This window comes from Mytilus edulis, chromosome 7 (genome assembly GCF_963676685.1).
Source record: "Mytilus edulis chromosome 7, xbMytEdul2.2, whole genome shotgun sequence".
NCBI lineage: Eukaryota > Metazoa > Mollusca > Bivalvia > Mytilida > Mytilidae > Mytilus > Mytilus edulis.
This window is the reverse complement of record NC_092350.1, coordinates 50,338,848-50,481,330: the sequence shown is the minus strand read 5'-3', so window position 1 is coordinate 50,481,330 and position 142,483 is coordinate 50,338,848. Positions and strand designations below refer to the sequence as shown.

At 32.6% G+C, this 142,483-nt stretch overlaps 3 protein-coding genes and 1 long non-coding RNA gene across 4 annotated transcripts; 1 reads left to right on the top strand and 3 right to left on the bottom strand.

Moving 5' to 3' along the window:
• Nucleotides 1-4,946: 4,946 nt before the first annotated feature.
• LOC139481722 (uncharacterized) lies at nucleotides 4,947-50,056 on the bottom strand. The gene is made up of 11 exons (XM_071265210.1): nucleotides 49,900-50,056; nucleotides 46,323-46,413; nucleotides 42,353-42,661; nucleotides 41,429-41,515; nucleotides 16,432-16,686; nucleotides 15,199-15,753; nucleotides 10,833-10,954; nucleotides 8,903-10,162; nucleotides 7,675-8,131; nucleotides 6,673-6,990; nucleotides 4,947-5,407 (listed from the first exon to the last, which is right to left on the bottom strand). Exons 2-11 carry the CDS (start codon nucleotides 46,399-46,401, stop codon nucleotides 5,067-5,069), a joined length of 3,783 nt encoding a protein of 1,260 aa, XP_071121311.1. The 5' UTR covers nucleotides 46,402-46,413; nucleotides 49,900-50,056; the 3' UTR covers nucleotides 4,947-5,066.
• LOC139481709 (uncharacterized) lies at nucleotides 18,908-22,243 on the bottom strand. The gene is made up of 3 exons (XR_011654669.1): nucleotides 22,000-22,243; nucleotides 20,368-20,455; nucleotides 18,908-19,687 (listed from the first exon to the last, which is right to left on the bottom strand). It is a non-coding gene; the product is annotated as an uncharacterized lncRNA (long non-coding RNA).
• A 14,057-nt stretch (nucleotides 50,057-64,113) lies between the features above and the next one.
• On the bottom strand, nucleotides 64,114-66,612 carry LOC139483189 (uncharacterized). Its single transcript, XM_071267223.1, has 2 exons — nucleotides 65,859-66,612; nucleotides 64,114-65,270 (listed from the first exon to the last, which is right to left on the bottom strand). Exons 1-2 carry the CDS (start codon nucleotides 66,610-66,612, stop codon nucleotides 64,114-64,116), a joined length of 1,911 nt encoding a protein of 636 aa, XP_071123324.1.
• A 6,204-nt stretch (nucleotides 66,613-72,816) lies between these two features.
• On the top strand, nucleotides 72,817-116,622 carry LOC139483187 (neuronal acetylcholine receptor subunit alpha-3-like). Its single transcript, XM_071267222.1, has 5 exons — nucleotides 72,817-72,999; nucleotides 88,300-88,358; nucleotides 88,807-88,979; nucleotides 89,344-89,724; nucleotides 115,406-116,622. Exons 1-5 carry the CDS (start codon nucleotides 72,817-72,819, stop codon nucleotides 116,620-116,622), a joined length of 2,013 nt encoding a protein of 670 aa, XP_071123323.1.
• Nucleotides 116,623-142,483: the final 25,861 nt, after the last annotated feature.

Genomic DNA, 142,483 nt, shown 5'->3' with positions numbered 1-142,483 from the left:
TGTAGTTGTGCATATTGACGGGAAATTGCAATTCATTTTTTTTCTAGGAGTTACGCCCCTTTGAACTTATTTACTTTAATGTACTACTGCAACAGTTTGTCATCGCAACTCCTCTCAAACCACACAACAGAATTTCATGAAACTTTGTAGATAATAAGGACATACTATGTAGATGTGCATATCAACAGGAAATTACGGTTCAATTTTTTTTCTAGGAGTTATGCTCCTTTGAACTTATTTGCTTCAATGTACTTCTGCAACAGTTTGTCATCTCAACTCTTCTGAAAACACACAACAGAATTTCATGAAATTTTGTAGATAATAAGGACATACTATGTATATTGACAGAAATTATTATTCAATATTTTTTCTTATACAATTTTTTTTTCTTATACTTATTTAATTTCTCCAATGACAATGTGGGGACGTGGGGTATGTGAGCGTGCTCATTAAGGTTCTTTAATTTAAGCAGTAAGACTTTCTGAGATGACAATACGAATTCTAAAAATCTGGACTTAAAATAAGGCGTATAGGTACAGTTTTCAATTTGTAAGCGGGCATGACATAAAACAGCGAATCAAAGAATTCAACTTTATTTATAACTAAATTAATGAATGTAGGACAATGCTGTTGATTAAAAAATACTCCATTCCAGGACCTTTTGTTTTCCAAATAATTAATATTACCAATAATTGATAAGTTCCAGGTCGACGGGTTCAAACAGAAAGATTTTGAAAGCTGAGATCACTGTGCATCTTATAATCGGCATGACTTTATCAGATGACAATCCCAATACTAAAATAAGGTGTACGCATAGTTATAAACTTTAATTCAGTCACGGACCCGCGATATCACGTACGGGTGTGTTCTAGTGTGTACTAAGTTTCAAATTAATTGGACTTCAACTTCATCAAAAACTACCTCGACCAAAAACTTTAACCTGAATGGGACAGACAGACGAACGGACGGACGGACGAACGGACGCACAGACCAGAAAATATAATGCCCATAAATGGGGCATAAAAAGTGATTTTTGGAAATTGCTGGGGAGACAATGGTTTAGTTTGAAAAATCAAAAATGTGATTAAATACATATTTGAAATAATACACGTCTATAACCTATTTGAAATAATATACATATACAGTTGCAAACTTTCCAGAGGTGCTGTCCAGCACTTTGATTGTCTTTCTTTGTTAAATATTTGCTTGTTTTTTGTGATTGAGATTGTGACACATTGATGACTGCTGTACCCCTATTTTGACAATTATGTCAGTTTTGTTCACATATCGTAAATATAAAGGAATTTGATGCGACAATCATCATACAAGTAAGAAGTTTAGCGCTATAAAATTAGGTTCACCCACAATTTACTACATTTAAAAATGCCTGTAATAAGTCAGGAGTAAGACAGATGTTGTCCATTCGTTTGATGTGTTTTATTATTTGATTTTGCCATTTGATTAGGGACTTTCCTTTTTGAATTTTCCTTGGAATATAGTATTTTTGTGACTTTACTTTTTAAGTACAGATATATAAAACATTTTGGGATTTTCTTCGCTGCTTTTAAGAATGTTTTGTAATAGTTCGTATCTTATACTTGGGTCTTTAATGTTCAGTTTCACTGTTTGTTCATTGAGGTTTATCTAGTGTGTTTAGATTATATAAATGGTAAATGAACTGCTATCAAAATGTGTAAACATAATTTCTTAGTGGACGTATTATTGCGTATTGAAAAAAGAAAACCCTGTCTAATTTAAAATACATTTAATTTTGCATATTTACACGCTCAGTTATTTTCTTATTAACTACATGACTTTTTGTATATATGTGAAAAGCGAAATATTTTAATAGATTGCTACAAAATTGATTAGTATCATATAAAGGAACAGGTTGTCAATTGAACTCATTGAAAAAACATTATCTATTCAATAGCAAATATCAATTAAAAGAAACATCAACATCATGTCATCTACATGTACGTAAAAATGGACTAAATGCTAAAACAAAATAGCGAAAAAGTAGAATATATGTTTGGGTTTAGCTGATTTTGATGGAACCGATATATCAATGTTTATCAAATTGTCAACTGAACACATTGAAATTACACCACATTAACTATTCAATAGCAAATATCAATTGAAAAAAACATCAACATCATGTCATCTAAATGTACATAAAATGGACTAAATGCTAAAATAAAATAGCGAAAAAGTAAAATATATGTTGGGTATAGCTGATTTTGTTGGAACCGATATATCAATGTTTATCAAATTGTCAATTGAACACATTGAAATTACACCACATTAACTATTCAATAGCAAATATCAATTGAAAAAAACATCAACATCATGTCATCTAAATGTACATAAAATGGACTAAATGCTAAAATAAAATAGCGAAAAAGTAAAATATATGTTGGGTATAGCTGATTTTGTTGGAACCGATATATCAATGTTTATCAAATTGTCAATTGAACACATTGAAATTACACCACATTAACTATTCAATAGCAAATATCAATTGAAAAAAAACATCAACATCATGTCATCTAAATGTACATAAAATGGACTAAATGCTAAAATAAAATAGCGAAAAAGTAAAATATATGTTGGGTATAGCTGATTTTGTTGGAACCGATTTATCAATGTTTATCAAATTGTCAATTGAACACATTGAAATTACACCACATTAACTATTCAATAGCAAATATCAATTGAAAAAAACATCAACATCATGTCATCTAAATGTACATAAAATGGACTAAATGCTAAAATAAAATAGCGAAAAAGTAAAATATATGTTGGGTATAGCTGATTTTGTTGGAACCGATTTATCAATGTTTATCAAATTGTCAATTGAACACATTGAAATTACACCACATTAACTATTCAATAGCAAATATCAATTGAAAAAAACATCAACATCATGTCATCTAAATGTACATAAAATGGACTAAATGCTGAAATAAAATAGCGAAAAAGTAAAATATATGTTGGGTATAGCTGATTTTGTTGGAACCGATTTATCAATGTTTATCAAATTGTCAGTTGAACACATTGAAATTACACCACATTAACTATTCAATAGCAAATATCAATTAAAAGAAGCATCAACATCATGACATATGCATGTACATAAAAATGGACTAAAAGCTAAAATGCAAAATAGCGTAAAAGTAGAATATATGTTTGGGTATAGCTGATGTTGATAAAACTGATATACATGTATCAATGTTTATTAAAGGGACGCAACTGATACCAAGGGATATTCAAACTCACAAGACGAAAGTAAACTGACAACGCCATAGCAAAAACGAAAAATAAATAAAATAAAAGACAAACAATAGTATGCCAAAACACAACATATAAAACTAGACTGAGCAAACAAACATCAGTTCGTACATTCAAGATGTTCAAATAAAGCTAAATTGATTTAATTGTAAACTATATTATTTTTAGGTTGTAGTCGGTTGACCTGTTTCATCATGTTCATGTTTGACTAAAATGTGAACTGAAAAGGGTTTGATTTGGGAGTCGACGGACGAGTTTGGTAATTAGTATCATTTGCACATCTTGTCTTGCTGATCATATTGTCTTTCAAAAGTTAAACCTATATTTTTTCATAGTTTTACAAGATGTTGGTCAAATATGGAAAAACAAAAATGGTAACATTTGTCAATAAAGGCTATAACTATATGTGTAATACCACCAAATCATAGTACGTGACCTCCGGTTGCAAACAAAAGAGGATTGAAAAATTTATTCCCTTGAATATAACAGTATTAGGAATTTTATCTAACATTTCATTGAGGTAAAAAAATCTGTATCAATAGACATACATCTTAGGTGTTTCAAAGCAATTTTTTATTTGTTGTTTCTATAGAATATTTTTAAAACTTGAGGCTGCATGCAACTAAAGCTTGCACATTTAAAGAATAAGGATGCACATTTGGTTGACTTTCAGGAATAGCTATTATTTTATATGCAATGACATATATTCTGTGAAATGTTTTCTATAGTATGGGACAGGATAAAACTTAACTAACGCCAAATATTTCCTAATTAGAAACAAAGATAAAGTCTGCACAATTTTTTTGAAAAATTGCAGATTTAAAAATGACTTATAGTGGAAAACGAATTTTGATATTACACATCTAAATAAAGCCAGCAGTAGTATACCTCTTTCAAAAGTCATAAATCGATTGAGGGAATCCGGGTTACAAACTTAAACCGAGGAAAACACATCAACTATAAAAGGAAAACAACGAAACAACAGAAACACCGAGGTGGAACAACACATAAACGTTAATGCAAAATACATAGAAACGGACTATAAGATAACAATTAACTGCCATTTTCCTGAATTGGTACACGAATAATAAAGAGTTGTCAAACAGTATTGGCCACTTTTGACTTATTTCTAGATCTCGTCTTGCTGATCTTTGTCGAGTTTTAAAGTTTCAAGGCACTACGTGTACTATAGTTATCAGGATATAATGAAGAAAAAAATAATAATAGACCAATCCTGCATGTTTCCTTAAATTGTATTGTAACTATGTTGTTTTTAATGAAATGAAAAAAATAAATCCAAATCGTCATTCAAATTCAATTATTCTTGTTAGAAGTTTTTTGAACATTGTCAAGAAGCTGCTAGAAACATATAAAAAGATAATAAAACGTCTTTTTATTTCACTTTTCCAGATAATAGACAAAACTTGCCTTTTAACCTCTGTCGTATTGTCACCACGTCGGCCATGTTGTTTTGAAAACGGAATCATAGAACATAGTTTCAACCTATGACGATTTTTGTTTAATTTCGACAGCAGGTTTGAGAGGAGAAGCTTGTGTGAAGATTAACAATCGACACGATACTACGGAATTCCAAATGATGAGAAAATTTCACTTGGCCCTTTGAGTTGGATGAGAAAAAAGCGAAATGAAGTCCATTTAGTACTAACCCTGTGTATGCGTGTTTCATTATTAGAAGCGTAATACATGTTAATATATCAGTATATCTTTCATTGTTAAATGGGTTTAACTACTAAATTCATAAGTTATGTATTTTTCTAAAATTTTGCATAACAGCTCTGAAGAGTAGCAATATCAATACTGGTGACATCTGTTTGTTCTATCTGAAATGCGAGATCTGCATAAATGTCATCAGAACGTAAAGCATTTAGAAATTCCATAAAGCATTTCTCCCCACAATGCAATAGTCGGTCCATCAACTTCCTGTTCTTTTCAGTCTGTGCTGCACAAGCCTCTATAATTTGCTGATCGTCTATTGTTAACAATTGACACGATATCAAATGATCTACTACAGCCTCGTGTTTGATGTTAGATATGATATCTACGTAATTCTTCTGTAGACGAACCTTATGTAATGGAACAGTCCATGCTGACAATCCTGAAAAAGACAAAAAAACAAATATTTTCTCAGCTTTTTGAAATTGTACATAAATGAACATGAGAACTGACATGGCAGCAAGGGCCCGTTTGTCCACGATGGTGTGATGAACCTGAAATAATCAGTTTTGATGCTTAAATTAAACTTTTGATTGAATCAAGCACCATGTATTTTGGTAGCCATTACGTCAGAACCTAATGTTCGAGGCCTGTCGTTCATTGATCAATAATTGGTTCTCGTTTCTGTTTTTTTTTATGGAGATAAGACCGTTGGTTTGCCTGTTTGAATGGTGTTACATTAGTTACTTTTGGGGCCAGATTTAGCTTGCTGTTCGGGGTAAGTCAAGGCTCCGTGTTGAAAGCCGAATTTGACCGGAGAGTTGTCCCTGACACGCATACCACCTCTCCTTATAACTGTATAAAGAATCGTTACAGAGAGTTGACCATTTATGTATTTAGTTTTAATTTGGACCATTCTAGGAAAACCATAGACCTAATTTTCTGAGTATGTACACTAGGATTTCTACCTTTTGTTTTTTCTATTTTTATCTTCAACTGTTACATTCTTGAAATTCTTACTCCTCCATTGAGTAATAAGATTGTGTTGAAGTAAAAGGAGTGCAACATATTAGTTACCATGTGATACATATGTTTCTTGTCTAGATTTCACTGTAAAACAGAGTCCCTTCATAAAAAATAATATATGTTGAAAAGAGCAATGTGTTAATGTAACTACATGTATATTACTGAACTTTGTTGCGATTAAGAAATTATTATAGATATAACATAAACAGCTTTATCAATGATAGGGAATAGTTACATACTGTATAATTGATTCATTTTGTGATCCATTCATTTTGGGTAAATTTATCATTCAAGAAATTGATCTATATTGGTGGTAATTTTCATTCGAATTCCTTAAACAAACAAGGCACAAAGTGTTGTTAAAATTTAGAAATTATGCTTCTATGTCAAATGTCAAAAATCAAATTGCTAGACAAAAACGATTCATATATTGCCAGTTAAAAAGTATCTTTAAGTCTTTATCCATTGTAGCATTATCAGTTGATGGAAAATAAACAATCTAATAAAATACATTAAATTTGTCGAATCTATCAATGAATCTGTTAAACTTCATGTTTGCTGCAAGCCCAAGCCTTATCATGCATATATGATTGTGTATGCTAAAGTAAGATTTGTAGTTGAATGTACCTATTTTGACAGTTTATATTAGAAAACAACACAATACATAAACAATTTCATTACCTTCCATTTGTGCTGTTCTTGTATCTACTGTGGTATCTTCAAGATCGCTGCTGAGTAGTTCGACTATATCATCATATCCACTATCCCGCAAAGCATCAATGAATACATTAAAAGTAGAACGATTCCTATTAATGATTATATCTAGCAACGCCTGATTTTGTTCCGTCTGTTTGACATGTTGTTCGATATGGCGTCTGTCTTCAATGGATAACATGCAGTGGGTCATCATTTGGTCCAATATTTTGCCTACAGATATTTCCTGCATAATCATCTGGAAATTGCGTCTGATGTTTACCTCGAATGTATCGGGGATAATTTCTGTAATTTTAGAAATCAATCATGCTATAAAATTCGGTAAATGGTTAATTAAATTGCAAATATTTTATGCATGTTCAGAAAAACAATACATTAACAATTAATTCAGTAGCTAGGTCCTGTGATAAAGGCCGCCCGAGATGAAGATATATGAAATGTAGACTGTCAATGGAAAATGAGGGTGAGTTGGATAGGAACAGGAATTTTGCCTTTCAGTAGCCCACTTACATCCCTGTAAACGAGTTAATGCAAGGTCTCGTAAATTTTATATGGTGCTTTAATGATATATCAAAACATTGTAAAACCCATATGCGTAAACAATTAAGAACCTGCAACCCAATTGCACAAAAGGGAGAACGTGACTTGATGATTATAATTATACTAACTTAAAATTAGGAAACACATTATCAATGCAGATCAGGAGTAAACTCATTTGATTCTTAAATCATCAATAGGGGGCACTTTCAGAAGAGGGGTCACAGTTTGAATACATCTCCTAAATGTTAAAATAATATTGGATATTTTGGTACAAAATGAATAAAGTCGAACCCCTATTCCTGAATCCCCCTGAATTAATATTTTCTATCAAACAATCTACAACAAGTAAATATACTCTAAATGCGAAAGAACAAGTGAACCGCTCAGTTTTAGTAGATGATCTCAAGCTTAAGTTTGATATATACTAACCATGTTTTACTTTCTGCAAATAGACATCATAATCGTTTGCCTCAAACATGTCAGTCATTATCTTCTGATATTTGCTAACAAACGAGCAACTTTCGAAAAGTTTCTCAGATCGGATGAACAAATTTGCCAAGACCTTTTCAAGTCCTACGATTGACTCTTCGCTTATTTTTGAATGGTTCTTGAGTTCATTAAGGACAAAACGCCAACGTTTAACATCATCGCCTACACATATCTCTGTGTCTTCATTTGGGCACATTGGACTTGCCCACTTTCCATTAGTTGGTTTATGTTTGTTTTGTAGTTGGAAAGAGGTGAACAGAGATCTGAATGTCATGCTAGTATTTTCTGTGAGTTCGAATCCATCCGATTTTAATTGTTCTACCATAACTTCCGGCATCAAGTTTGTAACTGTTTTTGCTAGTCGTACATAATTCAACATTTCAGCATTCAATTCTTCCTACAAAACACAAAAAAAAAAAGAAAATTAAAGAACAGTAAATTAACTTAAATGAAAACATTTAAGACTTCTTCCTTTAAACGAATCTCGTTAAATTCAACTATACATAGATTTTCGACATTGAGTTGAGCTCATTTACATTGCATATCGATAATTGAGTAGAGACAAATTAATCACGTTTATTCCTACATGAGGAAAGCATGCGTTAATTTTGTGTCATTATTGGTTCACCTTTTGATGCATGGACCTTGTTTAAGAACTGAACCTTTCGTTCTCACGAATAATATGACGGACTGTAACTTAAACTAATCCATACGACTATAGTATCATTTAAATATGATATATCACAAAAATGACAATACCATACCCAGTCAACCTACATTTTTTAAACTGAAGAGTTGTAAGGATTTCTGTAAATACAGTGATTCGTAAACGTTTTCACAAACATAGTACTACATCACTTTTTCGCTTTTGGTGCCAGTACTGACAGTGCTTATACAGGATTTGTGCCATTAATTTATACATCTAATATCTTTAACATATTTTCAAATTTTCATTCAATGTTAAATCCATAATTAGTATTTAAGAAACTCAAAACAGAATTAATTAAACAGTTTAACGACTTTTATGGAAGGATAGAAGCTTTTACATAACGTATTGAACAACTAAATATTTCAAATTGTTGTTCCTTTATATACGCCATATAAATTTTGCCAAAAAATAAACAATGAATGTAACCATGTTTTATATGTAAATACATTATACTTATACCTTAAACCAGGATTCTAACAGGTCTTTTGACTTATGTAGTACTGCGTGCTCATCACAAAAATATTCTTCTTCAGTCTCCAACTTTGACATTTCCACCATTCCGTCTGGATTGTCGAAGCTTCCATTACAGCACTTCATTTTCACTGTGTACGATACATTCATCTTGTACCTCCCTTTTATTCCGGTAATGCTGGCTTCTGCATGTTCCCAGATACCTTTGAATGACAGATGGGAATGCTTGCACCATTTCCAGATCTGAAAGAGGATCACGTGTTTGCTAACACAAACTGCCAGCTTTGTTCGACCCGATGAATCGAGATTGAAGACTCCCATTCCGCGGTAAAGGGCTAATTTGCATCCATGTTTTGATGGTTCCCGACTAATCTGATAACGGCGTATGTAATTAACAAGGACATGGTTAAAGAAAGCAGGAGGAAGAAAATCGAAATGCATACACATCCAAGACGTCCTGTTAAAATCTTGTCCATCTACTTTGAAACTGTCAACTATATTGATAATGGCCTTTGATTTAATCAAACACGGCACGTAATAATGAACAGTTGGCATTTTTGATTTATCAATTTCGCCATTTTCGTCTAGTGATGATACCGATTCTTCCTCAGCTATGTCTGGTCTGACAATTATATCAAACTTTTCCATGATTTGGAGAATGTGTCGTCGGTATTTAACAAAACCTGTCCCCTCTTCTTCTCCTGTAAATGCCTCTGTTATCAAATCTTCTGTCAGTCTTCCAGTTGTTTCTAACTCTTTCCAGTCGGAGTTGTAAACAATATTTCTTCGGATTTGGAATTTCCTCGCTGACACAAGACATTTCAACACATCAACTAACCACTGTGGTTGCAAGATCACTAAATCCGGAAGGTCTTCAAAATAAATAAGATTTCCTATATCATGTTGATATCTTAGGAACAAATTAATTTCATTCTTGTCTTTGATTTCAAGTCCAACCGATCTACCTAATGTTTTCATCTCCTCATATGCCATGACTCTATCTTGGTTTTCTCGGTGTTGATCCAAGACTTGTTCATACTTAATCCAACGAGTAGGAAGTTGTTGTCCCCATGTTTCAACTTTAGAGGCTAATTGTACAATACGGTGTCGGAGCACGTCAAAATCGGATTCAGTGGAAATGGTGTTTGACAGCATAATGAAATCTTTTATGTGCCTTCTTTTAGGATGGTCTCCTAGTATTTGATCAAACTGTTTCTGAATTTCCCATTTCCTTGTTTCCTTATCAATCTACAAACATATTTCATCAAAACCTAAAAAAAACTTCAAGAATAGCAGGCACAATATTTGCTTTGTATATGCATGAATGCAAAATGAGTGAAGAAAAAAAAAGACAGATGATCTATTTTGAGTGTTTATATTTCTCGCCAGATCATGAATATCCGTATACTTATACTTGTTGATGACATTCAGAGTCAAAACTGAGATTTTACCTTTTCGATGATAATTACTGCATAGAACAGACGATATCACAAAGATGATAACCGAAACTTTATTTTGCAAGTATATTTCAAATGTGGTATATACCATAACTAAAGGATGAAAATGGGTAGCTAATTAAGTCCTTTAAAAATGATGATACAACTATATGTAATTTTGAACGTTCAGTTAAATTGAAATAGCAAAACTTCATATTAACATATTGACTATGAAAAACAAGTCAATGAACTTTGAATGAAAGTGCAACAACCCACAACCCCCGTGGATAAAACATATTCAACTGCATCATGTGCTTATCGTGTATCATTGACTCATTATAAATGAAACGAAAATAATCATTGACCTCAACATATTATATCAAGGTACATGTATAAGTATCTAATATGATGTCAAAAATAGAACAACCACCTTTGATGTCAATATGGTTAACAAAGGTAATATACAATAGCATAGAAGATACCTGTAACTTGTCACAACATGTTCCAACGACAATAATGGAGGGAAGCGCTTCTGTTGTTTCGCCGATGCCATCTTCTTCGTCACCATAGCAATGAATAGCATCCATCCAAAAATTTATGTATTCTGTAAAAATGCCAAATAGTTTTATTTGATAAAAGCAAGTTTAAGGTTCAAATATGTGAGACCTAACTTACAAACATAAGTTTTTTGAAAGTTCATTTATATCTTAATTTGATCAAGAATACCCTCACGCGGTTGTTCAGTCTTATGATGATACCTAAATATAGTACCACTCGTTAGTCTCAAAATAATAATACACAGAGACAAAACTGAAAACAAAGTTAGACGACAATTGGCGAAAAAATTAAAATGGCTGGGTGTTATAACGTTCAACACTAACGATGAAAGACAAAAACTAAAGATAATCAGCAATATGAGAAATGCAAATTGGCGAGGAGTGGAGCTTTGGTAAGATAACATTTCAGAATGAATTGCAAATGATACATAATACAGGCCGCAGATTTATAAAAAAAAATGATCAACTAATCAGTCGGCAGTGATCAATATAATATCATATCATGTTAAATAATCTGGACCAAGTCTACTGCCCCCGATACAGATTTTGAGAACGAGTGTCTCTTCAGTGATGATCAAGGCTTTCATGTTTGAAACTTCAAAACTTCTACAAACGTTGTGAAAATCTGATCAATTCAAACTGATAATATGCATCAAGTGTATTGGAAAGATACGATTCCAAAACACAGATCACACCATATTGTATATATTTAGAATACACAGTGTACTTTTGATCTAAATGCCCTTCTTTTAATCATGTTTGACATTCTTTTAGATCGCACCAAGAATACTAAACATAAGAAAATACAGTTCTGCAAACAAATAATAAAATACTGAAATTCAGATATTATTACTTTGATTTTTAGGATGCAAAGAATGCTACAATATTAGGTTTTAACTAAAACAAATCTTGCATTCACATAATTTCATATTTTTTGTTGTGATTTTTATTTTCGGAAATATGTGCAATCTCATTAAACAGATTTTGCAATTTTGCCGGAGGACAATATTCGAAATAACAAATGCACGCATAGAATTAACTGAATACGTTTTTTCTATTAAAGTGGATAAATAGCCATTTGCAGATGCACATGTGGCCAAACGTATATATTTGAATAAACAAAAATGCATTAAATATTTAGTTATTCCAGTTGTGTACGTCAGACGCCCATTTTGTCTAAGGACTATTCAGTGGCTCTTAAATAAAAAGTTGAAAGGCCAGATGAAGTACGAGGTTAATTTTAGCCAAGGAGAACGCAATGCGTGTAGAAGACCGAACGAACGAAACACACTGTTCCCGTACGAAAAACATGACACGTACTCCAGCTGGACAGTAGCCGTACTGAGAACCGTACTTATAAAAATCATTTGGACTTTTCTTTGAATGTCTTATAATGGATAACCCGGCTGGACTTTCAGCGAAATTAGCCGTAAACCGGCTCGAAATATTTAAATTAGCAGGAGTCCGGTTCTGAAAGTCCAGCTGGACTTTCATAAAAGTACGTCTAAAAAAATCCAGCCGGCATTTCTGGCAAAAATATAGCCTCTATAAAGTTCAGCTGGACTTTACAAAGTCCGGCTGAACTTTAAGAAGTCCAGCTGAACTCATAAAAGTTCAGCTTGACTTCAAAAAGTTCTGTTTGACCTTAAAAAATGATCTCAGCAGGGGCTGATCCACAAAAAATGAGGGGGGAGGGGGTTCCATCCCCGCAGAACCCTCCCTCTTGATCCACTGCTGCTTAGTTTTTCTTCAGATGTTGGATTCTTCTGATTTGATATACATCCCTTGTTATAATCTGAAAAAAAACAACAGATGGCATTATGCATATACTGCTTATTTCTTTTTCTTTTTTCTACTGTCTTACTGGTAAAATCAAGAAACGGAGAATTGTGAAGCTAAATCCTTACTCCTAAAAATGTGTGGTTATAATTATCACGATTATACTAAATAAATTTAAAGTGCATAAAATAAAGTAAAGCTTTGAAAATCACTCAAACTGAAATATTTTGCATAATTAGGTATTTAATGTAGTTTTTTTAATTCTTTTTACTCTTCAAAAATAAAAATTAAGCTATTTATAATGTTGTATTCATTTCATCAATATGTTGAAGAAAAAAAGAGCATATCAGATTGTACTTACCAGAATATATGCAATCCAAAATACATGCACACAGCATGTAATCTTCCTAAATTGAAATTGATGCCAGTCAGAAGGATCCATCTTCTCTAATATAATGTGAAAAGAACTACTTCCAAACATTTGCTTTACATCCAATGTAAATTTCTCATTTTGTTCAAGAAAGAAGACACATCTTCCTGTTTAATCCAAATTCAAATTTTGCTGTATTGCAAATTACATGAGGTTGTTTGAGGAGCTGTGAAAATTTTTCTTCTTATGACTTCTTGCATATGTCTTAATTTTGAATATGTGATATATTAAAAAAAAAGAAAATCAATTATTAATTTGTTCAATTATGAAATGTTTAATAAAAGTGATAGTAATTGCAAAAATATGTATTTAGAAATGTGTTATCCTTCAAATGGCCTCATGATCAACCTCTGTGTAGATGCTACTTCCTGTGACCTGTCCAGACTGAGGTTAATTGAAAACAGATGGTACTCTCTACAAGACTACTGCTATTAAATCACTGTTATGGCTCAAGTTTCTAATTGATATTAAAGAATGATGATAATTATTTATTTTATGCATTCTTAGGCCCGAGACCACAATTAATTTCTCTATCATTTCTTTATAACGTTTTGTCGCATTTAAAAAATTTTAATTGTTGTTTTTGTCTAATTTTTTGTGTGTGTAATGTACAGTACAAGTCCAAATATATATGCAATTTTCAGAAAAATTGCATCATTACATCATACAAATTTGGCCAATACACATCCCTACCCCTATAGGCAAGTCAAGAGATGTTCCGAAAAGTGTAAATATAACCTTTTTGCACCTGGCCTAATCACTCTTTCCTTATTGAAATCAGTTAAAATAAAACATCCAAAAGTTTATTTCAGCTCTCTTCTTTCATTTCCACCCCAGAAAAGCTAAGAAATGAATGAGAAAGGGAAAGAAAAAAAATAAAGAAGAAATACACTATAACTAAAGGGAACTATATTCGTGAACAACGAAAAGAAGGGTCATTAATTGTGGTCTTGGGCCATTCATCTTATTAAATATAAATATACTAGAAAATGTATAATATTAACCAATTAATAGATGTAATTTTGCTAGGGGTTTTATTTCATGAAAAAGTAAAAATGTTAAATAATTGTTGAAAAACATATTAATTCTGAGATATTATGAATTCAATCAAAATTATATCACCTATATTAAATTCTAACTTTCCATTTACAGTCTATTTTAAATATTTTATAATGGAATTGAAAATTTTACGGGTCCCAGAAAAGATCACATCTTATTGTTTGATCTTAAAAGTATATTGTGAAAAATATGATATCATTATTATATAACTTGCAAATTTTTATTTATAACTCTTTTCCATTTTGAAAGAAATTGTTCCTTTCAAAGAACAGAATCCTAGTGACAAACTTTTTATTTCTGTAAGGGCAGATTTGGCTGATGAAAATTTTCTAAGTCTTAATTCCTGCTCATACTTGACTGTAAAATTTTCTAAGACAAAAATCCTGCTGATCATTCTACAGAAAAAATAATTTTCCTCAAAAGTCCAGCCGTGTTTATTTTCTTGTCAGAATTACAAAAAGTGCGGTTGGACTTTTAAGAAAATACCGGCTGGCAAATAACCGAAGTATAAGAAAAAGTACGTGTACGGCTCATGTCAGACTGGACTTTTCAAAGTCAGACTGGAATACGTCTCAAGTCCAGTTGAAGTCCAGTTGAACTCCGGTTTAAATTTTCGTACGGGTTTGGCATTAGCAGACACAGATGAATGCAATATCTGAAGAAACTACGACATGATTTGCAGTGCAAATGTGATGAAAAATGTATGTATCATGTTCATGACATATTTAGCTATATATTAGGTCAAAGAGAAGTAAATCATGGACAGCATCGACTAAAGGGAAAACTTGTTACATTTTAAAATAAATGGCATTTCAAGACATATTGATGTAATAAATCAATGAAGATCAAATTTAGTATGGAGAAGCTTAATTCGAAAGGTTGCTGAGACGAACCTGACAAAAATGTGTTACTAAAATATAGACACATGGACGGGTCGAAATAAAACAGTATACATTTCTCATTTAAAGTAATGGTAAACAAATCTATCCTGGATTAAACTAAACAATATTGAGAATCAATTACCTCCAATGTCTTCAAAGGGAATCTCGGACAGATCAAGGAAGTTTTCTTCTATATCTTCAGAGGTCATCAATCCTTTCATGTTCTTACTAACATCAAGAACCAACAAATAAATTGCATGTTTATTTAAAAAGGTTTGGTGAGTTGCATAGAATTCGTATTGCCCGGCAAAATCCAAAACTGCCACTTCAGCAAAGTCGTCTAATGGTGCCTCCAATTCGGACCAACCTTTAAGGTCAGCAAATAAATCAGCCTCTGTAACTTCAGCAGGTGCTAGAACATTATCTTGTACTTGAGATTTCATTTTTGGGGGAATTTCACTTGTTTTTCTTTTTTTATCCTCATTTGTCTGTACATCGGGTGATGATTTTTTAATTTCATCTTTTATGTCATTTGGATTCGTGATGGCATTCTTTTCGTCTTTTTCTGATACATACCAGTCAGGTTTATATGTTAGCACTGCAGTTTTATGTGAGATTGTTGTTCCTTTCTGTGGAGCCTCCAACACGTTCTTTATTAATCTTACTTTTCTTTCCTGGTTTGAATCAAAGCAAATATCTATAAAATTTAATATTTTCTTATAATTGCAGAAACTATTAGTAAAACAATGATATTAAAATACAAGCAAATGAAATAGTTAATTTTCGAACAAGTACGGATAAACTATTTCAATATAGCATTCTAATCTTGAAAACTTATCTGCAACTTGTCTACATTAGACTATGCAGTAGTTCTTGGATCGTTACAGTCTGAAGGTCCAATCACTTTATAACGCTAACGAACAAAAATGATACAAATTCTACAGCTAAATAAATATAACCTGGGTAATTGAATGTATGCTTCAGATAGAAAAAAATGTCCCAGAAACAGAGTATTATTACTGCATTACCAACAATGAAGATATAGCATTAGCATCAACCTATTAGGTCATTTAGCTGAAAACAGTATTCCGAGAAACCTTATTACAATTTAATGTCAGTCACAGAGTTGTACTTCGTCACAATATTTGCACGGAAAGTTGGATATTTTGGACACCAATATAATAATAATTTAAAAGTGAAACTCTGATATTTTTTCAATGACTGAATATTGTATTACAGAACAATTTCCGTCAAAAACAGAAAAGTTTCGTTGTCGATAAGGGGATAGTTATATTGAGTCTGAAATAATGGAAATCATTGTAGGAATATACTTACAATCACGCAATATAAAGTTTAACTTTACTAAAAAACTAACCGTTGGAAAATATCCATGTATCATCTGTCAAACACACTTTACATTTTTGGGTCATGATTTCTATACCATTTGTGCTTGCAACATCTGATATTTCTTTCCTCAGCAACCGTCTGGTAAGGCATGTTTTTCCTACGCCATATGGTCCCACGATGGGTAAACGTATCACATGTCGTTTTTCAACTCCCGTTTGTAAAACCTCTCTGTACTGGCTTTCTGCTTCCTTCCCCATCTTCCAAATAGTTAAAGGTATTTGATCTATAGCGTAAAAAAGTTCTATAATGAAAGTTGAGTACAACAAACATGCATTAATGCAACTATTTACGAGCAATCTGTGGTTAATATTTCACAATTTCATATATGTATGTAATTGTTTTCCAAGCAAAAATCTTTTATTTGCAAATATGACAAACATTTAACGTATCTATAAATGACAACAGAATGGAAAATATTCCTTCATCTTTCAAAGCAAAGGACTCAAGAACTCCACTTTGTTTCTAATTCAAGGCCATATTTCTGCTTCTTCCTTTTACAACATACTAACATTAAGTCGACTCTAAATATTGCTCAATATGATGATCAAATTAAACTTGTCAACTGAATCAATGTAAATGTAAATTTGTTTTTCTTCAATAAAGGCAACAGTAGTATACCGCTGTTCAAAACTCGTAAATCGATGGACAAAAAACAAAATCATTAAAACATTAAAATGTAATACACACAGAAACGGACTAAGCATTAGACAAAATCCGATGAGAATAACAAATATAACATCAAAACCAAATACATGAATTTGGGATAGAAAAGTACCGTGACACGTCTTATAGTAATGTGAATTCTTATATATATTTAAAATAAAAAAAACATCAGAAATTCGAAGGTTTGATTTATATTACAGCAATAAATAAAGAACAAGAATGGCAGACAAAAAACCAAACAACACACAAACAAAACAACCACTATATCACAAGATCATGCATGTATCCGAACATGTAATTTAAGAAAATAACAGGTTTTAAAATGTTCGTGAGCAATAGAACTCCCCCTACAACGGGATAACATGCGAAAAATCAATGTAAAAAAACGTTTGAAAGGGTTAGACCCGATTATGCTTTAAATACTAAAATAAATTAAAAATAAAAAAAGATTTAGGAGTACAAGCAGTTACTTAGGGTTAGTTAAATACTAGATTTTCATATAATATTAAATAAGAAGATGTGGTATGAGTCCCAATGAGACAACTATCAATCCATATCACAATGTGTAAAGGTTAAAGTACTGCATTCGACATGGAGCCTTTGATCCCTACGAATAGCAAGCTAAACAGGGCCCCAACATGACTAGTGTAAAATAATTCATACACGAAAACCAACGCTCTAACCTATATAAAACGAGAAACAATCGCGACACAATTATGAACTAAACCAACAAACGACAACCACTAAACAGGCGCTTCAATGCAAACATTTTATTTTTATTTTACCTCAATCATGACGTAAGAGAGAGTGATTGTCATAATGCACATATGGGGAAGTAAATTTGAAAACGGAAAAATAATAAATACCACAGGGTCAATACCTATGTTTTGGTGGTCCCCAGGGTTATCAGTCAAGGTACTGGCATGGAGATACGTGTATTTTTGTATTGGAATTTGATGTTGTAAAATTTTGGAAATCATTTTAAACTCCAGAATATAAATCTTGTGGAAAGCTCTAGATCTGAAACTTTGCTGGTACATCAGTAACGTAAGATTTTGAATACCGAACTTTATGGAAAATTTAAATAAGATAGTAACAGTCTCCGGGACAAGTTTGCAATTCCGCTGAGTGCAAAAGTTGTCACCTTAATTTTTGGAGTTAAGTCAAAACAAAGTTGATAACTTGGTTGGTATTGGTTCCCTGATATTTGTCCTAACATTTTTTGGATCTAGCACCACTGTTGAAAAAGTTATGCCCCTTTTTTCAACAATTTCCTCAGAGGAAAAGTACTTTTCCTCAAGGGAAATCAAATTTCCCTGAAGGAAAAAGATTTTTCCTCAAGGGAAATTGTTTTTTCCTCAAGGGAAAAAGATTTCCCTTAGGGAATTTGCTGCATAATTATTTCCTTTGAGGAAATTCTATTTCCTTAGAGGAAATTCTTTTTCCTTAGAGGAAATTCTTTTTCCTTTGAGGAAATTTGCAGCTTCAAATTTTCCTTGGAGGAAATACTTTTTCCTGTGAGGAAATTTGTAGCTTCAAATTTTCCTTGGAGGAAATACTTTTTCCTGTGAGGAAATTTTTGACAAACACTTTTCCTTGGAGGAAAATTCAAGACAACAAATTTCCTCTAGGGAAATCATTTTTCTTCAAATTTCCTCTAAGGAAATTTCTGAAGATCAAATTTCCCTTAAGGAAATGTTTTCCCTTATTTTTACTTTTTGAACATTTCTTCACTACACCATGTATACAAACAGTATGAATATAATTATTACAAGACTGTATAATTGATGCAAATGATATTTAAAACTTTAATAAATGTTTGACTCAACATTTTAATGACATTGAAAATAATACAGTCTGACTGTTTAGATCTAGGTATTGTTTATACTTTTTTTATAAATTTAACTTTGATTTATAATTTTTTTTGGAGCAAATGCTTCTATTTTCTTTGTAATTGTTTCAATGCGATACATTAATAAGCAACCAATTTGAATGTCATACCATTTGTGGTGTTCTAAAGAATTTGTTTATATATTTGCAGATTAAATAATAAAATAAACACTTTTCGTGTTATTTTAAATTAGAATTTCTTCTGTTTCAGCTTGTGTACAGTTATTCAATCCACTACGTAAGAATTCAGTGAATACATTATTCCATTCACTAAACAATTCCCTTCAATTCTAAGAGAAATCATTTTTGCAAATTGTTCTTCAATGATCTTCTTCTGTATATTTGATATGAGGGAGCGATGTAAATGAGTGGATAAAACTGGTGTTCCTTTTTTCAACAACAAAATAGTATTTGTTCAGCATTCTCCTTTCTTTTGATTAAGATATGTTGTTGCTTTTATGCAATAGTGTTTTTGTGTATCTATGATAGAACTCCATTTTGTTTATGGTCATTATCATGTGATAATGTTGAAATTTCCTATTTCTTTTTTGCAGGAAAGCACACATTCCATTTCAAATTAATCCAATTATGCACTATGTAAATAAATTTCAACTATAAGTTTCCTCTTCAGTAATGACCTATTGATCATGAAAACCAAGATGTCTGATCACCTATAAATACACAAAATAAACAAATAAAATGTTATAAATGGAGAGAGAAACAGCAATAAATGTTTTTCATGTGTATCTTTCCTTATTAAAATACATTAAGTAAACTTGAACTCGAGAAAAATAAATAACTGCGATGTAGACTAGAAAGTATAAAATGCCAAATAAAGTATTCACGAAAAATTAGTTGATTTACAGAAGTCAAGTCCGTGTTTGCAGGAAATTTACATCATTGGTTGTCTGGTGGAGAGTTGTCTTATTGGCAATCATACCACATCTTATTTTTATATAACCTTGCCATATTCCTATTGTGCCTGTCCAAAGTTCAGAGTCTGTAGCTTTTGTCAGTTTAGTCTGACACTAAAATTTAGTGGTTGTTGTTGTTTCATACCGGTCATATTTATTTTTTGTAATTTATTTTGTAATAATATAGGCAATTAGTTTTACAGTTTGGATTGTTTCAATGTTTCATCTTTAGGTCTTTTATAGCTGCCTACTTTGACTAAAGTATTGTGTATGGATTTTCTCATTATTGAAGGTCGTCACAGGCCTACAATTGCTTTCTCAAAGCCATGATAGTTTTCATATTTAATATACCACATCTTTTAATTTTTATAGTAATCATGATACTAGTAATCATCTTTCAAGTTCAATAACTTTTTTAAAATTAAAAGGTGCCTTACCATTTAGGTTTAGTTGGCTTCTGCAAATTTTACATTGCCTATCATTTCTGCTGTATATAATTTCTCTGTATCTTCTATAGTTCTTGTCCTATACATAAAAGAGTAAAAGTTGAATGACATCTTGCATCAATATTTTTTTCTGTTTAATGTACATTATGTATATTAATGTGTGTTTAATAAAAATCTAAACCATGAGTGCTTGATAAGCTTCTTGCCCTTATAGCTGGTCTTTAAGCTTTAAATGAATTTGAATGATCGACTAAAAAACTATGAGCACTGTGCAAATAAGACCCCTGCCCTCCAAAAAAAAAAAAAACATGCACAAACAGTGGTATTTATTGACATAAAACATGTATATAATTTAGCTCCATTTATAGATATATATCTCAAGTGACTATAAGTTTAAGGCTGTGATTTTTTTAACAAATCCATAAATTTCTAAAACCTTTCAAAGTTTTTGAAAATGGACAATTTTAAAATAACTTTGCAACAACTAAAGTTCCTTAACTCTGCATCTTATAAAAAAATATACATGATAAATAGGGAATGATACTCCAGCTTGCATATTATTCAAAGTTTTAAAGGAACATAACTGAAGAACGGTAAAAGTTTTACTACCAAAATTTGAAATTGATCTGATTAAAATTGTGATAAAAAGTATTTTTTTAAAGTTTAATAAAATTTGGTTGAGGGAAACTTAAGTTAGAAGGCCGAAACATTTTTTTCCATTTTTAAAGAACATAACTATAGAATTAAGTAAAAGAGACACTACCAAAATTCAAACTTTTAGTGATGATAAGCATTGTGTATTGATTTCATAACATTTGGTTGAGACAAACTAAATTTTAGAGAACAGGAAACCAAAAATTCAGCATATTTTCCCCATTTCTAAAGGGGCATAACTCTGATACTCTAGTACAGTAACACTGACATCACCAAAATTCAAACTTGATATGAGAATTGTGATAACAAGCTTTTGTAAAAGTTTAATTGAATTTGGTTGAGGCAAACTAAAGTACTGTAAGAGAACAAAAAACAACTTTGGGACAGACGGACAAACGATCTGACAAGTGTTAAACATTATGCCCCCTCCACTTTGGGTCATAACAATAAAAAGGGAGTTTGTCAAGATATAAAAACAATTCACCAAAGTTTCATAAAAATTTGCGAAAGCATTCTTGAGACTATCCTAATCCCAAGTCATGATAGATAGTACAATGACATAAATCAGATTTTTTTTTAAATTAAAAGGAAAATTATCATGTTTAGGTTGGACATGTTGGAACCCCCCTTTCTTTATTGGACGATCAATGCATTTGAATGGGGACATGTAGTTGGACACCCCCCCCCCCCCCAAAAAAAAAAAATTGTCCTGGGTTAGGAACCCCTCCTTTATATGACTAGATCCACCCCAGTCTCAGGTTGCGGGATTTTTTCGTTGCAATGAAGACCCATCGTTGACCTATGGCTGTTATCTGCTCTTTGGTCATGTTGTTATCTCTTTGATACATTCCCCATTTGGGCATTTCCATTTCCATTTTCTTTTCGGTTCTATTATAAATATTAGAAACGAGTTTGGCGCCTTTACAAAAATATAATTGTCTGTGCTGATAGGGGAGTATGTGTGCATACCAATATTTAAATTTTCTAGGCCTTCTTTTTGAATATTTTGTGCATTTCTTGGTAAAATACTGTCAGACCTCGAGTGCTGTTGTTTTACAAAAACGGTCAAGTAATGTAGGGGAAAGAAACTAACTAAAAAGACCAAAATAAGCCACAACTAATGGGGGTCTCATTGGGGGTTCTGTTCACGGATCCCGCTTAGTTACTACTTATTTTTTTAGATTCTCGCATGATGCCATCCCGCATACACTATGTAAGTGAACAATTCTGCTATTTTTGTAATTTCCCATGTCCCCCTAAACTTCATTTCGCGTTTTCACGGCACAATAATTTGAGGGAGGATAGGACCTTTATCGGGACTGCGGGATCGGGTGTTTTTAAGCTCTGGATTTCGGGATTGATCCTTTCGGGTTACGATAATTCTTTTTTCGAATTTCGGGACCTCTGGATTTCGTGTTTTTTAAGCCCGGGATTTCGGGATTTCGTGTTTTTAAGCTCGGGATTTCGGGATCAGTACCCAGGCGCGGATCCAGAGGGGGGGTTCCGGGGGTTGGAACCCTCCCTTTTTTTTGACCGATCAATGCATTTGAATGGGAGCATATAGCTGGAACCCCCCCTTTACTCTGGGTTGGGAACCCCCCTTTTTAAAATGGCTGGATCCGCCCCTGGTACCCCTCCTACCCTCCCTCATAATTTGACTTTCATGTGTCACGTTTACAAAAAATACGCCTCGACAATCCCGAGTCCCGCTCAGACCCCCCTTATAGGTACATAATGAATAGTTTACTATGTAGTCAGTAGTCGGGTCAAATACACATGTATACACTTTTAGACGACCTTAGATTCATTTCTCAGCGAAAATACTCATTAATATTGAACATTTTAGATCACTTTACATTTAGATTTTATAACTTTTAAAATAAAGACCATATAGATTTAAGATCATTTAATCGAAAGATTATAATTTGTCAATGCGCAACTGTAACCAGGTACTGCATTTTTTTTTTTGCATGCGTTATGTTAAAAGTGCCGGGAATAGAAAAGCAAGTTAAACTTCTCATCTGGACTTTTTAATAAGTCTGTATACCGGACCTCTTCTCTATTTTGGGATTGAAAAAAATCTAAAGTTAAAAATGCGGTTTTGAGCCTATTTCTTCTTTTTAATTTGGTAACACGTTAAGCCATTAGTGACACTAATATGGTATATTACCAATAATAAGGCCATATATTTCGGTGTGTAGAAATACCGCAAAAGACTTCTTAGTGCACTAAGAAGAAAGTTTTTGCATTAAGGACACTAAAACGATGTTTTAAGATCACAGCGAACATGAATATAAGAGGATATGATTAAATACCTCAAATCTATAAAGTTAGGTATCAATAGATTTTGTAATTTTGAAGTTAAATGACTTTTTAATCAAAGCCTGCCACTCGCCACGTGACCAACGGTTTATTGCAGATTCCCGAATCATCATGTTCAATCAACCTAATCCAATAAACAATTGTCTTTTGATCGTTACTTATTGATTAATCAATGGTTGTTAACCTAACGGTTTAGCGTGGTATAAATTCTAGTTTATGAAAGAAAAATATAAAATAAATTTTGTGTTTTAAAACTTTGCCTTTGTTATATATATTTAGTTTTTAAGGAAATTGCTATGCAAGCTTTTTTTTTATTTAAAGAACCCTATTTTGAGATAAAAATTGAGAAACAAATGCTTTTGATATTTCATTTCCTTACTAACAACACAAGAGTTTACATACTATCATTATTCCTTGAAAGACATTTGAGAGTATGTGGTGTCCATGGGGTTCTTCAAAATCCGATTACAGAAGTAACATATAGAAAAACTCCAAGAGGTAAAATTATATTACGTTTTAAAAAGAGAATTATAGAATAAATCATAACTGTCTTCTATGAACGATAACTTTAAACTGGTGTCAATGCTTTTTTTTAACAATTCATCTTTATTTCAACAATTGAAGATGAATACCATTTTATTTTATAATGTAATAAGCACTATGGGCAGGCGCGGATCCAGAGCTTGAAGTGGGGGTTTGGGGAGGGGTTATGTGAGAAATGTTTAAAACACTAGAGAAGTTTTCATGGTATACCAAACCATATGTTTTTTAATAAATGGCACACTTTTTGTTCATCCGGCATATGGCTACTCTAAATAAAATTTTAAGTATTAATTTTATAAGGTTAATTATTTGATTACAGATCGTATCTACCCGTTTTGCAATTGTTGTATCACTCTAAAGGAGGCTAATAAAGATATATATAATAAAATATAGAGATAGCAGCCTTGGATTGTCTTAATTAAATCCTTTGGTCCTCTAATTATCAAGTTACCCTCTGGCCAATGTTATTATGACTTGTGTATATTTAAAGAAGTGTAGCGACAACGTGTCACCCTATTCAGTGCTAGATATTCAAATTATAGTAAAGATAACATTAAAACAAGAAATGGTTAATACAAAAAATATTTTAAGATTTTCAACCGGGGGTGGGGGCTCGCTTTAACCCCCTAAATCCGCTAATGATTTGGGAAAACTAAATTATTTAGTTAAATTAATCATATGACTCTTAAGCCCGTTCTGCCATTATTAAGAAACGCTAAAGAACGGAAATGTATGATTTTAAGATTTGGAAATAAATGAAATTGGTGTCACAAATGGTATGTCTATAGATAAAGGCAGATGTGGTGTGAGTGCCAATGAGACAACTCTCCATCCAAATAACAATTTAAAAAAGTAAACCATTATATGTTAAAGTACGGCCTTCAACACGGAGCCTTGGCTCACACCGAACAACAAGCATGTATTTAAAATATTTTATAAATAGATATAATGCTCATATACATAATTATTAACGGTTGTTTTACTTCGCTTATTTATAGCATTTAACAAATAACTTCGTATTCTTATTTTCGGCATCAAATAAAAATAATGGAATAAATATATTTTAAAAGACAAGGAAAGTGAATTAAAAAATATATACAACAAAAATAAGCGAAAGGAGATGTGGTACGGCTGTCAATGAAACACCTATCCACAAAAGTTAAAAATGAAGAAGATGTCAGAAATAAATTGGTCATAATTTATTTACAGTCTAAAACATCGAAGGGACTAAACATCAACCTATACATATTTATACTTGTAATGCATTTGTATATAAACATCGAATCAGAAATATGTTCCTTTCCTAAACATGTTTAAAAACATTGCTGTGATAGTTATCAAAAGTACCAGGATTATAATTTAGTACGCCAGACGCGCGTTTCGTCTACACAAGACTCGTCAGTAACGCTCAAATCGAAATATTGATAAATGGCATAGTTCTTAACATTAGAAAAATGAATGAAGTATTGGCAACTGGACGTTAAGCAACCAAATATCAATCCTCACTTTTCCGTGAAGTGTTCACAATTATTTGTCTTTTTAAAATTAAAAGGATGAAAAATCCCAAACTGAAAAGAGTTGAAAATACGCTATTAATTTAGAAGTAAAAAATATAGCAGACAGAATAAATACGGCAAAAACAAAAAAATGAAAAAAAAATAGAGAACAATTTGAAATACCATATACATGTTTAATCAGTATACTAGTAGATTATTCACGGGCCAAGGTTGAGCGAACATGAATTGCTATCGATTATACTAAAGGTGACAATCAACTTTTTGAGGTACGTGTCGAGAAAACATTAGAAAAAATATAATTTAAAATTATGAAAGGAGTAGGTCCTTAGTGCACATTTTTGTTCTTAGTGCACCAAGGAGGTCCTTTGCGGTGTTTCTACGGACCCCATATATTTGAAGCTGTTCAAAATTCTGTACATTATAGGTACGTGTATCAGATCGGACAATAATTTTCATATATATAAAAAGAATTACTGTATAAGTTATCTAGTATGAAATATGTCCACTGGACCGACCGTGTAAGTGCTATATATATTCAAGGAATTGTATATTTAAAAGGAATGGAAACGCGGCTCGAGATCAATCGGGATACCAACAGCGCACCCGCAGAGCTATAAACCATGTCTGGCTCAGGCGGAAGTATGATGAATAATATAAAAAATCATGACGGAGTTCCATTTCCTGTCATATAAATCGGTCTTTTAATTCACGGGGTCATCTTGCTTGAGACGATATAAATGAGAGAGAAACCCGAAATCAAGAATAAACTTTTATTCCTAGCAAAAAGTAAGGCCTTAGGTATCATTTTAATGCCTCATCAAACATACGTTTGTAATATTGTATTGAGTAAATTCTCATTAGAATAGACCTCGGTCTTGAAAATTGAGGGAGTTTCATCCGGATTACAAAACCAAAAATACTGTGTTTTGATTTTTTTCTAAAAACTTGAAAACTGCGAAGTGCAAAACAAAACAGTTGATATCATTATGAAGCTGAAACCTTATTCTATCGCTTAGGGTCTTTTTGAAGTTTCTTGTAACTTTTAAGAATTTTCTACGATTTTTCGAAATTTCAGTTTTGAGTTTCAATATTCTGTCAAAATATGTCTATCAATCTGGGAGTGCACTACGATTTCTTTATTATATTGGAAAGTAGAAAGAAAAAAGTGAGAAAATGAGATATTATTTTAAAGAAGGAATATTTTTCTACAGTTTGGTCTAAATTACGAATGCTAAATGTAATTGGTACAATATATATGATTTTATTTCGAAACATGTTGAAAATTTGAAGTTGTGCGTCAACAAATACATCGACACTTTGTATTTTGGTATAAGTTAAATAACTACTTGAAATAGATGTGACATTGACATATAATTTAAAAGCTTAGTCTTTTTTCTATCGCGTAGTGTTGGTTTTATGAAAATGGTGATAAAAACGAATTAGCTATGATTTTTCAAAATCCCATGTTTATAGTTCACATTGACGCCATTTTGTTTGAAATAACAGACAAGAAATATATAGAAGACACACGATTGGGATTTATTGTGCCTTTTTATATACTTTGTACGATGATATATATGCATTTTTTTGGTCAAATGCTGCTTTAGATACTAAATCGTTGTTTAGAATGCAGTTTGCCATTATAAAGCGTTGCCGCAAATTACCATACGAAACAGCAAAACTGTTTTCTTTTTTTCTCCCAGAGCAGTAGTCTACAGGCCGCAAAAGTATTCCTTTGGTGTTAAAATAAATAAAATGCGAATGTGGGAAAGTTTTAACTGTTTTTAATTAGAAAATTTATTGCATCTCTTCATTATTTAGCATTAATTAACAGGTGAGCTCGACATTATTAATTTTTAACATCTTAAAAGTATGTAAGACCAGAGACAAATTAGCATATCATTGATACATGATATATTATACCTGCAAATTGGAACATCCTGCATGCCGTTGTTTATTATAACACCTGTAATCTGAGTTCTTTTATCTAGATAATATACTGCAGTTGTTTACATTTTCCTTCCTTCATAATAATTTATTAACTTCTTTCTTTAACAGTCATTTAGTTACATTTTTAAAATGTCCTTTATCATAGTTTGCATGAAAACTTTTTAACACTCGTAAAATGTCCGATATCATCTGATTGTGACATACCTTCATGAAATATCACGATAAAAAAAATTTAATAATAAGTTTTTTATTACTAACTTTGCATGTGGTTGTATTGTTATATTTTTTTCTTGGATTAATTTATTTTTCGTTTCATGATTAATCACTTAGCTACTTTACCACGTTCGTACTACACAATGTAAGTACCGTTACTCTACAATAGAATGTGTATTTCGAATTATCTTAAAAAAAAACAATAATATGATTTATTTTACGCCAAGCAAATTGAAACAGAATGCCCCTTAGAATGATGTTTTAGTCATTATTTTTTATTACAGAAACATGCCTAAGAAGAAAAAAATATCATTGTCAAGTTAGATAACTAGTGTCAGATTAAATGACCACGTTCGATAACTTCTACCAGATAAGTAATGAGCCAGTTAGAGCGATGGGGTGTAATTAACACCCAGTCAAAGCAAGAGATGCATCATAATATTTTCTTTGAAGTAGGCCGCGTTTCCATTCCTTTTAAATATACAATTCCTTGATATATTATATCATGTATATAGCCAGTCAAAAAGATGTGGTATGATTGCCAATGAGACAACTATCCACAAAAGACCAAAATGACACAAACATTAACAACTATAGGTCACACAAGGTCGTTAAAAACTTCCATTTGTTGTTGTCCACTGAAAATAAGCTCATAAAAACACGAATCCCCGTTTACTCAATTCCACCTTTATTTGTTAATATTTCTTTATCTTTTTCTTTTGATTTTATCATATCTTTTTTGTGAAATATTTTGTGTGGTCGAACATGAAATTGCCTCCGATGCTACAAAGAAAATTTGTTTAATGTCATCTGTTGCAATATATGCTAAGTACTACACGTGGACAGGATGTTCCCCAGAAAATAAGTTATACACACCCCGATATAACCCCGAGGGTACACGCTACTGTCATACGGAAAATTACTGGGTCACCTGTAAGATGGTAATCAGCCATGCAACTAATTAGGTTACTGACCATGTCACTTCAATTTAAAAAGTTTATCGTTAGATATCAAAATGATAAATTCATTTTAATTAAAAATTTAAGAACTAAAGGATTTATCATTAAAATGAAGTGAAATAATTCAACCAAATCGTATATTATATAGATTATATAATACATATTTTTTTTTTATCTATGCCGGAAAGAATTGAAAAACTGTATTTATAATTTTTGATTTGTTTTATAGAAATCTGTGTAGGTCTCATGAAATGGAACTCACGCAACGCATGCCTAATTAAGATTTATAAATTTATTGAAAAATATAACAAAAATTTAGTTTTGATATTAAATTAAAGTTACCTTTCCGCGCTGTAATTTATTTGATATGACATGAATCAAGCTATTTTTGTTGAGGGATTTATGGGTTTGTCCATACAACGTATAAAAAGAAGTGTATGTTATTAGTATTTCACATGCCTTGTTTTCGCCTTGAAGCTCATTATTCAGATCGAGTGTTTCAGACAAGATGATGAAAATAACGTGCAAGATACTTTTTTCGATCATCGTGAAGAGACAATTTTAATTCCCATTCCTCGATGCACTCTACCCCTGTTGAATTGTATATTTATAATTCCTCGTGCTTTTAATTAGCCCCCCCCCCCCCTTTTCATTATGCCAACAAATACCCGGGGCTTGATTTACATGTAAAATCATGGGCGGATCCAGCCATGATAAAGGGGGTTCCAACTACATGTCTCCATTAAATAAACAGATAAAGGGTGTCGTTGCCGCTGGTTTTCTGTTACCCCACCCTTTTCATATAATTTAGATTTCAAAAGTGTATACCTTTATATAAATAACACATAGCTGAGAGGGTGATAGAGCAGATTGGTACCCCGAGAAAACATTGTCAACCGCGGCGAAGCCAAGGTTGACAATGCTTTTTCAAGGGGTACCAATCTGCTCTATCACCCTCTCAGCTATGTGTTATTTAATTTATTATACTAAACGTCCTACCATTTTTGTCTTTTACAGATAAATTTTATTTCAAAAGGATTTTCTATGACGTCACGTACATAACAACGTTACGAGTATTAGAAATGTAAACAACAAGATGTTGGTTTTTTTTATTTTGACAGTTAAATAATAAAATTTGATCCAAAACGTCAAACTTAAGCATTGTATTCAACTACTTGATGTAAATTCAATCCATTGTCCTTTAAATTGTCGATTTTTGATTGGTTGAGACGAGAGGGTAACATTCAAAAAAATTGTCACCCTCTCAGCTATGTGATAGAGTAAAATGACACCCTCGTATTAGCCAATCAAAATATGGCATTTTAACGTGAAGTATAATAAATTCATATATTGTGTAGGTTAAAATGTTATCTTTTCCCATATTGTTTGCGTTTTGATTGGTGTGTAATGCAACAGTGCAATACCTAAGTGTCAAAAGAGAGTTTTTCCCGACCTATTCACATATTTTTAAGGTTCCTATATACAAGGTGATAGGACGTTCGGTTCCGTTGGAATAGGTTACCTTTTCACGCTATGCCTTAAAACTTTTCTTGATGCACAGGTAACCTATTCCAACGGAACGTCCTATCACCTTGTATATAGGAACTTGAGAGGATTCCCGAGATTATCATTTATGCAATGATTGCTCACAAAATGCTAGGGGAGGCCAACCCCGGATTCCATCCCCTTCGACCCGCCACAGAATACAGATATAATTGATAATTGTTATTTAAAAGTCATATACTATAGCCACTATATAGTACTAGAACCGAACACCTGTTTTCGGATATATATATATACATACACCACATCTTCCTATGTCTATATAGCTGATTTACCGTAAATAACTGCGAGAAAATGAATAATACACAAGTTGATAATTGTCTCTTCTCTGCTAATTTTAATGTGCATGCAATATTCACTCTGATTTACTTGTGAGACCACCGACACTAATAATAATTACCTACAAAATAATAGGTGCTCCTTTACTGGGAAGAACATTTCGGATCCGATCAATTTAATGGTTCCATTCCCCCATTCTACACGTCTCCTTAGAAAAAATGCCTTGCAATGCGTCATAATTATCTGGACTACTAACTTACTTCCATATAACTTCGAAAACAGACTATAATCTATTTCACTGAATGAGATTGGGCTCACGGATTTTTTAATGGATTGGTAATTTTTATTTATAGCACAAGTTTACAAAGCAAGATTAATCACATTTTTCACCCGGCCTACAAATCAAATGGTTGCCTCCTTACTGACTTACACCTACACAAGCTAAAAAAACATATTCATGGGGGGGGGGGGGGGGGGCGGGGGTTCAGATGGGGGATGCTTGCTCAGTCATGTTTCTGTGATTCCCTATATAATCAACAAAATTTTTCACACAAAAAGGGGGGGCAGGGATTTCTCCTTTTATAATAAATCTCTATTTTCAGCATAAGCTCATATAAATTTGCCTTTTGAAGAACTGAAATAAATATGAGACGGCTAATGATTTTTCAGATGCTTTACATTAAAATACATCCATGTGACATTCACAATTATATATAGATCCAAATTTGAAAAGCTATTTTTTTCAATATTTAAATAATGTAGGAACAAATCTTGAAATTGTTAGCTTTAAACATGTTAAACATTAAAAAATGAACACCCAAAGTTTAAACCACGTTTAAACATAAGAATGACCATGTAGTCTTTATTAATGTATGCTATTGCTATGAAACTAGGTCATTGTAGGTAAACTGTCATCTATTCCCTTAAATCTTTGTTCCCAGTCACCCCAAGTTTGATTTAAATTAGTCAAGTATATTTACTCTATTAGGTCTCTAGTTTGGATAGTTAATAACTTGCAAATTACAAATGATTTAAAATCATACTCCTCCCAAATTTATTTCTTTAAATATTATGGATGAAATACATGTAGCAAGTAAGGGATGAAATTAAATTGGATGAAATGTGGCATTTTTTTTTGATAAAGTAGTATGTCGTCTGATGTTGTCAAACTTAATTATAGACCCAGTCATTTTAAAAAGGGGTGGGGGTGGGATTCTAACCCAGGACAAAAGGGGAAAGGGGGGGGGATCCAATTACATGTCCCTATTCAAATGCATTGATTATCCCAAAAAAGGGGGGTTCCAATCCCTTGAACCCCCCTCTGGATCTGTGCCTGCCCTTTAAAAATAAAATTATCCTTATTTTGAGTTAAAGCTTATAGATTTTTCTATAATGCTTCTCAGGGGCGGATCCAGCCATTTTAAAAGGGGGGTCCCAACCAAGAGCAAAGAGGGGTTCCAACTATATCTCCCATTCAAATGCATTGCTCGGTAAAAGAAAAGGATTCCAACCCTCAAATCTATGGTCAGGTTGTTGTCTCTTTGACACATTCCCTTTTTCCATTCTCAATTTTATCATGTAGTCGTCGTTGTCCCAGGACATTTAGTTTTCGCTTAATAACTTTAGTACAAGTAATAGAAATCTATGAAGTTTGTGACCAGAGTTTTTGTTCAGAGTTTAGGAATTACATGAATTAGGGGCCAATAGGGGCCAATATTAAACTTTGTTTGATTTTATAGAAAATTGAATTATTGGAGTTCTTTGATATGCCAAATCTAACTGTGCATTTAGATTCCTAGTTTTTTGGTCCTGTTTAAATTGGTCTACCTTAAGGTCCAAAGGGTCCAAAATTAAACTTATTTTGATTTTAACAATATTTAAATTCTTGGTGTTCAGATTAATATGCTGAATCTGAATATTTACTTAGATTTTTTTATTATGGGCCCAAATTCAAGTTGATCCAAATCGGGGTCCAAAATTTTACTTTGTTTGATTTCAACAAAAATTGATTATATGGGGCTCTTTGATATGCTGAATCTAACCATTCATTAAGATTTTTGATATTTTGACCCATTATCAAATTGGTCCACATTGAGTTCTTAAAGGTCCAAAATTTAACTTTATTTGATTTCACCAAAAAATGAATTATTGGGATTCTTTGATCATGTTGATATGCTGCATCTAACCATGTATTGAGATTTTGAATATTGGACCATTTTAGAGGTTAATTGTCAATTTAAATTTTTAAGTACTTGGACCGCATTCATTCTGTGTCAGAAACCTATTAGTCCGGCCGATCGGTGAAAAAATTGCTCAAATAATGAGGAAAGCACCATTTTTTGCATGATGGTACATTTCTGTGTACTGAGCAATATTAGCTATGGACCCACTCTCAAAATTCAATATGGCGGCTTATTTCAAGATGGCTGCCGTACGTTCTAAAATATTTTCCAGTATTGCACAAACCACAGTGGATTTGATGCTGGAAGCACACAAATGAACATATTTGAATTACTTGGTGTACTAAGCAAGATTTTGTTTTGATCTATCTTTGAAATACAAAATGGCGGCTATTTTCAAAATGGCCGCCTTGAAAAATAAGCAAATATTCAATATTGAGAATTGAACTGAATACTACCATTTTATTGATGTACATTGTCATTTAGTATCTGTCCCAGTTCTCTCCTTTTTAATTTTGCCTTGCTTGTCATTTCATACACATAGTAGTAGCTTTCATAAGAAGCTGCAGTAGTAGCTTTCATTAAAAGCTGCACTATTTGTTGTCTTGGGTCACACATAAAAGCTGTGATTTGGAATTTATCTGCCTTAAGATATCAGTCAGTGCCTATCTTATTTCTTGGGTTGCAATACTTTGCAATTTGAGTTATTATATCAGTGAAATGGCAGGAATTGAGGACAGCAAGGACAAGAACATTGAATGGCAGAAACTGAATCACTTGGGGATATGGAGAAACCCACAGCTGAAAACGCTTAAACAGAGGACAGAAATGACTATTAAACAATTGTTCCAAAAAATTTTAGCAGATAGAAAATATAATGCTCAAAAACAGCTGAGATTTACCGCAATATAAAACAGAGCGAAGCGTGAATTGATAAAATATGTGTTGGTCTCATTGCGATTCAAGCTGAACAGAAAGAGGCAATGAATATTAATAAGGAACAGATGGGGCAATATCTCAGCAACTTCAGCAGTTTGAAGACAGGATAGACCACAAGGCAAGTGGTAATTGCTTGGCGGAATTGATGGTCAGACCAATAAGATATTCAATGTTATGGTGATACGGGTGGACAAGCTGACAACAACTGAGGAAGGAGACACAGTTCAATTTAAAAGTGCATTTGAACAGCAGGGTGCCTTCCAAGAACTGGCATCTGTTGTAAATGAATTAGTTGACAATCGAAATAAAGAAGTTAAAATTCCTGCAATAGACACATCATCTAAGCCAAAATGTGACCTTAGCCAGTACAACGCAAGTTTACCAAAAGTTTACAAAATACATGCCTTGGGTCTTTCCCCAATTGTAGTTCGCATGAACCATCAACCGCGCCAACTCTGTTGAAGGTGTCTTCACCTTAAGTCAAAAGTCCTATGTCAGGACCCTTGGCCCTGCATGAGACGGTTCAAATTATTTAACAACAATCTCCATTTAAGAACATACTATAAACCTCTAGTACTAATCAAGGGTACCATCAAAAGGCTTATGTGTCTTCTTACGCACACTTGTCATCTACTTTGAGTCAATAATATTTGGTTCAGAGCAGCACACCATTACAGAAACAATTGGCTGCAAGTGGATCCTATCACGTTTCTCCGATGCTGAATGCAGTGCATACTTACGGTATCATCCCCGTCGAGTCAATTGCAATTTCCACATTTATCACTCCAATTATAACAACCTCGTCAGCTCCTGGAGCTCTAACAGGCTTCCCATAACAGCAAGCTGACTCCACCCACCGATCCAGGAAAGGGCAGGGGAAACCAAAAGAGTGTGACAACAGCTCTTCTTCAGACTCCTCATTGGAGAATATACCCGATGGCAAGAAAATCTTGGTGAAAGGGACCGGAGCCGTAGCCCACAGCTCCCAAAATTGCAAAAACTCAATTGAAAAGGATCCTTGAATTGGGAGGCGTTCATTTAACAATTTTAACGAACTGCCGGTAGAGGACAATGGGAAAACAGGAAAAATGTGTGTAGGCCCCAGATTACCAGGGCGATATTGGCTTTGAGTACGCTCGCAAGGTAAACACAAATGATGATTCGAAGCCCTAAAAAAAGCATTGGAGCAGCGCTTCAGCAAGAAAGACGATCAAACCAGATTGAAACAGAAGCATTCCAAATAGATGTAAAGACAAAGATTCTTCATGGCATGTAAAAAGTAAAATCACAAAAAATAGTGAACTCAGAGGAAAATAAAATCGGAAAGTCGATCCCTAGTCTTGGAAAAATCAAATGACAAAACACATCAAAAACGAATGGACAACAACTGTCATATTCCTGACTTGGTACAGGCATTTTCAAATGTACAAAATGGTCGATCAATCCTGGTTTAATAGCGCTAAACCTCTCACTTTGTACGACAGTCTCATCAAACCTCGTTATATTTACAATGATGCGTGAACTAAACAGACATAATAAATAAAATATTCAAAATATGGGTACAGCAGTAATCCTAATAGAGAGAAAACCATAAACATTCAACAAGACGTTAAAACAATCGAAAACGCCAATAGCAAACCAGATGGCGATATATAGATCAAAAAGTGCCAATTATGACCATCGACAAGTCTACTTTGCTGATGGCGCAGTATCACCGAGCGATAAAGAAAATATAAGAAGTCCTTTGGATAATGAGGTGCATAACCTCACACAAAAACTAGCTGATGTTATGCTTTCAACTAATCAGCATAACTGTGGATTGGCCGATCAATATAACCTCGGTTCTTCTGATCAAATAATCATGGAAGATCACCAGTTCAATGGAAGATCACCTGATCAATATACACGTGGAAGATCTTCTGACCAATACAATCGCGGTAGATCGTCAGATAGAAATACACCCAAGCTGTATGCCTATCGATCAGCAACACCCCACTAAGCTAGAGATCATATAAATGTAGTCCTTTAAGACAACGGATAGCATTTCCACGGACAAACTCCAGAATTCCTGGTTATTTCAGACAACGGTCACCTTCACCAGGATACGGAGCAAATCAAAGTGCTACATGTACCCCGAAATGGAGTCTTTACACAGCAAAGGGTCCGGCCAGTAGGCCAACGCACGATTCCAAAATCTATTGACCATGAAACATCATCTCATCACAAAATCAAACAGAGGCCCACGGCCTCGTCCGATATTGTCATAAGACAAATCATTTGAAAGAGCTTGGCAGTACGACGTACTATACATGACAAGAATGTGAGCATGATTGTGGACACTGCTGCAATGATAAATTAGAAATTATTTCCGGCAGAAAATGGAGATTTTGAGACGGTACCGCTACGTGGTTTGGGTTGACACGTTTGTTATTGTGAAGATTATAAAGAACGACTCTCGACATTAATAGAGTAAACATACAATTGGATGTGTGCAAAGAGCCATTAACAAACGATTTATACTTAGGCTAGATATTTTGGACATATTGAGCGCAGTGATAAAACTGAGTACTCCCACACTTACCATCAACAGTAAAGTGATAAATGCGGCATTTGATAACAGTGGAAACGAGATTTCAACTCAGCATAAAACGAACCATCACAGTTCCGCCAAACTCAGAAATGACTGTTACCATTAAAACTAATAAAAGTGCTGACCAGGAGTGCATTTTAGGACCATGCTCTCTGAATAGTTGCGAATTGGTTTCGCACGTAGTTGGAAAAGGAAATAGTTGCCCCTTTACCATTTTAAATTAGGGCAATCGTCTTATCTGCCTGAAGAAAGTCACACCTATTGATTACATAGGATAATTTGACGATGTAAAGAGAGTACGGTAGATGAAAACGCGATAAGTGACGTAAGACGCTGCATAAGAGAGACACAAGACAAGGTGCACTCGGCACTGCCTCAAAGTTCAGATGAGTAAACTACTATTCCACCACATTTAACCTATCTGTATTCACGTTCAACCGACTCGTTTAAACCTATTTCATTCCAACCATTAAAACTGAAAGCGTTTAAGAACAATTACAATAACATGTAACATATTGATTGACATTTTGAATTTCACTATTTGTCTTGTATATATATGCAGCCATATTTGCAAATGTATGTGTTATAGAAATAACCACATTAATGTTTTCATGTTTTAAAATTAATTGATAACAAATTCAAGAACATTAAGTCCATTTTTAAAGAATCATTACTTTAATTTCCGAAATTATATAGAATACCTTTAGGACAATCTTGATATTTATACCGTTTTTCCGCCATCTTGGAAATGGCAGCCATATTGGATTTTTCAGAGTGGGTCCATAGCTAAAATCAAAGGGTATATAACCAAAAACTACTATGCAAAGTTGCATGCTTTCCTCATCAAGTGAGCAATTCTGCTCTATATCTGCACCAATCGGCCGGACTATATGCTGCATCAACTATTGAATCACAATCCAAATTTAAAATTTAGAGTTGTATCGAGCTTGAATGTTGTGTCCATACTTGCCCCAACTGTTCTGGGTTCAACCTGTACGTTTGTATCAAGCTGAGCCATGCATAGCATTTTTATCTGATTTATATATTAATTTGAAATTTTGACAAGTGAGACACATACAGATTATACTGTTAACAATATTTCAGAGTTTAACGTAGTCAAGCGAAACAAATTTTAGAAGAATAGTTGAATCATGTCTTTGTTGTCAAATGAAAAATTAGTACGAATACAAAGAAAAAGTATGGAAATGTTTGTTTTTTAAATTATTGACCAGGGTGAAAGTCTTTGAAAGTCATGACTGGCAAAAAGTTTGTGAAATGAAATAGCACAAATATTCCATTCTTTTTAAATATAACTGAATATAAAGAAAAACACAAACTGATGTTTTATAATAGTTTTTACCCTTTTTATGTTTTATAGGACAAGAAATATAGAAAAATGATGAAAAATATAAACAGTTACAATAGAAATGAGTGCAAAACAAGATAAACAGAATACATCAAGGCCTAAATGGTAAGACCACTTCTATATACTGTAAATTCAGATTTTTCAGGGAAGGGACAACTTATTGTGATTACAAAAAAAATCTGCATAAAGATCTATATATAGTTACATGATATATATATAATATATATATATATGTTTCTGTTATCAAAATATGATTTCTTATTTTTGCGATACTCACCCAGTCACATTATTCGCATTACTAAAAAGTTTCGATAATTTCTGAATTACAGTAATAAAAGAAATTGCCTTTGAATGATGACTCATATAAAAATAAGAAAATGTGGTATGGTAAATGAGTGACTTATCCACCAGAGTTCAATGAAGCGGATGCAAGAAATTAAAGGCCAATCATGGGCCTGCCTTCAATAATGAGAAAACACTTCCTTTATAGGTCATCCATTAAAGATCTCAACATATAAAGATTTAAACAATCCAACTTAGTTCAACATGTTCAAAGTCAATAACAATTAATAAAAAAAAATCATGCCTAATATAAAATATTGTTTGTTTCTCCAATCCTGACCGTCCCTGCAAAAATGGCCTTACTCATAAAATTTTATTGTCAAAACTAAGCCAAATATTATTTTATTCATTTCTGATTTTCGGGCTTGCCGGATCATCCGATAATCATGATAATATTCAGGCTTTTGGGAAAAATAAAATTATTTAACTACCTACCTACCCACACCTGGCTTGTCAGAATAAGGAGTAGGGAAACAAACAATATATTAATTTAGGCCTCATGTCTGTGAACACTCAACCTGACCATAATATAGGACAGTGGTTCAAATATTAACACAACATATGAACATTCTATAACAACTATTGCAAGTGGCTCAACTTTAAATATCACTGCAAGGCACTAAACAACGAATATTAAATCTTGGACACAAAGCACTGAAATAAGAGAACTCATAAGCATGACAAGTAAGAATATCAAATGAAAGTTTCTCAAAATGTTCATTAAAACATGATAAAATAAGCTTATTTATATTGCTGTTTTTTTCTCCATTTATAACATTTTTTTTTTATTTTGTGTATTTATAGGTCAGATATCTTGGTTTTCATGATCATCAACAGGTCCTGCAGGTCTATACTGAAGAGGAAACTTAATTGTTAATACTTTTCTACATAATGTGCTAATTGGATTATTAATGTGAAATGAACTCAACTGTGTGTTTTTCTGGAAAAAGAAATAGAAAAAATCCTACAAAATTGCTATAAACAAAATGGAGTACTATCAAAGAACACAATTGTGTAAAATGTAACAACCTACATTCATATTAACTGATGGATTATGGAGAAATTAAGAAAAAAAATAGTATCTTTGTCATGTTTGTTGTCGAAATAAACACCTGCTTTATCAATTCATGTACATGGCTCCATCATATCAAATATACAAAGAAGATGTTTGAAGAACATACGTTGCCAAAATTTATTCAACCAATTGAAGGAAGATGTCTTGTGGATTGAATTTTTTATGCACTGAACTGTTATGTAGGGGGTCGAATACACAGCAGCTGAAACAGAAGACAAGTTAATTTGACATGAAAAGTGTTTATTTTATTTAATATGCAAATATGAGCACAATATTAATAACATCACAAATGGTATGATATTCATAGCATTTTGCTTATTATAGTATTGTCTTAAACATGCTAAACAGTCCCTTTTGTTTTTGTATGTTTAATACTCACCATGAAAATTTGTATTACAGTATTAAAGTTTTAATTATCTTTTGTGTCAATAATTCAGTCTACATGGTCTAGGAGAAAATATATTAATACTGTTTGTACTGTTATGAAATTTCCATAGAGGAAAAACATTTCCTTAAGGGAAATTTGATGTTCAGAAATTTCCCTAGAGGAAATTTGAAGATCAATGATTTCCTTAGAGGAAATTTGTTGTCTTGAATTTTCCTCCAAGGAAAAGTGTTTGTCAAAAATTTCCTCACAGGAAAAAGTATTTCCTCCAAGGAAAATTTGAAGCTACAAATTTCCTCACAGGAAAAAGTATTTCCTCCAAGGAAAATTTGAAGCTGCAAATTTCCTCAAAGGAAAAAGAATTTCCTCTAAGGAAATAGAATTTCCTCAAAGGAAATAGAATTTCCCCAAAGGAAATAATTATGCAGCAAATTCCCTAAGGGAAATCTTTTTCCCTTGAGGAAAAAACAATTTCCCTGGAGGAAAAATCTTTTTCCTTCAGGGAAATTTGATTTCCCTTGAGGAAAAGTACTTTTCCTCTGAGGAAATTGTTGAAAAAAGGGGCATAACTTTTTCAACAGTGGTGCTAGATCCAAAAAATTTTAGGACAAATATCAGGGAACCAATACCAACCAAGTTATCAACTTTGTTTTGACTTAACTCCAAAAATTAAGGTGACAACTTTTGCACTCAGCGGAATTGCAAACTTGTCCCGGAGACTGTTTAGTCCTTTATCATATATATAGCAAAATCAAAAGCTTAAACACATTAAACGAATGGAAAACTTCTGTTTTATTCTTCACTTGATACAGTCATGATGGATTAAACCTGGGGTGATAGCTTACTTGACAGTCGGATTATATTCCATTGTGCTGACAATTATTATGTGTAAACAAAACTAATAGATATTAAAGGTAAAAATGTCAAAATTTGGGTACAGCAGTCAACATGGTGTTAAAATGAAAATCTCACCAGAAATCAAAGAATTATAAAATTTTCCTTGGATTTGCGCATAAACATAATTATTGTGTCCTCATTCACGATAAAGCTTATGAAATTCTGATGTGTGGTTTCAGAGGAGTAATGATTACAAACTGCTGCAGTATTATATTGAGTTCAATAAGTTTAAAGGGGCATATCTCCTAAAAAAGTGAATCAAGACTTACTGTCAACATGCACATCTACATAGTATGTCCTTATTACCTACGAAGTTTCATGAAATTCAAGTTTCATGAAATTCTGTTGTGTGTTTTCAGAACAGTTGCGATGACAATTTGTTACAGTAGTATATTGAGGTCACTAGTTGCAAGTGAGCATAACTCCTAGAAAAAAATGAATCATAATTTCCTGTTGATATGCACATGTACATAGCATGTCCTTATTGTCTACAGAAAGTTTAATGAAATTATGTTGTGTGGTTTCAAAGGAGTTCCAAGACAAGAACTGACTGACGGACAGACAACCGAATTGACAGACATACGTACGGACATACAGACGGGCCACCAATATTATACCCTACGCAAGAAATGCGTGGGGTATAAAAAAAAACGACCAAGTACATTACCACCCATAAGACCAAGGGTATTACCAAAACTGGACTTTACAGCAAAGGTTACGAATTTTCAAATACAAATAGTTGAACATTTTAACACGTAATGTAGATGATAAATATCGTCAGTACCTAGAATCGACACTTCAAGACCAACATGTACCGGTACTATTTGTGAAATTAATACGGAATATTTATCAACAAGGTCTTTGTATCTTCCGATGGACATTTGTTTAAGAAAAACAAATTTTTGGTCGCGATCGTTACTGAAGATACATTTATCATTGTTTATTGTCAGAAAAAAGTATTCGATGCAGCACAATTAATACTGTAAATGCTATAATTTTGTTAACAATATACGAAATATCAATCTGTACACTTTTCATGGATGGAATATGAAAACGTCATAAGCGATCTACAAACGCATGACCTGGTGCAATAAGTATCGATAACAATGTGTTATCGTACACAATATGGTGACTAATTGAGTTAAACTTATCCTCCATCAAAATAACCCATAGACATTTTTTTACTTTTCCTTTGAATACCAAATAATCTACAGTATACTGTTTTGACCCCACAACGTTTTGAGATTGTTGAAGAAAGGTTTTATGTTCTTGTCTTACCATCTTCTGAAAACTGAAACTTTTTAAGCTGTGATTTGAAACTTTCCCAATTCAAAATTTCCTTTTCCTTTAAATAGTCCTTTATAACTACAAAAGAATAAGACACAATATATAATTTTAAAAGAAATGTAAATTACGAAAAATGCAATCTAGAACTACATCATATATCAATTTCTATACTAAGAATACTACGCATTTCATTTACCTACAGGTTAAAAATTTGAGTTTTCGTGACGTTGTTAACGAGATAATAAAGTAAAAAAATGTTCAATGGAAGAAACATATATTCATTTACAAAATGTTTTATTTATACAAATACTGTATATTTCATTATTGAGTATTGCTATAAACAGCTCAATATATGTTAGCACATTTTCACTCCAACTTTAAATGAAAATTGAATTACATATAACAATCCTTTACATTATTGAAATTAGATGGCATTAACAAAAAAAAAACACCTTCATTGTGTATGTGATAAACATAACTTTAAATGCTAGAATCAGACGACGATCTTGAATAGGAAATGATTTCCTAGTAAATCATATACCTACACAGAAAGTCACATGTAGGTACAAAAATTTGGTATATACCAACTAAAATATGTGTGCTCTATTTTTATTTAGTTTATTAGCTTTCACGAAAATTGATATTCGTTTCCTATTAAGAGTATTGGACAATTAGGTATTTCAAAAACTTGATGGAAATTTTGTTCAGATATATGACCACCCTCATAACCTCATGCATCCCTTCAGTTCAAAAATGGTAGCTTTAAATAACTATAGAATAAAGTTGGTTTCTTCAAACGATTTTGTTTATAAAAATATGGTACTGTGAAAATTCAATAAAATGTCTCATTTTTATTGGTTTATGATTATGATTGGTAATATCAGAATGTGTATTTTGTCAAGCGATCTACAATACCTTTTATCCTCTGCAGCTGTATGCTGATTAAATGTGTATCGCGTACTATCAATTCCATTAGGTCTCTCTTCAGACTTTTATTAACTTTACTTAAAGCTTGGTAAAGTATCTTCAAAGGATCTACCTCCATGTATTCCACTGTTTCTGTCCAGTTCCTTAAAATTTGCCAAAATGGATTTTTCACTCGTTTTTCTTTTGCTAGTTTTAAATTTTTTTTGTCATATCCTATGTAGACTCCAAATGTATCCCAATCCTTCTTAATTGTAGGGACAATCCTATCTACAACGAAAGGCCGCAGTATCCGTCTACCTGAAAGCAATAATTTTTTTTTATTTCATGCACATTATTAAGATCTCCTGATTAGATATATAAAAAAAGCAATGGTCCAGTTGAACGCAAGTTAGAATGAGGTGCACATCAAATAAATTCGGAAAACATTTTTTCTACTCTTGGTTTAGCTTTTCTCTTTGAATTGTGCCAAATGTCGGTATGATTGGCCTGTCATACTCTACTATACGATATAATTCCTCATTGTTGAAAGCTCTACGGTGCCTTGCAATTGCTTTCATCCAAACCTTTGGGTTTCAGCTGTTACCATATTACCTGATTTTATGATAAAATACGTGATTTGCTTTACAATTTCCGTGACAGTAATGAAATTTGACTACCTGTTTGACACTTTCACAAAGACGTATCAAACAAAATAGTGATTCTTCAAAAATCGTCTAATATATGTAAGCTGCAATTTATATTATCACAAAAATAAATAAATAAGACAACTAAAAACCTTTTTTGGTACTAAAAAGTAAACATTAAATATTTCCTTTCTGAACCTGTGATTTATAAATATGAAAAAGAAGCTGTGGTATGATTGCAAATGAGACAACTCTCCATAAGAGACAAAATAACACATAAATTAACTCCTACATGTCACCGTTCGGCCTTCAACAATGAGCATATAAGCTGAATATCGCACAGTCAGCTATAAAAGGCCTCGAAAGTACAAATGTAAAACAATTCAATCGAAAAAACTAACGGCCTTATTTACGTACAAACAATGAAGGAAAAACAAATATGTTGATTTTCGTAAGTTTCAATTTATGTTCTGCGGTAATTTACAACTAAGGATGTGAATAGGGGTATGTTTATTGTTGAAGGTCGTAAAGTGTATTATAGATTTCTAAATTCCCATGGATTTGTGTTTGGTAATGATCGACTCATTAACAATCATACCATGTCCCCGTATGTTTACATACACCTGTCTGGACTCCTTTTAAAGATACCTGAGTTTATTAATTTGATACACAAAATACGAACTGTATTATCCAATCGACATTTCTTATCTCGGAAAATAAGATAAAAATTATGTTTCAGTTACCGATATATGATACCCAAGTGTATCAGTTCATGTACTAAGAATATCAGATACAAAGTTCACAGCCTCTCTTACGTCATCTGTATATAAATGATATAATCCCATGGAACAGTTTGTGTGCATTTATCATATTTATCCATACGAATGGATACGAACTTTAAATAAAGCACCTGGTCAAAATTATAATGACCAAAAACGCAGTCCAAGGTTCAGTATAATCTAACACGTCCATAGGTATGAGGTATTGACTGAGTGAAAGTCATAAGTTCATTTATAACATATGTGAACAACAGTGTTTAATGAAAATGGACTTCAATTTTTTTTTTATGTGTATTTCCCATTGTAATTTGCAAGATTTGTTATACTATAGTATTGACTGACAATTTGTATATGAATAGAAACATGGCGTTCATACGCTTTAATACCCTTTGAAACACGTGATTTATATGACCAATGACAAAAAACGCTACAACATATGTAATATGTGTAATATGATGGTGTGAAGTGAAATCACAAAAATACTGAACTCTATAGAAAAATCAAAACGGAAAACTCCTTGATAAATAGCAAAATCAAAAGCACAAACACACCAAACGCTTGGACAACGACAACTGTCACGTTCTTCATAGGGTACAGGCATCTTCTTAAGTAGTAATTGGTGCATCAACCTGGTTCCAGGCTAGCTAAAAACCGCTCACCTGCACGACAGTCCCATACAATTTCATTATATTGACAACGATGTATAAACAAAACAAACAGATATAACAAGTAGAAATTTTAAAAATAAGGGTACAGTAGTCAACATTGTGCTTTAATCTCAATTAATATGAAAACAAACACATATGTTACAAAGAATCACACACAAAGACAATCCCCATTAATTTAGCAAAAATGAAAAACAAGAATTCAAAAATAAGAATAGCACAATAATACAATGACGGGTTCTATGAATACAGAGCCACGTCATATGTAACAAGGAAACACAAAACGGTATACCGACAAAGCCAACTAGCAAAACGAAAAACAAGAGTACAAAACATTTGAACAGAGAACAATAAAACGATGACGGGATGTAGAAGTACAGAGCCGCGTCAAATCAATATCACAAAAAACAGACTAAACAGTAAAAAAAATATTCACAAAAACAAATAAAAGAAAACTTTATTAAAATGATAAACAACGCCAGTACCCATAATCTATATTTTAAGACTATTCTGTATTATTTGTGATGTTGACACGGAGTTTATATCAACAAGGTCTTGGTACCTTCCGACGATGCGTTCTTTGACATATCCATGGTTTTCATCCAAAATTTAGAATGGGTAAACTTAACGACAAACAAACAAATGTCAGCTTTCGTGCTGCTTAATTATTGCTTTGTATGGTTGATGAATTGTTAACTATTTGTTTGACGTCTTTTACCTTCGAATACAAAGGTGATTCATCATTTCTGCTTATTAAAAGGATGAAGATCCAGGTTTTGTATAAAGTTTGTCTAATACCGATATATTTATTGTTCCTTTGGTTATTTCTTTTTTTTACGGGGGAAGATACATGATACTATTACAATCAACAATTCGTAAAGGCAGCAGCCAAATATATAAAATGAAATCTTCGGTACTTAAACTTCATTACCTTGCTAAATCTTTGAAATAGTCATTTCGTACACCCATGAAAAATGTGAATATATTACCTTTTCGTGAGACTCTCCATATTTATATCAATATGGAAACGGTTTTTCATTAATTTAAAACTCGACAATCTTTACGTAGTTTGTATGTTAGTTTTGTTAGTTGATTATTTTTTCGTTCACCCGCTGAACCATGATTCTGTTACTCCGTGGTAAAAGGATCCCTTAATTTCAGTTTAAATTTCACGAAATTATGAGTTTGAGATACAATTGCGTACCGTTAGTCATACATTCCAATTATACTGTTGTTTTACTTATTCATTGGGTAAGACAAACTTTGCAGTATCTATACAAATGGAGGTGTTCTTTGGATCAATGTATCAGTAAGTCCGCATTTGCATATTTTCAAGTTTAGAAAATCATCGTTCCTTACTACATAATTGATATATTGACAAGACCCAAACTGAGTTTTTTGCATACACCTCACAATACAATGACTTTGCCATACCTTTACAATGAATCATGTAACCATATATAACGGTGATGAATGTTCAGCCTTAATCAGAATTATTCTATAGTTAAAACTGTATGCTTGATTTTATTTCTAAATTGGTTTTTGCTTTATAACTAGTTTTATTGTTTCCTCTTTTAAAACCAGACAGACCCCTCATTCACCTCCATTATTAAATAGAAACTATAGTTGTTACTGCCTGTAAATCAATAATGGTTTGGTGGGGAAAGATTTGAAATACATCTGTAATGGTTTAAAATGTGGATGTGTGTTTTCCAAATGACGTCTTCCTATATATAAACAATGTTTTTAAATTTGTCAACTTATCCTGCACTTCAATATTTGTAACTTGTTTGAACTCAATTCTTATAATAATTAAATCATTTTTGAGAAAGAAAAAAACCAATAACCGTTATCGTCTAGGCGAATGGAGTCATACATTAATATATCTTACCAGTTTCAAGCAAAACTAAAAAAACTGCATGCAACTTTAGAGCGACAGCCATTTTTGTATTTGTATATTTGTAGGCCATACCAGCTGCTACCTTTTAAATAAAAAGTGTAATTATGCATAAAAGTATTTGTATGTACAGTTGGCCCTTAAACAAAGTTCAGTTATAATGAACGCCATACTAAACTCTAAATTGTACACAAGAAACTAAAATTAAAAAGAATACAAGACTAACAAAGGCCAGAGGCTCCTTACTTGGGACAGGCGCAAAAATGCGGCGGGGTTAAACATGTTTATGAGATCTCAACCCTCCCCCTATACCTCTAGCTAATGTAGAAAAGTAAATGCATAACAATACGTACATTAAAATCCAGTTCAAGAGAATTCCGAGTCTGATGTCAAAAGATGTAACCAAAGAAAATAAACAAAATGACAATAATACACAAATAACAACAGACTACTAGCAGTAAACCGACATGCCAGCTCCAGACTTCAATTAAACTGATTGAAAGATTATATCTTCATCATATGAATATCAGGCACAATCCTTCCCGTTAGGGGTTTAGTATCCTACCATCATAATATATATGAGAAGAACATTACCCGTGTCATGTTAACAACTGGTTTTTAAATAATTGTGTTTAGTTCCGATGCAAAGACCTATAAGTGAATCAATATTAACGCCAAAATATGCAATCTTGAATGACCTGACATCAGTATCATAAATATATCCCTTCTTAATAAGTCTATTTAAAGGTTTTGTTAGCTTCTGAGGTGAATAATGACATTTTATGCTTTATAAAGAATATTTAATATTAAATAAGGGAAAATTAAATTGAAAAGTCCCTAATCACACGGCAAAATCAGATGAAAAACACATCAAAAACGATTGTTTTTTCTTGCGTAGTATTGTTGTTTCATACGATGTCACTTAGATATTTGGAATATGATATCGTATAGTTTATACACTTTTATAACTGACAAAGGCGTAGCTAAATAGTTTACGTTGTAAGAGTTATCTCCCCAAACACTTTTTTTCTTGTGGCCACTACTCCTTTGCAACCGTAAAAGATAACGACAAATTTATTTTACCAAATTGCTCGTTACATCTTAACAATTATGATTTTTATCTTGACCGAAGCAATCCGGAGACTCCATATGAGAGTTATTCCCCCTTTTTCATTTGATTTAAGTGATTTGCATTTCTAATTGGTAAACCATAAGTGATATAGGCCTAGGGTCTATGGATTTGAGGTCCTTGGTCCAAAAAAATGGAAATTAGGTCAAGGTCAGAGGTCAAGGTCATATTCTAAATTTTGATTTTGGCTTATTTTCACTTATTTTCAAAAACCCTATAACATATCGACAAATTATTTTTACTAAATTGTTAGTTGCGACATGTCATAACACTTAAATTTTGATTTCAAGGGTACGTTGACAGTAAATGATTGTTTTCTCCCCTTTTATATTTAAATTCATGCGTAGAGTGATATAACTCATTATCCATACATATAACAGTCCTAGGGTCTTTTGATTTGAGGTCCTTGGTTTATGACCTTGCAATTGAGGTCAAGGTCATAAGCAAATTCGACGTTCTAGATTTTGACCCTTTCTCTAAATTCATATTTATACATCATAAAGCCATAGGAATTGACATTAAAACTGAATTTCAATGTTTTCATATCAACAAATATTGTTATTGGTGGAAAGACCTTCAATTGTTCTCTGAACAATTCGTTTTTAATTCATGTTTGCTTTTTTTTACCCGTTTATTGACAAAATATCAATGACTTACACTAACTAGTTACACCACAAAGTTAAATTAATGAAAGAATTGGATACGGATGCAAGTGCAATTGCAAACACTTCCGTATCTCGGGATCAAAGCTGAAAGAAAATCTAAAATATTAAAATCACTTTTTAGATAGATTATTTATTTTTTTACAAATTTTAATCATTGTCTATATTGCAGACAGAAGGATACAGATTATAATCCTTATGTCCCTGGCAGTATGTGTTAATTAATCGAAGATAGTGGATTACAAGGAATTTTTAAAGAATATAGGACAAAGAGTCACAGACAAAAAGTCACGGACAAAAAGTCACAGGACAAAAAGTCACAATTCGTTTTTTTCTGATTATTTTCTTTGAATAAGAAAACGCTTAATTCTACAAAAACATTTTTGTATTTTTCTTGAACTCTTGTATATAAACAAACTTTGTAAACCAAATATCTAAAATAAATATTAATGTTGGTCAAATAATTGTAAAAAAAAAATGGCAAAGTGGCTTGGCACTTAAATGGCTCCATGGTGCCAAAAAATATGTCCTTTGCATGATTACAATTTAATAAATTTTAATCAAGTATAATGACACATTTCATGAACTTAAGTATGAATATATGTATTAAAATGTTAATATTTCAAGATATTTCTCTTATATCATGTATATATTCAAATCATTGACAACAAATTATTTGTGACTTTTTGTCCTGTGACTTTTTGTCTTATCAAATTTGTGACTTTATGTCCTGTGACTTTTTGTCCTATCAAATTTGTGACTTTATGTCCTGTGACTTTTTGTCCTGTGACTTTCTGTCCGTTTACCTTCTGATATTTTAATTACCAATAACGGCGTCTAATCAGCAATAGACTGGCACATCTATGACATGTATGATTAAAATTCATATTGTGTTTTTTTATAACTTTCAGAAAATCGACAATTAAAAAATATATAGTGTTGTTGTCCAATTATACCCAGTATTTATTTGCAGATTTGACTATGTATAGAATTTTTGGAAATATATTTCCCAATAATTAACATAACGATATTATCATAGAGGTACGCGATTTCGGTGTCTCAATTTTTAGTCTTTGCTCTATTTTTATATGTTTAATTTTGTCACTTTCATTTGAGGCACCAAATAAACCAAAATATAACCACATTAACGGTATATGATACATACAACAACTTGAAATAGCGTATTCTTGACAGCAGAATTACACATGTGTTATTTACCGGCATATTGTACCTCAAATTTAAAGAGAAAGAAAACTGTTTTTAAATTATTACCAGTATACGGTTTTAAAAGATATCAGTTTCATAATTACTTGTAAGAAGATGCCATATGTGTGATTTCAGTGTAATGTGTCTCATCACACTAAGAAAATTAATGATGATGAGGGTGATTTGACCTTGCACATCTATGACGGTGTGGCACGGTCGAAATTTAAAAATGTAACAAAATAATATTTATAAGATAATAAAACAATTCTTTATGTTGGTATATATTAATTGTAATTGTAATTTCAAAACAAATAAATGAAATTATAGATATGCATAAATGTCTTAATAAACCAATAAAAATAAACTTAGATCTAGTACATTTATACTAAGTAAAATATATATTTATTTTAAGCCTAAATATTTTGACGTTTTGTTTACATTTTATCCATGTTGGAATTTAAAAAAAACCCACAGATTTGACTCAATTAGTACCAGTCCTCCGATATCGTCAGGTACATATATTACATATTGTAACTACTGAATAATAACTTGTGAGTTTGCTTTGAATACTTACAGCTGCTATTAAACATGCTTCTACTCCATCTCCTGTTTTAGCAGAAGTTTCAAAGTATTCCAAATTGTATCTTGTACAAAGATCTTCTATATCACTTTGCTTTACAGGCAATTGTTTCCATTTTTTCAGTTTATCCAAAGTAGTTTTATCATAACGCAAATCTAAAAAGAAAAAAAGGAAAGAAGGATTAAAGAACAAGCCATCTTATTATTATATTGAAATCCTTCTCAATATAATTCGTTTCATTCACTGATTCTTCTTACCATGATTTTAGGTAGTTCTCCTAAATTCACAAATTATCACATCATCCACATTGCCATTATTCTTTATTATCTCCTTTGTATTGAAATTATTTATTTAAGGAATAACTGTAATATTCTTTCTGTCTATGAAGAAATAACATAAAAGATGTGGTGCACACTGAATAACCCGCGTAGCGGATTATTTTAAAGTGTGCACCACATTTTTTATGTTATTTCGAATAGACAGATAAAATATTACAGTTATTTCTTATACTTTAATTCTAAATCCATTTTAAACCGGAGTGAACCATAAAAAAACGTTGATGACGTCACGGTCACATGACTAAATAATGTCTATGAGCTGATAAACAAAACGACGTCAGCCAATTAGAACACGCGTTACATCCAAAATTAAATTATTACAAACTAGATAAGGATCGAAAATTGAAATTAATCTTGTGTTGAATATCTCTAAAAAAAAATACCAAAAATTTGAAACTCGAAATAAGTCGATACAAAAAGGTACCAAGAACATAGAAAATATAAAGTTTGTTAAATCTAAGATGATAAAAACCTAGCTCATTTTGAAATAAAACAATATTTGAAATTCCGCTATAAGGGAGACTAAAACTCATTTTTCTTATTTTAACAAGCTTGACTCAAATTTCAAACTTAAAATAGTTTTTATATGATCTTGTCCAAATGAGAATTTGCACCATAAGCGTATGGTCCCGGATATTAATACAAATAACGCTTAAAAATTACTTTTACTGTAAGTTGCATAAACCCTTCAAGGAGCGTATGGTCCCGGATATTAATATAAATAACGTTTAAAAATTGCTTTTACTGTAAGTTGCATAAACCCTTCAGGGAGTCATAAATTTTGAGTTTTTTTTAAATGAAATTTCGATTTACTTATTCATTCGGTTATGTTTTTACATGATTAATTAGATAAAGAGAATTGTATTGATCTGTATTCACCAGTTGAAACCATTTTTGTACATGGTCCTTACGAAATACAATATGTTGACTATGACGTAAGAATATATGTACAAATTCCACGAAATACCTTAATGGGCCGTTCAAGTCAAATATTTTTCTAAGAGGAACTTGGGGCATTGCAAACTTTTTTTCTCTCTATTTCCTTAATTCTTAGAAAATTAAAATTTCTTAAATTGTGAACATTATTTTGGTTATTGAACTTGGTGATGCTCCTGTTCATACATGATTTTATTCAATAATAGTGGTTTATACGTGCTATCTCTCTATTAATTTAGTGAAAATTAGAATAGATTACGTATAAACTACTGTTATAGCAGTATCGTAAGAAAATAAAAAGGAATGCATCAATAAAGTGAAAATAAGTAGAACTTAGAAGACATGGAAACAACTAATCTTAAATCCGGTGAAGAAGTTCATGTTCCAAACGCCAGAAGCTTCAATTACGGACAGACAGGAGAAATGTACTTTAAGTTATCTCTTACTAAGAAAGCATTGAAAATACATCAAGAATTCGGCAACATATGAAAGATAAAGTTTTGCAATTGTGCCGATATTGGTTCGGAGTTAGAGCTACATTGTATGTGATCATGCGAAGGAAAAAGACATATTTGATATAAATACTCAAATGGTCTGACACGTTAATAACTAAACGGGTATATACTCATGTGGTCCAAAATAACGCTTTTGACCGGGCTTTGTGAGTATACACGTATAGTCTTTTGTAGACGAAACGCGCGTCTGGCGTATATACAAAATTTTGTCCTGGTATCTATGATGAGTTTATTTCAAATACTCATATGTTTCAGAACATATTAAGATAAAGGTATTTTGACTTATGTTGTGGGCTTTGTTAAGCAAGCCATGGAATTGCAAAATTCCCGATCATATTTGTCAGGTATCTCTATTAAATATTTACCTTGACTTGCTTCAAATGCATGTGTTGTTACATGTAGTACCTTGTTTATAACTAGCCAATATACAATGTATTGTATTTGTTTGTATTTTGCATAGCCTATCAAGGCTTACTTTTGCAATAAAGTTATTATATATATAAATGAGGTAAATAAAGGATAACTAAGGATAAACAAATCGTCGTTCATATAATGTCTATATGGAACACATATTTCGAAAGTTATGTAATTTCTATAAAATATTTATCATTTCAAAAACAGAAAAAAAAAGACAAACACCATAAATACGACACATTGTTGAAAAATAGAGTCACGAGTCGTTAGTCATCTGATGTTTCAAATAAAATAAGCAGAAGTTCCACGTTTTGGTATGATAACACCAAGAATCACTCACAAAAAATTAAAAAAAAATAGATATATAGATGGTGCCCAAGCATATCCTGTAGAAGTGAGCTGTTATCAATGATTCGGATTAACAACGTTTAACCAGGACGATGTACTCTAATAGTTAGAATGTAACAATTATTTTTTTCATACTAAACAAGACCAAAAACCGGGTCCCTTCAAGTAATTTATTGAGGTTGAATCCATACCGAAGCATACACATCATTCTCTTTAAGTGAAGGGAAAGAGAAAACTTATAAGTGTTGTTAAATTGCAAACTAGCGGAAAACAGGTAAAGTGGCGGCATGGCTAATGTATAAATATCTCATACGCTACAACTCATCATTATAAAGCTACAGACCAAACATACATTTCCTTCCATACAAGCCAAAAACAACATTGGAGAATGTTTTCCCCACATGTTTGATCGGACAGATGGAAGGACGAATGGACAAAGTCGAATGTTACTAGACCTGCTTTCGCCTTCGGCAACGCAGGTAGGAATAACAGGTTCTCAGTTGTTTGTATTTTTTATTGAGATCTTAGGAATCATTTGAGTATTGAAGCCTTGTTTATGCTGTCGTTAGTTTACACTTAACTTTGACGGGTCTGTTCTGCTCGAAGTTAAAGGGAAACTCCGCAAAAAAATGAAAAATTGATATTTTGTTCTTGAAGCATAATAAATCACATGTTCATCAATAAAAAAGTTTAATTCTGTATGTTAAGAGATCAAAATCGATTTTTGAAATTAATTATCAGTTCTTGGAAATCGCCATCTTGTCGGCATGTCCGATATAAAATGTCACGTGACTTCTGGTGATATCTATAAACCACAAAGAACAAACAGATTCGGGGATTACCGACCGTGCTTTATCATAAATCAATCGGGTATTGCCTTAGACGTCATACAGTGTTTAAATGTCTTGCTAAGTGTAGGGTTGTTCTGTCAAACAAGGTTGTGACAAAAGTGTACATAGTTTTCCCGATCCCACAACACAAGAAAGACATGAATTGCATGGTTGTGCAGCCTTAAAGTAATAGAAAAAAGTTTCATATATAGCAAGCTTAAGTTGGTGTGTGACGACCATTTTGAACAACCTTCTTTCGAGGGAGATTAGTAATTATATTCTTTTAATAACATAATAACCTAGCAGTACTGGTAGCTATAGTTATCAAATCCTTATATGATAAGATCTCGTTGATTAACAAATATATAGATTTGATGAGGAAAAAAAGTTTCAATTATAAGAAAGACAAAATTAATGCAGTGTTCTTGTAACAATCAATGATATACAAACGATTCATTAGTATGTCTCTTTTATTTAAAGTACATTGATTTATATCAAGAATATTTCCGTATATAGACATGGTAATTTTTCAAATTAATAAAGTTATATGACTATTATAAATAACATTTTTTTTTAATTATGTTATTCAACGGCTATTGACAAGGAGCGATGTTAGGAAGAGCTTTAGCTTGGACATAATATGTTGATATACAAATGTAATATAATATTTCCACTGCCAGGTTATAGAAATATAAATATCGAAACATCCGACATTTCAATTTCTTTATTAAAAGAATTGTTTTTTTTTAATATCCCCCTTCTGTTATTAAACAAAGCTCAGTTGTCAAAATCAAAATTCTACTGAAGTTATATATTTAATTTGTACAATTTCAGATCTTGGGATCCACTCAGCTTCATTAGTTATAATCTTAACTATGCAAGTTGTATAAGTATTCATAGCAAGTTCATGTTGCCATCTTGACACATGTGGACAACATTTTGATAGTATGCATACATTTTTACAAGTTTTCCTGATAACTGTTCAAACATATTTTCTTATATTCCATGAAACACCTATTCAGTATAAGTTTTGCATCGGTGAGCAAATGTTTTTTTTCTTCAAAATTTGGTAAAGAGAACTCAGATTTTAACAAGATTGTAAATCAGATTTGGACATACGTAAACACATTTCCTTGTTGTCCCAAGCCCATCGGTCCTCAAAATACACTATGATCGGAAGTTCTCCATAAATTAACTAATGTTTGAACAACTTTAGAAAAAATGTGCCAAGGCAAAAATAGCGAAAAAGATACATATGATATATCTTTCTTATCAATAACCCTAGAAAACCCTTGATATTTCTGATGTTCTTGATGTAAATATACTTTGTGGTGATAACCGGAACGTTAATTGATTTAAACATGAAGAAACCTGTTTAACGTTTTTTTGTCACCTTAACGCCATTAAATTTTGTTCTCTGCTTTTGTGCGTATTTGTTATCGTGTATAAGTTCAAAAACCAATCTCTGTACCTTCGAATCACTGATGATTAGAGAATGAATAACATATGGTTTATTTGAAAGTTCAATTCATTTTCAATTTTGTAATAGCTTTCAAAACAAACGAAGAATATTCATATGATGACCTGTTATTTTTGAATAAAAGGAATTAAGAAACAAAATCTTACAGTGCTTAAATCTAATTCAGATGGCTTTAAACTAGATTTCCAAAACTGTTCATGATGTTTTAATCGATTTTAGTGCAGTCTAGTATTAAACACTGTATTCATTAATATTACATTCTACATCATAATCAAATTGTTCATGAAAACACTTGAAATAGTGGCTGGTGTTGATTTTTTACTGCTGAATGTACGTCCTTTGTAGGGACATAATCGTGTAGTCAGCCCTGGCCATTTACAGTAGATGCGCAGTCCGCTGTTGTATTGGTTGTCGAAGTTGTTTTGCTGATAATAATCTTGATTTCTGAAGCCACGAGGAAAGTCTCAAGCATTAAGCAATCCTTTGCTACTAATCATGTTGTAAGTTAACGCATGTTAGCTGTACGAATGCTGTTAGCTCTGAAAACTGTCGGAATTTTGAAGCATTTTCAACACCGCAAGCAGGAGGATCGTCCGTATATTCATGAACGGTATCCCAATCCTGGTGATCTGCGATATTCAAATTCGTATTGCGCCGTTTCAAACCGTCAAGTCTAGTCTTGACAATTAACTTTATATCAGTCGTATGGTCAACTGACTTGGAATTTAGCAAATGTTCAACTCTTTTTAAAGCAAAAATACGATCAGTGTTGAAAAGGAACTGATTTTTAAATGCTTAATGTTTAAAATCAAAAGACAAAGACTCAAACGCTACTATAGAGGTTCGTAAATCGTATGGATTAAGGCTGGTCGTAGAATAATTTACCAACCTAGTTTGCGTATGTTTCACTTACGTGTCGGAATCTCTCGGTACAGACATCCGTTGTCCGTCCTCGGTCCTTATTGGTCTTTTATGTGAAGGTCTAAACATGGAGTCAACACACACACATGCCAGTTCGTAAATATACAACTAATAAAAGTGGGACTAGCTGGTTGTACGTGCAACAGTTGAAATGCAAACCACATATATTAATACATGTAATATGTGTTATGTCTCCTTTTTATTTTTGCGTCAAATTTCTAGTAAACATTCCCGCGTGACTTTCGCAGAATCGATTTCAAGCAAAAACGATATCTGGAGGAGGGAGTGTGGACAGGATCTGGCAGTAATTATTTACCTGCGTCGAGGACGGTATAGTAACCACTCGACTCTTCTAAAAAACGTTGTTTAACTATAGAAAATCATTATAAGAATTGGACTTTGTTCCCGAAAGACGGTTGTTAATTACACTTTGAGACGACCCAAGATTTAAATGATACGTCATGTAAATCTAATTGTAATACTTATCGAAGTTGTATGACAGTTTTCGCAAATGTCTAATAGTAATGACATTAAGGATATATGTTCTGTTTAAAAACACATTTATTGTTACAGATCAGCTGAATTATCTAGTATTAAGGATCCTACAAATTAATACAAGATACAGCAGTCACAGAAATAAATATATTGAAAAGTACGTCTCAACTCGACAACAAATTTATCACTCGGATCATCAGCAGTGATGGTGATACATGGCTGTGTACATTCTGTGTATACAATTCGTCTAAACATCAGTCCAACAATGTTAGATCGTTAAATTTGCTCTCGCAAATGTTTTTTTGTTCTTCTTTCGCCGGGATTCGAACTCATGCTACTGAAATATCGTGACATCACATCGCCTGCCCTGAATCCGACGCGCTAGACCACTCGACCACCTTGGCTTCACAAAAATAAAGTTTTCGGAGGACGCGTGTTACCTTTTGTCGTAAGTTTTAATCTAGCGTCGTAATACAGTACATGATATAGACGGCATGAAGATGGTTTTGTTACAGATCAGCTGAAGTATCTACTGTCAAGGATCCTACAAATTAATGCAAGATACAGTCACAGAAATAATTATAATGATACGTGCGTCTGAATGCAAATGAAGGACGACTTTTGTTTATGAAATGTACGTGTTACTACAGCATTATCAAACTGGCTGAATGCATTGTTTCGTGCTTTGAAAAGTTCTCAATGCTCTTCAACTTCGTACTTTATTTTGCTTTACAAACTTTTTTGGAGTCTTTTGTAGACGAAACGTTTGTCTGGCGTATATACAAAATTTAATCCTGGTATTTATGATTAGCATATTAACAACCACTTGGTCAATGTCACTACTGGTGGACTTTTAATACCCCGAGGGTATTACCAGCCCAGTAGTCAGCACGTCTGTGCTGACATGAATTATCTTTGAAATGGTCATAATTATATATTTTTTGAGGCTTTTCTACCTCACGAATAGATTACCTTAGCTGTATTTGGCAAACATTTTAGGAATTGTAGTCCTCAATGCTCTTCAACTTCGTACTTTATTTGGCCTTTTAAACTTTTTTGAATTCGATCGTCACTTACTGTAGATTCATTTATTTTCGTGGGTATTAATTTTCGTGGATTGCTGAGCATATCCATATTCGTGAATATTTGATTTCGTGGTTTTGCCAATCTCTGTATACAACGCCTATTAAAAATATGATATTCGTTGAACATTTGAATTCGTGATTCACATGTACCCACGAAACCCACGAAAATTGGTATCCAACGAATAATAATGAATCCACAGTATGAGTCTTTTGTAGATAAAACGCGCGTCTGACGTAAATACAAAATTTAATCCTGGTATCTATGATGAGCTCATTTATAATTATGAACCTTTTCATTGTTTTTGAAACGTAAATGCACTGACCTATTCCATTTTAAATCATATATATATAGGCATTTGTTTTTCACTCGATAAAACAAGTACACACTAAAAAAAGCTCTCGATAAAAAAATTAACACAGACATTTGAAAATAGTATTACTCTCCAAAATGTCCTTTACAATGCAAAAACAAGAATTTTGCTGTCTGTATACCCAAGCATACAAAGATTCGATTTGCTTATTTCCATTGACATTTGCATTGGACATGTTGGTATAAAAATGGCTTTAATTTATATTTTGGAAGAAAGCATTGTAAGGCTACATTAAACGTTTACAGAACAAAAAAAATATTGCTGATAATATCTTTTTATCAATAATACTAGTTTACCTTCTATGATCTTGTATATAAGGTTCTAGCATAAGTGTTTTAATGTTTCACCATAGAGGAAGTCAGTTTGTTTACATTTGTCTCCACAAAAGACCACAAATTACACATTCATTTATACTATAGGTTACCATAAGACTTTCAACAATAAGCAAAGTCCTTCTCATATCGCATAGTCAGCAAGAAAGGGCCCTAATTGACAAATGTAAAACAATTCAAGTAAAAAAAATAACTGCCTTATTAATGTACAAAATAATAAACGAACAATAAAAATGTAACAGCAACAAATGACAACAACCGAATAACAGGCTCATGTCAACGGGCGCCAAACCCTTCTCTCACATCGGACATTGGTGTATATAAAAAGAAGATGTGGTATGATTGCCAATAGGACAACTCTTCACAAGAGACTTTGAGAAGCAAATGACCATACCGCATAGTCAGCTATTAACGGCGTCAAAGGGGAAATAAGGTTTATTTCTAATGGTGGTACATTGTAGATCCAAATTGTTCTTCCTGTCATTTAATGCATATCAATTAGAGATTGTAATTAAACACGGTTTGATAAGATTTGTAGGTACATTGTAACTATGCGCTATCGCATTACAATGCTGTTGATTTGCAAGATCTTTTCAAACTTCTATAGACTGTGAACGATTTTGTGTAGGATCTGTAAGTGACTGAAGAGGCAGATATAATAATTATTCTTTTTTTTATAAGGTCTTTTTCTCAGACGTCAAACATGCTGAATCGTGAATTTAGACTGGAGGCGTTTCTTAAACCAAAGCCTCAAGACAGTTTTTAACATTTCACGACATGTTCAACTTTTTAAAAGTTATTGGACTCCTGATGTCTGGCACACCAACTGCAGCTCGCGCTCTTACAGGATGCGACACGTCTTTTTTAATCAAAATTGGCAAAGAAAGACAATAACAAGGGTCGGGAAAAAATATACATGTATCAAAATTCGTCATTCTAGCTGGTTCTTACATTGACACATATGTTGTAGTTAAAATCAATTCACAGCGGATCAAAATGACCACAGAAACAATGATCAATCAGTACATAGTGATCTGAATAAACTCATGAGTACTATCGGCGCAATACAATGACATCCACTTTGCCTTCTAGTATTATGTTACCAATTAATTGATGTGCAAATTGATGTCTAGTGTTAGTGTACTATAATTATACAGACAGCAACGTTTGAAGCGTAATATCTCTGTGAATCTTTGTATGCAGTTCACATATTTATTGGGATTTCAAGTTTGCTATATATTCAATTGTTTATAGATATAAGAAGATGTGGTATGCGTTCCAATGAGACAACTCTCAATCCAGGTCATGATTTGTAAGAGTAAACCATTATAGGTCAAAATACGGTTTTCAACACGGAGCCTTGGCTAAACCCGAACAGTAAAGGGCCCAAAAAAATGACTAGTGTAAAATCATTGCAATGGTCTAATCTATATAAAAAAACTAGAAACGAGAAACATTTATGAACCACATCAACAAACAACAAGTATGTCTGTCGTTGTTTTATTAAGGAAAGGGGGACACCTCTTCTCAATATACTATTGGCCTAGTTCTGATTAACATTAAAAAAAACTTCCTATACTATATAATATCATGAACATAAAAAATCAGTTTTATAGTTTTAATATCTTTTTATGTTTAAATAATCAGCCAAGAACTTCAACATTTTTTTTCAAAACATCATGGACCGGGTGATAACTTTACCGTTCTAATTTCTCCTCTGTTCTTAATAGTATTTTAATATTTTTTGTTAAAATACTATTAAGAACAGAGGAGAAATTAGAACGGTAAAGTTATCACCCGGTCCATGATGTTTTGAAAAAAAATGTTGAAGTTCTTGGCTGATTATTTAAACATAAAAAGATATTAAAACTATAAAACTGATTTTGACATGTTTTTGACATGAAATTAAATTGTTTGATTGATACAAGGTCCATTGTTAGTGCCCTTTATTCATACATGAATAATACTCTGCCCAAGAGTGTAAAACCAGTGTTATTCAATAAACGTAGTGGTTTAAACATTGCATATGAAAGTGCAATGTAGTTATACCGATGGGGATTGCTGTATTACCAACAAAGCAGTCGGATAATAAAATGGTATATCACCGTCTCATTGCTGCAGACATAGATATACATGTACCAATGGTTATTGATTTTTTTCAAAATTGTATGTCAATTCATTTCAGATTTTTATCAATATTGTATACATTTGTTGATTGTTTAATTTGTAACCTTTTTTCCAGGAAATTCATATGAACATTAGTGATCTATGAACATTCGTCCCGCTGAGAATACTTGATGGTGCTCTTTAAACATTTGTCAAAATACACAGAATGAGTTCTGATATAAGAACATTCATACCGCAAAAAAGGTGTGTTAGTGCTTAATAAACATTCGTCTAGTGAAGAAGATATGTCGGTGCTCTATATAAACATTTGTTAAAATAAAAAGAACTCGTATTTTATGAATAGAAGAGAAGGAGAAGAAGAGATATTGGTGTTATATGAACGTTTACAAGAATAAAGGATCACAAAGGACAGTGCGGAATTAAAACTTTGCATGAAGACAGACGTATATGAACAATGAAAAATAAACATTAAAAGATTGTATGCTATTTGATAAAATATTGTTTTATAATTTTGAATATGTATGTTATATGTAACGATATGTATATGTTTATGATGCGCCCATAGATTAGGACTGATACTGATGACGTTGTACACGTAGATGATTTAACGCTTTAGAATTATACTTGTGTGCCTAAACTAGTGTTGTACTTCTTTAATATTGCCCTCATATCGTAGGAATAACGGTACATGGTGTCAGATGTGGCTGCAAACGGACAATATAAATCATATTAGTGAGCTATATGCACCGAAAAGTTTATGAATAACATTTGAAGCGAGACGCCAGCATCCCGGCATTGTTTGGATTACACGTTTTGTTCAAGGACATACAATTCGCTATGTACCATGAGTTATTTATGGCTTGTTAACAATTTATATTCGAAAAACATTCTCATTTTTGAAGAAAACTTTTCAGATATATTAATTATCAAAATGTCTGATAATGAAACTGAAGTTGTCGCTGAGGCAATAATTTCTACGGAACGCATAATTAACACTAATCTGCTGTTTCCATAGCAATTGGAAATATTGCTACAAAGTGGAAACGCTTTAAACGAATGTGGACTAATTATAAAATTGCAACAAGATTAGAGAAGCAAGAGGACAAAACAAAAACTGCTACGTTATTAACGTGCATTGGCGCAGATGCGCTAGTAATTTTGATGGATTCATGTTTGCTAACGAAGGTGAAACTAATGATATAGATGCCGTTATTGAAAAATTTGAGAACTTTTGCATTGGTAAAACGAACGAAACTTATGAGGGATATTGTTTCAATAAACGAGACCAAGAGCAAGGTGAAAACATTGATACATATGCTGCTTCATTACGTACATTAGTCGAAACATGTAATTATGGCACAATAGAGAAAAGCTTAATACGAGACAGAATAGTAATTGGCCTACGTGAAAATTCAACAAGAAAGAAGTTATTACAGGATGCGAAACTAACTTTGAATCGTTGTGTAGACGTTTGCCGCGCAAATGAAAAGACAAGTATACAAATGAAAGATATTTCACAAGAAGAGGTCCAGTATGTAAGGAGACGGGATCAGAAACCGAGAAAAAACTTTACCCCGAAACCGCAAACCGATAAGAAGTTCGATGATTGCAAGTATTCTGGAAGACAACACGTGCAGAAAAGAGAAGCATGTCCAGCATGGGACAAAACATGGGGAAAATGTGGCAAGTCAAATCATTTCAAAATCAAATGTGAATCCGGAAGAACGACTCCGAGTGCAAACAAGTCGAATTATAGACAAAAGAACAGAAGAACCGTACACAACATCAAACAATCCGATGAAGAATATATGTTCATTGTTGAAGACGTAAACACCGTTGGACTAAAGAGAATAAATGCAATTATGAATGTTCAAAACAAGCAAGTTAAGTTCCAACTCGACTGTGGATCGACCGTTATGTTCTTCCGACAAAAGACTACAAGAAGATATTCAATGATAAAGAACTTGTGCAATTGAAACCGTCAAATCAGACACTTGTTATGTTCAACAAGACCGAACCTAAGCCTGCTGGAAAGATGAAAATCACCTTAGTCAATCCGAAGAATAGGAAATAGTACAATTTAGAATTCGTAGTTGTAACTGGAAATGTTCAGCCAATTCTAGGATCTGAAGCGATTCAGAGGATGAAATTAATTACTGTGTGAACAAAGTTAATATTCACAATGACAATATTTCGAAAGTAGATGATAAAACAGAAAATCAAAGAACAGATATCACTGTAAGTGTTGTATCAAAACAGATGCTTGAAAAGCAATATCCACATGTGTTTAAGGGAGAAGGAAAGCTACCCGGAAAACTGAAGCTAGACATTGATGAAACCGTTAAGCCAGTCAAGCTCGCTACACGGAAAGTGCCAGTTGCACTTAGAGACCAAATAAACTAGAGGCTCTAAAGAGCCTTTTTTTTGTCGCTCACCTTGGTCTATGTGAATATTAAAGGAAGCAGATGGATTCATGATAAAATTGTGTTTTGGTGATGGTGATGTGTTTGTACATCTTACTTTACTGAACATTCTTGCTGCTTAAAATTATCTCTATCTATAATGAACTTGGCTCATTAGTTTCAGTGGAAAATGTTAGTAAAAATTTACAAATTTTATGAAAATTGTTAAAAATTGACTATAAAGAACAATAACTCCTAAGGGGGTCAATTGACCATTTCGGTCGTGTTGACTTATTTGTAAATCTTACTTTGCTGAACATTATTGTTGTTTACAGTTTATCTCTATCAATAATAATATTCAAAATAATGACCAAAAACAGCAAAATTTCCTTAAAACTAACAATTCATGGTCAGCAATCCAACAACGGGTTGTCCGATTCATCTAAACATTTCAGAGCAGATGTCAGATTTGCTCTAAATGCTTTGGGTTTTGAGTTATAAGCCAAAAACTGCATTTTACCCCATGTTCTATTCTTAGCCATGGCGGCCATCTTGGTTGGATGGCCGGGTCACCGGACACATTTTTCAAACTACTAATCCAAAAGATGATTGTGGCCAAGTTTGGATTAATTTGGCCAAGTAGTTTCATATTCAGGGGCAGCAACCCAACAACGGGTTATCCGATTCATCTGAAAATTTCAGGGCAGATAGATCTTGAACTGATAAACAATTTCATCCCTGTCAGATTTGCTCTAAATGCTTTGGGTTTTGAGTTATAAGCCAAAAACTGCATTTTACCCCATGTTCTATTTTTAGCCATGGCGGCCATCTTGGTGGCCGGGTTACCGGACACATTTTTCAAACTACTAACCCAAAAGATGATTGTGGCCAAGTTTGGATTAATTTGGCCCAGTAGTTTCAGAGGAGAAGATTTTTGAAAATATTACTAAGATTTACGAAAAATGGTTAAAATTCAAAAATTGTAAACAAGTTAAAATTTTATGAATAAATTATACCTACCTGACATATGTCCGTTAGGATTTCTTTCTCTCGTTGGTTTTTAACTCGCTCCCCAGCGGAAGTTAAAAACTAGTACTCAGGTGTACTGTTATGACTTCCGGTCCAGATAAACGAGATCAGTTTTCACTCGGCGCTTGAAAGACACCTCTTATCAAACTTCTCATTTACGGGGAGGTAGGGTGGTCTGACATATGTCAGGTAGGTATAATTTATTCATAAAATTTTAACTTGTTTACAAATTTTTGAATTTTAATTTCATAAATTAAAAACCTACCTGACATATGTCCGTTAGGATTATCTCTGATTCCAAAGCAATCCCTTTCTGGATGTGGATAAATAGAAGTTTGCCTCTATAGATCTTTAGGAATCATTTTCCTCTTCTTCACATCAGTTCATTTTATATATATGTACAAACATCTTTTTGTAGTTTTTAAAGTTTTATGATTTTTTAAAATATTTTTCTGCATTTTTTATAAAAATGTTTCCCACAACTTCATGTTGTAAGTATTTTCTATATACAGTTAAAATATACCACTGTTAATATCTACACACAAAACTAAAACATTCTCTCCACCAAACTCGTCGGGAAAGTATTCAAATGTTTAAAAAATCCACCTGTACATCTTTTAAGTAAAAATTCACAAAAGTGTTGGCTTGACTCCAATCTGCACTATCTAAAATGTCTTTCATTTTTGCTCCTTTGAAAAGAGCCCAGGAAGGTCCAATTGACCTAGTAGAATGTCCTTTCACTGAAGGAATATCTTTCATCTGTTTCTTATATGCATGCTTAATCACCTTAACTAACCAACTTGAAATAGTTTGTGAAGACACTGGTCTATGTGGTTTATTTACAGTTAAAAACAATTTCAGTTCATCTTTGCCATTCTTGTCTCTTAAATCCTCTGTATTCATCAAATAATGTGTCAAAGCCCTCTTAGGATCTAACAATATGTTGTTCTCAAAAGCTGGAACAAAAATAGTTGGACTTTGATGAGAAATTCTATCTTGTTTTGACAAACCATGACGTAAAAAAGTTACCCCTTTTTTCTGAACATTAACTGAACCTTCACCAATTCTCAAAGATTGCAAATCACCACATCTTCTAAAAGTAGTAATTGCAATAAAAAAAATTGATTTCCAAGTTATATATTTTAAACTAGCTTTTTTCATTTGTTCATAAGGTTCTTTCTTTAGTAAGTCTAAGACTAAAGGTAAATCCCACTCAGGTACAAGTTTTCGTTTAGGCGGTCTCGTATTTAAAACCCCTTTCAGTAATCTTATAATGTAAGGGTGTTGACCAACAGGGATTTTTTCAATAGGAGATAATACTGAAGACAGCATAGACCTGTAACCTGCAATTGTCCTATACTGTAAACCTTTGTCAAATAAATGTATTAAAACATTTGCACAATTTTCTAAAGAAGCTGTATAGGGATCGATATCCCGTTCAGAACACCAGCTATTGTATTTTCTAAATTTAGCTTTGTAATCCTTTTGAGTACCTGCCCGCCAAGATGCTGACAAGAGTTTCCTAGCGTTTTCAGAAAAACCTTTTGTTTTGAGCTGCTGGTCGATAGTAGCCATGCAGTTAACTGAAACACTTCTGGGTTCGGATGTGCCACTTTTATCTTGCCCTGAACCAGCAGATTTTCTACTAGTGGAAGTTTTAGAGGACACGCTACTAGTAGTTGTAACAACTGGGGATACCAATGTTGTCTTGGCCAATGTGGAGCTATCAGTATTATCTCGCACTGAAATTTTTGCATGTGCTGTAAAATTTTTGGAATTAGTGCAAGGGGGGGGGGGGGAATGCATAGGCAAACATGTTGTTCCATTCTATGGATAGAGCATCCACTGCTAATGCTTGTGGGTGATTCATCCATGAGCAAAACACAACTGCTTTTTTGTTTTCGTTTGTCGCAAAAAGATCGATTGTTGGATGCCCCCAATTTTGAAAAATTTGATGCACAATTGAATTGTCTAATTCCCACTCTGTTGCCTGAATTTTTATCCGACTCAATTGATCTACTAACACATTGTTTTTCCCGCAATGTGTGCTGCTTTCAGATAAATTTTGTTTTCTAGGGCAAACATCCATAAATCCCAAGTCCTTTGACATAGCTGAAGTGACCGAGTCCCTCCTTGCTTGTTTATGTATTGGACTACCGTAACATTGTCTGACCGAATCAAAACTAGTTTGTTTTTCAAAAATTTCTGAAATTTCTTCACAGTCAGAAAAACTGCTTCCAATTCTAGATTGTTTATATGTAACAGTTTTTGCTCCTCTGTCCAAAGACCCAAAGCTGTTAGATTGTTCATGTGACCCCCCCCCCCCAAACCGACTTGGAGGCATCCGTCGTGATCGTAACTGAGGTCTGATTTTGTTTTAAAGATCTTCCCTGCATAATGTTTGCTAAAGACAACCACCATTTCAAATGAACTTTTAGGTTTGGAGTACATTGAATTTGAAAATCTAAACTCATTTTTGATGGGGTCAAATTTCGAAGTAAATGTAATTGGACAGGCCTCATAAATAACCTGGCATTTGGAATCAACTCTAGACAAGATGCTATTTTCCCCAATACTTCCATGTAATGTCTGGCTGTTACCATGCCATTCATTACTTTTTGTACTGATACAAATAGACTGTATCCTGTCCTGAGTTGGTAATACCAAACCTTGATCGAACTTGAACACCGCTCCCAAATAAGTGATTGTTTGATTTGGTATTAAACTGGACCTTTCGTGATTGACTAAAAAGCCTAGTCGAACAAGGAGATTCAACATTATTTCTCGATCTATTACAAGTTTTTGTTGAAACTGATTGACACACATCCAATCGTCTAGATATACTGCTAGACGTATGTTTTGTTTTCTTAAATGGGCAGCAACTACTGACACCACCTTCGTAAAAACTTGTGGTGATGATGTTGGGCCAAAACAAAGGGCTTTGAACTGGTAAACTTGACCTTGAACAGAAAATCTGAGGTATTTCCTGTGATTTTTGAATACTTTTATATGAAAATAAGCGTCCAGACTTATTGCCCAATCTCCTTGTTTTACTAAGTTTAACACTTTTGAAATTGTGTCCATTTTGAAGTGTTGCTTCCGAAGATACTGATTTAGTGGTTTCAAATTTATAACCGGTCTCATTTGTCCATTCTTTTTTGAAACTAGGAATAATGAACTGTAAAAACCTGTCATTCTTTCTTTGACTGGTTCTTTTTCTATAGCCCCTTTTTCCAAAAGAGAATTTATTTCTAAATTTAAAAAATCCACTTTTTTGTACTGACTACTGTCTTTTTTATTCCCTGAAAAGGAGGTTTTTGCAGAAACTCTAGTTTATAACCGTCTTTGATTATTGACAGAACCCACTGCTCCCATTCTTGTAAAAAAATGTGTTACCCGCCCCCGACTGGTATGTGTATCTTCGGAAACTTAACTTTTCTCACCTTGTCATCTAAAGTATCCTGAGGTTTTTCCTCCTCCACTGTTACTAGCCCCTCTTTTAAACTTAGGGATCCGAAAATGTGGAACTTCATTTTTAGTCTCACTATGCCCAACTTTTTTTCTCAAACTGTCTACTATTAAAATTTGGCTTAATTGAATAACCAGAACGATCTGATGACTCTGTTTTGTCCTTTACCACATAAGGTTTCTTAGAACCAGAGGCTTCTGAAGAAGACACAGTCTTTCTCTTACCCAAATAGGACTTTTTAACACTAATTTCTGGTAGTAAGTCGTCCAGAGCTTTATTTTTCTCTATACGAGTCTTGAGAAATTTTTCAAAGTCAGATCCAAACACACCATCTGCTGATAATGGTAAATCAGACAAGTCTCTAGCTTCATCAATTTCATATAAACCTGTATCAGTCATAGCTACTTGCCTTCGTACAATGTGATGAAAAGTACCTGTACGCCCCACTTGATCTAAGCTTTTAGTGGACATGGCAAATACATCTCTAACCTGTTGTATTGCTTTATCAGAATCTACATTGTCTGACTGTAAAGTTTGCATTAGTGCACCCAAACCTTGTTGCATGTACATATGCATAACAATACCCATGTAGGCAGCTTGTTGACCTCTGTAAGCTATTTTTTCAATCATTTTACTAGGTTGACTGAATAAACATTTACCACCTTTTGTAACTGAAGCTTTCTTGCCATGTTTTTTAATCAAACATCTACTTATCAAATCATCAAAAGTAGGAACCAGTAAAAAATTTTCAGTATCTTCATGTACTGGAAAATCATCTTTGCTTTCTTCAGCAAAAGCAGAGACTAAATTAGGATGTTCAGCTCTTCAACTATTTAACAATACCTGCTTTTGTGCCTCGTCAATTTCAATGCCCATTTTCTTTTCAGACTTTTTTGTCAAGGCATCATCCCCAAAGAGATCAAGCAAACATTTTTTTGTCTCTACGGACAAGTGTTCTTCATCAGAGGACTTTGTGTCCCACTCATTGTCACTTTCACCTAATATTTCATCGTCCCTTCGTCTGATTGAAACATTGTCATCAGCATTTTCATTTTCTGACAATTCCCGGCGCAAACTTTGTGTTTGCTCACGCTCACGACCTTCAGGTTGTCTTTGTGACAAACATTTTGCCTCAGAATTGTTGTCGCCATTTTCGGCACAATTCTTGGCTTGAAACAATGTTATTAAAGTATCAAATTTATCATTAACATTGTCCAACTTACTGTTCAATTTTTCTTCAAGAATGTCATATCTGCTTCTCCACTTTTTCTTCGTCTTTGAACTTGAAGAACTGGTTTTTCTAATGCCAATGGCGGTTCCCGCGCCATTAACACTGCTCTCATCTCGTGGTTCATCCACGTGCTCACTAGTACTGTCGCTATTCATTAAAACTACAGTTTACATAAGTTTTATATACCACGCTGAAAAACACGACCGTCTTTCAAGCGCCGAGAAAGAAAACTGATCTCGTTTACCTGGACCGGAAGTCATAACAGTACACCTGAGTACTAGTTTTTAACTTCCGGTGGGGAGCGAGTTAAATACCAACGAGAGAAAGAATTCCTAATTATATGTCAGGTAGGTTTTTAATTTATGAAATTAAAATTGACTATAAAGGGCAATAACTCCTAAAGGGGTCAACTGACCATTTCAGTCATGTTGACTTATTTGTAAATCTTACTTTGCTGAACATTATTGCTGTTTACTGTTTACCTCTATCTATAATAATATTCAAGATAATAACCAAAAACAGCAAAATTTCCTTAAAATTACTAATTCAGGGGCAGCAATCCAACAACAGGTTATCCGATTCATCTGAAAATTTCAGGGCAGATAGATCTTCACCTACCCCATGTCAGATTTGCTCTAAATGCTTTGGTTTTTGAGTTATAAGCCAAAAACTGCATTTTACCCCTATGTTCTATTTTTAGCCATGGCAGCCATCTTGGATGGTTGGCCGGGTCACCGGACACATTTTTAAAACTAGATACCCCAATGATGATTGTGGCCAAGTTTGGTTTAATTTGGCCCAGTAGTTTCAGAGGAGAAGATTTTTGTAAAAGTTAACGACGACGACGGACGCCGGACGCCAAGTGATGAGAAAAGCTCACGTGGCCTTTTAGGCCAGGTGAGCTAAAAATGAACTCTATACTTGAAAAAGATATTATTTCACAAGTTGATGTTCCATCCGATTGGATATCGTCGATGGTGGTTGTCACGAAATCATCCGGAAAAATAAGACTTTGTATAGACCCGAAACCACTGAATGAAGCATTCAAAAGGAATCATTACCCGACTCCGACGATCGACGACTTGCTACCAGATTTAAAACAAGAGGCTCTCAAGAGCCTGAATCGCTCAGCTTAATTCTTTTTGGTTAAATCTCTCATCAATGATTATTTTGACTTTTTAATTTATTTAAACATGTTAAATGTTCTTTGAATCGTCCTATTTTCTTCAAAAGCAAAAAAAAAATAATCATTTTCTCCTATGTTCTATTTTAGCCATAGGAGCTATGTTTCTTGACATACAAGGAAATAAAATATCAAATTTATACTAGATACTCTGAAGGGTCAATTGACAATTTTGGTCAAATTGACTTATTTGTAGATCTTACTTTGCTTAACAATTTTGCTATTAACAGTTTATCTGTATCTATAATAATATTCAAGATAATAACCAACAACTGCAAAATTTCTTCAAAATCATCAATTCAGGGAAATTATACCTGAAAAAACAGTTACCCAATTCGGCTGAAAAGTTCAGGACAGGTAGACCTTGACCTAATAAATATTTTAACTTCTTGTCTTATTTGCTCTAAATGCTGGAGTTTTTGAGATATAAGCCAAAAACTGCATTTTACCCTGTGTTCTATTTTTAGCCGTGACGGCCATGTTTTTTGACGAAATAGAAAATAAAACACAAACTTTATTGTATACACCCTACTGATCATTCAGTTGAAGTTTGGTTGAATTTGGTTGAGTAGTTTTAGAGGAGAAGATTTTTTAAAGTTAGCAAATATGATGAACAAATTGTGAAAAATTGTCATTAAAGGACAATAACCCCTTAAGGGGTCAATTGACAATTTTGGTCAAATTAACTTATTTGTAGATCTTACTTTGCTGATCATTTTTGCTGTTTACAGTTTATCTTTATCTATAATAATATTCAAGATAATGACCAAAAACTGCAAAATTTCCTTAAAATTACTAGTTAAGTGGCAGCAACCCAACAATGGGTTGTTTGATTCATCTGAAAATTTCAGGGCTGATAGATCTTGACCTAATGAACATTTTTACCCTATGTCAGATTTGCTCTAAATGCTTTCGTTTTTGAGATATAAGCCAAAAATTGCAATTAACCCCATGTTCAATTTTTAGCCATGGCGGCCATGCTTTTTCACAAAATGGAAAATAAAACACAATCTTTATTCTTGATACCCTAAGGATCATTCAGCTAAAGTTTGGTTGTAATTTGTTCAGTAGTTTCAGAGGAGAAGATCTTTGAAATAGTTTACGACGACGACGGACGGACGACGACGGACGCCAAGTGATGGCAAAAGCTCACATTTCCTTTTAGGAAAGGTGAGCTAAAAAGCAAGATGGTTCTCGGTAGCAGATTCAAAAAACGGATTTTGGCATGTGCAGTTAGAGGAAGAGACTAGTTACTTGACAACTTTAGGTACTCCGTGGGGACGATACCGTTGGAAGAGAATGCCGTTCGGTATATCGCCAGCGCCAGAGGAATTCCAGCGTAGAATGGATGAAGCGCTCGAGGGATTAAGAGGCGTTGAAATTATTCATGATGATATCTTGATATATGGCTACGGAACTAACGACAAGGACGCACAAGAAGATCACGATAAGAAACTGATAGGGTTAATGGATCGGTGTAGACAGAAAGGTTTGAAACTAAATAAAGACAAACTGAAACTAAGATTACAGGAAGTTAGCTATCTTGGCCATAGAATTACCGCTGAAGGACTGAAAATAGACTCCGAAAAAATGAAAGCTATTACGGAAATACCGATACCTGAGGACCGACAAGCAGTTCAGAGACTTTTGGGCATAGTGAACTATGTACAGAAGTTTGCACCATGTCTATCAGAAATCACCGCTCCACTTAGGCAATTGCTTAAGTCCGAATATGATTTCAAATGGGATCCTCACGTACACGGACTATCATTTGATCAGATAAGAACCGTACTGTCAAATACACCGGTACTTCGATACTTTGATGAAAAGAAAGAAGTCATTTTACAGTGTGATGCATCGAAATCAGGACTGGGTGCTTGCTTGTTGCAGGAGGGACAACCCGCATGCTATGCGTCGAGAGCATTAACACCAACCGAAGAAAATTATGCTCAAATTGAAAAAGAATTACTTGCAGTAGTTTTTGGAATGGAAAAATTCGAAACATACACATATGGAAGAAAAATCGTCGTCGAATCAGATCACAAACCGCTTGAGATTATATGTAAGAAAGTTTTGCTTACCGCTCCGAAACGACTTCAAAGAATGTTGTTACATGTGTTACGCTTACAAAAGTTTGAATATGTTTTTGTTTTCAAACCAGGAATTGAAATATATATGGCAGATACATTGAGTAGAGCATACATTAACAAAGAATCAAGTGGACAAGATAGACGATCGAAAACCGAGAAGGAAGTTGAAACTGTGAATGCGATTCAATTCTTACCGATCACCGCCGAAAGATGTAAAACACTACAATCAGCTACCGCAGAAGATGAAGAACTTCAAATTCTTTCGAAACTTATAAAGAAAGGATGGCCGATTAACAAGGATGCCGTAGATATTAAGATACAGAAGTATTTTCCGTTTCGAGAAGAACTTACGATTCAGAATGGATTGATTTTCAAAAGTGATAGGGTTATAGTGCCGAATAGTGCAAGAGCAGATCTGACAGAAAAAGCACATTCTAGTCACATAGGAATACAAGGATGCTTACGACGAGCAAGAGAATGTTTATATTGGCCGAATATGAACTCAGACATTGAAAATTATATTAAAACATGTGAAACTTGCAATGCATTCAACATGGAACAACAGAAAGAAAGTTTGCATAGTCATGAACTCTGTACAAGACCATGGGAGAAAATTGATTGCGATCTCTTCGAGTTTAATCAACAAGACTATTTGATGACCATTGATTACTATTCCGACTACTTTGAAATCGACAGATTAAATAACAAGAAAGAAAAGAAGTAATTGGAATCTTGAAGAAACATTTTGCGAGATATGGACTACCTGATTGCGTATTTTCAGACAATGGACCGCCGTTCAACAGTCACGAGTTTAGACATTTCTCGAACTAGTATGAATTTACGCATACAACAAGTTCACCGAGATTTCCACAATCAAACGGAAAAGTTGAAACCGCTATCAAAACAGCAAAAAGGTCATAAGGATGCTAAAGACCCGTATTTAGCATTGTTAGATTGGAGAATTACACCATCTGGAGGCTTGAATAGTTCTCCGTCACAACGCATGTTTGGAAGAAAAGGAAGAACGATATTACCGTCGGCGTCAAGATTATTGAAGCCAGACATTCAAACAGATGTTGTAGGAAACAAGAGGATTCAAAAGATGAAACAGCGTAGCTATTACAATCGTAGTGCTAAAGATAAGACCGAACTAGCGAAAGGAGATATAGTTCGAATAAAACCGTTCACAAATGGAAAAGAATGGACAAAAGCATAGGTTGATGAGAAATGTAATATTAGATCGTACAATGTGACCACCGACGATGGCAGCTTTTATCTGAGAAATCGTAGTCATTTCATATTAACTAAAGAGCCGATGATTGAACAGTCAGAATTAGATCTACCAACTCAAACAGCCGCAAATCGTACTGACAATCACGCACAACCGATCGCCATCGATGATCAAGAAGACGACAATGTGATAGAACACCAAGAGCCGAAACCAACTATCAGAACCTCAGAACGTATTCGTAGTAGACCGAAACATCTTCAGGACTATGTATGTGTAGTGCGTTGAATGGACTATGTAAATATGTGCCTGTTTGATTTGTTTTTAGTTTGAATTAGATTAGGGTTTTGATATTGTTAATTTGTAATGGACTTATAAAAGTAGGGTTTCTAGTGATGGACTGTAAATATGTTCTGTAGTAAAAGTTAATACTTTAAATGGCACAATCGCGAGTTAAGATCAGTTTAAAGAAAATTTTGAGAATAAGAACTTTAAAGATTTTTTCTTAAGAAAGGGGATGTAACGATATGTATATGTTTATGATGCGCCCCATAGATTAGCACTGATACTGATGACGCTGTACACGTAGATGATGTCACGCTTTAGAATTATACTTGTGTGCCTAAACTAGTGTTGTACTTCTTATTGCCCTCATATCGTAGGAATAACGATACATTATAGAATATTTTAATGAAATACATTGAAGAAATTGTTTTAGATTTGAGGTAATGACTATTCTTGTTTGGGGACAAACATTATTTTTCAAAGGTGGAGAGAATAACGAAATGTGGGTACCTTGAAATGGAATTCGTTTCCCCTAAAATGGTGTGCTGATATTGTTTAAACCTTACCAGTTAATTGACTGTTCTTAATATGTATTTCTTGTATAAATATGTTTAAACATTGTTAACTTTAAAAAAATTATTATTCCTGCCTATGTTTTTACTTTTGGAACACCTGTGCATTGTTTACTTCAAATGACGTACAATGACGTCATTACCTATTTTTGTAGTCACTAGTTCCGGTTTTGGTAATTTGGGTATTTTCCGAAATGGCAAATGGTAAACAGAAAACCAAATTGGTAGATTTGTTTACCTTAGTATAAATGCGGCGGAGAATACGGATAAGACTTCAGTACGACTTTACCTTGGACAAGTAACACACGTTAATTTCAAGTGATTTTTATATACACGTACAGGTACGATTTACCAGACCTAGTAGTATTCAGACAGTCAATACTATTACAATGTCCGAGGAGAATACTTCCATATAATGTGGGTTTGTTAATTCCTTAACTAGTTGCATTAAGAGAATAACTTGTCGAGAGAAACTTTATACCATACAAAAAAACCTATACTCCAATCTAGCCTTTTATATCCGAGTCATTAGTTTACCAGAGTTACCGACCTTACCAGAGTAGCCAACCTTACCGGGGTGTAGACAGATAACCAGAGTTTTCAAAGGGAAGTAACTCTTTACTAACCCTATATGGTAACTTATAATCCTACATTGTAAATAACCCAATATTTATACTAACAAGACAGGGACGTGAACATATTCGAATATCGCATGCGACAAGAATATTTCTTCGCCCCTGCCTTCAAAATCTGTAACAAATTTTCAATAATGCAGTAAGTGTTTTTGTGTCATATACATATTCATTTCCCAGCAAACAAAACAAAAGAGTCGTCGAATTTGTTCTTTACCAACATCTGTATATAGAAACAATAGTTCTCGAACGTGATCGACGAAGGATGCTGTTGAATTTACTATGTGGATTAAGCTTAACGGATTTGAAAAACATCAATTTTGCGAGGATGTTATTTGTACGGAAAGCCACAAAAAAAAAAAGTGCAAAAAGTAAAATCACAAAAATACTGAACTCAGAGGAAAATCTAATCGGAAAGTCCATAATCACATGGCAAAATCAAATTACAAAACACATCAAAAACGAATGGACAAGAACTGTTATATTCCTGACTTGGTACAGGCATTTTCAAATGTAGAAAATGGTGGATTAAACCTGGTTTTATAGTGCTTAACCTCTTACTTTGTTGACAGTCTCATCAAATTCCGTTATATTTACAATGATGCGTGAACTAAACAGACATGATAAATAAAATAGTCAAAATATGGGTACACCCGTCATCAACGTGTAACAATATTAAAAGGAAAAAATTACCAGAACACTAAACTCAAAACATCTATCTACAAACACATTCATTGATTCGCGTCACATATTTTTGTTGTTCAATGTTTATACAAACAATTTTAAAATTTCACATGTGCAACGTTAGCGTACAGGGTTAAAAAATCAAAAATATGTAAGAATTAATTTCAGAAATAGACCGAGATTTAAAATAATCGAAAAGTTCTATGGAATTTATAAGAATCCACAAATAGTTCATTCCACTACGCGATTGAATAATTTTGACGTTTGTGGTTCAACGTATTTTATAATTCATAATAGAAATATACCATAATGACATATTATAGAACAATACCATACTGACGGGATATTTTAAAGTACAGAGTCACGTTATAAGAACCAAAGAAACACAAAAAGTCGCACAATACAACATTGTTTAGAATTGCGCTTAGGATCTTAACACGATTTTTACAGTGTATGTTGCCCCCGTGACTAAGTCAATGTAAGTAAAACAAATTTGGTGGAAAAAAGTCGTACATCTTTCATTGTCTTTGTATATATAATAAACCTACTTAATAATTTGGATGTAGTTTGACTTTGACAGCCTCTTTTCTAAATAACTCAAAACGTAATTATGAAGATTTATCATACATGTAGCAAATTTTTGCACATTATAAGAATTATATATTCATATCTAATATTTTTTTTTAATCAGACCGTGGTTCAAGATAGGGATGCAATGTACATAATTTGTTATCGATTTTTTTATTTGTCCGTTATTTTCTTTCTTTCAAAGGGAAGCACTTTTTGGAGAAAATTAATAACTATCTATTCTGTAGTTTCCCTTATCTGTAAAATGGAAGCTAGTATACGGTATTACGTCACTGCGTTGACGTTTTAGTACATACTTGATCCTCTGCCTTTTTACCATAACATTTACAGAACTGTTCAATAGACATTTTCAAAGGAAACAAACGAAACCATGACACAACTTCTTTTATGTATTCTATTATTCGCAATGTTGTTTTCACGAACCTACTCATATTTAGGAATTGTGAAATTATGACTATTGACTTTGAACATCACAGATTTATACCTGATTTTGTACCAACTAGAATCAGTGGTGTATTTGGAAAGAAATGATGAACTTCTGGAAGCCATTTTTCTTCAACGTTTTCGAAAGAATCAGGATGAGTGGTTTCGAAAACAATAAGAACCACATCCGTTTCTCGATAGTACAATACTGGTCTTAGTCGATCATATTCTTCCTGAAATGATTGTATCTATCAAAACATTGGAAAGGCGTACATCAAATTTCATAAAATTAATTCACTGCATATTTCTGGCCAACATATGGGACATATTCCGAATAAGGAGCAAAGCTTTTGTTCTTAATAGGCAGAAAGGTTATACAAATACATATATATTTCCTACCGAACAGTTGGCATGAATAGGTTCTTTTGAGTTATTGTTTTTCTATACATATTCGCGTCTGTTTTGTCATTGTTTTGTTAAATATAATCTAACTTAAGTCATTTTGTTACATAAGCTAAAACTAAACATGTGTGGGATTGAAATTTGGTTTTACTAAAATAAACAGAACAAAATAACGAATTCAATATTATTCATGTTATTGTGTAAATTTGCAGTAATCAGTAAAGACGGCAGACATCTCTTTTAATTAAATTAAACATTTCGGAACTTATCATTGGGCATAGACGTGATAAAGAGTTTCTTTATGACACTATTTTTACTGTTGAAACTATTTTTCATGACAAAATGTTAATTTTTAATTCTGGGTTATTTTCCGAACAAGTAACCAACCAAAACAATATCAATTTGTACATATAAAAGGAAGATTGTACCAACTTTAGGTAAAAATACCAGCAAATTATAATACATCACATCCGTTTATAAACAGTTATCTTGGGGGTTTCAAAGCACCATTATTATTCTATTTAGTGTTTCTATAGAATATTTCGTAAATTTGAGGTTACATGGTTACTAAAGCTTGTACGCAGGAAATTATGGGTGAAAATTTGATTGGCTAACTTCAAGGGATTGTTATTTTCTTATATGCAATGAAATGTCATGTGAAATTTTGTCTGTAGTACTGGACAGAATAAGACTTTATTCATGCCAAGTATTTCTTAATTTGAAACAATGACAATATCTGCACAATTTTTTGAAAAGTGCAAAGGAGTAGGTCTGGTAAGGCCTCAAATTTCAGGTTCATCTAACGAAAGTTTGTGGACACTTTATAGACACTTAAGTATCTATTTCAATTGATTCGATTAGTTTATGTGAAAATTTTTAACTGATTAAGTCATTAAAAACGCTCTGATTCAAGCTTAATTATGAAAAATCTATCAAATATGCCAAAAAACGTCACTTTTCAGATGGTTTTTGTCAAAAATGAAAGTGGCCGCATCCGTGTTCATCCTCAGACTTTATATATGTTTTGTACTATCATCAAATACAACTTACATTTCAACATTATGAATGAACACGAATGCGGCCACTATCATTTTAGACGAAAACCGTCTAAAAATTAACCAAAAGGCTAAAATTTGAAGATTTCAGTAATTTAGCATGACTTAATAATGCTAGAACGCGATATTTGAAATTGTGCATTGTATTGTCAAAAAACAGCTCATATTTATGTAGCAGACGCATTTTGTTTTCCAAAAAATAGCTTAAAGATTACATTTTCACAATTTTCTAAAACTGCTATATTTTTGGGCCAAAAAGAGGTCTTACTGAACTTACTCCTTTAACAAAGACTTATAGGGAAAAACAATGGTGGTATTATACCTATTACGGGAAGCTGCACATGCACCTTTGACCTTATGTGTACTCTCATTTGTTAAAATTTCATGCTATTCAAGTGAAATATTACAATTATGAAATATTCTGAGTGGATTGAGTCTCATTTTTTGTTGTTGAGAAAATTGCCTTGAAATAGGACCCTACCATGAAGATTAGTAGACAGAGCAAGCCATACTCAGTGTTTTTTGGAGACTTTTCTGACCTTTTCTCACTATATCTTATATTTTTCTATAATAGAAAACTTTGTCCACAGTAATACTAGATCGCGACGTAAATTTAAGATTAATAATAATATTTTATTATGGATTTCATACAAATATTACAATATAATTGTACATTCACAAAGGATTCAGAAACAAGCAAAAAGTGGTTAATATATATATATATATCAATCTGTCTTCTATTTGTGAATGTGAAAATATAATTCATAATAGAATATTGTTTACACTTATTTCTTTTTTATTAATACAGTTTTATCTGACCTAATATCAAACTTTAACATGTAAAATTTGCCAAAGTTTCAAAGCCAATGAATCATGAGTGAGAGTCATAGCAAATACTATCATTGTAACTAAGAGATGTAAGGTGTGCCAATACTATATTAACATCTACCAAATATATTTGACTCATTTTTAGTAGTTTCTAATAAAAGAAAATCGGTTTCTCTCGATATATGATAGTTTTCATAATATTTCCCAAAAACACCAAAAATGTGTAAGAATTATTCATTTAAGGGAAATAACTAAAAAAACAACTTCTAGCAATATACTTTAAAATAAGCTAAAGATCACTCAGCATATGTTTGGCAGAAATTCTGTACAGATTTTAAAAAGAATAAAACCGAAGTATATGTTATTTAAATCAGTTATAAAGCAAAACAGTTTTAGGTCAGAGTATAAATGATTTTATCGATTAAATAATGCAATATTCGATCCTTACTTAGGACATTTATCTAATTATAATTACAGATTTGGGAATTTGCGATTGAAACCATGTTAAAAGAAAAAGGTCGGAGTTTGTCTGATGTCATACCAGGCTATTAAAACTATGTTGATAAGAATTACCTGTCCTTGTGTATCTTGTAAATTTACTGTAATATCAGCACCACGGAACTTTATGTTCAACTTGTGTGTATCAAACATCGAGAACTCCATTGGCTTGAATTTTTCCCATGGGCATTTGAAATCAGTCGTTTCCATTGAAAATAATAATGCTGTCTTCCCTCGATTACCATCTCCAACAATCACACACTTTATACTTCCCATTAATTCAGTTATGTGGGTTACTATTTAAATGTGACTGTTTCATATTTTGTGGAAATTCCTAAAAAAAAAGTATACGTAATTGAACCAAGCATTTTAACTAGCAGTGGACAAAAACGCCAGTCATACATAGCAGACCTCAAGAAGGGACTAGAATCACACGGAAGGCATATAAAAAGTTACAACCATTAAAGGTTAGTTTTTCAATTAATTCCATTAGTGAACAGAAATCCGTAAATTAGCCAATCCGAACCTAAGAAAATTAAAGAAATAATTGCATATATTCGGCGAGTCCATTTCAGGGACAGATGTAGGAACTGATGGTTCTAGAAAAAGAAACCAGGGTAAATCAGTAGGCTGACGTTACAGTAATGCTTTGAAAAAAGTTCAATGACCTAAAAAAATAAAAAAATAAATATATAGGAATATGATTACGGTAAATATTTGGATTGAATCAAAAAAGCATTCTTCTTTACAATTATTGAGAGTGAAATAACTTCAAGGGAAGTTAAAACTTCTTTGTCTCTGGGTACTATAAATTATGTCTTCATCATATGAAAATCAAGTAGAATCCCTCCCCTTAGGGCTGAAGTATTATACCATCATAAAAATATACGAGAAGAACATAACCCGTACCATGCCATCAAATGGTTTTAGAATAATAGTATTTATTTCCGTTGCAAGACCCTATTAATAAATCGATATTAATACCAAAATATGCAATACTTAAACATGACAATAGTATCGTAACCCTATCCTTTCCGAATACTGTTGAGTCCTTATTATTCGTTGGATACCAATTTCCGTGGATTTCGTGGTTACAGGGGAATCACGAATTCAAATGTTTAACGAATATCAAATTTTCAAAAAGCTTTTATGTAGACTTCAGCAAAACCACGAAATTAAATATCCTCGAACATGCAAATTTTCCTCAATCCACTAAAAATTGGTACTCACGAAAATAACTGAATCCACAGTAAGTCTGTTTAAAGGTTTGGTTAGCTTTTGAGGTAAATGTCGACATTTCTGTGCTTTGTAAAGAATATTATCATAAAATATTAATTGTGAAATACCTGAACGTATAGGATGTTTGCATATTGATTTAATTTACGAATGATGTCATTGTACCGATGATAGAATTTAGTAACTGTTTTGACTAGTTTTTGATATCGAATACCCTGGTGTAATATTTTTTCAGTAATACAGAGATTTCTTTCGTTGAAATCGAATACATGTACGTTGTTACATACACGAGCGAATCGAACAAGTTTAGATACATAAACACAATTAGCCAAATTCATCAAATGTCAACTTTGCCCGAGGGAGTTGAAACCTTAATTTCTTTATAATTTCAAAATTTATCAACGGACAAATTAGGAAGGTTTGTTTTAAATCATGTCAGTACCGAAAAACTGACTACTGAGCTGATGATAGTCCACCAGCAGAGGAATCAACACAGTGATGTAAAAAATGGAAAACAACACATTAAATAATTTCATGCATCCGAAGCGCTTTTCTGGATTTACCTTTATCAGGAACGCTCAATGCCAAACATTTGAAATCCGAGGGATGTATAAGTACCGAAACAGTTTTGAAGAGCTATACGACAAAAATACCTAAATAAATACCCAAATTCATTTAAGGTCAACTTTGCCTGAGGGTTTTGAAACCTTAGTTTCTTTATAATTTCAAAATTTATTAACGAACAATTTAGAAAGGTTTGTTATAAAGCATGTCAGTACCAAAGGACTGACTACTTAGCTGATGATACCCTCGGGGGCTGATAGTCCACCAGCAGAGGTATCGACCCAGTGATGTAACAAATGGAAAACAACACGTTAAATAATTTCATGCATCCAAAGCGTTTTTCTGGATTTACTTTCATCAGGAACGCTACTACTGAAGATCAATTGAATACTGCATTTGCATTAAAGATCAAGCAAACACTGGTCAAATCATACTCATTAGAAAAATAATTGATCGAATATTTCAGAAAATGTAATTTGAAGATAATTTTTAACGTCACGTAGTATATTTTCATTTTTCATGTGACTTGTGGGGAAAATGTGAAAACTAAGAGATCCATGCCGGAAAGTCGTATAGACACATATACTATTACCCTTATAGGGTAAAGCGTTAGTAGAAACGTAATGCCCTAAGTCTGTTTGAGACACACAAGTTATCATTCTGGTATAAAAAGAGAAAAAAACATGCTTAATGCATCGCAATATCGATGTGAAAGAAGTGGAAAATAAGCGATTTCAGAAGGTTTTTCTTGTCCAAATTCATTCCCTTTTAAATGTTGTCTCAATAGTGTCTAGTCAAGCTCTAAACTAAATTTGGCCATTAAGAGGGTAAATTTATTGAGCTACCAAAATTTGTTGTGGTACATCCTGGACCGAGGCTTATGGAGCAAAGAAGGAAACCGGAGGGTCGGGGGAGTTGTAATAGTGAACACAAACTCTTTTAAAAACACGCACAAAATCTGTATCAGACTAATGCATGTAGTTGGTTTTCTTTTTGAAATTTGAAATAAAGTAAAAATAAGTTTAATTACATTTAGTATTTAATACAAGAAATATTTTTTCACCTCTGACAGCAGGACAGTGATTTTCCTGCTGTGGATTTGTTCAGTTTACCCATGCACCACTGGCATCGTTAGAAAATTATTTAAAAATTTAGTACATGTACTTTACTCTACTACTCAAGACGTCATGGACATCACCGAGCTTGTTTTCTTTTATCATTATATTTTGAGATGATATATTTTTGTTGTCAAATTCATGATTTTGAGCAAATATGTGACGAACCTATACATTAGTCTGTCATTTATTCATTGACATTTACATATTCCTTCAATCAAACAAAAGTGGTTTTTACTTGACCATAAACAAGCACATACGAAACAATGTTTTGTTACATATATAACAACTTCGCTAAACAAAAAATAGGATATTTTAGTGGTCTTTTGTTTTAATAAATTCTGTGTGGAATGACTATTATGGTTCATTGTAAGTTTGTGTTTGCACTAGTACACACAAATTTACATTCACAACCAGTGTACAAGTCATAACTATTATTTTGTTATTATTCTCTCAAAACACAAAACAAAGTTATTGACAAATAGTCATGTTTTCCTCCCCTCCCCCCCCCCCAAAAAAAAAAAAACCCAACACACACACACCAAAAAACAGTATTCTATGCACTTCTTTATGACAATATCCTGTTAAAGTTTGAAGGGAAAAAAATGGATTTTATAAAGAAAAACAACACTTTGTCATTAAGAGGCAAATGAAATATTGCTGGTGTTCTGAGAATTAATTCTTCTTGCATGAGCGGCACAACAGAAACACTTCAAAAACTTATGACTTTGGGAAAGATCGCCTAGACTTCACATTTCAAACAGAAAGAAGAAACAAACATATCCGTATGCAAAATAAGCTTTTGAAAATACCACTGCACTAACATACTAATGAGTGCATTGGCAGGAATTGCGATAAGTTAGAAAACTAAATGACAGACAAGCTCAGGTAAAAACAACATAAAAGCCCATAAGACATAAGTAGATACACTGCTCCAAACAGAAGAGAATAATCGGTTCAATGAGGAACATCACCAACTTCAACAGCTCTTTAAATAACTAAAATTTAACTGTCGAGAGTGGAGAAATATCGTAATACACGAGTTATAGTGTAGGAATCTGTTTCTCTAATGATTTTTATCCTTCTTTTTCAAAGATTTTCAGAAATTTGTGTTCTTTATATGCGACGTCATCAGGCATGGTCGCCTTTTTTCATGACGTCACAATAGAAAAATTCAGAAGAAAACAAAACATTTAGACGTCATTTCCACCAATCATTTGCCGAGAACAGATTTTTCACTAGTGAGGAGAAATATTTTTCTCACACCGGTCAGGAAATGTGAAAATAGCACAAAAATTAGAGAAAGATAACACACCAAACATCTAAACAAGTTCTATGACACATTCCCCATTTCCATTCTCAATTTTATTATCTAAGTATATATCCTTAAGTTTAGCATACACATAAGATGGCCACAATGTCTATGTAAAAAATGTAGACTCTTTATTGATAACAAATGTACTCTTATGACAACATATTTGGTTCAAAATATAAAATATTATCTAGATTATATTACACCAAATCTGGTAATATCGGAAAACTAGCACCAATTTGGCACACATAAATTTATAAAGACAAAGTGTTTCCATAACTATTGTTAGAAATAAAACAAATATTATACTCAACATGTACAAAGAAACAAAACAACACAATATACTTAAAGATATAAGACCAATAGTTAAAGTTACATTTATTTTGCTGTTCTGTCAATTTTCGTTACTCTAATAAGTTACACTAAATCTGATATATAAAAGAAATCATATTATTATATGATCAAGAATATGTAAATATTTTAAAAGAAAAAGTAAGTGCTGTCAAGAAACAATATTGTGCACATGTTTATGATTATAACATACATTTTCTACATTGGCTAGAGGTATAGGGAGAGGGTTGAGATCTCACAAACATGTTTAACCCCGCCGCATTTTTGCGCCTGTCCCAAGTCAGGAGCCTCTGGCCTTTGTTAGTCTTGTATTATTTTAATTTTAGTTTCTTGTGTACAATTTGGAAATTAGTATGGCGTTCATTATCACTGAACTAGTATATATTTGTTTAGGGGCCAGTTGAAGGACGCCTCCGGGTGCGGGAATTTCTCGCTACATTGAAGACCTGTTGGTGACCTTCTGCTGTTGTTTTTTTTCTATGGTCGGGTTGTTGTCTCTTTGGCAGATTCCCCATTTCCATTCTCAATTTTATGTATTGATGAAATTAATGATGGAAATTTACAACTGACTTGAAACAAGCAATTTTTTCTGGAGATTTTATTGATGGAAATCAGGGGAAAGACTATTTCATACGCAAGTTTTAAGAAGAAAACAACGGATAACAAGGTTCTTAATTTACAAAGGGAAGTTGATTCACTAGTAGCAAATTTTAAGTAAGAATTAATAGATCAATTAAAAGATAAAAAACCAGACCTGGAGGATATAAGGAAAGAACAGACGAATGGTAATTTAATACCTATTTTGAAAGAAACAAAAGTATTTTATGAAACACTCTATAAAAATAGGGATTGTAGTTTAAATAGCTGTAAAATTGAACAGTTAGAAAATAATTTAAAATTTTTTGAAAAACTGACAGAGGATGAACAACATAATTAAGAAGAGGGAATATCTATAGCTGAGGCAGGATTACAATACAAATAAAAAGACAAAAACGATAAATCTCCTGGATCTGACGGTTATTCGACTGAGTTTTTAAAAAAAATGAAAGATTTAAAATATTTTATTGTAGAATCTCTGAATTATGGATATCACATTGGATCATTATCAATCCCTCAAAAACAAGGCATAATCGCATGTTTGTCAAAGAATAACAAGATAAGGCATTTACTGAAGAACTGGCGCTCCAAGCATTCCATTATGAAACACAGTTTATAAAATTGAGTCATGGGTGATCGCAAATAGATTTAAAAAAGTTTTAGATAAACTTATTAATTTAGGTCAGACTGGTTTCATAAGTGGGCTTTATGTGATATTTTGCAGTATACTAAAGAAAAAGATATACCTGGTTTATTACTGTTGATAGACTTTGAAAAAACTTTTAATACAATATCCTGGGATTTTCTTTTAGCAGTTTTCACTTTTTTTGGAAACTCTGTAATCAATTTGATTAAAGTACTTTACAATAATATCAGCTCTGTAGTCATTCGGGTTGGAAATGCATCAGATTTATTTGGTATTGGAAGAGGCTGCAGACAGGGGGACACACTATCACCATACCTTTTCGTATTATGTGGAGACATTTTGGCAATACAGGTAAGAGGTAAAACGAAAATACAGTTTATAGAAATTTCTCAATTTGACTGTAACATGTGTAAACTATCTCAGTTTGCCGATGACACTTCAATAATTTTGGATGAAAGTGAAGATTCTATGGAAGAAGCTTTATTAGAGCTAGATTGGTATGCAAAACTTTCTGGACTAAGGATAAATTGAACAAAAACTCAGTGGTATGGATTGGAAGTAAACATACAGTAGAGAAATGTTATGCCAGAACAGAAATTTATCATGGGGGTCATCTTTTTTTAGGCTGTTAGGGGTAAACTTCGATATTGATCTTGATAATTTTGGTAACTTAATAAATTAGAATGGAGAGAAATTTTCAAACCCTCTTTTGCAGTTACTAACAACACAAAATTATAGTGGTTACATTTTAGAGTAAATCAAAGGACATTAGCTACAAACAAATTACATGATTAAAATATTTTCACTATGCAAAAAAAACGAGATCCGGTATCCTTGACAATGAAACAAAGACCATAGTACGGTAGGAATTTTGTTAAGACTAACGCTAAATCGACGATAAATGATGTTTCTGTTAAAAGTAATGCTACAAAAACAGACTGAAAGAATGAATATATACCAAATACTAAATAGAAATAGAAAAAAACTGTTTATCCTTACCCCCAAAAAACTCGGTTTCGAAATTAACTAAAAACAATGTCAGATTTAAGGGGGTACCCAGCACTTTGACTAAAATAGATAAGCCTCGTTTAATTTTCATAAAGTTTTGACAAACGATTTACTTTGACCTATTAACAAAAATATGAAAATTTCTTGAAATTCATACCGTTCAATTTACAGGAATACTTGGATTGGCAATAAAGCAGTTTGACAAACACTAATTTTGATCGTTGAAACGCTTGATTTATCCAAACTAACAGTAGGTTTTTTAAACACTCAGCTGATTTTAAGAGTTAATCTCTTAGGTGTTCTGTATCCACTTAATACATAACTTATTTGTCTAAAAGATATCACATATTAAGGCCAACAGTATATAAAAACTCAACATTTAACAACGACCTGTTCAAGTAAATTGTGTTCACACATACACCACGCATAAAATATATTCTCTATTTTTTTGTGCTATTTTCACATTTCTTGATCGGTTTGAGAAAAATATTTTCCTCACTAGTAAAATATCTGTTCTCGGCAAATGATTGGTGAAAATTCAAATGTGACGTCTGATTATCTTAGTTTCTTCTGAATTTCCTATTATGACGTCTTGAAAAAAGGCAACCATGCCTGATGACGTAACATTCACAAAACAGAGCTTTTTGCAAATTTTTGAAAAGGAAGGATAAAAATCATTACAGAAACAAATGTCATCAATTTAACTCGTGTTTAAAGATATTTATTCAATCTCAGTGGCAATCCTCACGCTTTAATTATTATAATTGAACTGTCTGGAGTGGAGAAATATCTAACACACTTAGCTTGTTGCAGTAGTTAAATCTATATTTCTCTACTATGAAAGTGTTTGAAAATGCAAAACAAAATGTCAATGCTGTGGAATTTATTGTTATATACTGCCTGTTTACGGACAGTAAAGACGAATTTGATGAACATTTGTGCTATGTTTGCAAAGAAATAATGTATGATTTAATTCATTTCCGTTGGATATTGACTTAAATGATACTGACTTGGCCTAAAATAATTAGGAAATAATTGCCACTGTACGATAAGAAAACAACAATCATCAATCGATGCTGCTAGTCGGTTTTGCGATCGGTGTCATTCATTCGCTCAATATACCTGATAATATTGATAAACATTACCCGTAATCACAATTGGCAAAGACAGAGCCAATGCAAATCCGTTTCCGACATTGGAATAGCGATATTAGTTTATTGTTTGGATTAATGACAACTTTTTTCTTGATTTTTAAAAGGAAATGTAAGAAGCATGTGTAGTCATGTGTGAAATAATTCACATGAATTACCTATAATAATGAATAAAAGAAAGTCAGTTGCGCAATCTTTCAAACTTTCAATGCAATATTTTTGGATTTTTTACGTCAAAGTTATCTCGACAAGTTTATATTTGAAACGTTCGTCTAATAAAATGAGTGGTAGAGTACATGTACAAAAGCGATATTTCCCCAAATAATATCTTGTAGAGGAGAAAGTCTTTCTTAATGTTAAAACATATGAAGGTTGGTTCTATTGGCAGTCCATAATTTGACAATTTGAATAATAAGTTATGTCTAAACAACATATTAAAAATTGACAAAAATCGATCGGCTTGTTTTTTCTTAAAATCGATTACAAATTTGCTTATATTTTTTGTGTAAATTACGTAACGTTCAGGCTGCCATAGAGTGAAAGAGTACATAAAAGGGAAACAACCGCAATATAGCAGACGAATTTGCTGTTATAGTATCAACGATTTTGCCGGTATTGGTAAGTTTTTAAATGAAATAAAAGACACTAAGTTGCATAATAGGTATGTTTATAATGTTCAATTCATATATAGACGTTCACGAATACCGATTTTTTGTCAGTAAATGTTATTTGTCTACGATTCACACATCGGCTCTGTCGACACCTAAACACTCTGATAAGTCCTTTGGTTATAAATAAAACCAATAACCCTTTTATAAAATATATCTCAAACAACAAAAACTGCATTTTAGGTTACAATACCCATTAGATTTTATGGGCGCAGCCATTTTATGATCATAACATCGTATTCAGAATGAAGAGTATGGCTAATCCTGATTGGTTGATACGTGCGCCAGTTATTTTTTTATTATTAGAGACTTCATGCACTCTGCTTTATACAAAAGGCAAACTGATAATTATTCCGTAGCCCTAAAGGCACTGAGATGACTTTTCAATGCTAGGACAAGACACGTATTTTTAAGGGCAAAATTGATAGGCATGAGAGATAAGTACAAAATACGCTAAGAAAAACAACGCGAACCTATATTTTTTGGACCGAAAAATACTTCCCTAATAACTTTTCTTTGTTTCTAGCAAGGTTTCGTTAAAAAAATCAACTTTCTAAAGTCTGTATTGAAAAAGGCTACCATTGTCGCCTATGGGAAAATTAATTGTTTATTTCAATCTTAATGATCGCTGCAAGCCAAGGATATTTCGGGAGAAAAAAAGTATGGAACGCCGTTAGCGTCATTTTATACTTTTAATTATTGAAATGAAAATGAAAATTTAAATGTTTTACGGGCAATTTAGACTATTTCAAGTTATTTTTTTCCATCAATATTGTATTATGATGTACAACAATTAACATTAACACACTTTTATGTAATAAATTAGTGGAAATCGTCATTTTCTTACTGTTTTAAGCCATTTATATTTTTGTCTATTACTGTATTAATATAACCGACGATTTACATTTTATAAATTAAAAGGATGATTTTATAATATTTTTTATTTTTTTTACAGATGGCATCATGGACAGCTGTATCTTTTGTGACAAGCTCCTGGAAAACGGTGAACCCACAGTAAAACTTGGAAAGAAAGGGTGTGGTACGTAACATCAACAAAATCAGCTTCGACAGACAAAAGGAAATATTAACTGTTCCTGGCCAAACAGTTCACAATGATTGTACACGAGATTTTATAAACCTTAAAATGACGAGATGGAAAATAAATTTGAATGTAGACCCAGAAACAAGTGATAGAGAAAGAGATTTTAGGTCCAGCAAACCACTCTTCAAATTTGAACTCTCTGTTATGTGGGCAAACGGCAAAGAATTACAAAAGAAAAGGAGGATATGACGTTGTTTCTGTCATAACTTAGATTTTCAGTCATCGGTAGAAACTGCATGCAGAGAGAGAAATGACAAATGACAATTGGGGAGGAACATTTTTCAATAGAACACAGATTGCTCATTCTGATTTGCGTGCGGCAAATGTAGTTTTTCATGCACAATGCAATTCAAACTTTAGAATTGGGAAGCAAATGCCACAAACTATAGCTACAACACCGGAAGAGAATTTGAAAAAACGTAAAACATCCTATGCAGGTAGACCAAAGAATAATACTGCAGAAGATGGTTTCCAGGAAATTATGTTGAAAATAGAAAAGAATCAGAAGCAAATTTCTATCGCCGATGTAGGACGTGAGATGGAAAAAATATGTGGCGTAGAGAATACATATTCAATTGTCCACATGAAGAAAAAATCCTGGATTATTTTGGTAAAACAGTATTGTTGACAGAAGAAGAGGGAAAACCAAGTACTCTGACGTTTCGAGACAACACATTTCATCGATATTGCATACTTTTTATAATCGTAGAGGAAAAGAAAATAAGGAAGAAGAAAAGAAATCTATCATATCAACCGCAGCCCAACGTTTAAAGAAGACATCAAGCTAATAACGTCTAAAGACATTTATTATCCGTCTGCAGAAGAAATGGAGTCAGAGACCTCAAATGTTGATAATGTCCCTCGTTCACTAAGAATATGTTTTAACTCGTTATTTAGCGAAACAGATTGTATCAGTAATTGGACATGCAATCATACAGGCAACAAGGCCACGAGGTGTAATAGCACCATTGCAGATTGGCTTAGGTATTCAAATGCACCACCACGTTGGTATCCGTTTCCTTGTCGACACACTGTACAATCGTGGATTTATCGTAGCTACAGACAGTATATATGAAGACAAATCTGAAATATTTGCTTATGAGCTGTCTTGTCAACCAAGTTCTATGTTTGATTCATCCGGATTTATGAGGCCAGCATCAAAGTCAACTCTAGCGGATGGAATTTGGAATCTTGGAGACTGCAGTACAGAATATACAAATACTGTCTACAGTTATGTTGTTGATGGCGGATCACTTATGCATAAAATACAATGGAAAAGTGGGTTGACATTTGGAGAAATTTGTAAAAGATATATTGATTCAATAAAGTGTTATGACTCGGTTGTTGTATTTGATGGATAGGTGTCCGGCATCTTAAGCGAACCAATGGAATCTTTGGTACAAAAGTAACATTTACGGAGACAACACCTTTTAGGTCAAAAAAGGAATTATTTTTGGCTAATAATGAAAATAAACAGAACTTTATTGAAATGTTTAGTAGATATATGCATTCACACGGTATTGAAACAAAGCATGCTTTAGCAAGACTAATTGTGATACTCGTCGCTGCACATGTAGAAAACATGGTTTAGAATTTACATTTCGTGTGGCGAATGTCGTGGTCAGAGCTGTATCAATTTAATGCATGGTGACATTAACTTAGCAGCTGGTGAACTCATGTTTGACTTAAGTTGAAACAAATACTAAAAACTATTGTCGGTTATATTTTCTATACTTCAAGAAGGCAACTACCTAAATATGTCTTTTTTGTTACTTAATATGAAGATGTTACATTGTTTCTTTGACATAAGCTCTTTATAGGTTTTTCATAACTTTTGAATCACTTATTTACTCAGTCAAGATAAATGAATTAATTATTATAGTACATTTTGATAATAAAAGAGATTATCTTGAATTTCAGTTTACCTCGATTTTTCACTAAAAAGTAACTATTTCACCCCAAATTCGTATGTTTATAATAAGAATAGGGTATTATTTATAATTATATTTCATATACTGTCTGAAATAAAGTGGAAAACTGATTTATTTATACATTTACTATCATTAATAGAAAACAATCAGTTTTTGCCGATTTTTTGTCACAAAAAACAGTTTTTAACCCAGAATTACTATTTTTCGAAACTTTTTTTCCCAATTTTGCCACTTTCATAGGTAGTTCCCATAATTGTTATCTTATTTTTACACCCATTTCTAATGGTTTTGTCATTATAATAAAATGTAAGTAATTTTTCAGTTTTAAGCGACTTTTGTGCAAAAACCTATATTTTGACCCCAAAAATTACGAAAATTAGCCGACCCATTTCTGTCGATTTTTTATATGTTCAATAGGGTTTTCAATAGATCGAATTATACCAAGAAACCCTTTGTTGCAATTTGTTTGAGGTTGGGTGATTCTTTGGGCTAGATTGACTGGACTACAATATATACATTGTAGGAGCGGAATTTTTGTTTTTTTGGTTTGAAATGTGGTAAACAAGACTGAACAGTTCATGAAAAACATTGCGTAAATATTTCACATAAAAAAAATATCTTCTGTATAAACTGTCCTCTCCTAAATGCAAAACTCAAAAGGTCATAATCGTCATTTACCTTTATCGTTTAAGACGACGGTAGCACCACCGATAGGCAATATATTAATTCATTACATTGCTATAAACTAGAAGCAATATAAAACCGTATGATTTTGTATATTTTTGTACATCAATACAGCGACAAATCTTAAAACAATGTCTCCTGATCTGTCCATTGTGTAAGTTTCACACATCTTTGCGTTCGTCTCAAATTTAACCCAACAATGTAAGATCTTCCCTCAGCAGGTTTTAAACCCGTTATATGTGAAATCGTGACGACACCATATGCTCCGTGTCCAGCACTCAAGACCACTGAACAGTCTCAGCTTCATAAAAATATAGCGTTCGGTGGTGCATGTAATGTTTTTCCTCGTCGGTTTTATTTTATTAATTTATCTACAAAACAAATGCGATACCAACTGCAAAAAGAATCACCAAGCAAGTGCATGACTTAGTTTATGCCTTTACCTTAGAGAGTGCCGTACATTGGTTATAAATGTATTGGTTGATACAAAATCAAAAATAATTATCATATCAATTAGTTAAGCGCAATAATTATTTGCTCATACTATAATTTGGTACCACGTACTTTCTTGACTCCATATCAATTACGACGTCAAATTAAAATATCATCAAATAGTTTGTAACGTAACAATGCCGGTTTTACGAAAACTAATGGTAAAAGGAAGATAGAATATAAAAAAAATGGTCAGCACATAATGATTGGAATAAAAAAAATGTATTCAATAAATAAAGGAAAATGTATATTTTAAGGATATTAAGAACGGAAAAAACAGAATCTTTTTTTTTTAAATGACAAATTATAGAGGGAAGAAGATGGCCTTTCGTAATTAAAAAAATTAGAATTACAAAGCCTAAAAGATTTTGAGTTTTAGTAAATTAATGTTTTTCTACTAGAACTTACGTGAAGCTTGAGAATCTATAAATTCCCATACCTTTGATAAAACAGAAATTTAATCCGTTCAGGCTCATTGCTACTGTACACAATTCTTTTCGAATTGTATTTCAAACAGAAATTACTTATAACCAACTGTAATGTTCACCTACAGTTTTGTTGCACAGCACACGTTAATTCGAATACTGGTAAGTTTTAATGTCATACTATACAGACATGTTTCTTTATGATTTTGGTACGGTGTTTCTGAAGAAATAAACTTTTGACAGATAGTAGTTTATTGAATGTTGTCGTTCTCAGAATTACAATTGTTCCACTGTAGGTTGCATGTCTGTAAATATTGACAATGCAATTTCCCATAGGAACTCCTTTTACGGCTAAAACTGTACCACTTTTACTATGAAGTTTTGAAAAAAAATCTTATCCTAAAATTGAAAGTTCATATGCACCACAATTTTTTTCAAAGGTCAAAATATAGGGCTGTGCGGCATATTTTCAACGTTTATATGCCCTGAACTTCTCAGAGTTTAAACTTACACTAATTTTCTTAACTACCCCTACCTCGAATGAAAGGTTACCACAGATTTCAATGTAAACAATATGCACGTGTTTATTTACTGGTAACATTTCCAAGTTCTGTCTCTGCGATATGGAACACAGAGAGCATAACTGGGAACCAGTATGTTAACAAAATTAATTTTCTATGAATATTCAATTACTCCCCAAAAGAGGCGTGTTTTGAGAAACAGCTGTATTTACAAAGTGCAACCTGTAGAATACAATTGAAAACGATAAAATATAATACGGCCAGTTGTATGACTCTTTGAATTCGAATTTATCTTTATGTTTCAAAATTTGTAATAGTAAGTGCAAACGTATTAGTTATAGGAAATATATTGCGTGTTAAGGAAATTTTTTTTTAAAGATTTAAAGAGAAGAAAGATATTTAAGAGATAGTCAAGCTATTAACCTAAAGTCGAAACTAGCTGACTTTTAAATTATTTCATACACATGTCAATGTAAGTAAAATAATATTTTGGATGGAGCCTTTATTAGATCTTGTTCAACAAAACCAAAATATATGTACAAAAAATATAAATTGTCAGATTTTGTTAATTATGTTAAAGATGTAATATAACTAATACATCCGCAGTGATAAATCATTTAATTCAAATGTTTCCTCATAATGAAAAAAACAGAAACATACAGGTCCCTCTGCAAATCAGATATTTGTTTCATAAATCTATGGAATTATAACTCAAAAACTAGACATTTTTAGCTTTTCATATCAGACACTTACTATGGTAAATTTCCAAAATTTAACTACGATGTCTCACAAAATTTTGCCTAATATACTTGACTATAACACTTGTAAGAACAACAAATTAGTTGACCGTCACGATGTGTCGCTGGCTCCACTCAGTGAAGACATTTTTTCATTGTACAATGTAAACATTTTTTAAATCTTTGAAATAACACCATATGTACATTTGGAAGCAAATTGTAAAGTTCATCAATAAAGGATCACTGTCAGAATTTTAGTACAGGAAAAATGTCTGATTCTAAAGATGAATTGACTGGGGGAAAAACCAAACGTGAAAAGGAAATATTTCTTTTTAAAGAGAAGGAAGATATTCAAGAGATAGTCAAGCTAATAACCTAAAGCCGAAACTAGCTGACAATGGCATGGCAAAATTCGAAAAGCGATCAAAAGACAAACAACAAAAACAACCCTCTACAGAATACATACAGAAAAAAAAGACAGAGCGACACGAACCCTCTCAAAACCCGGGGTTAATATTTGGTGCTCCGAAAAGGTCAGCAGATCATGCTTTATATTGAAACCGTCGTGTTGCTAATGTAATTAAAAAAACGGTGATAAGTCTTTCCGTAGGTCACACTCAACGAAAAAGGATTAGTCTGTTGTTATGTTTTTAAAACATCCGTCGTCCAACTAGAATCTTTGAAGGTATAAGAATTTAACTGCAACACTTGGGAATCTTGATTAAATAAGTTCCTTGTAAGCAGTAACCCTCTATCACGGATTTCATGATAGGAAATGTAAGCTCTTATTATATCATATCTACTGGTATCTGCACTTGTTCTATTTGAGCAGTCAAAATGTGTTGACTGTATATACATCTATCTATGACATATCCAGTCACTTACCCGATAACAGTTTTCCTCATGAATATTTAAATAGAATGACCAGAACTATATTTAGACATTTATGACGACAACTTCAATCTGTCCTTACTTATAATGCATACAACGAAGCTTGGAACGACTCAAACTTATTTCTTTAACAATTGTTAGAAAAACAGATTTCACTTGTTAATATTTTTTGTTTAAAGCCTATAAATCATTATATTTCATACTTATTGTTGATATTTTAGTTCATACTCAAACGAATTTGTTCACCATCTATTGGTTGCAACAGGTTATGTACATGTCATTGTGTTTTATATTTCTCCGCCGGATGTGAGGAGTTGTCAATTCAAATAAATAACAACAACGCTATAAACAACAATTGAAAATGTGTTTTTTAGATTGCAGCATAAAGACAATACTAGTGTATTGACTTGACATATCAACGATATAAGTAGTCGGCCCGAAACGGGGAAAAAACTCGGCAGAGCCTCGTATTTCCCCGTTTTTAAGCCTCATCCTTATATCGTTGATATGTCAATACACTATTATTGTATGTATGTGAATGAGATCTTTTTACACGTAATTCTTAATTAAAATTGCGTCTATGAAGAAGAGACCTTACCGTTGAACATCATTTGGCCAATTCCTTCCTTATGAACATAATTGAAAAATAATATTGATGTTTATCAAAATAATAACGATGTTATTCAAAATCATATCATAGGAAACGCACGCAATGAAAGATCAAAAATGATAAAACTTACATGTATCTACAGTTAAATTTAAAATAAATTAATTCACATCTTACCTTTTCTGTAAGTTTTAACTCATAATTTGAAAATTAAGAACAATTCTGTATATAAACTGTCATTTTTACAGAAGTAAACGTAGCATGAAACTAAAATACAAAACTTCCATAATAGGTTAAAGTTTGACGAACTCTTGTGTCGAAACATTGTGGTAACATAAGTTAAAAAAGCTGATATAACTCGTTGGTTTAATAATTGCTCTTACTTTGTTTATCTAAACATACAAATATAACTACATGTAGATAAAAAAAATAGTTCATTCTTTATTTATTCATTAAAATAAATCGACATACAATTTTGCTGAGTCTGTATATCATTTCAAACCTGTAAGAGGTACAGTAGTCACTTAGAGTCAACAGTAGTTGCTGATGTTCGTGTATGTAGTCTTGAATTTTACAGTGTAAATTTGAAGAAAGCATGATGTTTAATGTTCATACATGGTTAGATTATTATAAGCCATAACATTTAAAATGGAAATGGGGACTATGTCAAAGAGACAACAGCCCGACCAAAGAGCAGACTACAATGGGATGGAAAATATCAATAGAAACTTTTCAAGATGTTATCTAAACCAAGTATAAAGCTAGGACACATAATTACAAACTTTCTTCTGCATTATAAATCATATAAGTAATATAAGCTGTTTGTGCAAATTCCAAAAACGCAAACGTTATACATTAATCTACGAAATAAAACATATAGCACTAGACATTTTAGGTATTCAGATCAGACACTGCATTTCCCTTAAGTTCAGTACAATGTCTCAACAACTTGACTACGACAATTTTAAAAACATCAAATACCATGTTATCGTCTTAAATTAACTTTCAATGGATTAAATACATCGGAAAGATACTTGGCAAGGCCAACATGTAGAAATATATTTTAAAAAATCATTTGATTATACGGAATTTAGTTTGTGTGAATTATGATGGGTACAGGTCTATAATGTAGAATTATTTTATACGAGAAGATTGTATTGTAGTGTTTCTATTTTAAAGTAAGCAGATACAAGACTAAGTTTAAAATGTTCTTTTTTATAATGTTAATCTACCTTTTCATTTTCTTTTCTAATGTTAAAAACGTTTTATAACCGGGTCTTCATCTTTCTAAAATTTATCAAAACTTTAAAGTAAAATATGGTCTTTAGAAAGATTGTGGTGAGGTATACTCCACAACCGGTGTCAATTAACTAATTCATTTCATTTAACTTGAGTAACTTCCAAAAACCCAAATTTGAATGGATCACCAAAGGGTAGCCTCTTTATGTTATCCTATATAAAATATAAGGATACATCATGCATCATTATATATCATTTATCTGATCTCTCAACCCAAAAAGGATAGCAGATTTACGATTGCATTCTATTATTTTCTTTATATCTTTGTCATCTTGAGTCAAAATTTGAAGCAAAAAACATTCTGCAATTCTTTTTCTTTCTAATTTATTTACACACTAATGTATCTTGGTTATTATTTCTTTTGTGTCTACGCAAAAACAAAACAATAACAAACAAATAAATCATCAGTGTATTAACCATTTTATTAAAATTAATTATATGTTTTCACAAATTTCTTTTATAAAACATCAACTAGGCCTTTTTGTTTATTTCCAAAAAAAGAATTAAAATTGCTGACGAAAATAATATTTAGAATAGAAATGGGGATTTTCTGGGCCAATTACATAAACATTTTATTGTTGGTCAATCCAAATCATTCACCTGATGTGTTCTTCTATTTTAGATTTATTGATGTCTGTTCAAAACCAGAGATGTCACCATTTTGAAAAAAACGTTAATTATTAAATTATGTGCGAAATGAATACAAATAGCTTTGTCTTCAAAATAGCTTTGAACATTATAACAAATTTGAAATCAAGACACCATGATTCTTTTCAGTTTTTGATACTTATCTGAAATCAACGATCACAATACAAAACAGTTCAACCAAGAAAACATCTGGAAGGGCATCACCATATATAAAATTAATTGAGTAAATACAGCCAAACAAAGTCTAACACTTATTAATCAATTACTATCCACATTAATCTGTGTCTTTAACTAAAATAGAGAATTCAATCAGGCAATGTGTTTTAGAGGCAAATGAGTAGAAAAGTCGACTTCATTTCATGTTAAATAATTATTTAAAAGAGGGAGACATTCATTCAACAACGTACCACATTCATTTTTGTTTTAGGTCCGGTATTGTTGCATACTGCGTACAAGTTAATAGAGATACGGTTTTGTGTTGAAAAAATCAAAATCAAAAAACTTTCAAGTTATCAGCAAGGTTTCCAAAGCGTTATATCCGTAATGCAACATTATTTTTTTTTACTTTGACGATAACGAGAATTCTGGAAATGTCCAAAATTGCAATACAACTTACCCGACATAGGTCACTAGGCATGTTAGGGCTGACATAAAATTTGGTATACACGTTTTAAAAGGTGATTGTTAGGTTTTTTGTTAGAACTTACTGTATTACTCTGTTATTATAATTTGTTTTGATAAGGCAGACTTCATTAAGAAGATTATCAAGGAACACGCAAATGGTGTATTATTTCATATCAAGTAAAAACAAAATAGGAATGTGAACGACGGATACGTTCCAATTATAATAATTGTGATGTCAAGTGTAGTTGGCCTTCATTAATGGATATTGACAACTGCATAATCACGAAACCATCATGACAAACAACCATTTCAAAATTTAAATGGCCATGTTGTATAAAGCTTGTCAGAAGGACATGCACGTTTATTTCTAAAACCTTACAGCAAATATAATAGACCGTATACATCATAACCGTTTTTCGCTCAACAATGAATAACAAATTTGAACCTGTTGAAATATATTTCAAAATGATATGTGAACCTTATCATTTGTGCGACATATGATAGAAAATGAATAAGTGGACATGTAATATATAGTATCATCAACTAGAAATGTGGTCAATGTCAAATTACTAATTTTTAACGAATATGTATACCTAGCAACGATCTTAAATTTTTTATCATGACATCATTCACAAATCTATGATATATGTTTATGATTGCAATCTTATATAAAAAAAATATATTGCTGTTAATGTAAACCCCAGATCTGTGTACGACCTCAAATCTGTGTCCGTTTCTCAAATCTATGCCCCATCGTGACGTTAATCGCTAATCTATGTCCATAAAAAAATATTTGGCCTCAAATCTGTGGCCGATTTTTTATCATGACATCATTCACAAATCTATGTCCTTAAAAAATAATTTGGCCTCAAATCTGTGGCCGATTTTTAATCGTGACGTTTTTTCTCAAATCTATGTCCGTTTTAAAAGATAAGGCTTTAAAACTGTGTAATGTTTTAATTCTTTTTCGGCCATGCACAAATTTATGCCCGTCTAATAATTTCGGCCTTATATGGTTTTTTTTTATTAAGTCATTTCCCATAGTTCAATATTAATTTATTGGTATGTGTTCTCCCTGTGTGTACAAGAGCTCAAGTATAAGTAAATCTAGCTAGATTATTTCACTTGTATTTAAACAGGGACTAAGAAAGTCCCCGATTTAAAATATTGGTTTTTGAGGACGGTCTTGTATGATTTTTGATTTATAAAGTAATTTCTCCATGTTTGTAGTTAAAATCTTTACATGTGTGTGTTATTATTGTATGCCGTCTTCAATAATTAAACTACACATACTTTTTTTTACTAAAAAGACAGTAAAGAATTACTATTTGTATGCAACTTCAGCGTACTTCAATTGTCTCTAAAAAAATTATATTGCTGTTAAATTGACATTCAAACCACTTTATCTAGCATTTGTTACTTTAAATATCAATAAAATCATTCTGAATTGCTAAAAATAAAAGTTACGTGCTGTATATTTTTAATTAAAATATTTGTAAATCACAATAAAGCATATATCAATAGTTTGGTCTTAGCTGATATCTATTTAGTTCAAATGTAAAACTTGTAATAACAAAAATCTTTCCCCGAAAAGAATTATTCTTTATCCTCGAGGCCCAACACATAACAAATAGATAATAAGGTTTTGGCAGTATTTGGCCACAGCTTTATCTTGAATAAAATATAACATATATGATATATAATATGTATTTAAATTGGCAATCTTGCTCTGAAATATATTTATCAATGTCTGTATTTAATATATATGTAAATTATAATGTGGCTACCGCAAATTATGGCAGACCACTAATATAAATATATTTAAGTAATATGTCTGGTACGAGAAGTTTTTTAAGAAGATTATTATCTCGTCCAATTTTCGTCTGCTGCAATCTTGCCGACGTATTTCGAAAAGACCAAAGCGAGGTTGCGATCAAACTAATCAACACAAATGTTAAATACCCAACAGTGAACCAACACCTGCCCAAATTAAAATCTTCGAGTTTGTACCCAATGGATAACGGGCTTTAAAATTGTAGATTTTAAATCCTTTTATGTTTCTGCACATTCCTTCTCTCCAGAAACCAGATGTAAACACTGCAGTCCCTTTGTTCATGGCTGGATTTGTTTTGAATTATAAATATTCCCAAAAAGTAGGAGTAAGTAAAGATATCCCGATAATTGTCAAGAGAATAAATCTCTAGTTGACGTATTTGAAAATATTCCATCAGTCCACTATTCATAACAGATTTTCCTCCAGTTTAAAAAAAAAAAAAAATATAAAGCAATTTTAAACCATATGTATTAATAGACAAAATGTTAACCTTGCTTTTGTCATATAAACCACTTGTTCAATGTTTGTTCGGTGTGAGTTAATGCTCCGTGTTGAAGGCCGTACTTACACCTTTAATTGTTAACTTTTCATTGTTTACTTGATGACGTTTTGTTATGTTTTACGTCAATGAAAGGACATAGATTTGAGCCAAAAATGGCCATAGATTTGAGTAAATAAAGGACATAGATGTGAGACAATACAGGACATAGATTTGGAACGTCTATGACGCAATATTAAAAAGGACATATATTTGGGGAAAGGACATAGATTTGAGGCCGGACATAGATTTGAGGCTTACATGTATACCTAGCAACGATCTTAATTCCAAATGTAGTTAAACAATTATGATAAAACTTAAAACATAAATTAAACAAATAAAATGCATATTTATGTGAACTTATTGTAATCAAGAAATGAAGGTAAAATTTTGCACACTTGTCTTATGTGTGACGATCAAGCAAACGACTATTAAACACAAAATATTTGTTAAATTCAGACAAACATAGAAAAGTTAAAATTTCTTGTGTTACTACTATACATCTGCAGAACTAAAGTGTTAAGTTCAAATGGTGTCGTATTATACACAAACCAGACGACGACACTAAACACGGTAAATTTTCAAAACTTCAATACCATGTTGACAAATTTTACCTACAATGCTTGACACAGAAACTTGTGAGAACAACTTATCACATTGTTTGGTCGATACAATGCGTGGTTATCTCCACTTGGTAGAATATGTTTTCGTTATACAATATCTAAATATAAAATAATCATTTCAATATCCCCATAACTTCAATTTGATGCAAATTATAAGTAAATTAGATAAAGGATTACTATCAAAGTTTTTGTACCGGATAAATGTCCGATTAAAAGATAAATGTAATGGAAAAATAAAAACAAAATGAAGAAGGAAACATTTATTTTAAAGTTAGGGATAGTCGAACAAATAAATTTAAGTCGGAAATGTCTGATATTGTCATGGCAAAATTACAAAAAAAACACTAATAGACATATACCTATCTATCAATAGGTGTGAGCAGATCGTGCTTCAAATGGCACATGTTGTGTTGGCACATACCCGGTGATAAGTATAATTCAGTAGGTCTCATTCGAGGAAAAGAGGATAGGACTGTAGTAAAGACAACTTGACAACTTTTTGTATCATTTACAAATAATTAATAATTAAGGCTGTGTCTGCAAATTCCAAAAATGCAAAAGTTAATTTAAGAAATAAAAAATATAGCTTTAGACATTTTAGCTCTTCTTATCAGATACTGTACTTTCAAAATTTTCACTACGATGTCTCAAATACTTGACTATGAATAAAGGCAACAGTAGTATACCGCTGTTCAAAACTCATAAATCCATGGACAAAAACAAAATCGGGGTAACAAACTAAAACCGAGGGAAACGCATTAAATATAAGAGGAGAACAATGACATAACACTAAAATGTAACACACATAGACAAAACCCCACGAGAATAACAAATATAACATATATATATATAACATCAAAACCAAATACGTGAATTTGGGATAGACAAGTACCGTGACACGTCTTATCGCAATGTGAATTTACACTCAAAATTAAGAGAAAACAAACGACACAACGTTATAATGTAATACACACAGAAACGAACTATAATATAACAATGGCCATATTCCTGACTTGGTACAGGGCATTTTTAAAGGAAAAAATGGTGGGTTGAACCTGGTTTTGTGGCATGCCAAACCTCGCACTTTGATGGTTATGGCCATGTGAAATATAACATCAAAATGACAACACAGGACTACAATATAAATAAATTGGAGAACACAATTGACTAAGAATCACACGAACAACAGCCAACAAAAGGCATCAAGTTCAAAATTTTAATACGCCAGAAGTGTATTTTGTCCACACAAGACCTACGTGTGACGCACAGATACAAAAGTTTGAAAGCCGAAACGAGTACAAAGTTGAACAGCATCGAGGACCAAAAGATCAAAAAGGTTGTGCCAAAAACGGCAAGGGTTTTCTGTAAGTTACCAGAAAATCCCTATAATTTAGAATAATTTATACTTTTGCAAACAGTAAATGTTATAAAATGAATATTCAAAAGATGTACATGATAAAACTGAAGTATTAACTAATTACAGGAAACAACTGAAATACATTTACATAACCAGACATTTGAAACACAAAAATAGGCACATCCGAATAAGTTTAAACCTCTACGCCAAAGGACGTCCTATTGGCACATACCCGGTGATAAGTATAATTCAGTAGGTCTCATTCGAGGAAAAGAGGATAGGACTGTAGTAAAGACAATTTGACAACTTTTTGTATCAATTACAAATAATTAATAATTAAGGCTGTGTCTGCAAATTCCAAAAATGCAAAAGTTAATTTAAGAAATAAAAAATATAGCTTTAGACATTTTAGCTCTTCTTATCAGATACTGTATTTTCAAAATTTTCACTACGATGTCTCAAATACTAGAATATGAATAAAGGCAACAGTAGTATTCCGCTGTTCAAAACTCATAAATCCATGGACAAAAACAAAATCGGGGTAACAAACTAAAACCGAGGGAAACGCATTAAATATAAGAGGAGAACAATGACATAACACTAAAATGTAACACACATAGACAAAACCCCACGAGAATAACAAATATAACATATATATATAACATCAAAACCAAATACATGAATTTGGGATAGACAAGTACCGTGACACGTCTTATCGCAATGTGAATTTACACTCAAAAATAAGAGAAAACAAACGACACAACGTTATAATGTAATACACACAGAAACGAACTATAATATAACAATGGCCATATTCCTGACTTGGTACAGGGCATTTTTAAAGGAAAAAATGGTGGGTTGAACCTGGTTTTGTGGCATGCCAAACCTCGCACTTTGATGGTTATGGCCATGTGAAATATAACATCAAAATGACAACACAGGACTACAATATAAATAAATTGAAGAACACAATTGACTAGGAATCACACGAACAACAGCCAACAAAAGGCAACAAGTTCAAAATTTTAATACGCCAGAAGTGTATTTTGACCACACAAGACCTACGTGTGACGCACAGATACAAAAGTTTGAAAGCCGAGACGAGTACAAAGTTGAACAGCATCGAGGACCAAAAGATCAAAAAGGTTGTGCCAAAAACGGCAAGGGTTTTCTGTTAGTTACCAGAAAATCCCTATAATTTAGAATAATTTATACTTTTGCAAACAGTAAATGTTATAAAATAAATATTCAAAAGATGTACATGATAAAACTGAAGTATTAACTAATTACAGGAAACAACTGAAATACATTTACATAACCAGACATTTGAAACACAAAAGTAGACACATCCGAATAAGTTTAAACCTCTACGCCAAGTGACGTCCTATTTGAAACTGTAAAATGACGAAAAAATGACGTCATTTGAATTTGTAAAACAGATCATCAAAAAATGAAAAATGACGTCATATAAGAATGAATAAAATAGAATTAGGATTGATTTAAGATTATATATTTGAACTAAATACTGATATTGCATTTAATAACAAAGCACATTTTAATACTTATTAATATCAAACTAAGGTAGCAATTAACTATATCATAAAACTATGTCCGGTTTGTTTTGAATCTTACTTCAACCGTAAAATATCGTACTGATTACGTTGAACGAAATCAAATCTGATAAATGAAGGCGGTGATTAATTTTCTTTACCATAACACATAAATATAATAGAAAAGACGTCAACACATTTACCAAAATCCGATGAGAATTACAAATATAACATTAAACATTTAAACTAAATACATGAATTTGGGATAGACAAGTACCGTACCACGTCTTATAGTAATGCGAGTTCACACTCGGCAAAACAGTCACAATCGGGAATAAGTCACGTTTGGTAATTAAAATATTAGACGACATTATGACAAAACACAATCTACCATGTGGTAAAAATGTCCTTAGCTAGTTTGGTCATCGACACATCGTATGGATCCACCAAATCGTGATGATGTCCATAAAATTGACGGAGTGTCAATTTTAATCTGTCCTCATAACTTTGTTGGAGCAGTTTCTGCGTAAGTAGCACACTCCTGTATATGAAGTCCGTATAGTGTGAACAAGCACGAGAATAACGTATCAATTGTGATATGTAAACACCATACGAAGGGGCAGAGGGTATGTTACTGCTGAAAATTGGAAAATTGATAATTGGGAAGTTGAAATCGTCCCGTTTATCATAGATTTTCGTGTGAAGTCGTCCATCTACGTCAATATTGAGGAAAATATCAAGGTATGAAGCAGTCCTTCTAGTATCCGTGGTATCCTTAATTTCAAGTTCACTTGGATATATGAGATGTAAGTATTGGCTAAAATATGGGTTATTCAATGATAGAACATCATCAATATATCGGAAAGTAAAATTATAGAATTTCGCAAGGTGCTTTTTCTTTTTGTCTTTTAGAAGGTTCTGAATGAATTCTGCTTCATACGAGTACAAAAACAAATCAGCCAGCAGGGGTGCACAATTAGTACCCATTGGAATACCGACTGTCTGTTGAAATATAAATCCTCCAAACTCAACAAAGATATTGTCGATCAAAAAGTCCAGCATTTTGATAATATCATCTTCAGTATATTTTCTGGGAGATTCAGTGTGATTTTTCACAAAATATGAATTATTGTAACCCAAAACAAGAAATTTGTATCTACGATTTACATTTTTATAGAAAAAGCTCTGTTTTATGAGATGGTGTAGTCGATCTTACAACTGAGCATGGGGAATAGTAGTATATAGCGTAGAAAAATCAAAAGTTTTTATGTTGCTGCAAAATTGCAAATATTGTGATTGAAGGTTAAGCAGTAGATCTTTCGAATTTTTGAGAATCAACATCTGGTTAACACCACTGGTAGAATATATCTCATCACAATATTTTTGAAGCCCATCTTTAACTGTCGAAAGAATAGTAGTCAGTACTTTAGAAAGATGTTTGGTCGAACATTTTGAAGACCCAGCTATGTATCGTTCTTTATATGGAGTTTTGTGTAATTTAGGTATCCAGTACAATGAAGGCAAGTTTTCTTCGTTTTCTTTGATGTTGATACCAAAAGAAAGAAGGACAGATTTATGATTTTGTAAAATTTCGTCCTCGGTAAATGATGTTAAAGAATATGTAGGATTACCAGTAGTTTTATCAATTCCAAGCTCTGTAGTGAGACATTTGTAAAATTACACCATTCAATGTTCGAAATATTTAAATATCAGAGTTATCTTCTTAAATGGACTTTCAATGGATGAAATACATCGGAAAATTATTTGGCAAGGTCAACATATAGAATTAATTTTCAAAGATCTTTTGAATATACGGAATTGATTCAGTTTGAAATCTGATGGGTAATGGTCTATAATGTATAATTAGTGTATACGAGAAGATATCCTTGAAGTGTTTTTAGTTTTAAGTAGGCAGATATCAGAGGTATATTCTACAACCGGTGTCAATCACATGTGGATTACTAACAATTATAAAAATCTACTTCAAAGTCTCCATGCTCAATTAAACACACATTTCTAATTTTGGGTACAAAAATCTTTGTGAAGTTCCCCATGGGTTTATCCAAGAAACACTTCTGACGGTGCCAGAGAGGAACTTTATCGATGATCAAAAGAAAAACATCACTGTCAAGTGTACAGTACGGGGATACTACAAGGTTTAATTTGTTGATCCGAATGATATCTTTAAATAAACAATACACACTTAAAGTAGATTCTTATTTACTAATTGAATTGATATTGATAGTGAGATGCACATCCTAAGCGCAATGCAATAAAGCATTGATAGGTATCTGAGGACAATAAAAATCAATATACTTTGAGAAACTAAATATTTACTATAACTTATTAACTTATTAAGTTAAACTGTGTAGAATTGTAGCCAACGCAATGTTTTTAGATATAGGGAAAGGCTAGCTTCCAACTGTATCAAAAGAGTTATATAATGAGGAAGAAAATTCAATGTGGGAAGATGAACAGTTAGGTGACTCTTCATCCAAACATTAATTTTAACTATTTGGTACTTTTTCACCTTTTATTAGACTCAAAAATTGAAATCTTCTTTTCTCAAAATAACTTATTTTGTTTACAAATCTATAATCTTCATCATTGTTCAATGCATATCTGCATTAGTAAAGCCTAAAATGGCAATTATTTATATTTTTTGTTAAAGTTTGCGTTTCATTTCGTATAAAATTCCCATATTGTCTAAAACTCGTTTCCAGCCATACCTTTCCAACTTTCATTCTTTTTTGTTTGGTATGTTAAACCCCAAAAAATAGCTCAGAATCAAAGATTGAAACGTCTTGTGCACAACTTCATGTCCCAACTCATGAAGCCGTCAGACGAGGGGATTATTTTTTTCGAATTCCTTCAAATCGTTTAAAAAAAAGTCTGGCAATAGGTACTCTGAAGCGACTTTATAAAGCCAACATGACAGAGGCCTAAGTCGTTTTGTCGAAGAAAAAACACAATTGACAAAGGCATCGAGACAAACAAACATTTCAGTATCATATTATTTTATTTAGAATTAATTTTCGTTTTCAGGCGACTGCAATAACACGATTTTTAAAATGCGTAATGGCCATCAGCTATATAACATTGTGCTTGTTATTCCTGTTTACCTCTATTTGTTACACATTGGTATAGAAATAACAACTTTATTGTCTTTTGGTTGATTTACAAAACTCAAATCAAATGTATAGCTAATGGTATTCCTAATTGGTTTTATTTCGGAATTAAAACATATGAATATATTTTAGGGTTTTTAATTATTTTCAAACTTGTATTAAAACAAATAAAGATAATTCCTTTCATTTGATTTACCAACTTGATTAATTTCCAAAACACCACATTAGAATGGATCAAAAAAGGATAGCCTCTTTATATTATCCTATATAAAACATGAAGATTCATATTGCGTCATTATATCAATTATCTGATCTTTCGACTCGAGAAAAATACTAGTAGCAGATTTACGATTCCATTCTATTATTTAAAGAAAGTAATTTCTTTATATCTTTGTCAACTTGATTCAAAATGGGGATTTTCTGGGCCAATTACACAAATCTCACATCATTATAACATGAATTTTGTTAGAAGTCAATAAAAATAGCTTCAGCCTCAAAATAGCTTTTAACATCATAACAATATTGAAAACAGGACATTATGTTTCTTTTGAGTTTTTGATATAAATCTGAGGTCAAATTTCACAATGCAACACATAACCATCTGGAAGGGCACCACCATACTTAATACTAATCAACTACTGTCCACACTAATCTGTGTTCACAGGTAGAATAGAGAATTGAATCAGGCAATGTGTTCTAGGGACAAATAAGCAGAAATTGGTCGACACTGTCGACGTCATATCCTGTTAAATAATTAGTTAGAAAAGGGAGACATTCTTTTAACAACGTACCACATTCAGTTTTTTTTTTTAAGTCAAACCCTTATCAAAACAAAGTTGTAACGATGGTCCGGTATTTGTTACTTCTGCGTACAAGTTAATGGAGATGCGGTTTTGTTAAGATAATATCAAGTTATCAGCAAGTTCTTTACAGTTTCTAACAGTTTAATTAATGGTGTCATGTTTTCCAAAGCGTTAATGGAACATACATTTTTATGACTTTAATGGAAAGATAATTTGACACTTGACCTAAATTGCAATACAACATACCCGACATAGGTCATTAGGGCTGATATTAAATTTGTTAAACGCGTTTAACAGGTGACGTTTTACTAGAACGAACTGTATTACTCAGTTATTACAGAGTCACCCTAAATATCGACAAAAGTGAAAGACCGATGTACGATTATTGATAACGATGAATAAAAATCTTCCTCATCTTCTTTTTCCGCAGCTTCGAAATTTAACCTGTCCACAGCAGAATTTCAAAACCGCTTGTCATATTTACTTAGGATTTCACAATTTCTGGACTACTAGTACTACTGCTGCCTTTATTTATATGGAACGCAACAATTTGTAGGGTAGGGTTTTTTTTTGTTTGTTTGGAGATGTTTCCTAGATGTTTTGATACAGGAGACTTCATATAGAAGATTACCAAGGAAGATGCAAATGGTTTTTAATTTGATATTATTTTCTGCTCTTAAGATTATGTTTTTTTTTAGTTATAAAATTCAAAAAGTTTAAAATATACTCTCTTGAGCAGCATCTATATCAATGATCTGAGAGTGAATCATATCACAGGAATAGTCTACGCTGTGCCATTGAGGAAGGGTTGAACATTAAACAAATTGGCATACAACCTGTCATTTCTGTACATTTAGTTGTAATTTGAAAACATTGTTTTATGTATAAACATATAATAGATAAGTACTACATGTACGTTATAACATTATTACTGACAAATGTATAAATGATCAATCGCCGTACAAGGAAGATATTGTTTAAAAATGTAAGCGATTTAAACTTGACATCTTCCGTTGAATACAAGTAGACAGGTTATGTTCTCTAAACAAGATTTTATTTGACATTATATAAATAACACATAGCTGAGAGAGTGATACAGCAGATTGGTACCTCGAGAAAACATTGTCAACCGCGGCGAAGCCAAGGTTGACAATGCTTTTCGATGGGTATCAATCTGCTCTATCTCCCTCTCAGCTTTGTGTTATTTAATTTATTATACTGAATGTCCTATTATTGTCTTTTACAGATTACTTTTATTGTAAAAAAAGTATTTTCTATGACGTCGCGTACTGTACATAACAACGTCACGGGTATTAGAAAAAAAAAGAAAGTTAGGCAAGATGTTTATTATTTTTATTTTGACAGTCAAATAATAATATCTGAGCCAAAACGTAGAACCCAAGCATTGTATTTAATTACTTGATGTGATTTCAACTCATTGTACTTTTAATTATCGATTTTTGATTGGTATGCACGCGGGGTTAACATTAAAACAAAATTGTCACTCGCTCAGTCATGTGATAGAGCAAATTAACACCCTCGCATTAGCCAATCAAAATCTGGCATTTTAACGTGAAGTATAATAACATTTATTGTATCATTAAATATATTTTCATAAGTGTACAACGAGTCTAACAAAAGTAAGCGCATTATACGATAAAGACAGAATGTTTTGAACGTATATTAAAAAAGGGCTTTAATTCTATTTTTATACATACACTTCAATCTTTTGCACGTAGATAAAGTCTCTATTTTTACAAGCATTATTTCAATTCTATAGAAAACGGACACATTGTGTTTCTTTTTCTTTTCGTCATTTTTTTTTACTATTTAAAGTTGTATGGCGCCATGAAATTTAATAACAAAAGCAATTCATGGACATTCATCTTTATATCAAGCATTCGTTGTATATGAATGTTGGATGTGCCTCATTTTCAGTTCACACTACGCTATTCAAATTATTCGAACATTACTCAAAGTATCAAACGATGTCATGTACTTTCCGACATTTCAACCAAAACTATGACACTATATTGACGTATTTGTCATCAATACAGGACAGTTTATTTTAGTGTGTAATACAAAGGCAAGTGAGTTTTTTAATCAAATATACTTTTATACAAAAATTGTAACAAAGCATGTAGATTGATTAATAGATTTAAAGGATTTTTCAAAATTTATGTATGATGAAGAAGTATAGTCACTTAGAAATGTGTTGATTGCCCAGCTATTTCATGTAAAAGTAAAAGAGAGTAAGCTATGATGATAAAAATATAGTATATCTTCTCATGTGATCTGTATATGTAGAACAAAATAATAAACTAACCTTCTAAAGCTAGTACACCTACATCTTGCTGGTTAAAACTAAGTGCATCACTTTTTTGTACATAACCTCTCGTGATGAGCAGGAAGCAAACAATAAGTCAAAACGAGGAAATAAATAGCCGCTCTTCTGTCAATTGTACATACTTCCGTTTATCATTTAAGTGTTATAAAACTGTACTTTAAAAGTGAACTAAACTTATATGAATGTAACAATACAAAAAGAGGTTTTGCGGTTGTATTCCAGTACAACTAAATGATAATAACTTAATGCATCTGAGTTTGTCTTTCTTAGTTACGTTTAAAAACAGTAATGAAACAGTAATGAATGAATACGTCTAAACGTTAGAAACTATAGTACCATACGGGACCTACTAAAAAAACAATCATTCATCTGAGGTCAACTATGCCTGTTGAAGTTGAAACCTTAGTTTTTTTAAGGATTTATACACTCATCAAAACAGAATAGGTTATGAATCATGACTCTGCCAAACACTAAATGTCTTAAAACAGGGTCTCAAAAAATTACTAAAGTCAGTAAAAACCTGACATAATATATTTTCTAAACCTTGATAACAAGTATAATCAGAAGTATTTTAAATAACAAAACAAAGATGTAGTAGCAATTTCAATGAGGTTATGGTTAGCACACATTTGTTTTTTGGGGGGAAGGGAGGGAGCGGGAGATTTTTCCTTGATCTTGATTCGAACTCGACAATGTAGAAGAAGATTAAATAAATATAAAAATTTTAGACCATTACATTGTAAAATAAATGTTTGTTAAAATACCGAACTGAATGTCATGCTTATATTTGACTTTTGCATACATTACATGTAATACAGTGTAAAACAAAATATCAATCAAATGACAGGAAATGATCTAACCTTGTAAGTAAGTTTTGCTCACATGTGCTCGCCTTATTACAACAAGCGTTTTATACATTGATAAAAATGTTAATTCATCCTCAAGATGGAATTACATAATAAACAACCTATATATCATACAAAACGTCCTGTTTAATTTGTAGAACTGGGTCGTAGCCGTTGTTAGGTCATTCTTATTCCCAAAAGGTTTAACCTGTTCAGTTGTCTGTGCTTTAAATATTTGAAACTGACATGATTCATTAAAACAACAATTTTGACATTATCCGTTGATTAAAAGTAATTCAAAATTAAGGAACATCTCAAGTTGGCAAATTGAATTTTAGAATGATGAAAAAAGTAAAATCACAAAAATACTGAATTCCGAGGAAAATTCAACCGAAAAGTCCCAAATCACTTGACAAAATCAAATGACAAAACACATCAAAAACGAATGTACAACAACTGTTATATTGTTAAAGCCTCTTTTGTAATATCTGCACGTTATTTCATGGTTTGTATACATCCACATGTTTGTAAAAGATCGGCTTTGAACGTTCCAGGTTAAGGATAACCAGAAAAGCATATTAAACATACCAAAATTATAGATGATAAGTGAGTTTTGTTCATTTGTGAAAGATTTAAAAAGATTCATCAATCGCATAATTATAACATGTATAATACATAGGTGTGTTTATCGAAATACATTAAAAAAGCAAATGTATGCAGAAGAATAATGTTGGAATTTAACAATTATCCCCACCACTATCGATCTGCTTTCAACACCAGTATGATAAGGACGTACTTTATTCTGTTGAAGAGAGAGAAATGGAAATGCACACTATTTGTGTTCCATAGAGGAAAGTTATTGTACTTGTATGAGCTTAATGCAAGCCAAACCCAATCAACGACCACATAAACAGAGGAGGGAAACGTGCACGTGAAACTATTAATATTATGTGGATAGGCAAGCTCGATATATTCTACCTAAGCAATTAGGCTAACATAACATATCCTCTTGTTTTGGGTTACTGCTCTGAATTTTTTTTAAAAGCTTTCAACTTTCCACTATTCCAATCTCTAGATAATAGTATGATAGTAATCTCAAGATCAATTGTCGTTCAGGGTCTATGGTGTGCATTAATCTCCTAAAGCGTCTTACAAAGTCACTGATATGATATTGTGTTTGTTAATTACCAATACATAAAAAAGAAGATGTGGTACGATTGCCAATGAGACAACTATCCACAAAAGACCAAAATGACACAGACATTAACAACTATAGGTCACCGTACGGCCTTCAACAATGAGCAAAGCCCATACCGCATAGTCAGCTATAAAAGGCCCCGATAAGACAATGTAAAACAATTTAAACGAGAAAACTAACGGCCTTATTTATGTAAAAAAATAAAATGAACGAAAAACAAATATGTAACACATAAACAAACGACGATCACTGAAATACAGCCTCCTGACGTCGGACAGGCACATTACTGCAGTGTTTGAACTTACAATAGGAAATCACAAAGTATAGCTGAAACCTATAAGGACGAGTTGAAGAAAATATCAAAGAACACAATACGTTTTTAGTGCCCGCAAGTGATTTTGTTATCTTTGTTTATCTGTTTCAGTAATTACCTGCATCATGTACACTCGAAACGAAAAATATTGGAAACTCAAATAAATATCAGATGAAAAGATGCCATAGAAATGTATCGATTAACATTGTTTCTAAAGTTAATGATTGAAATTTTGAAAAGGTCTAATAAAACTGAGCTGAATTTTTGTTCTGAAGTAAACAAATCTAAATTGGTTATTCTAAAGGTTCGTGTATTCTAGCCCCATGTATAATATCAAATCTTCAATTGATACACTTGAAGTGCATTTCCGGTTCAGCTATCAACTAGGAGGTATTGACAGATAGATATCTCAGGAAATGGTAAAACTTGCCTGTTTAACAAAAATGTTTTATATCAGTAAAGTTCAATACATTATCTAAGTTCAACATAAGGTCAATATGTGTTAAAAGTTTCTTTTTACCTTATATAATTTTTAGCTGAAATTTTAATATTTTGATGGCAGTATTGGAAAGGTTCAGTCATGACTATTTATAGCCTTTTTCTTCTTCGCTGTGAATACCACTGTCACTCTAATATAGTTATAATCAATTTAACTATTGTCAGTTTATTGTTTTAATTTTGTATGCCATAACCATTTAATGTAAATGTGTTTGTGCGAATAAAATATTGTCTATTGTGTGCTGTCTTAAACCACTTTGATCTCATAAAACCTTCGGATGCATTTTTTTTTTTAATTATTACTTGACTTTTGTCATTTTCAAAATAATTTTGAAATGAAAAGTGTTCACAGATAGAAGTTATGTCATAATCTTAAATTCTCCATTAAATGGTAAAAGAATAAATGACAAGTTAAAGATAGAATTAAGTCACGAACCTAATGAAAGGTTCTCATTTTATTTACTGAACTTACACAACAAATGACAGTTTTCCATCCTGTGATGGCATTGATTAATTAATTATTTTTTAATAATTCTAATCATATGATTCAATGAAAAATAATTTAAAAAATCTTCATTCTGATAGAAAATTGTTACGTCCAATACGCCGTTGTAATATAATACCATAGTTTTACTTAATATAAACATCAATAATTATTCTGTTTACCTAAGTTGCAAGAACCGAGTTTAACTGTATATATTCAATTGATTCAAGTATAATTAAAGATATTTCACAAAGACTTTTCATTTAGGAATCTAGAGAAGAACGTGGACAATGATTAGTAAGTATCTTATATAAAGTTAAATATCATGATGAATAAATTGATTAATTGATACAAATTAGTTATAAACTTAATATGTTAAGAAGTTTCTACTACTATCTTTATATTAAATACATATAGTTGTTTTTATTGAAATAATTAATTTATACATACTTTAGAATAAAAAGTACGTACCACAAATTCTTTGCAGTGTTCGATTGTTTTATTGAGTTTCCTAGTGAGCAACCAAATGAAAGTTTTCATTTTGATGTCCGGTGATGTTAGATATACAATTGACGTTACAATTGCAAAAGTGACGTTACTCACGTACTCCCTGTGTTTTAATGGAATTGGAACTTGGCTTTTTTAACAAACGAAAAACGAGCGGTATATTGAGACTAGTATTTGATATACGCCAATGTTAAAACTTTTATAAAAATCTTTAACAAATTTTAAAACAATTTGAAGGTTCGTTCTGGAAAGTGGTTACCGGAAAACGGTTGGATAGATTTATGTCATCTTAGAACTCGTAAATAGAAAAATAGAATAAACAAGAATGTGTCCAAAGTACACGGATGCCCCATCCGCACTATCATTTTCTATGTTCAGTGGACTGTGAAAATGGGGTAAAATCTCTAATTTGGCATTAAAATTAGAAAGATCATATCATAAGGAACATGTGTACTAAGTTTCAAGTTTATTGGACTTCAACTTCATCAAAAACTACTTCGACCAAAAACTTTAACCTGAAGCGGGACGAACGGACGGACAGACGAACGAACGAATAGACGGACGCACAGACCTGAAAACATAATGCTCATAAATGGGGCATAAAAATACAGAACTGCAAGGAAAAGTGAAAACGAGATGTCCAATAACAAATTGCAAATCAAAGACTCATATACATCAAACGAATGAGAAACAATTTTCATATTCCCCAATTATGTACAGGAATTTTCTCATGTAAAAACGAGTTGATCACACCTGGTTTATATATACCTAGCTAAACCTCTCACTATAAACTAATAACTATTGTATATAGATGATTTGCACATGACACGTTAGTTTATTTTGCACACTGCTTGCACTTTCTACTTGCTTTGAATCATTGAATCAGAGAGTTCACGACAATATTAAACTAATTGATTTTCGGACTGAAGGTAATACTCATAGATATTTTATTATAGATAATTTTTCAATGAAAAAGAAACCGTAACTATCATATCCCCTGTACAGTTAAACGTAAGTGAATATCTGATTCAAATGATATGGAAGGTGAGTCATCGTTAAGAGGGAAAACTCATTGAATCTAGAGATCAACATTGATTTAGCAACAATTATCAAAGTTGTACACTAAATTCTAAAAGATGATTTAGCTGATGCTATGGCACTGTCTACATCTTATTCGTATTCCAATATTTAAAAAAACCAGAGTACTTCCTCAATATGCTGATGTGCCTGTTCTAAGTCAGAACCAACAACATTGTTATTGTAGGTTATATTGTCCCCTGTGGTTGATGTATCATTTAAGATGTCCGACTTCTGCTTTCTTTCACTTGGAATACTCATTTCTAAATTTGAAACGAATCGGTACTTTTATTTGCCATACCTTTATGATGTTGACTTAAATCAATATTATGAAACAGGAGAGAAAATAAATAATTGAAATGTTATTAGAACATGTAGAAATGAATTACATTTAAACTAACATTTCTTCTAGCTATTAATTTCGAAATGTGGTTGAATTGTTTGTATTAACCTCAAATTAACAATTATTGATCAATAGATTAATAATCCTGGGATTAATAAAACGCAGAATCTCTTTAATTTTGAAAATCATAGCCTATGATTGACTTATTTTTGTGTGATATCTCTACTGTCCCTCGATAGTATGCATATTTTTGGGATAGCCTTTCATGCTGGAACTATTTTTTTCTGCTTTATTAATTTCACATTTTTTATTTATTTAAATACATCTTGCGAAGTACTGTGTAAATATTAATAAGGGTACACTATAACTGCTCCTTGTATGAAAAGTCACGTGATTGTATTCAGAGAATCAATATTACAAAACATTCATTGGGTTTTTTAATGATCTTATCATTTACGTAATTATTAAGTTATTTACTTATTTTATATGTCAATACGTTATTTAAATAAATGCACTAAAACATTAGAGTATTTATTTTTTTTAATTAAAAACTGTAGTTCATGTTTACCTGATATAAACATGGGAGAACTCCTAATATATACATAGATATCAATCATGTAGTACTACCTAATTTTTCTTTCTTTCATATTTTTAGATAGAAATCTTTTTAGCATTTCGTCTGTTCTGGCCTATTGTTATACAGTCATTGGAGCAAACACAGTTTCAGACGTTAATACCCTGCATACTGACTTACTGAAAGGGTACAACAAAGATATAAGACCTCCAATAGACCAGTCCACCACACTAGTAAATGCATCATTTAGTTTAGTCAGCATCAGAGATTTTGACGAGGTGAGCGGGAAATTTTCCGTTACTGGCGTATTTATTGGTGTATGGTTAGACGACAGACTATCATGGAATCCAATAGACTACAACATGACGTTTACTACAACCATTCCACAAGATAAAATATGGAAACCAACAGTATTTCTAGCAAATGTGATTGATTCTTTGAAAAGTATTGGACACGAATTTGTATCGATCCGACTATATTACTACGGATTAGCAGTATGGACGCCCCCTGAAGTAATCGAAACGTCCTGTCAAGTGGATGTCACTTACTTCCCGTACGATCAACAGACATGTAAACTTCAGTTTGTATCATACGGTTCTCTGGCTACAGAGGTTCTTTTGAATTCTGCAATGAATGAAGCAATTACACCATATTACACTGAACATGGAACGTGGGATTTGGAGAAAACAGCGACTTCAAGTTACGCCTTTAGTTCTGGTTCTATATTTGAAGTTCATATCACAATTAATAGACGTCCGCTGTTTTTCTTGGTAAATTTAATTTTTCCAGTTATCTTCTTAACATTGCTTAACTCATTCGTTTTTCTGCTTCCTGCAGAATCAGGGGAGAGGATATCATATGCTATTACTGTGTTACTTGCTTTAGCGGTATTCATGACAATGGTTTCTAATTATTTGCCAAAAACATCTCAAACAATGGCAAGACTTTGTTATTTTCTAATTGGAGATTTAGTTCTTAGTTCCGTTATATGTATTCTCACAATTTTTCAACTGAGGATATTCTACAAAAGCGACCAGAAGTACCCTGTTCCACTTTTTCTGAGAAACATTGTAACGATTTTCAAATGCCAAAAAAGGATTCTTCATGTTCATCCAAAAATATCAGAAGGCGATGCAGACAACCATAAAATGAATCAGGAAATGGGCAAACAATGTGATTCAAATAATCAAGATGTCACTTGGAGAGATATTGCTAAGTTCTTTGACGTTGTCAGTTTGTTTGGAAGTCTGTTATTTCAGATTGTCATGTTAATTGTATTTTTCTGTGTTATTTCGTGATATGGTTACTTTGATGAGGCTATGTTTAAACCTAGTCATCTCGTCTTTTATCAGTGTTCCACGAGATATATCCTAAAATTCAAGAATTTATGGATAATTAAATATTCATACGGAATTGCCTTATATTCACTATCTAATGGACCGACCATTTAAACATATTTCCTAGCAGGGTATTGCATCGAACTGCCTTTTCTCGTTTGAATTGTTTGACATTTGTAATTTCAATGCCCTTTATAGTTGACTATGCGGTATGGGCGTTGCTAATTTTTTTATGGCCGTACGGTAATCTATTGTTGACATTTCCATATGGATGTATAATGATGTATATTTCAAATAACATTACATTGTGTAACGGGATCAATTTGTCAGAATATATTCACATTTCAAGGTTACTTTAACTACTGTTTTATTGGTATTTATATCGATTTGGAAGCAAACTAAATGATATTGTTACAATGTATATACATATACACATTCATATATCTTAAATCTATCTATTCCTGTATTATGGCATTGCCTATGTCATATTTTCACTGACTGTTTATGACGTCTTTACAATAAATCCATTTGATGTTGGATGTGAACTGATTGAATATTTAGTCTTAGATGTCTTAAGATGTTATGAATAAGCTGTCAGTAACTGCGAGTCCTTTTAGAACTACTTATTTTTGTTGTTCGGATGTACAAGTACACGGCCACGTCCATTCTGTGTTTTGTTTGGTGTATTTCTAGTTGTATCCATCTGATGAGTTAATCCTTTTTTTAACTGATTTTTATAGTTCGTTCTTATGTTGTACTGTTACACCACTGACCCAGGAAATGGGGATACTTGTTTTGCGTATTTTTAAAAAAAATTTTTTTACAACAATAAGGCCGTTAGTTTTCTTTTTTTTATTGTTTTACATCAATTTTGTCATTTCGAAGCTTTTTATAGCTGAATATGCGGTATAGTCTTTCTAAGTTTTGGAGGCCGTACGTTGATCTATTGTTGTTAATTTATATGCCATTTAGTCTCTTGTGAAAAGTTGTCTGATTGGCAATCATACCACATCTTCTTTTTAAGATATACAAATTGTAATTATATTTTGTTGATCTAACGAACAATATAACATCAACAAGAAAACCATCGAATCAGAAGCACTGCTGGTTATTATACTTACCACAATTTTGAAAACAAAACCTTCAAAGGCAAAATGTAAACCATTATTTGTAATTGTAGTCCGGCGGCTAGGTGTTATTAGCATGCTACTAGTATAGTATTTGGTACAAACCTTTGTTATGTACTACTTTTGGATATATTTCATAGATTAAATGTCTTCAAAAACCATACTTCCGGTAAAATCCAACATGGCGGACATTGTACTTAAATAAGCTTATCTTTCAGGGAGGTAATTGAAATGTGTTTTAACGTATTGCTACTATAATTACATTGTGCAGGAACCTGTCTTTGGTGCTTCTTATGGATACAATGTATAATACATATGTCTTAAAAACCCTTACTTCCGGTTATAGCTAAAATGGCTGACTTAGAAATATCAATTTAATATTCAAATATTCAACTTTTTTCAAAATATAAAGAAAATGATTTTTTTTTGTGCTGGTCATTAAACTTTTGGCTTTAAGTTACCCCAAAAACCACTAATTCTATCATGTTGTAAATGTTTTAATACAAAGTTGACACTTCCGGTAAAAATACGGCGTAAATTTCAAAGATGAGTCCTCAATCCTTGTCTTCGATGTAGAATTTTGGATAGATTGATTGAAACAAAATAAAATCACTATAGTACTAAAACATTATTAAAATTACTACGATTTGGCCAGGAATACATGTTTAACCACCACACGCACACAAGGCAGTGCACGGGAGACCCGATTTTCCACATTAACAATGATCGCGGCATCCTTTCTTGCATCCACAATGTACAAGCTTCTGACAAAATGATGAGGCCTCAGAAAAAGGGATCCTCTTTGTCCCTTCGCCATCCATTAGCGCCTGGACTGGGTAGCATAAGAGCCAATCCCAAGCTCGTCCCCTTAACTCCTGCATTAGAATATTTTAGGTTTTACATGCTTGAAAAGACTATAGACCAAGTTGAGGGAATAGCCTAAATTATAATTAGCCTTCCCTTTTGTGCAAATAGTTATTTTCTTGCTTCGTTAATTATAGTTAGCTCCATCTGATAAGTTTGTGCGATCTTACAGTAAAACCCCGGTGATTTATGCTGATCAAACATCATTCTTTATGTTAAAGTCACATCTTCAAATGCCATCAATGTCTCCCACGCAGTCTTTTTTCCTTTTCAAGCAAAGAGAGAACCGTATCACAACCGGTAAAGGTATGGGTCACAATAAGTATGTGTGATCACTCATTGCCTTGTGCATTTGAAAGGCCATTGATATATATTAATGCAAATATGTTTGCCTCCCCAACCACAATCCATAGTTCGTCTGCCCCTATGTCACGAAATAACGAAATAGTATTGACAGCATCACCAATAACGACAGTAATCATGACTCGTTTAAGTTCGTGTTCCACTGCATCAGACACAAGCACCATGATTTTAGTGTCTGTCTCTTAATGTGAACATAGTGCTATACTTGAAATACATCACGTGGTGGATAAGATAGAATATCCTGAGCATTTGTTGCTACAACTACCATACTCATCAAAGACTTCATCCACTGTTGTTTCAGTTTCAAGGTATTTTATTAAGGTAAGGACATAATACCCAATCAGCATACTCGTTAGGAAACACCTTGAAACTGTAACAACAGTGGATGAAGTCTCGGATGCGAACATAGACAATACCGGTAGTTTGACAGCAGCTACAAGAAGCAAGAGCTACATTACGGGAAAGGGAATACAAAGACGAATCCAGGGTAAAAAAAAATCCTCAAAATGTGCAAAGTTTTCTGAGAGATGACGACAATAATAAAGAACTTTTAAGTTTTCATTCACAGCAGCTTGCTCAATACAATTTTGAGGATGCAGTTAAACACAGACTCAACTGAGTCATGACTCGAACAGTCGATACTGATGTCATTGCTGTTTCGCTATTCCATGACATAGGGGAAAACAAACTTTGGTTTGCATTTGGAAGTGGAAAAAAACTTTAGATATATATTTATCCATGACCTTTCAAATGCACTAGGCATTAAGAGATAACACGTTTGCTGGAAAAGGAACTGCGTTGGTGACATTAATGGCGTTTGAAGATGTGACTTTAGCATTTAGAATGATTATTGATCAGCCAACATCACCAGATATGGATTTGATAATGTCATTGAAAACGATACGTGGTTATGTTGTAAGATAAAAAAAAATCTTATCAGTTAACAAAGCAAGAAAACATGTGTTTTTGGAAAAGGAAAGACTTATTGAAGCTATTCCCACGACTCGGTCTAGTCTTTTTCAGCATGTAAAGCGTGCAATATACCATGGCGGGTGTGAATAAGTAATAAGCTTGGAATTAGTCCAGACGCGTATGAATGGCAAAGGAACAAATATGATCCATGAGAACCCTTTTGGACAACTCTTTGTGAGGCTTCTTCATCTTATCAGGAGCTTGTACATTATGAATGTGAGAAACAATACCACAGTCTTTGTAAATGTAAACAATCAGCTCTCCGATTGTGAATTGCGGCATAACGAGTATGCTGATTGGGTATTATGTCCTTACCTTAATAAAATACATTGAAACTGTAATACGATTGGATGAAGTCTTGGATGCGTATGGTAGTTATAGCGACAAATGCTCAGGATACTCTATCTTATCCACCACGTGATGTATTTCAAATTTAGCACCTAGTTCACATTAGGAGGCAGACACTAGAATCATGGTGCAGGTGTCTGATATAGTGAAACACGAACTTAAAAGAGTAATGATTCGAACAGTCGTTATAGATGATGATGCAGTCATAACTGTTTCGCTATTCCATGACATAGGTTAGACGAACTATGGATTGTGTTTGGGAGGGCAAAAGACTTTGGATTAATATCTATACATGGCCTTTCAAATGTACTAAATCTGATATACAGTAGTTGTTGTTTGTTTATGTAATTTATACGTATTTCGCGTTTCTCGTTTTTTTAATTTTATATAGATTAGACCGTTGGTTTTCCCGTTTGAATGGTTTTACACTAGTAAATTTGGGGCCCTTTATAGCTTGTTGTTCGGTGTGAGCCAATGATCCGTGTTGAAGGCCGTACATTGACCTATAATGTTTTACTTTTTTTAATTGTTATTTGAGTGGAGAGTTGTCTCATTTGCACTTACACCACATCTTCCTATATCTATAGGCAATGAGTGATCACACACACATATTGTTATTCATGCCTTTACCGGTTGTGATATGGTTCTCTCTTTGCTTGAAAGAAAACAAAAGAATGCGTGGGAGACATTGATGGCATTTGAAGATGTGACTTTAACATAAAGAATGATAATTGATCGGCATAAATCACCGGGGTTTTACTGTAGGATCGGATACACTTGACAGATGGGTATAACATGGTTAACAAAGCAAGAAAATAACTATTTGCGCAACAGGGAAGGCTTTTTGAGGCTATTCCCTCAATTTGGTCTAGTGTTTTCAAGCATGTAAACCATGCAATATACTAAGGCAGGTGTTTAGGGAGACGAGCTTGGGATTGGCTCTTATGCTACCCAGTCCAGGCGCAAATGAATGGTGAAGGGACAAAGAGGATCCCTTTTAAAAAACTCTTTTTGAGGCCATTTTGTCAGAAGCTTGTACATTGTGGATGTAAGAAAGGATGCCGCGGTCGTTGTTAATGTGGAAAATCGGGTCTCCCGTGCACTGCGATGTTTGCATGTGGTGGTGACTGTTATTTTTGGCCGAAATTGACCATGTTGTAGTAATTTTAAAAAGGATTTGGATTTTTATTTTGTATCTATCAATCAATCCAAAACTCTACATCGAAGATATGGATTGAGAACTTATCTTTGAAATATTGGTTTTTTTTACCGGAAGTGTCAACTTTGTATTTAAACATGTACAACAGAATTAGTCCGGCCGATTGGTGCAGATATAGAGCAGAATTGCTCACTTGATGAGGAAAGCATGAAACTTTGCATAGTAGTTCTTGGTTATATACCCTTTGATTTCAGCTATGGACCCACTCTGAAAAATCCAATATGGCTGCCATTTTCAAGATGGCGGAAAAACGGTATAAAATTCAAGATTGTCCTAAAAGTATTCTATATAATTTCGGAAATTAAAGTAATGATTCTTTAAAAATGGACTTCATGTTCTTGAATTTGTTATCAATTAATTTTAAAGTATAAAACAAATAATTTGGGTATTTCTATAACACATAAGTTGCAAATATAGCTGCATATACAAAAACAAATAGTGAAATTCAAAATGTTAATCAATATCATAATGTTACATGTTATTGTAATTGTTCTTTAAACGCTTTCAGTTTTAATGGTTGGAATGAAATAGGTTGAAACGAGTCGATTGACGTTAATATAGGTCGGTTAAATGTGGTGGAATAGTAGGTAACTCATCTGAACTTTGAGGCAGTGCCGAGGGCACCTTGTCTCGTGTCTCTTCAATGCCACGTCTTACGTCACTTATCGCGTTTGCATCTGCCGTACCCACTACATCGTCAAATTATTCTATGTAATCAATAGGTGTACCTTTCTTCAGGCGGATTAGACGATTGCCATCATTTAAAATGGTTAAGGAGCAACTATTTCCTTTTCCAACTACGTGCGTAACCAATTTGCAACATTTCAGCGAGCATGGTCCTAAAATGCACTCCTGGTCAGCACTTTTATTAGTCTTAATGGTAGCAGTCATGTTTGAATTTGGTGGAACTGTGATGGTTCGTTTTATGCAAACTAGCTGAGTTAAAATCTCGTTTCCACTATTAACAAATGAAGCATTTATCTCTTTATTGTTAATGGTAATTGTGGGACTACTCAGGTTTATCACTGCGATCAGTGTGTCCAAAATAACTAGCCTAAGTATAACATCGTCTGTTAATGGCTCTTTGCACACATCCCATTGTATGTTTACTCTATTAATGTCGAGAGTCGTTCCTTATAATCTTCTCAATAACAAGCTGTTAACCTCATCACGTAGCGTTACGTTCTCCAAATCTCAATTTTCTACCGGAATTAATTTCTCATTTACTAATGTTATCATTGCAGCAGTGTCCACAATCATGCTCACATTCTGGTCATGTGTAGTACCTCGTACTACTAAGCTCTTTCAAATGGTTCGTCTGATGACAATATTGGACGAGGCAGTGGGCCTCTGTTCGATTGTGTGATAAGATGATGTTTCATTGCCAATAGACTTTGGAATCTGAATTGTCCTACTGGCCCGACCCTTTGCTCCATTGTTGAGGTTACACTTTGATTTGCTCCGTATCCTGGTGAAGGTGACCGTTGTCTGAAATATTCGGGATTTCTGGAGTTTGTCCGTGGAGATGCTAACCGTTGTCTTTAGGGACTATATGATCTGTAGCTTAGTGGGGGTGTTACTGATCGATAGGCATTAAGCTTGGATGTACTTCTATCTGCCGATTTACCGCGATTGTATTGCTCAATAGATCTTCCACGTTTATATTGATCATGTGATCTTCCATTGAACTGGTGATCTTCCATGATTTTTTATCAGAAGAACCGAGATTATATTGATCGGCCAATCCAAAATTATGCTGATTAGTTGAAAGCATAACATCAGCTAGTTTTGTGACAAGTTGTGTGAGGTTATGCAACTCATAATCCAAAGGACTGCTCATATTTTCTTTAACGGTGGTTGATGGTCATAATTGGCACTTTTTTATCCATATATCGCCATCTGGTTTGCTTTTGAGGTTTTCACGTGTTTTAACGCCTTGTTGAATGTTTCTAGGTTCCTCTCTATTACATGCCTTGAAGAATCTTTGTCTTTACATCCTCGACGGAATGTTATGGTTGCAATCTGGTTTGATCGTCTTCCTTGCTGAAGCGCTGCTCCAAATGAATGCTTTTTAAGGCCTTGGAATCATCATCTGTGTTTACCATGCGAGCGTACTCAAAGCCAACATCGGCCTGGCAATCTGGGGCCTACACACATTTTTCCTGATTTCCCATTGTCATCTACCGGCAGTTCGTTCAAATTGGTAAATGAGCGCCTCCCAAGAGATGGATCCTCTTCAATTGAGTTTTTAAATTTGTGGCAGCTGTGGGCGTCGGCTCCGGTCCCTTGCTCAAAGATTTTCTTGCCACATGGTATATTCTCTCTCCAGTGAAGAGTCTGAAGAAGAGGTGTTGTCACACTCTTTTTCTTTCCTCTGCCCTTTCCTGGATCGGTCAATGGAGCCAACTTGATGTTATGGGAAGCATATTAGAGCTCCAGAAGCGGACGAGGTTGTCATAATTGGAGTGATAAATGTTGGATTTGCCATTGACTCGACGGGGATGATACCGTAAGTAGGCACTGCATTCAACATTGGAGAAACTTGATAGAATTCATTTGCAGCTAATTGTTTCTGTAATGGTGTGCTGATCTAAACCAAATATTATTGACTCATAGTAGATGGTTAGTGTGCGTAAGAAGACACATAAGCCTTTGCTGGTATCCTTGATTAGTACTAGAAGTTTATAGTATGTTCTTAAATGGAGATTGTTGTTGAATAATTTGAACTGTCTCATGCAGGGCCAAGGGCCCTGACATAGGACTTTTGACTTAAGGCGAAGACACCTTCAACAGAGTTGGCACGGTTTATGGCACAATTGTGGAAAGACCCACGGCATGGATTTTGATGTGTACTTTTGGTAAACTTGCGTTGTACTGGCTAAGGTCAAATTTTGGCTTAGATGATGTGTCCATTACAGAAATATTAACTTCTTTATTTCGATTGTCCACTGATTCATTCACAACAGATGCCAGTTGTTGGAAGGTACCCTGCTGTTCAAATGCACTTTGAAATAGAACTGTGTCTCCTTCCTCAGTTATTGTCAGCTTGTCCATTCGTCTCACAACAACATTGAATATCTTATTGGTCTGACCATCAATTCCGTCAAGCAATTATTACTAGCCTTGTGGTCTATCCTGTCGTCAGACTGCTGAAGTTGCTGAGATATTGCTTTCACCTGTTTGTTATTGATATTAATTGCCTCTTTCTGTTCAGCTTGAAACGTAATGAGACCAACACATATTTTATATATTCGCGCTTCGCTCTGTTTTATATTGCGGTAAATATCAACTGTTCTTTTAGCATTTGATTTCTATCTGTTAAATATTCTTGGTACAATTGTTTAATAGTCATTTCTGAGCTGTCCTCTGTTAAAGCGTCTTCAGCTGTGGGTTTCTCAATATCACCAAGTGATTTAGTTTCTGCCATTTCAATGTTCTTGTCCTTGTTGTCCCCAATTCCTGCCATTTAACTGATATGTGTTTAACTGATTCTCAATTCAGTTTAATGTCTCAAATTGCAAAATATTGCGACTAAGAGATAAGATAGGCACTGAATAATATCTTAAGGCAGATAAATCCCAAATTACAGCTTTTATGTGTGACCTAAGACAACAAATAGTGCAGCTTTTAATGATAGCTACTACTGCAGCTTTTTATGACAGCTACTACTTTGTGTATGAAATGACAAGCAAGGCAAAATCAGAAAGGACAGAACTGGGACAGATACCAAATGACACTATACATCAATAAAATGCTTATATTCAGGTCAATTCTCAATAATGAATATTTGCTTATTTTTCAAGGCGGCCATTTTGAAAATAGCCGTCATTTTGTATTTCAAAAATAGAACAAAACAAAATCTTGCTAAGTACACCAAGTCATTCAAATATGTTGATTTTTGTGCACCCAGCATCAAATCCACTGTGGTTTGTGCAATACTGGAAAATATTTTAGAACGTACGGCAGCCATCTTGAAATAGGCCGCAATATTGAATTTTGAGGATGGGTCCATAGCTAATATTGGTCAGTACACATAAATGTACCATCATGCAAAAATTGGTGCTTTCCTCATTATTTGAGCAATTTTTTCACCGATCGGCCGGACTAAATAGAATTAGTGGTTTTGAGAATAACTTACAGCCAAAAATTAAACGAACAGAAAAAAAAACCAACATTTTCTTTACATTTTGAAAAAAAGTTGAATATTACAATAAGAAATTGGTAATTCTATGTTCGCCATTTTGGATATTACCGGAAGTAAGGGTTTTAAATCAGTGTGAGAAGCACCAAAAAAAGGTTCCTGCACAATGTAATGATAGTAGCAATACGTTAAAAAAACACATTTATTACCCTCCCTAAAAAATAAGCTTATTTTAGAACAGTGTCCGCCATGTTAGAATTTACCGAAAGTAGGGTTATTAAAGACATCTAATCTATTTAATTTATCAAAAAGTAGTTAAAACAAAGGTTTGTACCAAATATTATGATAGTAGCATGATAATAACACCTTTTTACACACTAGCCTTCGATATTGGGCTACTTTAAGTATGATATCCGCCATTTTGGATTTTACCGGAAGTGAGACATTTTTTTCAAATGCCTCCCTATCTGAAATAAAAGAGTAATAGTTGAGGGGTGTCTTCCCGATTGTCTCACTTTTTGAAATTACAGGTAAAAAAGTAATGAAATTTTGTGGGACAATCGGGAATAAGTTTGTGGGACAATTGGGAAATTTAAATGTTGGACAATCGGGAATTGTTTTGATAGTGATTATTTTGTTTTTATAGTATGTAGCAGTTTGTTACAGGTTACTTATCAATGTAACTTATAAAAAATATTAAGAAAGAAAATAAAAAAAGAGTATAATTGCGAGTACTCTTAGATCTGTACTTGCCTGTCCTAAGTCAGATGCCTGTAATTCAGTGGTTGTAGTTTGTTGCTGTGTAACATATTTGTTTTTCGTTCATTATTTGGTACATGAGTTAGGTCGTTAGCTTTTCTCGTTTAAATTGTTTTACATTTTTCATATTAGTGCCTCTTAAAGCTTACAGTGGGGTATGGGCTTTGCTAATTATTGAAGGCCGTATAGCGACCTATAATTGTTTATTTCTGTGTCATTTGGTCTTCAGTGGAGAGTTGTCTCATTGGCAATCATACAACATCATTATGGAAAAGACAATAGGAATATTGGTAAAACAATCTCTAATAGTGATTATTTGAAAGGCAAATCTAGTAAAAATCTGGACAACAGCTTCGTTATCCATAACGAAAGTTGTTGATTCAGGTGAATCTAACATTGGATATTAGCAGTCTTCAAAAGCTCAGAGAATGTTGTAAAAATGTCCTCTGACTTCCCTAGTAAAATCGCAAAGGTACCTTATAAGTGGAAACATTTCTCAATCAACAATTTCGAACAGAGGCGGGAACATTTATATTGACTGTTAGATATACTGTTCCCAGATTGAAGGTAGAATGTAAATGAGTAAGTTTATACCCGTTTAAATTGCATGAATTATTTCTGTATCTATTTTTAAAAAACTTCACAGAGAAAATATTATTAAAATTACGGTATTGTAATTACATTTGTTTTATAAATAACGTAACATTGTAGAATTGATTTCATAAATCAAAGATATAATATTGGTTTTAAATTAAAAGTGTTTTTATCTAATGATTTAAAAAAACATATTTTTTTATACTTTTATAAATTAATATTTAGTTTATGCTTCTATAACATTTAATATTTTGTACTTTTATATGCTCTATGATCGGGTTGTTGTCCCCATTTTCATTCTCAATCTTATACTTTTATAAAAGTAATATTTTATACTTTTATACGGTTACCCCGATTTTGTTTTTTGTCCATAGATTTATGAGTTTTGAACAGCGGTATACTACTGTTGCCTTTATTTATAAAAGTAATATTCTATACTTTTATAAAAGAAATATTTAATGTGCAATAATAAATTCTTGTTTACTTAGCAAAACAGTAACCTTGTTTATCTAAGAACATTTTACTTTATAAAATAATGTGGGACAATCAGAACTTTTCATGTGGGACAATCAGAACTCTAAAATTTTAAAAAACGGGACAATCGGGAATAAACCAGTTGAGGAAGGTCCATGCCAAATTTCATGCTTGTAGCAGGATGTGCACAATTTTTCACAAAGCCGCCGTACTATTGTAAATTTTTAATCCTTTACAATTTCAAATATACAAACACTTTAGTTTTGTCATCATATAAAAATCATTTTTTCGATTCACACAAACCAAAATATTCAAATATCTTTGAGAAATATCAATTTATGTTTTTTCCATATGTTTACAGTCATTGGTGCATTTTTTAGATATGCACAGCTTATTGATCATATATCAAGAGCGTAAAAAAAGCTAGAACAACAAAAGAGCACAGCCAAAGTTGGAACAGGAATCAGAGCTTTGCGTGATGGGGATATACTACTGTCTTTAAAAGTATTTTCAAATTATCAATTGTGATCTAATTTACATAAATTACATATCTTCCTGGCAGTACGAAGTACATGCTACTGGGCTGGTGATACCCACGGAACTAACAGTTCAACTGTAGAGGTGTAGAACCAGTGGTAGTCATGGCATTAACGGTACCAATTTGTTTGCACCATATGCGCATTTCGACAATAAATGTCTCTGCATTTATTGCTCGGGGTTTAAACATTTGAAAATCCAAAGCTTGTTAAACATTTATATAAACCAATTTGAAAACTGAAAAAATAGTAGATAGCCATAGTCAAACAAGGAATCAGAGCTTTGAGTTAGAGAGATATCCTGTATTTAAAAGGAGTTCCGAAAGTTTTTTTTACAGTAACCTCAAATAACACAAAGTACATGCTGCTGGGCTGCTGATATCCTCGGGAACTAACATACCACCAGCTAAGGTTTCGACCCAGTGCTAATTATTACATTAACGGTACAAATTTGTCTGCCCAGTATGTGCATTTTGACAATAAATGTCTCTTCAGGTATGTTCGGGGACAATATATTTGAAAATCAAAAGGATATTAAAAATATTATGAGTTTATAAACCAAAAAACGACAAAAGAGTATGCCCAACGTCTGACACTTTTCATGATGGAGATATATTAACTAGTAATAATGTACTGTCATCAATTTTTATTCATTTGGTTCTCTGCTATTAACTCCGCCCAAAGTAAGGTAATATGTTAGAATAAATGAGTTCATGATTCAGCTAGAAACCCAGCAAACCAAAGATACTACCTTGATCATTTTCAACATTTGTCACTCAGTTGGGTAAAATTTATACAAATAATCCCTTAGATAAAAGGTTCAAACACCATTATTTTTGTTAATTTTTAAATAAAATGTACATTTGTATAGTGTCTTTATTAACAAGTTCAGCATTAAGCTTATCAGTACCAGTAACTCGTTTCACAGAACTTTTAAAAATACATAGATTAAGAGGATAGCTATCAGATTGGCAACACACCATTATATTTTAACTGCCAAAGCAATTTAAGGATATTCCCTACTCTGTTTCAAAATAACAAGCTTTTTAAAAGACTGTTATAAATTGAAAGTATATAAAGAAAGAAAGAAACTAAAATAGCAGAAAAAATGAAGGGCTCGTGTGGTTGTTTTCGAGACATATACCATTGTAAATTTGGAGAGAAATAATTTTATGTAGATTTTTCATACACTTAATATTGGGCCCTTTTTCAAAAACGATGAAAAATAACAAGGATTTTACAAGATTTTCAAAGATGACATTTAAAACTATTTGTAATCAAATTTCGGAAGTAGTGGTTAGTGGGCAAACAATTGCATAATTCAATTCTTAATGTTAAGATATTCGGATTTTTTAGCGATTGGTCTTTTTATTAAAATAATCGCCGTTAATCTAGAAAATTGTTTCTAATTACTTCCTTTTCTCCAGATGAAAGTGAAACTACACAAACCAGTAAAAATTATACAAGTTTAAGTTATCTTTCTTACCATGCTTATAATTAAATAAGTCAGATTAATTTGATCATTCTACGGGGACAACGTACGATATGCCTTCATCTTAGAACATGATTAATGTATATTGTATATGAATATAAAGTGGCCTGGTATAATGCATAAACTGTCACAAAAAGAAAGAAATAAAAACAATTATGTAACGTCAACAACTTCATTACAGGCTCCTGATTTGGGACAAGCACATACATACAGAATGTCCCAACCTGGGACAATGATGTAACGGTACGACAAAGGAACGAACTTTTAAAGGCAGTTGAAAAGTATTAAACTCATCAGATGGATACCAGTAGAACTACATCTAACAAAAACACAGAGTGGACGTGGCCGGATACGACTGTACATCCCAACAAAAAAAACACTAAGTACAGATATGAGATTACTCGAAGTAACTGACAGCTAGTTCGAAGTCAACAACAACTGATAAAAAGAATAATGCATCTTAGACTATATAAATTTGTTTGTTATTGTTACTTACATTTTCACTTGCTTTTACTAATAAATACATACATTTTCACCTGCTTTTACATTTTTTTGACTTATAAATAATTTACGTGAATGTGCTACTCTCGAGTTTTGTTAGATTGCGCATAGAGCCATCAAACAACTTACATTTTACTTAATAGTTCTTCTATAAATCGTTTTATGCTTTGACTACATTTTTTTCACTTTCTGTGACCGATCATTTGTTACACATAATACTTATGATTGTCGATGATGCGAACATGTTTTAATATTTGAAATATATCTATTTATTATATTTTACTAATTGACCAATAAAGCTATTAAAAAGTTATAAAGTAAACTAGTCTATAACAGCGTTAACTTGAATACCCAACTCCAAGCTTATTTCAAAAATCAAAAATAAATTAAATTAAAAAAAGGGAAACTTACAAATACTGAAAAATTAAAATATTTTTAACAACCAAGGGAACGAATAGAAATTATTACAATGGTTGCCATGAATTACATTGATTTCCCAGTTAAATAAATACCGATAATTTCACATGTGAAATAAACGTGGTAATTTCACTCTCAGATGTCATACAACAATATACAATTATGGCCCGTTGAAGAGGTGAATATCCAAAATTGTCAACACGAGAAGGTTATTTCATTGAGGGCGCAGCCCGAAGTGAAATAACTTTTAAGGGTTGACAATTTTGGATATTCATCGACTCTAAGGGGCCACAATTGTTTTATTATACCGAACTAACATTGGAAAGGCCTTTCGAACACTTCTTTGGACTTTACACAACAGTGAATCAACAGTCAACACAAACACACAAGCTGAAAATACCTTTAACGGCTTTGTGTTCTAGAATTTCTCGAATGTACAACAAAGGTAGAATCTTTTTGTAAAATATTGATGGCCCTGAAAAGGACCGTTTATAAGAGACACGGCTGCTGGCACTCTTTTCATGACCACTGCCTTATTTCCATTTCTCTCGGTGGGCTTCCAGTGTAACGTGAACGCTGCCATTTTGTTTATTTACGTCTGTGACGTCATTTTCATGGGAGGTAACTCAAGTACAAATCAACAAACTGAAAAGGTTATTCACCGGTGAATAATAGGGTTATTCACCGCTGGTGCAAATTTTTAGGGTTATTCGTCCTTCCTTGCAATTGAATGAAAAACAACTGAATTATTCCATGTCACGTGATAACGTTTCACCCAATAGAATTGTTTAAAATATATGTAAGGTATAATAATAGGCGTTGTCAAGACGTCGATAACGGCGGATCAAAACAAATTGTGAATACATAGAAAAAAATATATAGTTCCTTACATGTTTTACATTTATTTAGTTTCTTTTAAAAAAAAGTCATTTGCCAATGTAATAAAAGAATAACTAATTCAAGAATTGAAATAGAGAAAAATATTCAACGAGTGACCGAACAACACATTAATTCACGAATGCGCGTAGCACATGAGTTAATTATCAGTGTTGTTCGGTCATGAGTTCTATTAGGTTTCGTTACTTTGTTTTAACGACACCCATCGATTGTAATTGCTTTAAATAAAGAAAGATTAAGTGTGCGTGTTACTTGATCGTACATGCGTCAATGACATTAGATCGACAGCTATAACCAAAAGATGTTTTAATGCACCATATACATGATATAAAATAAACTTGAGAATGGAAATACATGATATAAAATAAACTTGAGAATGGAAATGGGGAATTGGGGAATTTGTCAAAAAGACAACAACCCGACCATCGAGCAGACAACAACCGAAACCACCAATGGGTCTACAATGCAGCAAGAAACTCCCGAATACAGAGACGTCTTTCAGCTGGTCCCTCATATAAGTTGTATGGTTCGCTACTGACCCCCCTACGGATCCATATAGAGGGTTAGTAAAATTCATAGAGGTGAGGCCGGAGGCCGGATCTCCTATAGATTTTATTCAACATCTATGGTCCGTAGGGGGTCAGTAGTTAACCGTATAACGAATTTATCGCACGCTGGATATTTTCTGCTGCGTTTTATTGAAAAACATACAATGAAACACAACAACATTAAAAGATGACGTTACCATTAACGCGTCATGAACCCCCTATGAAATTTATTAACCCCTACGGTCTCATAGGGGGTCACCACGTGACGGCTTTTCACGGTAGGTATAGTGTCCGGCTAGGATCGTGGTTTTTCGAGTGATTTGATTGGGCTTTTTTCGAGTGAATATGATAAAAATGTAAACAAACAGACTTCTTTTCTAAGAAGACGTGATATAAAAGCTTGAGTTTGATATACAAGGTCATACATGATATGTTAGTATTTGAGATATAAAGATAGTATCATTCTGGCATTGCTTTTCGTTTAAAAAGTTAAATTAAGCCTTAAAATGCTTTTATTCCAAAATACCGAATAAAGCCATTTTCTTACACATACCAATGCAAATGTCGACGGAAATGGGCCATTCCAGTTAATATCTGCTAAAGGGGGATGGATGGTCCTTTCTGAGGGGTGTAAAATTTATACATCTTAAATTTTGGGTTTTTTCATCTGACACGTACACTTACATGTATATGCAAAAATTTCTGAGGGTCTTGCAGCAGTAAATAATTAAAAATAATTACATCTTAGGGGTGACAAAAAATACCTATTTCAGATCTTAGGGGTGCTTTGGAATGTAGACAGTTTCGTATCATGCATTATCTGGTATTGTATTTTAAATTCTGATGAGTACAATCCTTGCAGTAAAAAATTCTGATAGGTCATTTTTTTCCCATAAAAGCCCATCCACCCAATATGAACAGAAACCCTACATCTGATAGGTCGTAACTTATAGATCTGATAGGTAGATTTTCATGATGTTTTTTTCTGATAGGTATGAAAAAAAATCTCCCCATCCATCCCCACCTGTCAGAAATTAACTGGAATGGCCCAATGCATATATGGAATCTATGTATCCTTAAATATACAGACACTTTACAAAAATTATTGTTTTTGCATTGAAACCGACATTTTGAGACTAAGTTCAGTTTTTCATGTCCGGGCTTTTTCGAGAGCAGTCCGTCCGGGCTTGTTTTAGTGTGTCCTTTTTTATCGAGTGATTATACATATTTCTTATAGCTAAAAATGTTGTGTTTACGTTTAAAAACTATAAAATAAAGGCTCAAATTAAGTACTTTCAAGGCACGTGGTGTATCAACACTTGCATTTTATCAAGAAACAAGTATCGTTCATTTGTATATATTTTTTTTCTCACATCTTATAAATTGCATGTACAGTATATATCCGTGATGTCAACAATCAAATGTGAGTGTTCCGGACCATATAAGTATTTGGACCTCATGGGATAACTTTTACTGAACAGCAAAATATCGACGTGGAAGATAACTTCCAAAATTGTCTTAATGAACTGTTAAACAAGAGTTCAAGTGTTTTACTGACTGGCAAAAAAGTCGATATGATACATTTTAAAGAGTCTAATAATTTATACTAGAGACGGACAGAAAACAGATACACAAGAGTAAGACAATTAGGTTGCACTTCACAGTTAGGTGTGTAGTTTCGCATTTTGACCCCTGTGGATTTTCAAATATGAGAGCTAGTGTGCAAAAAAAATCATTTTTGGATAGCTGAGTATTAAAATAGCCTTTGTATTGGGTTTATATGAACATCAAGATTATGTAATGTATGTAATATAGGCTGTTTTCTGTATGACAATCCGTATTTGCATGTCCCTACCATATATTGGTCCGGCAATTATTGTAATGTTTTTTCCAACTTTTTATCGCACGAACTTTGTGATTGGATTTTACGAAAAAATGAGGGGAAAGACACCCATTTTTTATTTGATCATTAGGAAGATATATGAAAACAGTTTCTAAAAAGGTATCACTCAAAGGCATTGAAATTCTAGTTTGATCCCAAATTTTGGGGGGATATGTGACATGTCCACCCCCCCCCTTTTTTTGCAATATTTTATGGTAAATAAATGCAGAATGTTGCCATGGATACACATAAAAGGAACTAATTTTCACTCTTTTAACTTTTGAAAATCAAATCTATGGAATATACTGATTACATACATATGCACACGTACAACACAAACAGTTAGGGTAATGTATTAGAAATGCAGGAATAGGAGATGATTAAACATTTCGTGGCTCATTTTTAATTTTATTTTCTAACTGTGGAGTGCTACTTTAATCGAAAAACAATGGGTTTCAACTTGTAACTTGTGCTGTTTTGGGTAGCCTTTGAACTATAAAATTAATACCTTTCATGTAACCGTCATTGTCATAGATAAGTTTACTGTATTATTGAATCGTTTCTAATGTATTCATGTACCTATATGGTCCCAAATTGGGTTTCCCCTTGGGCAATTATTTTTTTCGACACCTCTTTCTTCAAAACAATATATTTTTCACCAAGTAACATAAATATATCTTTCGTTTAAAATTTTCCCTTTTTTTCTACCCCACCCATCCCAAAACCGTTAGTTTTCCCGTTTAAATGGTTTTGAACTAGTTATTTTGGGGGCCCTGTATAGCTTGTTGTTCGCTGTGAGCCAAGGCCCCGTGTTGAAGGCCGTATTTTGACCTTTAATGGTTTACTTTTATAAATTGTTATTTGGATGGAGAGTTGGCTCATTGACACTCATACCACATCTTCCTATATCTATCATACTCACATGGTCCGGAACATAATCATAGACAATTCGAATTGAGACGTACATACATATGTTGTATAAGATGAGAGGTATGTTTGTACTTAAATGAGTATACATTTTAGATATTTCATTATTTATTTGTCTTGTATCTTGTATTATTTATTTTATTGTTTAAGAAATGGAAACCTAAAATGACTAAATGCTACAACTGTGAGGAGAAGTCTGAGTATGCAGATATAATAATTGGTCATACAACAACTAAACACCATGATAACTTCCTTTAGAAAAGTGTCTAAAAGTGGAAAATATGAATATTAATCAAGACATTACAGTGTAAATTATTTCTGGTGTCGTTCGAAGACAACCTAGCTGATGATGGCATATAATATACACATTTTGTATTTGTCTATCATTGCTAAAGAATCATATTTAATAGGCTAATGAACTGTTCATTTTATTGTTGATTTTATCTGAAATTTTATTCAAATTGTGTGTTCACTGGCAATAAAAATGGGTTGGATTAAGTGTGTGTGTGTGTTTTTTATGTTGTTTTTTTATTAATAGGTTTCTTTTATTAATCTCCGGAGTTCACCACAAGAAATATTAATTTATTAACTGTTAAATCAAAATTAGCATGAAATGAAGTTCAAATGAATATGAGTTCTCTGCAAAATGTTATAGACACCGTTTTGTTAAGGATCCAGTTATTTCTAAATGAACACTCATCGTCTGGAAAGTAGATGTATAACGCTCTTCAAACAGAATATTTGCATTCAATTGAAAAAAGATTCATTTTGATATGTTTTTGATGACTTATTGGGAATATATGATATTGTCCTTTACTTAACATGCTTAATTTCAGTTATAAACTACAAAAAAAGTAATTTTTTAAAAGTCTAGAATACCTTCAAATTTTATGTAAAAAACACGGACCATTTGTCTAAAAACACGGACGATTTCGCAGTTGCTCTTGAAAAAACCCGGACAATAACAAACACTGATTTTTTTCTTAATACAAGGAAATGAGCTTCTTTGTTGATAAAAACAGATACAGTATTCAATATAATATGGGTAGTAATGTTAAAAACTGTTATCATTACAAAATATCCATTAATTGAACTTATCGCATGTTTTATCATTCGAAAATCACGAACTACACTCGAAAAAAATGGACCAAATCACTCGAAAAACCACGGTCCTAGCCGTACACTATACCTAACGTGAATTTACCAGCGGTGCGATAAACAAATATGTATGCTAGTTCAGTAATAATAGACGTCACTCTAAACTCCGAATTGTACACAAGAAACTAAAATTAAAAATCATACAAGACTAACAAAGGCGAGAGGCTCCTGATTGGGACAGGCGCATAAATGCGGCTAGTCTGTTGCAATAAAGGTATAGAGCGTCACTGATGAGTCTTATGTAGACGAAACGCGCTTCTGGCTTCTGATAACTATTTACACCACTGGGTCGATGCCACTGCTGGTGGATGTTTCGTCCCCGAGGGTATCCCAAACCCAGTAGTCAGCACTTTGGTGTTGACATGAATATCAATTATATATGGTCGATTTTATAAATTTGCGGTTACAAAACTTTGAATTCTTCCAAAAACTAAGGATTTTCTTATTTCCAGGAATAGATTACCTTAGCCGTATTTGGCACAACTTTTTGGAATTTTGGGGCCTTAATGCTCTTCAACTCTTTACATGTTTAGCTTTGCAACTTTTTTGATCTGAGCGTCACTGATGAGTCTTATGTAGACGAAACGCGCGTCTGGCGTATTAAATTATAATCCTAGTACCTTTGATAACTATATAGATCTATGTTTATATATAAAATATGTCAAGCTCTAAATTCGCCAGAGTCTTAATAATGTTGCGTATAACAATTTAACAGAAACTTTTAAAGATCCGTTATCAAAACTAAATCATTCGAACAACGCTAAGACATGACGTGAAACCGAAATGTGAGTGAAAGTCGCCCTGTTGTTTGTTTTTGTCACGAATGTAGTCCAATGAAATGGGAAAAAATACAATAATTGTCGCTAATCGGCAGCATTCATATTTGTATAAAAACTCGCCTCGTGACTTAAATAGAAATTGTTAAATTTACCTCCATATTAATGTTTTTCGTTTTTTCCGTAATGTTCTATCGTCATTTGGAGATAAACAGAGAATAATTATCGGCGTGGTCTTGTTACGAACACAGCAAGTATATGAACGTTACAATTTTTTGTACGTGCTGAATGCATTCGTACAGCAACATTTAAAAACAAACTAATATCCTGCTGTTCTCGCTGCGTTTAATATTAAGAGGGAAAATAACACATCATATAGTACAATAATACCATTTTTCTTGACTTGTTTTCATTATCTGGGAACGAAGTCCCCAATTACGGTAGAAAAATCAATAAAAAAAAAAAAAAAAAAAAAATCGGGAAAATTTCCCGAATTTTTCATTCTACTACTGAACTCAAATTCGTTAACTTTTTTTTTCAGATCTACTTCCTGTTCCGGTTTTCTCCGCTTTTGCGCAGATATCTGTCTTGTTTGCATGAGACTTTGAAATTTTTTTATATTTATCAGTCTAGTAAAATATAAGATTGGATCTCAATACATATTCAATTTTAATAATTGTTTGATATGAAAAAACGTTACCTGATGAAAGCGTTTCTTGTTTACATCGAATATGACGTCATAACTTAAAGAACGTCACAGCTAATTCCCTAACAACAGAATCAAAATCGGGAACGTTACGTACGGTATTTCGGTTTCTTTTATCAACGTCATTGAATTAAAAAAATATTACATACTGACTTCGTCCCCATTCACAGGTTATGCCTGCCTCATATTAACATATAACTAGATGGCTTTATTGCGAACTTATATATAACCAATAACGTCCTTGCGAAGAACAATGTGTAAGTGTTAACAAGGACATAGTGTCCTACTAAAAAGCGACCGGCTAAAGAAAAAGTTTTTTGCAAATTCAAATAATATGGGGACGAAGTCCCCAATAACAGTAGAAAATTCAATAAAAAAAAAAAAAATTCGGGAAAATTTCCCGAATTTTTCATTGTACTAATGAACTCAAAATCGTTCAAATTTTTTTTGTCGTGTTTTGAAATCCCGGACCTGCGCAGAAATGTACAATGTACTTCCTTTTTCCGGTCTCGTTTGTATAAAACTTTGTATAAAATATATATTTATCAGTCTAGTATAAAATAGGAAGGAACGTGCAATACCAATTTCATTTTTATTAATTCCTTGATATGAAAAAAACGTTATACCTGATGATAGCGTTTCTTTGTTTACATTGCACATGACGTCATAATTTAAATAACGTCACAACTAAAATCCCTAACAACAGAACCAAAATCGGAAACGTTACGGTATTTCCGTTTCTTTTTTTTAACAAATATTTAAGTTACAAAAAAATAATTCATACAGACTTCGTCCCCATTTACAGGTAATGCCTGCCTCATATTAGAGTAGAAATACTTGGATTGGAAGATGATAAAGATCTTTACAATTTGAATACAGCTTTTGGTGATTTTTTGTATAATTCTTCCTTTCCTTCCTTAAAAAGTCCACTAGACATAAATTTTAAACCTAAATACTTATATGGGGACGAAGTCCCCAATAACAGTAGAAAATTTAAGAAAAAAAAAAAATACGGGAAAATTTCCCTAATTTTTCATTGTACTAATGAACTGAAAATCGTTCAAATTTTTTTTGTCGTGTTTTGAAATCCCGGACCTGCGCAGAAATGTACAATGTTCTTCCTTTTTCCGGTCTCGTTTGTATGAAACTTTGAGTAAAATATATATTTATCAGTCTAGCTAGTATAAAATAGGAAGGAACGCGCAATATACCAATTTCATTTTTAATAATTCCTTGATCTGAAAAAACGTTACCTGATGATAGCGTTTCTTTGTTTACATTGCATATGACGTCATAATTTAAATAACGTCACAACTAAATCCCTAACAACAGAACCAAAATCGGAAACGTTACGGTATTTCCGTTTCTTTTTTTTTAAACAAATATTTAAGTTACAAAAAAATAATTCACACAGACTTCGTCCCCATTTACAGGTAATGCCTGCCTCATTTTATGGGGACGAAGTCCCCTATTACAGTAAAAATTCAATTAAAAAAAAAATCTTTGTACTAATGAAATCAAAATCGTTCAAATTTTTTTTTGTCGCGGTTTTTAATTTCCGGATCTGCGCAGAACACATAACTCTACTTCCTTCTTCCGGTCTTGTTATCATGAGACTTTGATTAGTCTAGTAAAATATAGGAACTCAAGGAACACAATACCAATATTTCATTTTTAATCATTCTTTGTCTTTGGTATGAATAAACGTTACCTTATGCATTGCGTTTCTTTGTTTACATTGAACATGACGTCATAACTTAAATAACGTCACAAGTAAAATCCCTAACAACAGAACCAAAATCGGAAACGTTACGATATTTCCGTTTCTCTTTTTATCATGTTTGATTTTAAAAAAAATCATACAGACTTCGTCCCCATTCATAGGTAATACCTGCCTCATATTAGACATTAATTTTTTAATAAAGCACAAAAACAAGTATGATTCTTTGAATTTTAACAATAATATATGAATACTGTTTCGAAAGACAGAAAATAATGGATTAGTTTATCCTAAAGATATATAAAATGTTAGACATCAAAATATATGTTTTTCAAAAACGATATCAAAATGAAAAATGCAAAAACAACTTATTTTTCAAAGATACATATTTTTGACATATTTTTGACATCAGAAATTATTTTTCAAAGTAATTTGTTTCAAAAGTCAGTTTGTAATAACAGAATTAAATCGGTAATTGGCAAATGGACTATTTGAGTGTGTTTTATAAAATACAAAACGTGAAAAGTGTGCACCATCCGGTTGCAAATATTAGACCTCAGCAGGCACAGCTGACCTTTTTTAAATAACGAATTATACGTTTTGATGGAGAAAAATATCCTTCATGATTCTTCTATATATTCTTGTTTATATTTACTTACTTACTAATAAGTAGCAAAAGTGCAACAACACTATCTACACACCTAATTGAGATGTAGCATCGTTAATATCCCCTTTTATATTAAGGACAAAACAAGCAATGAATATTTTTTTTATTCAGGAAAACATTTATTATTATGAAATATTATTATTTTATTCTCCCGGGCGCTTTTTTTCTTCCCCGGGTGCTTTGTCTTTACTTCGGGCGCTTTTTCAATTATTAGATCTGTGTAAACTGCAATACAATTGAACCAACTCCGATCTTATCTTTCTAAAGTTTTTTTTTGAAATACGAAATGGTATGTACTAAATCACTTACTACTTAGAGGATGTTACATAGGGACTATAATCTATACCAGCAGCAGTACAGACAAAATGGACGAAAATTAAAAAAAAATACTTCGTAAATTTTATGAATCCGAAGCGCAAAAAAAAACATTACAGTATGAGCAGCTTCTTGTACAATTTAAAAGATTATAGACCCATCGAAACAACATCTGATACAAAAAATGTATACGACTTTAAGTTATTTGGATGATATATTGGCTCTCAATATTGACGACTTCAGTATTTAAACTAACGAAATTTATCCTGTTGAACTTACTTTAAATAAAGTAAATACAAATGTACTAACAATGACCACTGCCATTTCCTCGATCTTGATATCTATATCATTAGCGGTAAGCTTAATACGAAAATTTATGATAAAAGAGATGATTTTTTTATTTCCTATCGTTAATTGTCCATTTTTAGATAGTGACGTTCCCTTTTCACCATCTTACGGTGTTTGTATATCTCAACTTGGATTCGCTCGTGTATGTAACAACTTTTTAGATTTTAACGAGAGAAATTTATGTATTATATACTGAAAAATTATTACACCAGGGTTTTCGATATCACAAACTAGTCAAAACATTTACTAAATTTTATCATTCGATACAAGGACATCATTCGAAAATATAGCTCAACATGCAGACTTCTTATTCATTAAGGTATTTCACATCCAATCTTTTATGGAAATATTCTTTATAAAGCACACAAATGTCAGTATTCACCTCAGAGGCTAACAAAATCTGATGTTCATAGGATGACGACAATCTTTCAATCAATTTAATTGAAGTTTGGAGCTGGCATGTCAGTTAATTGCTAGTAGTCTGTTGTTATTTTTATATTATTGTCATTTTGTTTATTTTCTTTTGTTACATCTTCTGACATCAGACTCGGACTTCTCTTGAACTGAATTTTAATGTGCATATTGTTATGCGTTTACTTTTCTACATTAGCTAGAAGTATAGGGGAGGGTTGAGATCTCATAAACATGTTCAACACCGCCGCATTTTTGCGCCTGTCCCAAGTCAGGAGCCTCTGGTCTTTGTTAGTCTTGTATTATTTTTAATTTTAGTTTCTTGTGTATAATTTGGAGTTTAGTATGGCGTTCACTATCACTGAACTTGTATATAGGAAGGACGTCTCCGGGTTCGGGAATTTCTCGCAGCATTGAATACCTTCTGCTATTGTTGTTCTATGGTCGGGTTATTGTCTCTTTGACACATTCCCCATTTCCAGTTTCAGTTTTATCAAATGAAGTAGTGTCTTGTACTTTTTTTTAAATAAAATGTAAGTACAAACATTGGAAGATATATATAGATTATATTACATATAATAATATACATGGCTTTTTTTCATTTCAGACACCTTACATGTAACAGCCCTAGGTCATGATATCAGTCCAAGAGCCGACAGATTCGATGGATGGTTTTGATCATGGGTTGATAAGGGGTCTGATATGAAAAATTACATATGACATGTTAATATGTTGTTTTCATCATATACATCAGCAGAAGACATACAGACAAAAACTATGGATTTGTTGTTATATTTCAAATTGTTTTGCATTTTTTGATAATTACATTTAGATCTATGTTTCATTATTATACGTTTTTTCTTATTGGCTACACTGCAATCTCGCGTTATTCCTTAATCAACTTCATTACACAATAAAATCTACCATTCATGATGACACGAGGTTCCACAATAAAGTACAGAGGTAAATTAAAGAAAATCTTGATAGTAGTCGTGTTTTCATGATCCTAGCTAAAAAAATGTAATTATAAGTATTGAATGCTTCTTTTGGCATTCAAAACTTATGGAGTAGGGGCAATAAGTCCCTTCTTTGGCCCAAAAATTACTGCAAATTTAAAAGTTATCATTTTAAAATTACTGTACAATAACTAAGGTACAAGGTTTTCAGAAAAACAAAACAATTTTGGACATTGAACATTTCCATGGCAACAAATCATGACTTAATTTGCATATTTTGTTAAATTTCGTGATTTTCTTTGTTTTTATCAAATTTTTGAAGTATATTTTAGATTGAAAAAGTATGTGCGCACCCAAGAAACAGCTTCATATTTAGTGACATTCTGTCAAAAATTATAATAAAGCTTCTGTTAAATTATTTTGTTGTTTCTTGTCTGCGCACGATGTTTCCACAACAGATTTAAAGATAGAAAACTGCATAAACTGTATTTTTCATCATTTTTGTGAAAACAATACATATCATGACGTAATTCTGACGTCATCACATAAAAATCTAAATGTTTTTCATTGATATTTCTTGACCCTTTTCATTTCTAAACATTATGTGCCAATTTGAGAAAGTTATCAAACCTTTTTTTTTCTTAAGCCAAAACCAGGCCTTAATGCCCCTCTTTTGAATTGTGCGCACATTTTTAAAATGAAGC

Excerpts from the sequence above, each read along its gene's own strand:
- LOC139483189 (XM_071267223.1), bottom strand. The coding sequence starts at position 66,612 with ATGGACACAATTTCAAAAGTGTTAAACTTAGTAAAACAAGGAGATTGG. Across the intron at positions 65,271-65,858 it reads CGACGGATGCCTCCAAGTCG|TGCGAGATAATACTGATAGC; the intron begins GTTTGGGGGGGG and ends CAAAAATTTCAG.
- LOC139481722 (XM_071265210.1), bottom strand. The coding sequence starts at position 46,401 with ATGGCCTACAAATATACAAATACAAAAATGGCTGTCGCTCTAAAGTTG. Across the intron at positions 16,687-41,428 it reads GTTTCAGTTTTCAGAAGATG|ATCAAATACCTTTAACTATT; the intron begins GTAAGACAAGAA and ends TTTACGCTATAG. Across the intron at positions 10,163-10,832 it reads CATGTTGTGACAAGTTACAG|ATTGATAAGGAAACAAGGAA; the intron begins GTATCTTCTATG and ends ATATGTTTGTAG.
- LOC139483187 (XM_071267222.1), top strand. The coding sequence starts at position 72,817 with ATGATTGAACAGTCAGAATTAGATCTACCAACTCAAACAGCCGCAAAT. Across the intron at positions 73,000-88,299 it reads CGAAACATCTTCAGGACTAT|ATGGCATCATGGACAGCTGT; the intron begins GTATGTGTAGTG and ends TTTTTTTTACAG. Across the intron at positions 89,725-115,405 it reads GCATAAAATACAATGGAAAA|ATAGAAATCTTTTTAGCATT; the intron begins GTGGGTTGACAT and ends TCATATTTTTAG.